General features: G+C 44.9%; 2 protein-coding genes and 1 long non-coding RNA gene across 4 annotated transcripts in view; 1 reads left to right on the top strand and 2 right to left on the bottom strand.

Moving 5' to 3' along the window:
* The window catches only part of LOC146179718 (uncharacterized), a 122,995-nt gene extending 119,535 nt beyond the window's left edge, over positions 1 to 3,460 (bottom strand). The window contains exons 1-2 of the mRNA XM_084579324.1: positions 3,143 to 3,460; positions 1,003 to 1,049 (exon numbers count right to left, since the gene is read on the bottom strand). The gene's annotated coding sequence lies outside the window, so the exon portion shown is untranslated. The remainder of the gene's footprint in view (positions 1 to 1,002; positions 1,050 to 3,142) is intronic.
* A 21,731-nt stretch (positions 3,461 to 25,191) lies between these two features.
* Positions 25,192 to 29,186, top strand: LOC146179717 (uncharacterized). Its single transcript, XR_014700936.1, has 3 exons — positions 25,192 to 25,351; positions 27,137 to 27,240; positions 29,021 to 29,186. It is a non-coding gene; the product is annotated as an uncharacterized LOC146179717 (long non-coding RNA).
* A 29,165-nt stretch (positions 29,187 to 58,351) lies between these two features.
* LOC146179716 (uncharacterized) lies at positions 58,352 to 137,363 on the bottom strand. Of its 2 annotated transcripts, none has more exons than XM_084579323.1 (11): positions 137,044 to 137,363; positions 114,225 to 114,438; positions 111,366 to 111,431; positions 106,928 to 106,988; positions 104,411 to 104,483; positions 98,314 to 98,452; positions 89,972 to 90,031; positions 86,585 to 86,654; positions 79,551 to 79,757; positions 70,866 to 70,960; positions 58,352 to 66,500 (listed from the first exon to the last, which is right to left on the bottom strand). In XM_084579323.1, exons 1-11 carry the CDS (start codon positions 137,160 to 137,162, stop codon positions 66,123 to 66,125), a joined length of 1,482 nt encoding a protein of 493 aa, XP_084435449.1. In that variant the 5' UTR covers positions 137,163 to 137,363; the 3' UTR covers positions 58,352 to 66,122. The 2 variants fall into 2 exon arrangements, with proteins under 2 accessions (XP_084435449.1, XP_084435448.1); XM_084579322.1 differs by having other exon boundaries at positions 70,866 to 71,149; positions 137,044 to 137,361.
* Between the last annotated feature and the right edge of the window lie 6,816 nt (positions 137,364 to 144,179).

Below are 144,179 nucleotides of genomic sequence, written 5' to 3'. Positions count from 1 at the left end.
AAGGTAGAACAACCATGCTTTGTTCGGTGTTAAGGAGAAACACCTTGGAAATAATACTGCCAACACCTAACGCCCGAACAGAAGGAAAACCCATAAGAGTGGTACAGCGCGAAGACACAAAACACAAAAGAGAAGCACAACAGACCGGAGCGCTGACTCACAAATAACTTTTTATGAAGAAGAAAGTGGATTCTTATAGAAACATATATCACATGATGTTACAAAGAATGAAACCCTTGACTAGGCAAATTCAGGAGATATATTTTTCCTTCATCACCCACGTGAAATACACTATCAAGCAAGACCGAACACAAAAGCCCCCCCCCCCCCCCCCCCCCCCTCAATGGTCCGTTTTACCAAGTGTAAATTAAAACCAAACATTATCAGAAAATAAACCTCTTTATCGATAAGCACAAAGGAAGGCTGGCTCACACACAGCGACTGCTTCTTGCTGATGTAATAAGCCTGAGTTATTTCTCTGGTTGTTTTGACCCTGTGGCGAAAACAAACCTTTGTTTTTGAAACCAAGGGGCGGTAACTTTTGTTTTTCTTTTTTCACTCTTTCCCACAAGCACTGCAATGATAGCTCATTTACCTTGCTTGTGGAAACTGCTAGCATGTTTATTAGGAGTGAGAAAAGTTTCCCTTTAAATAATTTTTCATTCAACCTGAGAGCTGAAACATCTGAAACATTTGACAATACAGGATCTTGCACAACTTGAAATACACATTAGACAAAGTGGTAATTTCCCAGCCTCCAGAAGACAATTCTATTCAGTGATGTTTGTAGTCTTATTATGTTACGTGCTATCCATGAACAATCCTCATTATAATTTGTATTACTAAAATAAATGACCACTTCTTGATCGTTTGCCAGGCCCTGTGCATTACTTCCACCTCTACTTAGTAAACAGCTGTTTTCTTGCAGTGCAAAATTTGTAGCACTTTCAGCGCTCATAGAAAGGAGTTGAATACCTCAAAAGATGATGTTGTCGTACTTACTTTTCTTGGTGCCGCTACCTTCAACACCTGGTCATGGGACCCAGCACCTATGGGCGTCAGAATGGAAATGAGTGGGGAGCAACTACCTGCACAACTTGTGATTTGTTACACCAGGCCCAATCTATATCTCGTAAGCACTAATGGGGATTTTCACTCGTCGCTACGGAGCACACTTTCTTGCCCCAGAATCATGATTTCGAATTCCACTGGTCAACCGGGATAGGAAGGGCACGGAGCATGAGACAAAAAAAAAAAAACACTGAAAAAATTATGCGAAAGCTAGTTGCAGATGGGCGCACTCCTGCATATTTATCAACGGCAACAATTTCGCCACAGGGATGCGACTTCAACTTCCGGAATTGGCTCAGCATTACTTCCGTCGCGCATTCTGCACGTTCCGCTGCTCGACCAAGGTTGATTCGTTTTTAGGTCGCGCTATTCAGGTTCGGGTGCCCAGCTCAAATCAACCAGTGGAAATCGCCACAAGGTTAACTATGACAGAAACCATCATCTGTAATAACTCCAGTGCTTTCTTGGTATCATTGCTGTGCTCAGGCTGTAAAAGTTCTGAAGTTGTCAAGATCCATTTGTACACACTAGAATAACTTTCTAGTAAAAACAATACCAACCCAACGTGAAAATTTACAAGTGCAGCCATTTGAATCGGATGATTGAACAGGAACCTTTTGGATAGGGCATTCCTTTGTAAAGTGGGACCACATAAAAAAATTGGGACCATATGAAAACAGGGACCACTTACCAGCTTTTACATAAAAAAAGAATTGAAAACATCAGTTGGACCCGAAATGACTTTTCACATTCAAGTTTGATCCAATCACATTTTCATTGTAAGTTGTGCACATTAAAGTGCAAGCGAAAATCAGTTTTTGAGGATTGTAGTTTGGCACCACGACTTGTGTCAACATTTCTCCAGAAGCATGGAAACTACTAGAATCAAGTAAACTCAATGTACAGTTTTTATCAAAAGTTTAGAGAGCAGCGCTTCTACTTCTAAGCCCTCGCCCTCTAGTTAACTTCCTTTAGCATTCGTGGAACTCCAATCCATTCAATAGAGCAGGATTGAAGATCGTAACCTTTGAAACTGAGAATGCATTACGAACCACACGGTGCCGCTGAGAGTCCGACGTGTTTCGCACGCGCTCCAAACTTTTCACAAAGGGTGTAAAGTTATTTGTCCACTCGCCAGTAGAGGGCACCCAAACATTGCATCAGGACATACACTTGCATCTTTTATGAGTGCACTATGGATTTGCAGATCACAATTTTGTGTAGATACATTTTGATACTTCAAGAGCTATATCAGGTCCACCAGGTAGTAGCAGTTGGCTTAAGCACAGAACACATTTCAGCTCCTATTTCTATATCCCGGTAATAGAATGACACTCTTATCCTGGGTCAGCGACACTCACCCAGTGACCGTAATCATTTTGTGTAATTCTGAATACATAGTAAAAACACAAAATATGAGTGCAATTTAGTAAGCCGTCAAAAGCAGCTTATGAGAACCACACCACATCTGCTGCGTTTGTCGAAACTGCTAATGCTGCGACGATTTGCATTTTAGGGAGTGCTGCTCTGAAAAACACTTGCTTTCCAGCAGTCGCAAATACGTTTGCAGTTGTAAGACCACTTCCTTCCAACTGAGACTTTTTAAAGCTACTTGAAAGCGAGTGGGACCATTTCCTGAACCATGTACTACGGCAGTACACAAGGTTTAAAATTAAACAAGTAGGTTCGTTTAAACTCCCACTTCATGTACGTTCACTTGCGATATGGACCTTTCTTCCTCTCAAAAGCTTTATATTGTGCAAAATATAATTATCGTTTATAAAATCTCTAAATCCATTCCAGCAATACTTATTGATCAAAGCACATAAAAGAACGTTACGACACATAGAAGAACGTTGCGACACTCGAAGAGCTAGTCGCCGTCAGTCTGAGACTCGCACAAAAAACGAAGTGACCTAAGAGGCAAATCCACATGCAGATAGATATATATGTGAGCAGACGGTAGCGAAGATAGGAGACCGAGCGCGCCGGGTCAACATAATCTATCAGGCCACTAGCCACGGAGGAATGCCGGTTAGCCCTAGGTGCTGATGAGGTTTTTGCCACTTACCCGATGTTAGGCGAGGCTCCACCGCCGCTCCGCCGCCGCGCGGGCGCTCGAGTGTTTCTTACGAAGCAACGGTTATCGCCTTCTTGCGCCCTGTCCGCTAAAACGGATGACGCGCGACACGGGGCATCCACATGGTTGCGGAGAGCTTATCGCTCCGAAACGGAATTGCGACATAAAATCTGCCAGGGGAAATCGCATCCTCAGCTCTCTGCCGACATTAATTTGAGACTGGAGTTCCTCGTTCAAGGTTTCTTTTTTTTTTTCTCCCACTCGGTGAGTAGCGCATGCTTTCCTTGCTGCGGTACACCCGCGTGATAGAGCGCGCGATCACACTAAGAGGGCCCAGGCTCTTATCATGCGAGCCGCGCGTGCATTTCTTATTTCCTCCCTTTCGCATCCTCCGATGAGCATACAGCCCAGAAGCAGCATATGTTCAAGCGCAAGACACGCCGTTCAATCGGCGGAACTCATCCGAATGTTGCAATACAGGTACCGGGCGTGGTACCGACCGAGGGGCGCCGTGTGTTGGCGCACAGTTCTGCGACCGAAAGTTGAACGCGATGCAGCTTCAGGGTTTCCGTCCTTATCCAGTTTCAAAAACGGCTGAAGCAAGACTAGACAAACGCACGATGACGAGTACGACCCTACAAACCCTCACTGGTGCCACTGCTGCCACGTGCCTCTATAGGAGCCTTGCGCTGCCCAGGGGGCGCCGCGAAGAATGGATGGATGGATGGGATATAGGAGCGTCCCCTTTGTAACGGGGTGGTAGTAGTAGCTATCATGCTCATTTTTCTCCCTATATCTTAATTATTGTTTTCGTTAACTATAAAATCATTCTATTTATTGAATTTTGATTTTACGTTATTAACATTATGTCCCTTTTCGGCTTTTAAGCCACCAATTTTCCAGTCGTTTTTTGCAAGCTTCCACCGCCAGTTTATTCACCCGGCCACTGGTATCTCTTAACCCCAGAGCTTCAGGAAGAGCGACTGCGCCTTCATCGACTTCCGGATGGATACCATTACATTCGAGTAGAACATGGTCATTTGTTTCACTGGAGTTACCACATACAGCACATGCGTCATCTTCATTGTTAAATTTTTTATTGTAGCTGCGTGTTCTAAGGCAGCCTGATGAAGCTTCAAAAAGTGGGTCACTGCCTCTTGAGTTATCAAAGAAAGTTTCCTTCGTGACTGCCTTTTCCACTTTCAGTATAATTCCACACTCTGTTTCTTTTCCATCGAATTTGTCCAATTTTTAACTTTTGTGTTTTTCACCTGTTGCTTCACGCTCTTTATTTCTTTCTACTTGTGACCAGCATACTTACTGGCTACTTTTCTAGTTCTTTTCATTCATTGTGAGTCAACGCTGTTTAGATATAGGTATTTAAATACTTTAGCGGCCCATCTGTTACTGTCCAATTTCCTCAAGTGTTCCTCATATAATATTTTACTCTCAGCTCCCGTACTTCGAAAGAGGCCCAGCTCATATCTCCCTGTACCGCCTCATTTATGGTTTTGCCGTCGGCCCCTAGTGCTAATCGTCCAACTGCTCTCTGATTTATTTCAAATTTGTACTGTACCCCTGATTTTAGGCACAAAACCACATTTCCGAAAGTAAGCCCGGGCACCATAATTCCTTTCCAAATTCCCCTCAAAACCTCATACCTGTTGTATCCCCACAATGCCCTATGCTTCATTATCTCGATATTTATTCGCCGTATTACCCATACCCCGAGATATTTATATTCTGCGACTATATATATGCGATTATATATTGGCGCCAGTGTCAACGAGTGCAGTGACCGCGTGACCGTCGATAATAACGCCTACGTTACCAGAGGCCGCCAAACCATTTTCGTTTCCGCATGTGCCGTTGTTAGTGATGTCAAACGTACGTGGAGACTCTTTCTTTCGGCCGAATTCGGCAACGCCACCTCGAGCCGTCGCCGCACTCATTTTTCCCGACAAGGAAGAGGAGACAAGCTCTCACGGCGAGACCCTTGAGGAGGCGTTTGAGGGCGGTGTGGCGAGTGCGAGCGAGATACACGGTCATCAGTTTGCATCGGCGATGAAGAGGGTCGAAGATAATCACGGTCATCGGTTCGCCTCAGGGATGAAGTGCGTCGAAGATACTCCTGGATATCTCGGGGTTGTTCGCCGTAACGAGGTAGTCGGTCGCTCCGGCTGAATTCTCGCAGGCCGAGATCTCGGTATGGGCAGCGGCGGTATATGTGGTCTGGTTCACCACAGTGGAAAAACAACGGTCGACTGTCCGCAGTTCTCCAGATGTCGGCTTTTCGTCGTCTCCGCGGTTCCGAGTATGTGTCCTGCTGCGCCAGGAATTCCCGGCGTCGGGTCCCAGAATTTGTAACCAATTGGTACTGGTGAGGTACGGGCGGAGGCCGACGGAGAACGGCAGCATAACTTTCAGCCGGCTTTTGTCCTGCAGCAGCAACCACTGGCCCATTAAAGATGGCTTCCGGTGTGAGAGCCTGGCGCAATTCCTCACGAACGGCTGTTGCGATGGATACGCGGGAAGGCTGCTCAGGAGCTGGGAAAAACCTCCTGAGCTATTCGCGCATGTCAGTGAAGCCAGCACCACTAGGTCCAGACGAAGCAAGGCTCGAGACGTTGGGGTAGGTTCACAGTCGCTGATAGTAGTTTGTTCGCGTGGCCAATGAGCGCTCGCTGTTAGTCGCTTGGGCCACAAAACTGGCTACTGTAATCGGCGCATGCGTATAAGTCCGCCAAATATCTCGTTTCAGACGCCCCGTACCAAGGCGCGCACTTTTTTTCTCCATAGCCTGTGGGTCTGCGCGAGCACTTAGGCGCAGTGCGTCCTCTACGAAGCTCGTCATACTTTCGGCATGGCCTTGAATTCGAGCTTGGAGGAGATCTTCGGCGTGCTGTCGCCGGTGCTGCTTCGCAAACGAGCGAACAATTTGTTCTTGCAGAGCTCCCAAGAGGTCAACGAGGCCGCGTGGTTCTCGAACCAGTACCGTGCCGTTGCCTCCACAGAGAAGTAGATATTCGGAAGGCACTGATCGAGGGTCCACCGTTGTGGCGCGCAACCCGCTCGTAATGTTGAACGCAATCTTCAACATCGTCCAGGCCATCGCCACGAAATAGGGTGACAGTCCTTGGGGTCACCGGCACGTAGAGCAGCCGCACTGTCAGTTTGCTGTGGTTGGAATGCCATGGCGACGTGAGCCCTGGCGGTCTTCCCCTCGGGCAAGAGTCTGAATTCCAGAGCTTGGCCTTGTTGACGTCGACTGGAGCGGCTTTCAGGTGCTGTAGCAGACTCCAAAAAAATTCGGTGGCCTGGACTTAAGACCGGGCTTGAATTACGTGTAAAGCTACGCTGCATGGGATTGGCACCCCGCACCTCCACTACATGTTACGTCCTAGTCTAAGGACGGGACGACGATATCGACCGCAGGTTAGCAGGGCGGCAGCAGAAACCAGCGCGACGGCGGGGATACCCAGAAGCGTAATTCCGTCTTCTGAACGGTAAGGTCCCGCACCTTCTTTGTCGTCACTGGTTGCCTCTGAGCGGGTTAAACGGCGATTGTTACTGAGAGGTGTGTCTGAACGCAACCTAAAGGTAATATACACTCACTAAAGGCAGGAAATGATTACGTTGAAAATTATTAAATAGTGTAAGCGTTGTCATTCTGCTGTCTCGCGGCTGTATTCAAGGCAGGGTTTGTGGCTATTAAGAATTAAAAACATCACATGATGCAACCTAAAGGGGAACACCTTCCAGAAAGATATTAGTAGCTTATTTTAATGTTGCAATTTGAAAAACAAAATTCGAAAAAATTTAGAAATGCAGGACTCGAACATACATTTTATTCGCCAAGTGCTTAGGTAGGCAACGTTAATCCATTGCTTTTTTTTTCTTTATTGAACGTTAATACATTGCGCACCTCAGGCAACGAGTACGGCAGGCTTTAAATGTGCTCATTCATTTTTAAAATATTTCCACTATCTGTCGCCAGGTGACACTGCTCAGAGGACCCTATCGTTGAGAGAACGGAATCACGCTACCCAGAACACCGAAAGAATCGCCTGCATCAGCGTCTTCTTTCTTGATCGAACGTTCGCACTTCCTCTTCTTCGGCTATAATATAACCAGCCTTATGCATAGCATTCATTGATTACAAAAAAGCCTTTTACTGAAAAGAAACCTGTGCGGTCGTGGAGGCATTGCAAAATCAGAGCGTAGACACGCCGTACGTGGAAGGGCTGCAAGATATATATATATATATATATATATATATATATATATATATATATATATATATATATATATATATATATATATATATATATATATATATATAAACTTGTAAAACAGGTATTTGGCTCTGATATGTTCAGCGCCTGATGCTGAAGAGTACGACGACAACCATTTACAACGCGCGTGACGGTCAGGAGAGAAAACTACGACGAAGCTGGCTCCGACGCTCGTGCGTGTGCTTACACAATTCACTTATTTCTCGTTTTGTTTCCTTCCCTCTACCCCTCAAATCGATTTTTTTATGCAAGTATACTTCAAAAATGTTCTTTGCTACCCAATTCTTGGCCGATCCCTCTCTGTGGGTATGTGCCATAAGTTATTTGGACAACAACAACAACAAGTCACGCAAACTACAATCTTTCAGCCTGGTCTCTGCACTGTGATAATGCCTTCGCGACACTTCGCCAATCCTACGTCATTTCGACCCTTCTTCTCCCACGGAAATCCACACTGATGCCAGCGGCGCCGGCCTCGGCGCAGTACTCGCTCAGTGGAAGTCTGGTTTTGATGAGTACGTTGTTGCTTCCGCCAGTCGGACCCTAACAAAATCTGAGGCAAAATATTCCGTCCCCGAGAAAGAGTGTCTCACTATCCTCTGGGCAATAGCAAAATTTCGCCCCTACTTGTATGACCGTTCTTTTGATTTCGTCATCGATCATCTCTCCCTCTGCTGGCTGTCTTCTTTGAAAGATCCTTCTGGTCGACTCGCCCGTTGGGCTGTGAGGCGCCAAGAATACGACATTAACGTCATCTATCGCTCAGGCCGTAAACATGCCGATGCTGATGCTCTCTCACGTTCTCCCTTGCCGTCTGAAGCCACTCCTGCTATATCCAAGCGTTGAAGTGCCGGCGAGTTGGTAATACATTTTGGAATAACAGCGCGAAGGACAAGGACGAAGATACTCCTCCTTCTAATCTTCGTGTTTGTGTCCTTCTGATCTTCGTCCTCGTCCTTCGCGCTGTTATTCCGAAAATGCTCTATCTGTTCTACATCCCACCGACATGCCCACCGATATGACCTCCGAGCAACGCAAATACGCATGGATCGCTTCACTCCTGGATTTTTTATCTGGCCGCGCTTCACGACTACCTTGCCGCGCTCTCCGTCGCCAGTCTCACCATTTCGCCATCAGAGACAAGCTCCTCTACCGTAGGAATTACCTTCCGGATGGCAGAAAGTGACTGCTTCTAATTCCAACCTATCTGCGTTCTGTGATTTGCTCCCATTACCGCGACGATCCCCAGTGTGCCCACGCCGGCTTATTGAAAACCTTCACTCGCCTGTGACAGCGGTGCTACTGGCGTGGGATGTACCGTTATGTTCGTCGTTTCGTTTAGTCCTGCCAAAAGTGTCAGCGCCGAGAACACCCACCTCGCCAACCCGCCGCTCCTCTGCCGCCGCTGACCTGCCCAGCTCAGCCTTTGAGCGCGTTGGAATTGACCTGTACGGCCCGCTTCCTAGCACATCAACAGACAATCGCTGGATCATCGTTGCAATTGATCATCTCACACGCTACGCCGAAACGGCGCCTTTGACATCTGCTACAGCCCAAGACATTGCCTCCTTCATCCTCCATCACATCAATCTTCGCCACGGGGCTCCCAAAGTATTGCTGAGTGACAAAGGTCCCGCCTTCTTTTTCGAAGTTGTCGAAGCTGTTCTTAGAGAATGCAAAATCGTTCACTGCGCCACCTCCGCGTACCATCCTCAAACAAATGGAATGGTTGAGCGTCTCTATTTATTTATTTCATAATACTGTCAATCCCGATTGGGATTAACAGAGGAGTGGGAACATGGTAGTCTCAAACACAGGCACAATGCAAGACAGACAACCCATACAGGAAGCAAACATACATAAAACATAGGCAATTACAGTACATGGTATTTCACATTAGTTTTCACAGCGGTTCTTCACAGGTGTTGGTTTTGAAAAACAAGTTTTAGCCACACTGTTTCTTCTAGAGCATTGGCAAATTTTTCGATTGTAGGCTGTGCAGTAATAGCAGGGTTTAATGAGGTCTATTCCCGAACAACTCGCGGAAAATAAGAAAAGCGAAAAGTATCATTGTTACAAAAAAATTCTCTAGTGTAAAGTCGTGCTTATGTCGTGTCGGTCTGGTGTTTTTGTATGTCACGAAAGTGCCGGGATTCACCTGTAGAGCATTGTGTAAAACTGCGTATATGAATTAGGCGGTGAAGTTTTGCCGGGACCTCGAGGGTTGCGAGGCCGGCACGGGAAAGGGGTTCGGTAGGTGAATCTGTGCGCTTATAGCGGTTATAGATAAAGCGGGCCGCTTTTCTCTGTGCACGTTCAAGCGTGCTAATGTGGCTTTTGCTATGTGGAAACCATACTATTTTGGCATATTCGAGCGCCGGTCTGATAAGGCTGACATAAGCGAGGTATCTTGTTTGGCTGGTAGAATGCGATAGGGTGCGTTTTATATAGAACAGTTTGTTCAGGGCTTTTTTAGCTACATGTTGTATGTAAGCATTCCAGCTAAGATCGGATGAAATGATCACGCCCAAGTATTTTTACTGAGTAACATTTTGAAGAACGGTGTCATTAAAACCGTACGAAAACAGCAGACTAGAATGTTTCTTTGACACCGTCATGCAAACAGTTTTGTCAGAGTTTATAACCATTTTCCAATCCGCGCACCGCTGCACTACCCTATTTAGACAATTATTCAACTTTATTTGGTCCTCATGGCTTCTTATGGTATGATAAAGCATGCAGTCGTCCGCAAAAAGGAGAATGGTGACGTCAACTTGGTTTGCTATATCATCTATGTACAATAAAAACAGAAGTGGTGCCACAACAGAGCCCTGTGGAAGGCCGGACAAAACAGGAACACCATCAAAGAAGTGGTCATTGTATTCCACGTACTGGAAGCGGTTTGACAGAAAATCTTCGATCCAGCGAACAAGGTGGCCGTCCCCAAGTAGGCTGTTTAGCTTGCGAAGTAATTTAACATGGGAGACACGATCGAATTCTTTCGAAAAGTCTATAAATATTATGTCTACCTGTAGCTGGTCATTAATGTTTTGAGTTAGGTCAAGAATGGTTTCTACGAGTTGTGTCGCTGTAGACAGTCCGTTGCGAAAGCCGTGCTGATTTGAATTAAGTAAATTGTTTGATTCTGCAAATTCTGTCAAATGTTTCAAAATTATATGTTGTAATCTTTTACAACACGTACATGTTAGGGAAATTGGGCGATAATTTGACAGGCAGGAAGAGTCGCCTGATTTCGGTATCGAAATTATTTTTGCTACCTTCCACTCAGCTGGGAGGCGACTTTCACGGATCGATTTTGAGAAGATTAAATAAAAAAAATTGCTTACTGGTTCTGCATATCTTCTCAAAAACGTGTTCGGTATTCGATCTGGGCCACCGCTTTTGTTTTCGTCTATATTCAGCAAAAGGGACAGAATGCCAGCTTGTGATATTTTAGGCATGCCTAGAACACTGCTCCGGTTGTAGCTAGGTAGGTACTGGTTCAAAGAACCGTTATCGACAGTGAAAATCGATTTAAAATACTTATTAAAAGAGTTAGCTTTTTCGTTACTTTCCCGAGGAGTCAATGAAGGCATGTTGTCACGTTTGGCACTTAGGTAGCGCCAGACCTTTTGCGGTGAGTTCCTGATAAAACTGTGCACTGAATAATTGAGGAAATGGTGTTTGGCAATGCGAACTTTGTTTTTTAATGGCAGCCGCGCAAGCGGCCGCCGAGCAAGCTGGTGGGCTTGCTGAAACGTACAATGCCCCACACCCCAACTCCATGCCTAAACCGATAGACTTAAATCCTTACCAAACAATGCTCACTAAAGGCTCCTCTGGCAGATCGATGATGCACTATGTACGCACCAAAATAAAACACGACAGTAAGCTTAGATTACATGAAGCGACACCAACGCCGGTGTTTGAGGACACGAAAGGGCTCACTCGACCACAAGAAATATTTCTCAACAAAGTAATAACAAACGCTGCTTACACATCGCACATACTTGACAAGTGGTTTCTCCGAAGACACGAAACACTCAAACACAACATATGCAAGCACTGTCAGGAACAGTGTACAGCAGACCTAGAACATCTTATATGGCAATGTCCATCGTTTTCACAAGGGAGAAACAAATTTACGCATATTCCACACGACGACATGCCCACATTAGCAGGTCAGGTTATATCAAGCACCGAAATACAACACTCCATTGCTACATACGGCAGTGAGAGCGGCCTGCTTCGAGTAGTGTGAGAGAGGTCGACTTAGAGCGCGAAGATCGGCCGCATGGCAAGCAACAAGCAACAGCTTGAAGAACCGTTAAGACGAAGAAGTTACACTCCCATCCCTTCTAACTCCCCAAGAACCCAAACAGCGGCCGAGAGCCATCCCTTCCTTTCAATAAAGGCTTCATTCATTCATTCAATGGCCTTGTCAGCAGAGTTATTTCCGAGTCTATATTTCTACATGTGCAAAATGTTCTTTTTTTCCGGAGTCTCTTAATTTTGCGCTTTACGTGGATTATGTCTCGTGACATCCAGGGACTGCGTTTCTTAGTTCTTGTCTGTACTTGGGGAACGAAGGCGTTTATACAGTGCATCACAATGGATGTGAACTCGGTGCACATTACATCTACAGATGAATGTTCACCGGAAACTAAGTCTCAGAGATTATCGTATTTAAAAGCTAGATATGTCATAATAGCAGCATCATCTGCGTTCTTGAAAGACAGCACACGCTTTGCAGGACCTAATGTTCGGACAGGATTTGGAAATTGTAAAGAGCAGTGGTAGCCCCGCCGGGGTGGTGCAGTGGTAAGACGCCCGACTACTGTCCGAAGTTCCCGGGTTCGAACCCGACCTCGGCGGCTGCGTTTCGATGGAGGCGAAACGAAGTGGCGTTCGTGTGCTGTGCGATGTCAGCGCACGTTAAAGATCCCCAGGTGGTCGAAATTACTCCGAAGCCCTCCACTACGGCTCCTCTTTCTCTCTTTCCACTTTCACTCCCACCCTCATCCCTTCCTTTACGGCGCGGTTCAGGTGTCCACGGAGCAAGTGTGACAGATACTGCGCCTTTCCCTTCCTGTGAACCAATTATTATTATTATTAAAGAGCAGTGGATTATTTTGTGATCGGATAAGCCTTCTAGAGGTTGAATGTGAGCTGTGCCTTCAAGGAAGTGGTTGCTAACGAATATGACGTCTAAACGAGAACTCGAGCAACCGACAATCCTGGTTGGGAAATTGACAATCTGGGTTAGGTTGTATGAAAACAGTATATCTGAATGCTATCGGGCGTAGCATTTCCCGGGATGAGTGAATTCCACTTTATATCGGGCATGTTGAAGTCTCCAGCCACTATTATTTTGCTGCCACGGGTTATCTGTTTGTCCATATATTCTGAGAGCAATTCTAGAAATAGTGGCTGCGAGTCCGGTGGTCGATAAACAGCACCGATATGGAACACTTCATTTTTTGACGGACGGTACACCTAACTTCGTCGATCCCGGGAGCCTCGGACATGACACTGAATGATATTCCTCGCCAAAACAGTAAAGCAACGCCCCCACCTCTTGTTTCCCTGTCCTTACGCACAATCGCATAATCTAGCGGCACGATTTCTTGGTTTAAAATGTTGGAGTGTAGCCATGTCTCTGATATGATGGCGATGTCGGGCTGATAGGCGAGAAAAACAGCTTCCAGTTTGTGAAGTTTGTTGACGAGGCTGTGCGCGTTTATATTTAGGATTGTTGCTGATTGCAGTTTCCAGCGCTGCGCGTCCGCGTGCTGATGTGGTGTTCGTTTTTTTCACATTCTATGATATCGTTGGAATTGTAGTCCCAGGCGAAAAGACGGCCAGAGATACGCACTTTATCGTAGACTAAAAATACTTTTTCTTTGTGGTCTCGGTTAGGCTTAGCTTTTTCCCAAAGTTTCTTTCTTATTTCCCGAATAGACCGAGGAAATTCTTCACTGATTGAGTAGCCGGACCCTTTTAGCTTGGAGCATCGTTTTAATATTGTGACTGTCGCGGTGGTCAAGCAACTTTAAAATAGCAGGCCTACATTTGTCGTCCTCGTCGTTTACTTTCCGATTTCGTAGGCGGTGGATTCTTTCAATGCCTGTGGTTTCGAAGTGTAGAATCTCTTCTAAAATCGTTTTCGAAATCGTTTCGTGTAAAATTTCTGGGGTTTCATTTTCTTTCTCTTTTACTCCATAAATGATCAGGTTCGATCGTCGACTTCTGTTTTCTAGCTCATCGAGTTTCTTGCGCGTCAACGCGAGGTCACTTTCCAGATCAGTTATTCTTTTCAGACAGTCGGAAACCTGTTTTTTTTTTTTAAGCTTCGCCATTTTTTCTAGTTTTTTGTCAATTGCTTCAACTTCTCAATAGTTTCAGCTTTGCCATTTTTTATCTCCTGAATATCCTCAGATATCATTTTCAGTTGTTCCGCTACAGACGGGCCCGGATTTCTCTCAATATCACCACTGAGCAGAAGCAATGTTCGCATATAGGCACCTATGGAACTAAACATTTCACACAACAACTGCATAGATTGTGGGCACGCCAGCAACAACATTCAGACATTGTCTGCGGTATGACGTTCCGCAGTGTTTTCTCACCTGAATTAGGAGAAATGGATTTGCGCACTTCATCTTGGCGTTGCCGACGTGCCCACTGCCATCCGATCGCCAGGAACCTTCTTTTATACCGATGGCTCTCGATGACATCATGAAAGGCATTATCGCGCTGCGTGGAGCGTCCTTATCTGGCCGAGTGAGTAGAGGCCACTGCGTCGCCAATGCCAGGATCGGTGCGCAGGGGGCCAGGAAGGAAGACTGTTGTTCGTGGCATTCCGTAGGAATCACTTTGGTCATAGGCAGCAAGCCGAGCATACCCTGAATTAGAAAGAGAAATGGATTTGAGCACTTCGTCTTGGCGTTGCCGCCGTGCCCACTGGGCGACATGCGCACCATGGGCGACATGCTGGCAATGTATGTCGCTTCCGACCACTCCAACTGGGACCGCGTTCTTCTATTCGTCACATTGGCTTTTAACTCTGCCACTCAAGCAACCATCGGATTCTCGCCATACTTCCTCCTGTACGGTCGTGAGCCCTCTTGTACCAGACACACCATTCTCCCTAACCGACCGGATTCTTCCGAATTCACAACTGTTTCACAAGCTGCAACTTATGCTGAAGAATGCCGCCAGCTTGCAGGGTCCTTCACTTCTCACGCCCAGCAACAGCAGAAAACGACCTGAGATCAATCTGCACTTCTTCCTACTTACAGTACAGACTGTTTGGTCTGGCTATGGGTGCGTTCCTCCTGTCCCGGCCTTTCATCCAAACTTCTGAGCAAGTATCAGGGCCCCTACCATATTGTCAAGCAAACATCCCCCGTCAACTACCTCATCAAACCCCTTACACCATTCACTGAACCTTCGCCGCAATCTGAAATAGTACACAGTAACCGCATGAAACCTTACTATGATCCTGCCATCGTCACATCGCCATAAGCCGACAGGATGGCGTCTTTTCACCCGGCAGAAGTTGTAAAACAGGCATTCGGCTGTGATATGTTCAGCGCCTGATGCTGAAGAGAACGACGACAACCATGTTCAACGCGCGTGACGGTCAGAAAAGTAAACGACGACGAAGCTCGCTCCGACGCTCATGCGTGTGCTGACATAAGTCTCACGACTGATCGCCGAACGGTCCACAAACTGTTTACGGCTTAGCGCCCTGTTCAAGGTCTTCTACACCAATATATATATATATATATAAAGGGGAAATGAGGGGGCTCGTTATAACTCATGAAGGAAAGAAGCCAACAGTCGGCGAGGCCAAGGAAAGCATCGGGGACTGTACTTTATGTCTTTTTATTTAAATTTTTCTGCGGTAATCACTAAATTAATAATGTACTCTGTTTAGGAGGAAGATAATTAAACACAAATTAGAAGGAAAAACAACTTGCCGATGGTGGGAACCAAACCTACGACCTCCGAATATCGCGTCAGGTGCTCGGAACCGGACGCGAGGAGCTGCCCAGGTAGCACAGAATGTGGGGCCCTAGTAGGTCCGATGTAGGCAAGTAGGGCTGGGGCAAACATCATAAAACCTGCATCGGTGCCCGATGGGGCAAATGTGGGCAAGCCCCATTTGGGCTTCCCCTGTTCCTCCTGCATGGGTCCCAAGCGGCGTTGCTCGGGCTAATGCAGAGCACATTCCTGCATCCAGACCGCAAGGGTCCTTTGTAGGATATTTAAGGGCAATCCAACCTAAATGTGGGCTCTTTATGGGAAAGCCTTCATAGATCCGAAATGTGGCCGCCCCCATAAAATCTTTGTGGTACCTACATCGGCCGTAGCGGGGCCAAAAAAAGGACATGCCCACATACTGCTCAAATCGGCCCCTTGTGGGTTACTTGAGGGTAGGCGAAATATGAATAAGAGCTCAATTTGGGCAAGCCCTCGTGAAGCCCAAATGAGGCAGCCTTAGTTAAACTGCTTTAGGTCCCACATAGGCTGTAATGAGGCTTAAATGCGGGCGTGCCCGCATGGTACAAAAATTGGTCCTTTGTGGGAAATTTGAAGGCACGTGCAACCGCAGGTGGGTTCTAGGTTCAAAAACAACACCCAGTCCAATTGGGGATGCCCACACAAAACTGCTTTATATCCCACTGGGCCGTAATGGGGCTGGAAGGCGGGCAGTCCTGCATGATACCAAAACCGGTCCCTTGTGGGAAATTGGAAGGCACGTGCAACAGCAAAAGGGCTTTAGGTTCAAAAACAACACCCAGCCCAACTGGGGCTGCCCACAAAAAACCGCTGTAGGTCCCATATCGGCCGCAATGGGGCTAGAAGGCGTACGTGTAATTGTGTAATGATTCTTTCCAACCTTTATTTGTATTAGATGCTGCACTATATTACTATTATAGATGATTTGTTTACAGTTGTTGCCATGTTTAGTCGGTTAGAAATATTACGTGGCTTTAGTTCTCGCTACAATGCAAATTGCGCTAAAAATACGAAAACATACTGATTGCTAACTGTTGCTCCTAATGTGGTTGCTGTGGATAGCCTGCAACACTGCACAAAACTACTGTTCAGGACACACATCTCCGTAGCCTGGATAAGATATACACGAAGTCATTTAGGCTAGATTAATGTTAAGAATTATTGTAAAATTTATTATCGTGGTTGTTTAGAAAGGGCAGACATACATAAAATAATGACTTATTTTGTGCATAAATAATGATTGGGAAAACTTGGACAAGGGCTTCACATCATTTTGCTACGTCGGACTCCTATGAGAATAATGTGGGCAAGCCCAAGTGCGGCTTGCGCTATAAAATTCGCATCGCTCCTATGTCATTATCTGAGGGACTAACTGAAATAAAAAATAAATATTCATCCAGAGCGGCTGCCCGAATCTGTCCAAAGTAGGACCATCGTGGGAAGTTCGCGGGATGTGCGCTTTTGGCAATGCGGGAAAAATGTGGGCAGCCCCGCAAGGACTGCCTGCATCGGTCCCTAGTGGGGCCCATCGGGGCTTTGTCAGGCCTACGTCGGCCCCTCTTGCAGCACCCACATTGAGCCCACCGGGGCTGTCCTGCATTGCCTACATTGGACCCACCAGGGGCCCCACTTCATAGCCCACTTTGTGCTACCTGGGTGGCCTGTATCGCTTACTTTTGCACCTTACCAGTACTTACTTGGGGCTGAAACGTGGAGGCTAACAATCATGGTTCTGCTTAAGTTGATGACAACGCAGAGGTTTATGGAAAGAAAAATGGCAGGGATAACGATAAGAGACAGGCAACGTGCAGAGTGGGTCAGAGAACTAACTCATCACTGACATTCGAGTGGAAATCAAGAAGAAACGGGCATGGGCAGGACACGTAGTGCAAAGAAAGAATAACCGATGGTCGCTTAGGGTAACAAAGAGGATTCCAAGGGAAAGAAAGCGTAGCAGGCGGACAGAAAGTTAGGTAGGCCACGGCCGGTCTCGGGGGAGAGCGCGCGCTCTTTCTTACGGCCTTGTCAATCGCCGCGGGAACAATTTGAACTTTTCTCCTTGAGTTGCGCTCTCCGCCACCGAAAAGGGCGCGACCTGCTCACTGTTCGCTCCGCGTCTGCTTCAGCGGCGACGGGTGGCTTTTGCCTGGTTTCGCGCTGTCGCACGCGAGTTTCGTGGTGAGTGCAGCCCCGAAATTAAAGAACACAGAAGGTAGATGCTGCAGTGGCATGTCGTCAACGTACCACACACGTGAACGGATATAAAAACACTGTCGTTCAGCAAACGTTCGACAAGCATGGCATACATTGCGGCATGGTAGCTACTTTTGTCCATTTTAATCCGAATTTTTCTCAAGCCTGTACAAGGATAGGATCAAAAAAAAAACTGAACGAGAAGTGATCACATCGAAGCTTCTTCAAGGCTAACATGACAGCAACTCGTCTGCTACAGCAAAACTGTCTTTAGCGCTAGATGCGAAACCCTTCTTGTAACACCGAAGATGAAAATAATTTCATAAAAAATGTAATGTAAATTGCAAAATGCTTGGATGATATAAAGTATTAGTATAACAGTCAAAGTAAATGTTGTAGGGTTGAGTTTTAAATGTTATTACAATTCATATATTAGCCAATGTGTAGTATTAGAAACATTATTTTAATTTTGCAAATAAAATTGTTTTAATGAAATTTTCACATGATATTAAGCTTGTTATGAAAGCAATAAAAATGGTTTGATATTCATGACACCACTTGTGCTCGAAGTGGTAAAAAGAGGCCAATAAATGATGAAGATGATACTCGATGCAGTCACTTACGAATGAGTTCACCTGCTATCTCGAAAGTATGCAAGAAACTTCTGAAGCGTTGAAGAAGGACACTCTCACTGAAGACTCATTTCAAGCCCAATATAGCGACCCATTGAGGCTCCCTTCGGGAAAGTAAGGTTAGTGTGCGGAAGGGAATGATATATGCTAGATGCGAGGGCCGTAACAGCTAGCGGCACATGACTACATATCCAAGACGGACGTTTCATCTGAGAGCAAAATCAAGGCACTGAAGGAAGTGATGGCATCTCCTACCATCCCATTTCCCACTGTCACATATTCCGGTTTACCTTACGCCGCTGGATATATCGTTTAGTTAATCAACTTCGGGTGTGACGCTTGCGCTATTCTTCTTGAAACTAGCGAAAGAAGCAGACCCATGTAGTACGCTTTTCTACGAGGACAATATTCTAGTGGACTGCATTATCCGAAACCAGAGCTTGTTGCCCTATTGGACAAGCTTCTTTTTTTTTTTTTCGAAAAAGCTGCATTGCACCTACTATACACAAAAATGTTCTCAAAGTACTTAAGATCCTGATTCAGTCAGCATTTCAGAATTCAACACTGAGTTGTCCGAAAGGAATTGACAACAGCTATGTTATTAGGTCCGCTTCTTGATATTTGAAACATTTCTCAGAATTCTTCTTCTCAATTAATCATACTAGGAAACTGACAGAGAAGACCGAGAGGCCAACTTCTTATGTGCACAAGCCGTGCAGAAAGATTTTGAGACTGAATTTTCTAGACGCAGGTCGCATTTTGATGGATTGATGAACATATAGTGCAATCTGTAACTTTGAAGGACAATTTTTTATTGTTTGCCGCTCTTTTCGATTCTGCTTAACTGTTTATGCCCATTTCCTTGATTAAAAGTAGTCGCGAGACTACATATACATCTTCGGTCTTTCATCGACTGATATGTTTTGAGCGAAGCTTGAACAGCCCACTCCACTAGACAAGTGAAATTTTTGCTATATGAATAAATGTTTGTTCTTTACTCTGAATCTGAGACGCGCCATGAATTTTTGCCGGTACCTCTTCTGATCTAAACGAAAACGGTAGCGGTTGACAGAATCTCCACCGAACAGTCCACCATGCACTCACGTCAGGTCGCGCTACACCTGCTTAAAACATTCAAAGGCACATTGCATAGCCTGGCAAATTTATTTTTGTACCAAACTTAGGAGTAAAAATTGTTGAAGTGTACCCGAAGCTTCATTCGACCGTGGACGGCCGCACTGACAAAGGAGCGCGCGCGTGAGCGGATTGTTGACTGTATTTTATTCCTCGTACACGATAAATGCTCGATGCTGATTACGGTCTTTGTATAAACTATAAGGGACGAAATGTCAGGACCTGCCGGTTGCAACTGACGCCGGCGAAGCTAAGAGCGAACGCGCGTTTCCCTTGCGCGTGAACGGCTGTAGGGAGGAGCAGCAGTTAAAACCCCTCAATAATTTGAAAGTAGCGACACTCTCCTCCACTCCGGCGTTTTCCTCCTCGAATATCCTCGCCCGCCGGCTGCGCGCACTGCACACGGCACGCTTTTTTGGGCAGCGCTCTCTCGCCGTCCGGGCAGTTGGCTGGCCCATGCGCGCGCTCTTAAGTTCGCGCTTTTTCCACACTCTGTTATTGAATAAAATCACGAGTAAGATACGCGACACGTTTAACTACCACGAGCCACATAAGTTAGCGTCTCGTACGCGCAATGAAAGGGCCAATAAAGTGCGCTTGCGGCACGAACAAAACCACTTGCTGCATACATCTCACAATCCTTTTGACTTTTCCATACCGTCTGTCTCAACACGGCATAGTATATGAAGCTTAATATTTACAATATATTTGAACATTCCAGAATATTTTCAGCATAGCAATTGTTAGTTAAATTTAGATTCACCTCGAACTAATTTTCGCGGAAGTACAGTTTATGAAGTTGCTCACGAGTGGAGTTTTAGTAGAGGGATGTTTGCTGGGAACAAGCTGGGATATTTGCTTTGATGGCCGTCCAAAAAATTTTCATTAACGTTCAGGAGCTTGGCACCGCGCAGTGCACATGCAACGGCTTAATCGATTTTGTAGTTGAGAATTTGCACGGCGACTTTAAAACGAATATGAACTTTTTTCTATTAAGCATGAAACGCCTTTTGGTCCCGCTGTCGGCGACATTGAGGTGGTGTCGAGCCGAAATCGAGAGCCAAAGATCCAAGCACCGATTTCCCGTCATCCAAGGAAAGCGTCCGCACCCCAAAGCCCTCTCGACCACCGAAATTTGGATTCGACTTCACTGAATTCGCCATACCCAAATTATAAGTTAGACATCGATTTTGGCCACATTCGGATGAGGTCAAATTCAGAGAGTTCCTGGGGCTGCATTTTGTGGGAGGTCCCGAAATTTGGACGTAACTACTGAATTCGCCATATTCAAGTTAAATTAGACACCAATTTTCGCCAGATACGGACAAGGTCAAATTTTAAGGGTTTAAAGAGAAATGTTTGATGTGCTTATATATAGTTTTGCGGACACGTTCTGTGGACGAGTTCTCTACACGCTTTCCTGCGACATAAGCCTATTAATGCTTAATAATCTCCCTCATTGCACGCGCTATCGTTGAAAAGCGAGAACTAGGTTCAGAAACTAAAGTGGGTATTGTATGCGAATGTATGCGCATTGTATGCATCAGCCGTCGCTATTATAGCACGTTGAGCGGAACCATGAAGTGAAAACAATAACACGCATAACGACGCAAAATGATCAGTGAATTAAGTGAGATTGGCAGATTAGTGATGCGCTTGCATGCAGTATCAGTATACACAGTCGCTTGAACCCCGCAGAGATGGGCAGTCTTCGTCGGCGTAAAGTTCTTGCGGCCGATATTGTGCAGCCACGTTTTTCTTCTGTGTCTTTCTTAACGCTCAGAATCGCGAAAAGAACAAAGCCTTTTTCACTCTGGCACTGAAATGCGCAGCAACTGGGCGTAGTGCTGCACTAAAGGAGCGCGAATAACGCGAAGGGCAAGCCCGCAACGTCAAGGAGCTCGGTCGTAGCAGCGGCGGCTGCCCAAAAAATGTCGCCGACGAAAAATAAAAACACAAAAAGAGCGAACTTATCGCGCGCTTTTCTCGAAGACCGCCCGCGGAGCCAATCACCGTCCGATGGGAGAGGTGAGAGAGGAGAATCGGCGAGGGTGCGCGGCGCGGCGGCATAGTTCACAGAAAGTCGCTACTTTCCAATTATCAAGGGACTTTAGCAGCAGTGGGGCAGTGGCGACCCCACCGAGGTGCGGCGGGCGGTGGAAACAGATCCCATTGGAGAGGCCGTAAGAGAAGAGAAGCGCTCTCTCCCTCGAGACCGGCCGTGGGTAGGCGGATGAGGTTAAGATCGCAGGCGTCAAGTGTATGCTAGCGCAGGACCGTGTTAACTGGAGGAACATGGGAGAGGCCTTTGTCCTGCAGTGGGTATAGTCAGGCTGATGATGATGATGATGTTGATGACGATGATGATGCACACGGATGCCAACTTTCACACATCCATTAATATGGCCTTTTGTGTTTATTGGGCGGCGCTGATGACATTACCCTGCATGGCTTTATTACGTGTTTTCTTTTAATGTGTACTTTCCTTGCAAAGTCAGTGTACTAGTGGTGGTGGCGCCGATTTGGGTTCATCCATTCCTCTGCTGTGATTCTTCCCTTTGCTGTGCACTCATTGGATATCCGGGTTGTGGGTCACATAGATTACGTTGGGCGGCCTTTGCGTTTATACTGGTTTGCAACTAGAAGGCTGATGTTTGTACAGCGTAGCCTGGGGAACAATGCACCAACGGTACTCCTCTTGCCTTTTATGCCGCTTCGGCGCGCATTCTTGTAAAGTTAGAGGAGGAGGAGGAGGCAAAATATATTTATTGACTGAATTTAGTAGACGTAGTGGACAGCAATGGTCGTGTCTAGGATCTGCGAGGCGCTCTTCTATCCTGTCTTGCCCATAGACGTGGGACAGAGGCGTGAGCCGAACCCTAAATGGAAGACATTCGTTGCTCCGATCTCCCTCGTGCTGTAAGAGATTTTCGGTGACACACGCATAACATGAAGACCCTAAGACGTGAAGTAAACTGCTGTAAACCTACGAATGTAATTTTTCTATTTTTGTTACGATTAACTGGTAACCTCTTCATTGAAACAACCTCGTCATAAACTTTACGAATAACCTAACACTAAGCAGACCTACGGTAAACCGAGGACATCGCTCAGCTTTGAGGGTTAGACGCTAACAGTCAATTCGTTAACCTTACTACCGGTAAAAGTATTTTCTACATCTAGTGCTTTAAACGTGCCTGGAAAATCTCGGATCCATGTACTGCAGAAATACGAATGTTAACACCCTGAGCACTGGTGTAATGGAAAGACCTCATTTCAGAACAAACTTTAAACTGAAATCGCCGGCTCGTATTTTACCATATAGACAAAACAAATATAAGCGCACCACCGTTTTTAGTTCCATGAAGCTGGAAACTCATTATTTCGAAATGTCAATGTAACCTCCTAATTACGAGCATTACTGTTTTCTGCGTTTTTTTTCTCACCTTGCCATGTGATGTTATGTTACGTGTCATAATACGATATATGATGTTTAAGTGCTGATGTTATAATTTTAGTATGTATTATAGGATAACGTTGATATTCTAAATATGCAGCAAGTGTGTTGTTCATTTCTCTTTTGTTTATTGCAAGCGATTGTAACGTGTTATGCTACTCGGTGTACCTTTCATATTTCTTTTTTATATTCGCAACGGCCATGTATTGGTCCCCTGGGCCTTTGTCAAGCTGTATGCGCAGCTTTTAGTCCAGGGTGACCATCCGGAGTTTTCTGGCAAATAAAATTTATTGATTGACTGATTTTATTACTCTTGTTATTGCCTTCGAGCCCTATCCACCTTAAACTCTGACCTTCCGACGGGGTCAAGAACTGAAATAGAAGAGACATCTGAGCGAGTTGGTACGGTGACATGATGAATAAACAGCGTTACAGACTAGGACAATGATCAAGAAAAAAACAGGACGGGCGCTCACTCGCAACTGAAGTTAAATAAAAAAAAAGACGCAGTATAAATATTCAAGCCATGCCGCACTAAACCACACAATAAACAAAAAACCAAGTCATGATGACCCAGCACATATATCACGTTCAAGAAACCCAACCTTATTATCTGGTAAAGCGAGTGACGGTTCAGTAACACATTTTCCCCTAATCGCATGATATGCCTGGCCTCAATGATTTCGCGGATAATCTGTGCCGGATTGGCGTTAAAAAAAAATGCGCGACCAGATTAGAGCCTTACCAATCTGTTCGGTTAGAAGCGCACGAGAGATCATTAGAGATTGGTAGAGACTCTAATCTGGTGGCGCATTGTAAGGGGTGTGATGGCTGCCATCCTTTTCTAACAGAGATAGGTATTTTGGACACCCATCCGGCACAGATTAACCGGGAAATCATTGAGGCCAGGAATATTATGCGATTAAGTGAAAAATGTGATAGTGAACCGTCAATCTCTTTAACAGATAATGAGTTTGGGTTTCTTGTACGTGGTATGAGTGCTGGGTCACTATGACTTGGTTTTTTTTATGAGTCGTTTAGTGCGGCTTGGCTTGTATATTTAAACTGTGTTTTTTCTATAAACTTCAGTTGCGAGTCAGTGACCGTCCTGTTTGTTTCTTGATCTTCGTCCTAGGCTGTAGCGCTGTTTATTCATCATGTCAAGAGCTGAGGCGGTGAGCTTTTATGAGCTTTCATCCGGATCCAGTGAACTTTGCCCCGCGACCCATTGCGGCTTTTGGTTCATCTCTAGAAAAAATGGACAAAATATTTTTCTGAGAAGATTGCAGCAGTTAATGTGTAGTTCAATTGGTATTTGTCAGTTGAGCTCGAGGTCGCTGGTTCTTTATGATGGAAACGAAACGTAAAAACGGACATGAGCTTTGCGATCGATATGCTAGCCCGAGGTGCTCTAAGTTACCCACATGCTCTTCTGAGAAGTATAACTCCGCATGGACTTTGTAATTTGTGCGGAAGCACTAATGTCATATATACGTACAGTTTTTGTCAAACGTGTAGAGTCCAGGGGGTCTGCTAACGAACCTCTTCGTGCGGCATGTAATGCATTTCTAGTGTTCTGAATCTATTGATGGTAAGAAGATTTTTCGTACTACGCTCTCCAATGGGAACAACCTCCACTATTGCTAAATCAGCACCACTACACAGCTCAGAAGCAGACCCCCTGGGTTCTACACTTCGAACAAAGACTGTACGTCTTAGGAACATGTTGGCTAAATGAAGCTGAAGGTGTTGTACTGCTCCACACTTGCTTTGTGGAATATATTCGGCTTAAAGAATCTTCCCATTCACTTAGCCAAGCCGTATTTTTTTTCTTGTAGAGGATCATACCCGCTGAAAACGATGTTCTTAAACCTAGCTATTCCACGAGCAGTGTCAAGACGAGGGCTCTGCAGAAACCGCAAGAAAAAAAAAAAGATATATAAACTACCTCGACTTGAGAAAAGGAAGTGAACGGAGAGAGAGACATATCGTGCTGCGGCACGGAAAATCGTGAAAGAAAAAGAAAATTCCTAAACAGTTACTCGTTGCGCGGAACCCGTTACCCCAACAAGTGCATTTCTTTTTCTCTCCTTCAGCTACGCCAAAGCGGAAAGAACACCGGTGCGGCGGAAAGCCGAAGAGGAAATAGTGAAAAAAAAAAATCGCACGCACTGCTCAGTTAGAGAACGCTGCAGATATCAGTCTTGTCGCTTTGTCGGTTCTTTTCTCGTTTAGGTCACGTGTGCAAATAGCGGGGAAATACACAGGACGCTCCGCGGCCAGCTCCGTGTGCGCGCGGTGCCGACTGCCTGGTTTGGCTTCGTCCGCTTTCTTTTCGCAAATACTCAATCTGTCTCAATACTTTCCAGCAGTGAGCGTTTGAAAAAACAGCACATATACGTCGCTGATGATCGCAGCCTCTCTGTTCGTATTCTTCCCGACGAACTTCAGCAAAACATGCGTAAGTGCATGATGTTTGTATCTTGATCAGAGGAGCTTTTCGCTCGATACGATATTATACAGCAACCAATAATGTATTGTTTTAAAGCTTATGCGTATGTTGCTGCTCTATTTTTTTATAATTGGCGTGTGCCCTGATCGCATAGGATGATGTGCTAAGCCGATTTGGAAGCAAAGCTGCATCGGTATATTTAGCTCGTTTCGCTGCAGTCTGAAGTCCTTCGCCTCCTCAGCCCCAAAATGCTCGCCTTTCACTTTTTCATATGAAGGGACGCTCATTAACGATCAGTTAAGTCCAATTAGCGCAGGTTTTGTTCGATACGATAATAAAGTGCAACTAATATTGTACGGTTTTTGGAGCGGTTATGCATTTACTATCTGCAATTTGTTATCAAATCAAATCAATCTTTATTTAGCAATCTTCCACGGTGTACAAAACAAATGTCAGGGCAAGAACAAAAAAGCTGCTAAAAGTGAAGCTCGACGAGGTTCTTGCCAATTTTTCATTCGGCAGCGTGGATTTTTTTGTCCACGGTAAACACAGAAATACTTCCATATTTCAGCACACGTAGATATAAATTGCACTTCACAACAACAATAAAGGAACCATTATCATAAGCAATATCTCAAATAAATATTCCCATATACGAAAGCAAACTCAACAGAAAGCCAAAAGAACAGAACATTGTCAATATTAACAATTACATTGAATTGTGTGCACAGTTATTTTAAGCAGGTTAATTCAAATGCTCCATGCTCCAAAAAAGCACTTTGCACTAAGAACAGAACTCATCTCGAGACCATTGTTCGACATCAAATATTCCCTCAAACTGTGTCTATACATAATTTCAAAATTTTCATTTTTACTTTCCAAAATAACAAATAATGCACACGGTATTGTAACCTATTAATGCTTTTACTAGTGCTACAAAATGGCAATTGCCGCACTTCTCTTTGCCTCATTATGTATGGCAGTTGCACTGTTTTAGATTTCAGATCTGAATAAAGTACTTATTGTAATGTTCTAGACTGCTTTAGTATTTTGCCAAGAAGTTAAAAGTGTAGAGGTGTGTAGCAGGAAGCAAATTGAATGCCAGTAACAAATCCCGAGTGTGAGCATCGAAGGACACATTGGAAATATGACGAAAAGCTTTTTTCTGTATTAAATGTAATCTGTGAATGTTCGTCTGTGACGTTGTCCCTCATACCAGGTTACAATAATTTATACGCGGGTTTAATAAGGCATTGTAGAGAAGAATATTTAGTTTTTTTGGGAGCACCTGACGCAGGCTACAAATCATTCCAAAGGCCCTCGCCAACTTCTTTGCGACTAGGTCAATGTGAGCGTCCCAGGTTAAATGTTCGGAAACAACAACTCGTAATGTTTTGGATTCTTTCACACGCTCTATTTAAGAGGTGCTAACCTACATGTCTAAATGACAGCTTCTTTGCTTCTGTAACGGTGCGAATAATATGCTTTTGTTTTTCCTACATTTATTTGTAGTGAATTTACTGTGCTCTAATGAAGCAGCCTATTAAGGGTTACGTTGGCTAAATTTTTAATTTCATGAATCTCCTTATCATGAAAAGACATACTGGTATCATCCGCATAAATAACAAAGTATGCATGATCACTAATAGTTGTGATATTATTTTTGTATACAAAAGATCGGCCGTAGTATATGGCCTGCGGAACCTCTGCTCACACAGGAAGGAATGCTGAATTCTCACGTTTTATAACGACGGACTGTTTCCTTTGCTGTAAATACGAATTTATTAATTCCAGAGGAATCCCATGGAATCCGTCATCTGCCAGTTTATGCATTAAAGTATCGTCATAAATATCGACGAAGATACCCAAAGTGAAACTCTTTTCTTCAAATCCATTAGGTATGTATTCTTTTTGCGTCAGTAGAGCCGATTCAGTTTACACGTGCTTTCGGAAGCCGAACTGTAGTGGCTTTATAATAATCGAAGCGCGCGCCATTAATCTGACAGCGCAGGAAGACGTCTGAGCCGATTTAGAAACCAGGTGCGGCAGTGGAAGTAGCTCGTTTCGCAACAGTGTGAGGACCGTCTCCTTTATTCCAAAACGGTCGTCTTTCACTCCTACATATGGAAGTGCACTTAGATATGTATATCAATCAGTTTAGAGAAATTAGCACTGATTTTGTTCGTTATGACAATGTACTGCAGCTAATTGTGTATTGTTTTGAGGCATATGCGCACCTTATTGTTACTATAATATATGCATTTTTAATATTTGCTGTGTGCACATTGTGCGCTTATCGCGAAGGAAGCTGATTTCAGCCGATCTGGAGACGGGCTGCGACAGTCTAAGCTTGTTTTGTTGAAGTCAGGTCCTGTCTCCTCTACACCACAACGCTAGCCTTTAACTTCTTTATGGCGAGGCACTTGGCGGACAGCTATTACCACCAATTTTGTTCGGGAAACTCGATGTTAAACTGGGCGCCAAAAATTATCCGACTCGCATCAATTGGACACCTGATCAATCAGTTAAATGCAAAATGCTATCACTGATACAAATATTGTAGCGCCCCTCACCATAGGAGCGATTAGAAGCTGTACAAGCGTCATCGTTGCTGCCAAGCCGAAACTCTGTGCACGGGCTGAGTACAAAATTTGTCAAGTGTTTTTCTTTTTTGCTGCTTTAATGATGTCGATGCGTGAAAATTGATAATTGAGTGAGGCGGCGTGCTCCCAAGGTAAGTGCTCGAGCGCGTTCATTTTGATGACGTTCGAATGTATATGCAGTACACACAGAATGAGCCGTTTCACACTGGCGTGTGATTGATTGTGCTATGCGCGCTTCCTTTCTGGACAAGCAGTTGTATTCTTTTCGTGCTGTTTATTTTCTGCTCCTCACATGCTCATGAGATATGCAAATACGTTCTGCCAGCTTTAAAAGTTTTAACGGGGTATATAATCTTCTGCGAGTTGGGCGCTCTATAGGTAGCCGTCTTAACAGATAAGATTATTTTAAAATAGAGTCAGGGTTGTTTAATAATGAAGATAAAGCACATGACTTATCGTTATATATTGAGACGTTTTTCTCTGAACGTTGCACAACCGGTTGAGAAACTTAACGTCTTTTCTGCGGAATAAACTTATTGTAGGTTTCATATTGTAAATATAGCGGGAACCGTTCGTTCTGCCGCTTCAGAACCCATTAAACGCGCATAGACGTACAAACAGTTACACAAAACCGTAATCAATAAATGAGCCACCTTTTACAGTAGCGCGGACAGCTGGTTTTGCTAAAATTAATAAAGTGCAGAATAAGCATGCAAGAAATCGCGTCGGGAAGGTAAGGTTAGAGTGCGCTGCGGTTGCGAATTGTAACATCCGGACGGTAGCAAAACGAAGTACCCGCGCCTCTCTCGCGGATTCACGGATTCTGATTATCTTTTGTGGCTATGCGCTAACGCGTTTTTAGTCGGGTCGCATGAAAGTGAGGCGCATAAAATATATTGACGTGATTGAGGCAAATGCAGCGCTAGTCAAATTTTGTCACTCTTTTAAAGCTTGCCACAGTTGCTGGCAGTGAGCAAAGACTACATTTAATCTTCCTTTCAAAGCTATCATTACCTGGAGTGTATGTCTAAGCGAAATTAACTGTTTATTTAAAAAATAACTTCTCTTCGTGCAGCCGACAAAAATGGAAACCTCCACAGATCAGATCAGTCACAGACATCGAATGATCGACAGGCTGCAAAAAGAAGACCAAACCTCAAGCCCCTCTTCCAAATATGGCACATGGGTTCTAGTGAGTTATATACCCACGTTCATTAAAAAACGAAATGCGAGATTTTTGTCAACGCTTTTGAAAATATATTATTTACAAAATGCTGCAGCTGCTTGTTTTTTTGTGGCATCAGAAAAGCTACTGCTTTTCTTGATGCATTTGCATGCGCTTCCCTGTTATATATACATGGGCCCGGTATATTTAATGCATGGCAAGAATACCTGCTCGAGGGGCGATGGCTGACGCTATGCCGTAGTTTCAGCCGCCTGCCGGCCACTAACCGGCGTCGGGAAGGAACCTGCCGACGTACAGCCTGTTGTCAGCAGAATAGCTTAGGCGGACAAGCAGCCGACCACTCAGTAGCGCTCGCAGGTGGCCGGCCTACGTGCGGCAGTTGCACGGTCACGTCGGGCCAGAGGTCGGTTCGTAGTTGATTGCCGACGTCGGCCCTGACTCGGGTGCCAAAGTCGAGCTGGGCACTTCGTAGTAGGCGAGAGAGGTCGGCCTAATCTTTTGCTAAGCTCTTTTTCTGCTTGGGCTGATGATAAGAGAAGCGAAGCTGAATTAATTACTGGGCTATAATTCGGCAAGGGGGCCTCAAATTGTTGTTGCACCTGTCATAGTGCGCACGCCTGATGTGCGTGGGCACCGCTGTTCCAAGCGATTCAAGTTCAAGGAAGTCCCTTCCTTCACCCCCACCCCGTTTTAGTTCGAGTTATCGAAATTTGGTGTAGAATTAGTTATTATTGTAGTCTTCTATTGAGCAGTGCTGATAAACTGGAACGTGTACAACTTAAAATGTCTATTGCCTTATTAGGCCTCAAGTATTTTCACGAACGAGTTCACAAATAAAGCAAATGCATTAACATTTGCCTGCTAGGCAAAGGCCAGTGGTTATGTCCCCAAGCACACCCAAGTGTTTGCATTTCACCCGAAGGTAAATTGCCACACTCATTCCATCAAACAAGAGACAACAAGGAAGTTGAAGATGTTTGGAAGCATGTACTGGACTACTGCGCCCACTACCATGCTGCATGATGAGGTCAGACTACAGAGAACGGCAGCCTGCCAAACAATGAGCAATAACGATAAGCACTGACTTCCCCATTACCCAACATGTGTGGCTCAAATGACAGTGACGCCTTCTTGAAACGTCATCTATGGACCAGTCAAAGGTTTAAAAGGCCCCTCTTGTCACCAACTAGTCAGCAATCACCATTGATGATGAAGCCAAGTTCTCTCCAAAACCTGCGTTCCCGAAACCATTTCCTGGACTTGTGCACTTTTTTTATTTCTGAACAATTAAAACTCATGCTTTGATATTTTGTACACCTACCTCAAATTAAAAAACTGCATATGTACTGGCGACTCCTTCAAAGACAATGTTCATGCATTTCGCTTCCTCTTTGTGCAGCATTGCACTCAGCTGTACTTCCGTTTTTAACAAGAAAATAAAATGACCAAATAATCAAACAAAGAAAAAAATGGAAATTGAAAATGTGTCTGACTAAATACATGCATGGCGTTATTTTTATTCAGTAAATTTTCACTTTTCTGAGTTGTTCAGGTGTTCTTATAATATTTCTCAAAATCGGCTCAGAAAACGAAATTTTAACTACCTTCCAGGCCTTTGTCTTAAAATGGTTCGCACACAGAACAGCAATAATTCGAAACAATGTTTTCAGCATACTAAGCTATCAAAGTGTTAAAGCTCATATTTATATAACGTTTCAATACAGAGGTACGATAGCGCTAATTTCAAGAAAACAGCGACCACTAATAATTTCTGAAAACAATTAAGAAAAACTCCACTTTTAAATTTTTTTAAACATTTTCCACCTATTGTCGTCTACTTCAGCTTTCGAAGTCAATAAAAAACATAATGTATAATTTTGTTGCAGAAGTAGTTAGGACCACCTAAATAAGGCTTATTCGCAAGGCATAGAGTTCCACGCAGGTTTGAAGATTCTATGACATTTATAAATCGCTTGCGATTTCTAAACTTTTTTCATAATATTTAACGGCAGAATATATTTACAGAAGAGGATGAATGATGTATCACGTACAGGTTTTTTTCTTATGGTGATAGATCTCCCGCCGTGGTGGTAGAGTGGTAAGACGCCCACTACTGTGCCGGATTATCCGGGTTCGAACCCGACCAAGGCGGCTGCGTATCGATGGAGGCGAAACGAAGTGGCGTCCATGTGCTGTGCGATGTCAGCGCGCGTTGAAGATCCTCAGGGGGTCTAAATTACTTCGTAGCACTCCACTATGGCTCCCCTTTCTCTCTTTCCACTTTCCTCCCATCCCTTACGGCGCGGTTTAGGTGTCCACAGAGTACGTGTGACAGATACTGCGCCTTTCCGTTCCTATAAACCAATTAATATTAATATTATTATAGAAATATGGGTGAAACGTCGATATAAGCAGAAAGCGAATTCGTAGTGATCGGATAAAACGTTTCATATGTGAACATGCTTTTTTCCCCTAGCCCCAACATTTTTGGCTGACCCATGATAACTAAACTGAACTGTTCAGATGCAATTGAAAGGAAGCCACTACAATTGTGCAGAAATATATTGTTAGGAATGTTTATTGCATTTTGGTATTTAAAAATGGAAATATGACCAAGCTTTTCAGTGCAGTACAAATGGCTGCTTTTTAGTATGAAAGTGTTGATGAACATATTTCGGGGCTTTAAATGCAGACGTAAATTATTTACTTTGCCAAAAACGTTCTCCATAACGTGCGTGAACCAAGTATTGCTGGTTGTCATTTAGCGCAAATGTTTTCGCAATATCGTTGGTCAAATACAAGATAATTACACTGCACTAATGTTACTACTAATATACAATATCAATATTATACAATAGTGTTAAAGACAATAATATCGACAGTATTTTTGCATTATCAATTGTTTTAAGAACTACCAATAGTATGGATAGTTCGTACTGCTGACATCCGATAGCAACAAGAAAGAGAAATCACATAAACCACGGTGATCTTCTAACCAACAATCCATGTAGCACACTTTTCTTCTTGTGGCTTGAAACTCTGTCAGCTAAAGCTCAGTGAACAAGCGACACATCTCTCAGAGCCTTTGCAACGATGATAAAACCTTTTCTGTCGTGAAGATCATAGCGGTATCTTGTATTGAAAAAGCATGAGCTTAGTATATAAGTGCCCTATCCACATCCCTCAAGAGCAAAGAGGTCTCATCATACACGTGCATCACGGTTTCGTGATTGCTTACATTGGCACGCTGAATAACAAAAGACATGAGGAAAGAAACACGCGCTCCTGAAAAGTTCTTATAAACCGTATTTCTGCTTTGAATAAACTTCAGCTGACGCCTCCCACCATGTCTCGTGGCAATATTTCTTACCTGACTTTCGCGCTTCTGTGCTAGTGGCCAGGCAACAGTGTGGAAACGACTAAGGATGGCGATACGTAAAGAGATGCCCCGTCTCTACTGAACGTACTCCATTCTTTTTGCACACTGTAAAATAAGTAGCATAACCATATTTCTTAGACATGCTCGCACACAGAGCTCCTGTGATGGTTTTGAGAGCTTTTTCAAGATGTCTTAACCAGTTTGTGATAAAGAATATCTCCAAAAACTTATACAATACAATTATGACCACAATTAAAAACTTTTACAATACAATTATGACCATGCTACAGGCGGATTGAAGTTCTGCTTCCAATGAAAATGATGGTAACGTGAAAAGCACGTTTTATAAACTCGAGTAGTTTTCAAGAAACAAATGGGCACCCTACCAAATTGACTTTATTAAGTGCCCGCCGAGCGGCATGATTAAACATAACTTGATAACATTTGAGGATTAAATCTCAGCCGGTGCAATTGGTATCGCAATGGCCTGTAATGCACTGAACAGGTAACTGGAGTTCTTTAGAATGATGACAGATATATTGAATACCAAGGGGTGATCCTTGGCACTCTACTCTTGGGAAATGATGGTGTTTTACAGTTGAAACGTTTGAGCAAGACTCTTTTTATTCATCAGATATATTGAGCAGAAACATATGACGCGTGTGGTTTCTTTTTTTTTTTTTCAAATTATGGTGGTAAAATTTTCATAATTCAGGAAACTGTCCTCTTTCATCACTACGCATTATTGTATTTACCCCGCCGGGGTGGCGCAGTGGTTACGGCGCTCGACTACTGTTCCCAAGGACGCGGGATCGAATCCCGGCCTCGGCGGCCGCTTTTCGATGGAGGCGAAAAGCAAAGCGCCCGTGTGCTGTGCGATGTCAGTGCACGTTAAAGAACCCCAGGTGGTCGAAATTTCCGGAGTCCTCCACTACGGCGTCTCTCATAGCCTGAGTTGCTTTGGGACGTTAAACCCCACAAACCAAACCAAACCAAGCATTATTGTATTCATAGTGGATGTGGACTGCATTTTTTTTCACCTCTCAAGTAGAAGCTAAGCTTACTGAAGCGCCCAAGCTTAACCATGCACTATCTCACAGTAGCTTATATAAAAGTAGTACCTACGTGTTTGCAATATCAGTGAATAATGAAGAACACCTTGTGGCTGAAATTACTATGAAGCTTTCCACTATAGCATCCCACCACTGCATCAACTTCTCGTTCCTTTGATTCTTTCTTTTCTTTGTGGAAACTTGAGAAAAGTGAGAAACGTTTCCCTTTAAACAATTTTTCATTTAAACCTGACAGCTGAAACATTTTACAATACAGTGTCTTCCACAACTTGAAGTACAAATTAGACAAAGTGGTAATTTCCCAGCCACAAGAAGACAATTTTGTTCAGTGATGTTTGTCCACTTATTATGATAGGCACTATCCATGAGCCTTTCTCATTATAATTTGTAATACTGAATTAAAAAACCACTCCTTGAACGTTTGCCTAGCCCTGTGTATTATTTCCCCTCCCTTTAGAAACCAGACGTTTCATGAAGTGCAAATCTTGTCGAGCTTTCAACACTCATAAAACGAAGTTCCTCAAAAGATGATGTCCTCATTTCTTTTCTGGGTGCCGCTACTTTCAACACTTGGTCATGGAACCTAGCACCTAAGGGCGTCAGGATGGAAAAGAAGGTACGTCATTGGGGGGCAACGACCTGCACAGCTTGTGATTTGTTACACCTGGCACAATCTATATCTCGTAAGCACTAATAGCGATTTTCACTGGTCGCTCCTGTGCACGCGTCCTTGTCGTGGGATCACAATTTCAAATTGCACTGGTCGACCGGGATAGGCGGCGAGTGTAGCAACTCGATCCGCCCCCCAAAGTCGCATCTCGCCGGAAGTTCTAGTCGGTAATGTCGTCACTTCCGGAATTGTTTGGTTGTTTTTAGCGGTTTTAGAGTATATAGGCAGAAGACTAGGCACCACTTTTTTTAAGCTAATGTATCGATGTGTCTATTGAAAAATGTCTACTGCATTAAAATTATGCAAAATCAAGTTCCAAAGGGCCGCGCTCCTGCATATTTATCAACCTCAACAAATTCTCCTCTCGGATGCGACTTCAACTTGCGGAAATGGTCCAGCATTACTTCTGCGCGCACTCTGCACGTTCCGCTCGTCGACCAAGGGGGATTCGCTCTGTAGCGGTTTAGGTCACTCTATTTGGGTTCGTCGCCCAGCTCCAGTACAGCTGGAAATCGCCACAAGGTTAACCATGACAGAAACCATCATCTGTAATAACTCCAGTGTTTTTCTTGGTCTCATTCCTGTACCCCGACTTTAAAAGCTGTGACGTTGTCAAAAGCCATTCGTACACACTACAATAACTTCGCACTAACACAATATCAACCCCGCGGGAAAATAAAATTTTAGAGTGCCGTCAACTGAAATGGTTATTGAACAGGAACCTCTTGGAAAAAGGATTAAAGTGGGACCATATGACAAAATTGGGAGAGTACCAAAAAAGGGACCACTTCCGAGCTTTTACAATAAAAAAAATTGAAAATACCGGCTGAACAGAAGTTACGTTTCAAATAAAAATTTGGTCTAATCATGTTTGCTATCCGTAAGTTGGGCACATTAAAGTACAAAAAAAAACAGTTTGTGAGGACTGTAGTTTGCCACCATGACTTGTGCGAACATTTGAACAGAAGCATAGAAACTGCGACAATTCCAGAGGCTGTCTTTGAAATTATAACAAAGCCCACTGTTCACGCACAAATCACCAATTAAACCAGAGATGAACTAAGCAAACTCAATATACAGTCTTTTCAAAATTGTTAAGTCCAGGGGTTCTACTTCTAAGCCAAGTAGTTAGGCTTATTAGCATTCCTGGAACTCTTAGCCACTGAAAAGAGCAGGAGTAAAGATCTCACCTTCGGAACTGATAGTGCATTACGCACGCCACGGCGCAGCTCAGAGGTAAACCCCGCAAGCTCCAAACTTTTCACAAAGGATGTACAGTGATTTGTCCACTCGCAATTATAGAGCACCAAAATATTGCACCAGGATTTATGCTTGCACTATTAATGTGCGGCCTATGACTTTAAAGAAGAACTAAATTGTGTATGTGCACATTGATATTGGGCCCATCCGATAGTTACAGCTGTCCTAAGTACAGAAAACTTTCAGCTTCTATTTCCATATCCCAATAATGAAATGAGACTCTTATACTGGGGTCTATGTACTTGCCGAGTTACCGCATTTATTTCGTAAAATTTTCAATACACAGTTATAAAACAAAATATGAATGCAATTTAGTATGCCGCCAAAACCAACTTATAAGAACCACACCACATCTGCTTCGTTTATCGAAAATGCTAATGCTGTGACGACATGCAGTTCAGTGGATGCTGCTCTGAAGAACACTTGCTTTCCAGCAGTCACAATCAAGTTTGCATTTGCAAGTTCACTTCCTTCCAAGTGGGACTATTAAAAGCCACTTGAAAGCGAGTGGGACTATTTCCAGGACCATGCACTGCGGCACTACACATGTTTCAAACCTAAACAATTAGGTCCATTGATATTCCCGCTTAACATACTTTCACTCGCGATGCGAACCTTTATTGCACTCAAAACTTAATATTGTGAAATATCGTCTATAATATCTCGAAGGTCATCTCAGCAGTACGTACTGATAGAACCGCATAAAATATGTCAAGGCAGTGCATATCTTTTCCGTTGAGCTATCCGCAACATCACGTCGATGATTACTGCTCGTCCGACCAGCCCGATAATCGCAAACGTGCGGAGACTCGCACTGAAAACGAAGTGACCTAGAAAGCAAATCCACATGCTTATATATATGTGAACAGAGGGTAGCAAAGATAGCAGACCGAGCGCGACGGGTAAACATGATCCGCCAAAGTCACTATCCATTTATCAACGGTAGCTAGCCCGAGGTGTTTATGAAGTTTTTGTCACGTACTCGACGTTAGCGCAAGGAAACAGCGGTGATTGCCTTCTTGCGCGCTGTCCGCTGCAATGGACGAAACCCGACACGACGCATTCATACGGTGGCATAGGGCTCGTCGCTCTAAAACAGAATTGCGACATAAAATCTGGCAGTGGAAATCACATCCGCCACTGTGTGCCGACATAGATTTCCGACTGAAGTTCCCGTCCACATTGTTTTTCTTTTTCTGCCACTCGGAGAGTTGCCCATGATTTCACCTCGCCGGTCCGCGCGCTTGACATTGATATAGCGCGCGATAACACTAAAAGGCCTAGGCCCTTATCATGCGAGCCACGTGCGCATTTCCTATTTCCTCCCGCTCGCATCTTCCGATAAAGCAAACAGCCCAGATGCAGCATATGTTCAAGCGGAAGACACTCTGTACAACCGGCGGAACTCGAATGTCGCAAAGAGAGTTACCGGGCGTGGTACCGACCGAGGGACGCCGTGTTTTCTGCGACCGAAAGTTTACCATGAAAAAGCGTGATGGCTTCCCTGCTTGTCCAGCTTCAGAAACGGCCGAGAAAAGACTCGACGAACGCATGATGACAAGTACAAACCTACAAACTACCGATGACAGACAATGCATCGATTAACATGTGTCCAAATAACGCCGCGAACTCTACCAGAACTCCAGAAACGAAACAACCGTCATTGTCGTCACTCCGAAAACATCCGCTCCGCACTCACATATAACAGTTAGACCGAATAAACGCCTCAGATACGCCTCAGACCGAAAACGCCTCAGACCAAAAACGCCTCAGAAACGCCTCAGATGGAAATAAGGTATACGACGGGACAATAAGATACCCATTCGGGAATTACAACGTCAGCAAAAAATAAAGGTAGTCTAAATTTGCACGAGCTCGTACCTTATTCCTCCTGTTTTTTCCACACTAGCTGCAATATCGCGGCAATTTACTAAAACGCACCGACTAGCCCAACTGTCTTCCCTGGTCAGGTGAATTGTCTCTCAGCCTATCCTCCGCGTTCTTTCGTGCGCCCGCGCGCGCGCGTGTGTGTGTGTGCGTGTGCGTGTGCGTGTGCGTGTGCGTGTGTGTGTGTGTGTGTGTGTGTGTGTGTGTGTGTGTGTGTGTGTGTGTGTGTGTGTGTGTGTGTGTGTGTGTGTGTGTGTGTGTGTGTGAGAGAGAGAGAGAGAGATATATGACGAGACGCAAACTGAGGGGTGAGAAAGAGGAGTATAAGCGCTGCAGATTTTGACATCGTCTTACGGCTAAGATTGACGAGTACGCCTTCATCTGGGCTATGGTGCTCTAGAATATGGGTAGTGGACCCAGGGAGTGGCCGCGGGTGACGTGTGTCGTGTCGACGACTCGAGATGGCGCCACTATAGCATGCATGGGCTGTATGAAACGCGGCGCGCTGCGCCTTGCTGTGCGCTCTGCGTAGAATGGAATAGATAAGCAAGGCTCTGTATTTCATCATCATCATCATCGTCAGCCTGATTATACCCACTGCAGGGCGAAGGCCTCTCCCATATTTCTCCACTTAACCCGGTTCTGTGCTAGCTGCATTCACTTGACCCCTGCGAACTTCTTAATCTCATCCGCCCACCTAACTTTCTGCCGCCCCCTGCTACGCTTTCCTTCCCTTGGAATCCAGTTTGTACCCTCAGCGAGCATCGGTTATCCTCTCTTCGTACTACATGTCCTGCCCATGTCCATTTCTTCTTCTTAATTTCTACTAGAATCTCGATAACTTGAGTTATATCTCTGAACCACTCTGCACGCTTTCTATCTCTTAATGTTACCCCTACCACTTTTCGTTCCATAGCCCTCTGGGTTGTCCTCAACTTAAGTAGAACTCTCTTGGTTAGCCTCCACGTTTCAGCCCCATAGGTGAGTACAGGCAAGATGCAACTGTTGTATACTTTCCTCTCGAGCGATACCGGTAAGCTGCTAGTCATAATCTGCGAGTGCTTGCCAAATGCGCTCCATCCCAATCTTATTCTTCTTGTTATTTCCTTTTCATGGTCCGGATCTGCGGTTACTACCTGTCCTAAGTAGACATATTCGCCTACTACTTCCAGTATTTCGCTACCTAATGTAAACTGCTATTCCTTCCCGAGGCTGTTGAACATTACCTTAGTCTTCTGTATAATGATTTTCAAGCCCACCTTTCTACTTTTTCTGTCTAGGTCATCAATCATTATTTGCAGTTCATCCCCCGAGTTGCTTAGCAAGGCAATGTCATCAGCAAATCGCAGATTACTGAGGTATTCTCCATCTACCTTTATCCCTAACTGCTCCCATTCCAAGTCTCTGAATACTTCCTCTAAAGAAGCTGTGAATAGTACTGGGGAGATTGTGTCTCCTTGCCTAACACCTTTCTTTATGGGAATTTTGTTACTTTCTTTATGCAGAACTATGGTTGCTGTGCAGCCACTATATATATCTTCCAGCACTTTCACGTACGGCTCGTCTACCCCCTGATTTCGCAATGCCTGCATCACCGCCGAGATTTCAACTGAGTCAAATGCTTTTTCGTAATCAATGAATGGTATGTATAAAAGCTGGTTATATTCCGATCATTTTTCTATCACCTGATTGATGGTATGGATATGATCGATAGTAGAGTACCGTTTCCGAAACCCTGCTTGATCCTTTGCTTGATTGCAGTCTAAGGCTTTCCTGATTCTATTAACGATTACCTTAGTAAATGCGTTATACGTAATAGACAGTAAGCTGATTGGTCTGTAATTTTTAAAGTCCTTAGAGTCCCCTTTCTTGTGAATGAGGATAATGTTTGCATTTTTCCATGGTTCCGGTACCGTCGATGACACCAGGCACTGCGTATACAGGGTGGCCAGTTTTTCTAGCACGATATCCCCCCCGTACTTCAGCAAATCTGTAGTTATCTGATCCTCTCTAGCTGATTTCCCCCTTTTCATAGTTTCTAGTGCTTTCTGGACCTCGTCTTCGTCACTGGTGGAACGTCTGACTGTTTTTCCTTACTGCCAATCTCATCATACGTATTTCATCATACGTCTTGTAAATAGGTGCTGTACACAGCGAATATCGGCAAATAGAAAGTAAGCGTTCTAGCGATCAACAGCCAGCAGCGTGATGGTGCGAATATGCGGCCAGGATGAATAAACCTCAAATGCTTCTCAAGGCTATTGTAGCAATTCAGTGCTTACAAAAACATTGGGGCCGGGGGCTGATGCGCATGTCGGTCCCCTACTCTTTCTCCGCTCTTGGCGGTCTCTACCCAACTCTGAGCTACAGTGCTAAATGATTATGCCCCTAATTTCACTTCAAGTTAGAACAAAATCTTTGAAATTCACAGATGGTCAATGAACTTCATCGGCACATTTATGCACGAGAAACTATTACAGCTTGCTAAGTTGGTTGGTTTGTTGGTTTGTGGGGTTTAACGTCCCAAAGCAACTCAGAATATCAGAGACGCCGTAGTGGAGGGCTCCAGAAATTTAGACTACCCGGGGTTCTTTAACGTGCACTGACATCGCACAGCACACGGGCGCCTTGCTTTTCGTCTCCACCGAAAAGCGGCCGCCGAGGCCGGGATTCGATCCCGCGTCCTTGGGGACAGTAGTCGAGCGCCGTAACCACTGCACCACCCCGGCGGGGAGCTTGCTAAGTGATTATGTTATGTAAACAAGGGACATTTATTGATTTTCGCTCGCCCCAGTGTCTCCGTATAGTTGCAACGCTAGATTGCTCAAGTGAAGGAAACGGGATCATATACTGGCCGCGGCGGCCGCTTTACAATAAAGGAGAAAGGCAAGGCTCGCGTCCACTGTGCGATATTAGTGCACATCAAAACTCTCAAGGGGTCGAAATTTTTGAAGCTATGCACTATGCAGTCCCTAGCTCGTGTTGATTTCGGACATTAAACTCTGCTAAGCCAAGCAATTAGTTCTTGCTTTTAATCTCTGATCGAGATGTGACAAAATCTGTTTGGTGGCTTTGGCATTATCGGATGTCTAGTAGCCATCGACATTAATTCACGTGATGATTTCGAGCTCAATGAGACCTACCCTAGCGGTCAGAAAGTGGGCGCCTTCTTGCCAAATACATATACCTGAATTTTCGAGGCTGCGAGGCTTCAAAAAGGCGGTGCAAGGGTCCGAGTTTGGTTTCCGTCTCAACCTTCCGTATAAAAGTAGCTGGCCGAGTTGGCAGCTTCTTTGGACAATTTGACGACATTGTGTTTTTAACACATTGGTATTTGAAGCCTGCCAGCATTCGCATAACTATTTTAGGCTGTAAGGTTTCAATGATCTGGCGCTAAAAGAATGAAAACTATCATGACGTGACAGTAATTATTAATGTTCCCTTTACAGAACACCCGTGAAAGCAGCGCTCAGATAAGGAGATAACAGGGGATTTCTTTGGAAATCATCATTTTTCTATTTTCTGATGCTCGTAGAAAAGCATTTTCTATAATAAATGAGTACATGCTGTATTTTTTTTTTTTTTTACTGGTTGCGAACCACATAAACTACCCTTTTTTTCAATTCAAATCTGTGAATCGCTTATGTACAGGGCCTTGAATATTTGGGGGCTGGGATTCTAAAAATTCCTATGCAAAATCTACTACCCCATTCGAGCTGAAATAACGTTCACAAAGTAGCAAAATATTGTCTACGTTATCTGATAAGAGGTTCAACATCGATACCTGCCTAGATTTTCCGAAATCGAGAAAAAACTGCTCTCGGCGGCGTGCACAATTTTCGCAGAAGAAAGTCGAAAAGCTTTTTTGACATGGTGCGTCAGCTGTCGGGCAGCGAGGCAAGCTCCATCCCGGCCGTTGGTGCACTTGCCTCGCTGCCCGACAGATGACGCACCATGTCAAAATAGCTTTTCGACTCTCTTCTGCGAAAATTGTGCACGCCGCCGAGAGCAGTTTTTTCTCGATTTCGGAAAATCTAGGCAGGTATCGATGTTGAATCTGTTATCAGATAACGTAGACGGTATTTTGCTACTTTGTGAACGTTATTTCAGCTCGAATGGGGTAGTAGATTTTGCATAGGAATTTTTAGAATCACAGCCCCCAAATATTCAAGACCCTATATTATCCCTCCTGCATGGGCCATAATATTAGACTGCAGTATATTCAAATACAAAAATGAAATATAAGTTACGTCTACCCTCCACTCTCTCTCACGACAGCAATAAAGAGATGGTTTCACAGCAAACCATGAAAAACGTCTGCTCATCCCGTAAGAAAACAGATATCGCCTTATGAAAAGGGGCCCCTTGGGTGACGGGGAAATAGCTTTTGCAGAATCCTACGCAACTGATCACGCTCAAAGAAGTTACATTAGGTGGGGTCCCATTCCTCCGTTATAGTTTGCTTTCTTCATACTTATCGGTCAAATTTCTATTACATGTGCTTCCACATATTAGGCAAGCTGTAATGAATGTGCACCCTTGCTCACAGCTGTTGAAGATGAGGACCTGGGCTGCAGCCTCCTCAACACCCTCCTTAATCCAGGGCTGTAGTAATCACTCTCAGTTACCATTCGTTTTCGTGCAAAATGTTTTATTCAAACCTTTGAGATTTTTATGGAGTGTTCCATCGGTCTCATGCATCCTTTGGCACAGCGAACAGCGGCGGCTTCTGGCACTTCGTCCTTTAGCTGTTTCTCGTTTTGCAACCGCGGGCTATCAGATACCGCAGTCGCCGACTATTCGGATTCGCCTCAGTTTTTCAACGCCGCCAAGAAAGACAGAACTGCAAAGCGCCGCAAACATGGCAACGGAAAGCTGCAGGCGACTTGGCGGCACCCGGGCCATACCCTGTCCCGCTGGCAGCGAGGGCGCGCCGGCCAAATAGGACGGATGGATAGAATCTAGGATCGTGCCCTTTGAAACAGGGTGCTAGCAGTTGCTAGCATGCTCGTTTTTTCCCTAAATTTTGAAAATTGTTTTGCATCTGTTAACTATATAATCATTTCATATATAGAATATTTATTTCTACATTCCTAACATTATGTCACTTCTCTGCTTTTAAGCCACCAATCTTCCAAGCGCTTTTTTTTCTAGCTTCCACCGAACATTCATTCAGCCGACCACATGCATCTATAAACCACAGGGTCTCAGAAAGAGCGACTGCGCCTGCATTGGCTACTGCAGCGCAACCGCATGCATCTGTGTCCTGTCAACGCTCGCCGCCTCACCGCATCGTGTGGGGCGCGCTTGCTCCCCAACCCACTACCCATATTCTAGAGAAGTGTATCAATGCCTCGCCCTTTTCGCTGTTCAAAATAACGTACATACAGCGCGTTGCACAATTACGTGCGCGCCCAATGTTTCAATGTTTCTCTCCACTAAATTGCTGAATCTTTGCAGCACACATTTCGCACTGAAATAGCATTTGGTCCGCAGTATTGTTTATACCAAATTCGTATGTAACACTTCCCTGATTCAATCAGAAGTCGGATGTTCCACCCGTATGCGGCGGCGACGAAGCAAAAGAAGCCGCTGCGCATACAATAGAACCGGTGGCGCCGTTTTGTGCTGATTTCAGGACCTCCGTCATAGCAAAAGAAAGGCGATGGAAGGTTGCTGCAAACGGCAAAATATGGCGCCGCTGATGCCTGTGGCTCCTCTTGCCCTAAACAAATTTGCTATAAACATACTGCCGATCAAGTGGCACTTTTGTGCGAATTTTGACCTGCAAGGATTTAGCGATTTAGCTGGGAGAATCAAACTATGGCCCCCACTGTGCAACGCGCTGTGCATTTACGGTGCTTCTACGGAGGACCATTTTATTTGACAGAACCCTGGCCGTTCCTCGGCCAAGCGTTTTTGGATGTGTTCTAATACCCCCTAGTAGACGTCTACTTAGACAGCTACGCGGGCAGCCGCCATCTTGGGACGCGTTCCAATTCTCGCGAAGCAGTCTCGAGAAGACGTACGTCTTCGCCGAAGGCAACATCGATGCAGACTATACTGTCTAAACAAGACGGACAGTGCGCGGTTCGCGCTGAGCGAGTCGTGCGTGCGGTGGTGGCAGTAGCTGTACGGTGGTCGTGCTCTTTGCGAACGCCGGAGTATGCATATGAACGATCTTTCAATCGTGAGTTGTTACGTCAATGTGTGCGTTAGCTAAAGGCTAATTTAGTTGTCTTTATGGTCGTGAGGTTCATAGCACTGCAGATTATTGTATCGCGCTCTAAGAGGAAAGCGTGCGTTGGATGCTGTTAGCCTTCTTTTTTAACTTGACGAGTTTCTGCAGTCTTGATGTTATCGAGGAACTCGTCGCTTTCTGGGCACCTCGCCGGGAGTCAGGACGGCTGCTGTACGGCGCACGTTGGATTTTCTATCTTGCTGTAGTAACCGTGGCAAACTCTTCCACGGATTTTCAGTTAATCTCGAAAGAACGAACTCGCCTGACGATGCCCGCTTGTTGCGCATTGATTTTTTGTGCGTGTATATTATTAAATTAGTTGCTCTCTTTGGTTTCCTCGTCTAGTGACTACAGACGACAGGTGTAACGCCACAAAGTTTTTCGTTTGCTGTAGCCGGTTATCACCTATCGTCCGTAATCCTCTCAAGTTTACAGTATTTTGCATGTTTTCATTCTGACAGCTGTGTGAATCAGACGTCTGAGAAACATGTACACTTCAGCATCAGTAATAAAAAAGGCAAAATGGGCTAAATTTTCTTCCGTCAATTCGTGAGCGGGCTCATTGCCTGAGGACTCGGTCTGCTACGTTAACCTATTAATAGTGTCTATCTACGTTGTGACGATTAAACATGCAAAATTGTTGCTGCAAAAAATTGGCAAACCGTTAAAAACGTGATTTTCGCCTGTATTGTCGTAAAGCTTCAAAGAAAACAGCGTTATAACAGTTATTGAAATGTTTTAGTTCAACATTTAAGCCGCGAGGTGCGCCAGGCGTAGACAGGTAGATGCGTTCCAATACGCGAACCTGTTGACGTCTACGTAGTCTAAGAATTGAAACGCACCATTTGTATTTGTCGTCAACCGTTGGGAATGTATCCAGACGGCCATTGATGTGCAACGGACAACCGACGGACGTCCTTTTTGGAAGGTTGGGCCGTCCGACGGAAAACCGTTTATTTTTGTTTTCGATATACGTACCGCGGACATCCGTCGGAGAATCGTTTGTGACTCCGGATCACGTTCAACGTATATCCGGATGGACATTTGGACGTTTCTCGAACCTTGCTTGCAGGGCCCCTTATTTGTGTAGACATTTGCCAATAACATTTGTGTAAAGCTAAGCAAGCATGTGGCGCAGAAATTTCCGTTACACACCAGTGCTCAAAGACTTTTTTGTGAACGATTAAAACATACAACAGCATATGCAACAGGTGTTTAATTTGCCTGTTTTCTACTGTACTTGCATTAACGCAACAAAGCACTGAGCAGCAGTATGCTAATAAAATTTCTATCCAAGAAGCACGCATGCCAACTGAGCTTTAAACAAACGTACCATCTCTGAAACATGCCAAGTGCATAAGCACACCTGCATGCACGGTTGTAAAAACCGCATTTTAGATTCTTTTACGCTTTATACTGAATATTTTATAATCTACACTAAAAAAATATTGACGTTTAAACTGCATGCAAATATAGACAAAATGGCATAGTAAAAAGCCGGCAAAGTGGAGTACTAACATACTTGTATAATTGTTAAGGACATTCTCGGCCATGGAAAACTCTTTCTTTAGGAAGATGGATGAGAAAAGGTGTTTACTGAAAGCTAATATTTGGGAACTGGTGAAGAGATGATTCAGTTATCTGCAGGCAGCTTCCTCAGGCTGGCATGCTAGGAACCGCTACTATCACGAGCACTCAATCGATCAGATCTTGCTGTTCCTGAGGGTCTAAGCTGCTCAAAGCAGGCTGGGCTCCTCCTGCAAAAGAAGGGAGAATAAATTTCGTTATCTTTGCTGAACGTTGCTTAAGTCCAAGTGCAACAGTCAGTTCCCTCATCACCTTTTTCCAAAAGCATTTCCTGTGTGCATCTCCATTCAGGAAGTTCATATATAAATAACAGCACCAAAACGCATAAAGAATACCACAAGATAAGATACATACATAATTTGGCCGGAACCTTGCATTCAGTATTGTAATGTTTTTCGTCTTTTTCAACATGCCACTCTGAACAAACATAGCATGTTATAAATGTTTCCTTCTTTATGGGACCTCAGCAATGGCCATGATATGGAGTTCGTGTGCAGAGAAAGTAAGAATAAAAGACGCTGTATATTAACATATCACAGCCACAGTATTGTAGGGATACACAGGTATGCAATGGTGGCGGAAACTGGCATTTCAAGTGGTTTAACAGGCACATTTTTAAATTTATCGTTACAGCTCTAAATAAGTGATGAATAATAGCATCATTAAAAATTGTCACCTTTGTATACTGTAAGCAAAACATTTTGCTTGTTTCCATGTAGCTTTCCCGAAGACACTCTCGGCGCATGTCAGAAGGGTATCGACATCATCTGTAGGCTAGCAGTAAAGCGTCTCCTTAGAGCAGCTGTGGGGAAGTAGGTTTTGTTATTGTAACTGATTAATATGCAAGCCTCAGCACCAGAATAAAGATGAAGATTTAACATATGGCTAAAGCCCAATGTATAAGCATGGCATGTCACCGCAGGTGTGCAGTTTTCATGCTTCTACAAGAGATGAAATCAACCTATTTCTTTACCCACAGTACTATATGTAACATTACAATGACAATTCAAGGTAAGAATTCAAAAACGCATGAATTTCATTTTCGATAGATTTTACAAGCTCAAAATTGCTAGAACAAACATTTGGATAATCTATACTTATGACATGCAGAACAGTGCCATCCTGTTAAAGTGTGGACATATTGCACTACAGATGCATGTGACCTGATCTGCCTTGTGAGGAAGTCTGATAGCCTTCTGAATTAAAGTCTAAAAGACATCCGCTTCAGCAGCTACACCATAGGATAAGTAAGGGAGTACTAGTTCAGTTCACTTTATTTTTTTCTTTCAAGTGAAAGTGGAAGACGAGGCAAAAGGCGTGTAACCTGACAAGGCCTCGTCTCCCATATGCAGCTTGCAACAGGCAACACGTTACGATGCATACAAAGGGAAATGTCCTGATAACAATACAGCAAATTAAAAAAAATAGATATACAAGATATATATCAACACACAATGCAGTGTACAGTATAACACCACTTTGGAGCGAAACAAACACATAAGACAATATGTGACAGCACGAAGATGAGAAGAAAATGCAATAAAAATGTGGATCTGTATTTGACAGGAGTAAGCAAAAATAATCATCAAAAAAACGAAAACTGATCATTTGGATTCAGATGGGTGCACCTATATTCAATAAATATATTCTATAGTCTTGAGGAATGCTTTATATGCTGATTTGAAAGAATTAAATGGTAACGTAAGATCAATCCTGTGTTCATGAAGGTTTAGTAATTTTACTGCTTGATATTCAAGATCCTGTTTGCCATAATTTGTTCTGGCTTTTTTTTTGTTTTATGTGCAAGGGTTCGAAAGCTATAATGTGGAGATATATCTGTGTACCTTGTGTACAGCTTTCTTTTATGGATGATTTGCATCAGTTTAAAGTAATATACCTTGTTGGCTGGTAATAAATCATATTTTAGGAAGAGTGGCTGGGTTGGCAAGTCACTTATTTTACTTTTGTAGTTTTCAAACAGACGTAGAATGCGCTTCTGCAGTACAAGCAGCCTATCGTAATTTCCTTTCGTCGTGGTACCCTAGACTAATAATAGTGAGATGCGTTGCCCCGTTACACCTGCAGAATATCTCGCAGCTTACAAGCCACCACATACAGAAGAGGTACGTGCTTCGTGTACAGGGCTTCAATTTCGTGCCGCTGTTTTTTCATGGTTCATGCTAAAGTCATCTACTAGAGACAACTGATTGTCCTCTCTGACTCCACTGTAATTTTGTTCATGATTTCTGTTTGGAATAATATGGGTCGAAAGTGCTTCTTGTTAGGCAGTTCATGTCATTTTGTGGTTTTTGAACTACTCCGTGGAAGTCTACAGACTCGGGTATTTTCATTGTTTCCAGCCTGACGCGCTCGTGCAAGATCTGGCCTTTGGCTAGCGTGCAGTCAAGTGTCTTTTGCTGCCGTGCTCAGCATCTCGCCATGAGTACCTGGTAGTTAATTCATTCAGGCCGCCTGGTAGCTAAAATTTTGAGTCAATTTTTTTATTTTACAGGACAAGGCTGCCTGTATTTCTTCATCAGCAGTGGACCTTTTGATCACCCTTGGAGACTGTAACTATTCTGAGCTTTGGGAGTGCGTGCAGGAATTAATTCTCAGCTCTTGCCTATGCTATGAGCACAGGTCTTCTTCATTTTGGCTCACAGTCCAACCTCTTTTCAATTTGAAAAGTTCTGTAGCAATGTTTCATTCTTCAATGAATGTCTGTCATATTTGAATTCGAGCTTAATTGCTCAGACTTTGAGTCTCAATTTTGTAGGTCAAATCTGTGATGTATCTAATCAAGAACACAATTACTTTACAGCCCCTAAAATGAATTTTACATAAGGAGTGGCAAAATAAACTATATGTATTCACGGAGAGGAAAAGGGTTTATATATCTCAACTAACTGACGTGAGATGATATCAGCGGTTTGAAAGACCATTTGAGACATCTACGTGGGAAAAAGGAATTGAGAATGTGATGGTATCTGAGGTGGATAGGCAATTTGTAGCTGATTGCTGATGCGATTATATGTGAGAATGGGGGTGGGAGGTAGAGAGAATGTTACGTACGATGTACATGGCCCTGGGAAAATATTTGTGAAACAGAAATTGGCTGGCGGTGGGTGCGGCGATAGAGAATTCAGGCAATAAACTGGATGCTGCTTTCAAGGAGAAAACGGTGATGTCATAATAATTGTACAATGAATAAATAAACCGAGCAGCATGATTTTGAGGTTTCAGGACACTAATAAGTTAAGTTTGATAGAACTTTTTAATAGGCAGCGCAAATTCTAATCTCGAACTGGCGAACGATCTTTAGGGTAGTAGCCTTATCTGTTGAGCATGAAAAAAATTGACCTTTAAAACCCCTGACGCCCTGTTTACTGATAATATGTTAGTAACATGTAAACTGCAAGAAATATAATTTGAAGATGTTATGCCTAAATGCTTGTGCGACTGAACTAGTTCTACGGGAACTTCAGAGGTTATATAAGGAAAGACGAGGATTATAGCGACAGTTAGTAAACAAAAGATTACACTTACATGGGTTAATAAGTTCCATTAACAACTCTTATTTTTATGACTTGCCATTTATGAGTACTTTAAAAAAATGTTAGCAGCATCTAAATATGACATCAGTTTGAATGATGAGCCAAGGTTAGCATGCAGATCATGTAGGATTGTAGGAAATAGGGTTGTAAAAAATATAAAAAGAACAAACGGCAACGTCGGATCTCAACTTCGGAACAAAATGGGGCTGACGATAACAAAGTTCGCACGTGCGGGGTGTATGTTCGGCAGAGGAACGTCTAGCAGAGAAAGAGGAAAAAGAAGCGTGGGTCTCGCAGGAGCAACCCCTGTGAAAGCTGTGCAGAGCAGGGTGGAAAACGATGTTATCATCAAGAAATGGCATAATGTAGATATACAATTAAAACTCAATTTACTGAAGTTGAAGGGAACCACGAAATATTTCGTTAAATCGAGAACTTCTTTACAGCAAGGAAAATTTTTCTCGGTCACTTAATTCGATAAAGTTGGTTATTATATGGTGCGCAATATCAAGAAAATACCACGGCATCATATTTGCGAAGCCTAAATGCGCTGGAACTGAAATGTTTTGAAAAGATGTAACAGACAACTTAAACGATGGCCAAGCGACCTGTACTGTTTCGGGATCTTTATGTACGCTACCAACTTGTCGACTATGCTATGTTGCTACTATGAAATTGAGGTACGCGAAACAACAGACGTCCATAGCGCGTATGAAAAGAAGCAACAAAAATTTTACCTCGGCAAGAAGAGTTCCAGGGGACTAAATTTCTTTCCCAGCAAAGACGCTGCTGATCTTTGCTTGCTTGCGGTTTGTACGCAACATCTGCAGGTATTTTTTGCGTTCTTTTCTCGTGTGAAGGCAAACTGTCGGAGCAGATTAAGGGAAACCATAAATTATGCCGGTGTTGGCATGCGGCATCGCTGTCGACACCGGGTCGACGGGCCGTGTTTCTACCACTGGCGAAATCTGATGAATCAAAATCAATAACTCGAGTTTCGCACCGCGCAGCTCGGCAAGAGCAGGATGTATTTGCGGCACGATGTTACCGTTGGTGCGCAGTCAATACATTATTGAGCGCTTTGTACAAAATACACCCAAATTGACTTCGGCTTCATGTTTCCCCAAAAGATTCTTTAAATCAGGATTGATAGCGAACTCAGCTTCTTTATTTCGAGTTACTCAAATCATTAGACCATTTGAGCATATGAGCGGGCGTCGGGATATATTCGTTAAATCAACACTTTCTTTAAATCAGGTTTCGTTAAACCGAGGTGTCACTGTAGACGACATTTATCCTTTGAAGTTTTTTTCTTTCAGACATGATTACGCTGGTGCGATTTCCGAAAGATGATTCAGTTGACGTTGTTCTCTCTAACTGGATTGAAAATGAGAATGCGTGCTTATGGCCTACATGCTTCACGGCTGCAAGAACAATGAAAGCAATAAAACACAGAGAAGCACCGGACGGAACATACAAAAAGCCCAGTGTGGTTGTGTTTAGAATGGAAGGCATGGAAGCCAGTTTTCAAATGACCTTGGAGTAATGTATGCACTGTTGACGTTCAATTCAAGATCGCTATGGAGTTCCGGGCACAGCTTGGCAGTGTTTTCAAAGATATGCTGGCGGGCAGCCCTCTTCCGGATGGCTGGCTCCGTGGCAGAGTGATCTTGCCACCACAAAAAGAATGGTGATGCCCATCTGTTACTTGACTATGGGCCAGTCACTATCACCAGCGTGCTGTACCGGGGGTATTCGCGCCAATCCTGAAGGTTTGGATTCCCTGGTGAGCCGAAGAAGGCAACCACTTAACCGAGTTGCAAAAAGGGTTCCGGCGTGGCCGCCGCCATGAGAACAACAAATCCTGTATAAAATTCATAGACGAAATTGTATAGAGGTTTACTGTACAGGATCTAGGACACAGGATTGTGGGCTCTTTCAGGAAATTCCTGTACTGCCGTGGAAAGTCCGGAATGAAGCCGCAGGGAGCTCTGATACCGGAATAGCCTGTATGGTTGATGGCCCTTGTTTCTGGAAAGAAGTGCGTCGCCAGGCGGACAAAAGTATGCAACAATATACAATAACACGACTACATTTAAAAAATAAATAAATACAGTGTAAAAAAACTTCCATTGCCAAACAAGGAATCGAACTTCGATGCTCGTGGTCTTGACCGGCACCTTAAAAAAAAGCACTACTCCACGGCGGATGGAGGTTACTTTGGTATATGTAACTAATTTTGCTCTTTCGTATTTTGTATATTTTTCTTGCCTGTAGAATTTATGGCCATAATTCACTGATCGCCCTATAGACACGCCGAATCTTTTTCCAAGCTATCAGGAGGATTCACAAATGTCCGGTATCTTTATCATGCGTCGGTTTATTGAGGCACACCTCAAGGTATGATAATTTACTAGTACAGAGATATCCAGTGCACTAATACTTGTAATACTTTGCTTTTTAGCATCACCTGCTACCAGCGGAGCAGCGACGTCGATGAATACACTTCCGACTGAGTGGTTTCTATATGTAAACATTTGAGAAATATAACTCGGAAATATAATTTGAGATAAATAGCTCAGAATATAACCAGCCATTATACATAGCATTCATTGATTACGAAAAAGCATTTTACTCTGTAGAAACCTCCGCGGTAATGCAGGCATTGCGAAATCCGGGGGTACACGAGCCGTACCTGAAAGGATATATTGTGAGCCTTCTGTGGACCTTTCATTTGTACATGCCATGATCTTCTTCTTTCATTTGTACATACCATCATGATCGTCCCGCGGCGCCGGTTCCGGCGCGCGCCTGGGTTCGTGATCAGATTAAAAACGCTAGACAAGGCTTCGCTGTCCTTGCCGTCACGACCTCGCCGTCTCGACCTAGCCTTCTTTTACAAGTGGTGGAGGCGAAATTTGATCCCCTTGCTGCCTTGGGCCCTGCCTCTCGCTGGAGCTACGTTCCGGTCGCCGTTTGGCAACTGCCACCATCGCTATGTCTACCGACAGTACCCAAGAACAAGCCGGACCCTCTACCTCGGCTGCACCACCCCCTCCGACTGTGCCCACACGACAGCGCGACCCGCCGCTGTTCGCTGGTCGTCACGATGAAGATGTCGATGACTGGCTTGACACCTACCAACGCTGCAGTGCCTACAACCGGTGGGACGATGCTCTGAAATTTCTCAACATCTCTTTCTACCTTATTGAGGTCGCCAGGACTTGGTTCATCAACCGCGAGCCCCACACAACTAACTGGACCACCTTCAAACAGCAGTTCCGACTGTACTTCGCCGACCCGGCAGTTCGGACTGAGATCGCGAAGACCAAGCTCGCTTCACGCCGTCAAGGTCCTGATGAGTCATATGCGTCTTACATAGAGGCCATACTTGCACTCTGCCGGCGTATTAGCCCCACCATGGCTGAACATGAACGAGTACACCATGTCTTGAAAGGAATCAATTCTACGGCGTATAACATCCTAGTTGCTCAGAATCCTTCAACTATTGATTCCATTATTGCGACCTGCCAACGCATCGACCAGCTGCAGTCCTCCCGATTGCAGCCCGCCAACGCTACTGGCCCGAACTATGCTGATCTCGACCTGCGGGCACTTATTCGAGCCATCATCCGCGAGGAGCTCCAGGCGCTCAAGCCTGTCTGTCGACACGGGTGCGAACACTCTTCCGCAACATCTAATGATGCAGGTCTTCGCAGCATGATCAAAGAAGAGCTAGCAACAATCACCGAACCTATACCATCTGGCCCTCCGGCACCCCGCTCGGTACCGACTTACGCGCACGTCGCAGCATCCCCCCCTCCTTTAGTTCCTCCGCCTCGACCGGCACCAAACTACAATCACGTCAATGCAGTAACGACGGCTCAACCTGCACCACCCTATTACGCACCTTGGCGCCCCTCCCGACCAATTTGCTATTACTGTGGCATTAGAGGACATATATCTCGCGTCTGTCGTCGCCGCCTCCAGAACGAGCGCCGTGGTTATGATACCTTTGAAAGTGACATCCCTCCAAAGTCATATTATCAACGCCGGTTTACTCCAAGCCCACCTCGAAGATCATCCCCACCTCCAGAATCCTCGTCTGAGCCTCGTGGAACCCATGCATCCCGACGTCGGTCCCTATCCCCATACCGCCGCTCAGTTTCCCCTCTCCGACCCGCAACAACTATTCCTGTCCGCCATCCGGAAAACTAAGCGTTGCAGTTTCCGGAGGTCAAACTGCACTCTGCGAACTTACCAAAATTCCTCCAGATCGCCCGTATAATGTGATTTCTGTTTTCGCTGAAGGATTACCGGTCGAAGCATTGATTGATACAGGAGCTGCAATTTCTGTCATTAACGTTCATTTGTGCTACCGTTTGCGAAAAGTGACGACACCATATGATGGGCCTGAACTCCGTGGAGCCAATGACGTCCCTTTGCGCCCTTTAGCAAAGTGCACCGTACGAATTGTTATTGACGGCATCCGCCATCATGTGCAGTTTGCTGTGCCCTCACCATGTGCGCATCTGATGATTTTAGGATGGGATTTTTTGTCAACCGCTTCGGCGTTAATTTCTTGTGGCGACCGTGTTATCCATATGACAGACAGCGATTTTTCATCCGAAGTTTCTGAACGACATCATCCCCTAGTTGCCGCCGCTGATACTGTTTTGCCTCCTCAGTGCGAAAAACTGCTTACCGTTGTTTCTGACCACATCGCTGACGGGGACGTACTCATCGCACCATCTTATCGTCATCTTGAACGCGGTATCGCCTTCCCGTCTAGTCTTGTGAGGTTCTGCAACGGCTTAGCGACAGTAGCGGCCACTAACACTTCACGTGAATCACTCGTGCTCCGAAAAGGAACTTCTCTCCCCTGCAAAGTGGATGTTCAACCTTTGTCCTTGATAGTGCTCACCGCCCCTCAGCCTCAGCACCGTGTTTCGACAGACGTCTCTCTTTCCGTTCTCACAAAGACTATTAATCCTAACCTCACGCCGAACCAGCGCCAAGCACTGCTGACATTGCTTCGACAACACCAAGCCATTTTTGATGCCACTTCCCCACCACTGGGATGGACTAGTGTTGCGCACCATCGCATCATTACTAAAGGTAACTCTATCGTTCGCCGACGGCCTTATCGGGTTTCCCTCTCTGAACGAAAGGTAATTGAAGAAAATGTAAATGACATGCTCCATCGCAATATTATTCGTCCCTCGACAAGTCCATGGTCCTCACCAGTAGTGCTAGTTAAAAAAAAGGACGGCTCGGTACGCTTTTGCGTTGATTACCGCGCACTCAACAAAATTACCCGCAAAGATGTATACCCAATGCCAAGAATTGATGACGCCCTTGACTCTCTCCAAGGCGCCGAATATTTTCCGACTTTGGACCTCCGCTCAGGTTATTGGCAAATACCTATGCACGAGGACGATAAAGAAAAAACCGCTTTCGCAACTCCCGATGGCCTTTACGAATTTAATGTTATGCCTTTCGGACTTTGTAACGCACCAGCGACATTTGAAAGGATGATCGATACTGTGCTTCGTGGCCTAAAATGGAGACCCTTTTTATGTTACTTGGATGACATTGTCATCTTTTCGTCAACTTTTAACGACCATCTCACGCGCCTGAATGAGGTCCTCACGTGTCTCGCTTCAGCGGGCCTTCAGCTCAACACCAAGAAGTGCCACTTTGCACAGAGGGAAATTAAAATATTGGGACATCTAGTCAGCCATGACGGCATTCGTCCAGACCCTGAAAAAATCATCGCGGTCTTGAAATTTGCTCGTCCACAACGGACTACAGAATTGCGCAGTTTTCTCGGCCTGGCGTCTTATTTCCGGCGTTTTATAAAGCATTTTGCAAGTATTGCTGCTCCACTTCATCAACTACTTAAGCACGCAGCCCCTTCGTGTGGACTGAACAGTGCGAGCTGCTTTTAATAACCTGAAGCATGCCTTCACATCAGACCCTGTTCTTGGCCACTTCAGTGACAGCGCTCCAACCATCCTGCACACTGATGCCAGTGGTATCGGTCTTGGCGCTGTACTTCTGCAGCGCGATGCAACTTCGCGCGAGAAAGTGATTGCCTTTGCCAGTCGGACTATGACTCCAGCTGAGAAAAACTACACTATTACCGAACAGGAGTGCCTTGCCGTCGTCTGGGCTGTCCAAAAGTTTCGCCCTTACCTATACGGTCGGCACTTCACAGTTGTGACCGATCACCATGCTCTTTGCTGGTTGTCTTCGCTCAAAAATTTGACAGGCCGACTTGGCCGTTGGATTCTACGCCTGCAAGAATACAATTTTGACGTCATTTATAAATCGGGTCGCCAACACCAAGACGCCGACGCTCTTTCTCGCTGTCCACTTTCGGACTCGGCTTGCTGTTTTTCTTCCCATTGCATTTCCACCTATGACCACAGCCGACCATCTCTTTCCCCGACGTATATCACAACAGTTTCATTTGACGACTCAGAGAACAAACACGCTCTCCGCTCACAGCAATTAGCCGATACCTACTGCCGTCCCATCATTGACCGCCTTATTGGCGCTTCGGACCCACCCAATGCTCGGCTTCGCCGACAACTTCGCAATTTCAAGCTCGAAGATGGCATCCTACTCCGCTTCGTGTATTGCCCTGATGGAACTCGCTGGATACCAGTCGTGCCGCGTGTGCTTCGTCAACGTATACTGGCGGCTCTCCACGATGACGCTACTGCAGGTCACCTTGGTGCTGACAAAACCTACGACCGCGTGAAAAAACCATTCTTTTGGCCTGGCCTATCTTCCAGCGTTGCCAAATACGTCGCATCCTGCCCTCTATGCCAACGTCGCAAACGGCCGACTTCTTCACCCGCTGGCCTTCTACAACCCGTTCCCTGTCCCGCCACGCCATTCGACGTAGTCGGCATCGACTTATATGGTCCCCTACCTCTCTCCGATGGGGGTAACCATTGCATTATAACAGCTGTCGACCACCTTACACGCTACGCTGAGACAGCACCTGTACGACCGGTTCCGCTCAAGAAGTAGCAAATTTCTTTTTGCGATCAATTGTATTGCGTCGTGGCGCTCCTCGGGTGCTCCTAAGTGACCGCGGGACGGCCTTCTTATCGGCAGTCGTTGCCGAAGTTCTTCACGCGCCATCCACCCTTCATAAGACAACCTCAAGCTACCATCCCCAGACTAACGGGCTGACTGAGCGATTTCACCGCACCTTATCGGATATGATCTCCATGTACATCACACCGGATCATCGAAATTGGGACACTATTCTACCATTCGTCACCTTCGCCTATAACACAGCAGTACAGCGGACTACCGGTTATTCTACATTTTTCCTCGTTTATGGCCGTCCTCCCACTACAATTCTCGACGCCTCCTTCTTCTCTACGCCCGACTACTCCACATCAGTACCTACCCAGTTCTTATCTCGTGTGGCTAGATGCCGTCATCTTGCCCGCCTCAACACAGCAGCGTGCCAGGAAGACCGCAAGAGTCGCTACGATTCTACGCATCGCGTGGTCTCTTATCGTCCCGGTGACGAAGTACTGCTGTATACACCACTGCGCACCCCTGGCCTTAGTGACAAATTCCACCACCGCTACCTTGGTCCCTACGAGATTATCAGCCAAACTTCTACAGTTAACTACAAAGTCACGCCTGTTGATCCGCCATCCGATCGACGCCACCATGGAACTGAAATTGTTCATGTGTCTCGCTTGAAACCGTTTGGGCGCCGCGGTACATCGGTTAATTAGGAGCGACCAGGCTGGCCGCTTCCGACTCCCCGGGCAGGTTGTGTGAGCCTTCTGTGGACCTTATTTCATTTGTACATGCCATGATCTTCTTCTTTCATTTGTACATACCATCATCATCGTCCCGCGGCGCCGGCTCCGGCGCGCGCCTGGGTTCGTGATCAGATTAAAAACGCTAGACAAGGCTTCGCTGTCCTTGCCGTCACGACCTTGCCGTCTCGACCTAGCCTTCTTTTACAATATATATATAGTGGCTGCACAGGAATTATAGTTCTGCATTAAGAAAGTAACAAAATTCCCTTAATGAAAGCTGTACGGCAAGAAGACACGACCTCCCCGTACTATTCACAGCTTGCTTAGAGAAAAGTATTCAGAGACTTGGAATGGGAGCACTTAGGTATAAGGGTATATGGAGAATACCTCAGTAATCTGCAATTTGCTGATGACATGCCTTGCTAAGCAACTCGGGGGATTAACTGCAAATAATGATTGATGACCTAGACAGGAAAAGTAGAAAGGTAGGCTTGAAAATCAATATGCAGAATGCTAAGGTAATGTTCAACAGCCTCGGCAAGGAGCATCAGTTTACATTATGTGTGCGATGCACTGGAAGTAGTACGCGAATATGTCTACTGAGGACAGGTAGTAACCGCAGATCCGGAACATAAAAGGAAATAACAAGAAGAATAAGATTAGGATGAAGCGCATTTGGCAAGCGCTCGCAGATTGACTAGAACATTACGGGTATCGCTCAAGAGGAGAGTATACAACAGTTGCATCTTACCTGTACTCACCTATGGGGCTGAAACGTGGAGGCTAACCAAGAGGGTTCTGCTTAAGTTGAGGACAACGCAGAGGGCTAAGGAACGAAAAATGGTAGGGGTAACATTAAGAGATAGGAAGCGTGCAGATTTGGTCAGAGAAATAACTCAAGTTACTGACATTTTAGTGGAAATCAAGAAGATGAAATGGGCATGGGCAAGACATGTAGTGCGAAGAGAGGACAACCGATGGTCGCTCAGGGTAACAAACTGGATTCCAAGGGAAGGAAAGCGTAGCAGAGGGCGGCAGAAATTTAGGTGGGCGGATGAGGTCAAGAAGTTCGCATGGGTGACGTGGATGCAGCTAGCACAGAACCGGGTTAATTGGAGAAATATGAGAGAGGCCTTCGCCCTGAAGCGGGTATAGTCAGGCTGCTGATGATGATGATGAGTTGTATAATATGTTTGTTATGATGCTTAGTGCGCTGGCGTGTCTGGCATGGTCATTCTGGTTAAGGTTCATCGATCGGCCCGGCTTTTGTTCAGATGTAGAAATACTCTGCTCGGTATCAGTTCCAACAATGACGGGCCCGTCCGGTTTCTTGTTAATTCATACAGGCTGAGCCGAATTAAAACCGCGCGGAGCTCTCATACAGCAGACTGAATTATGTGGAAAATTATGATGTTTGTAACTCTTGTTTGAAACCACAATCTGAATTTTGGAATTACCGATATTGTAATTACTAACCCCTTGCTGTTGCCATGTATTGGGGCCCGAGCGCCGTCAAGTGAATAAACGTTCACTTTTTGTCTCGGGCACCTCATTTCTTCCTGAAATGAAAATAAACTTCAAACTTCAAATTTCTGTATGGACCGCGGCCCTTGTTTCAGAAACAAAAAACGACGCCAGGCTGGAAAATGCATGCAGAGCTCTAAAATAACACGACTACATTTAGAAAAAAACAAAAAATAAAATACACACATCGTGATTCGAACTTCGGTCCTCACGGCCAACAAGCACACACTCTAACCACTGCACCACGGTTTTTTTTCTTTATTGCATGGATTGATACAAATACATCAGTAAAAGATCGTGGTTGCCATTCCCCTTGGCTGACAACCGTGTCTAATGGACTTTCGTTACAAGTTCGCCCATCAGGCTCAAGACCTCCTCCGCAGCGTCTTGCTGCTTCAAAATTTCTTTTAGTTTATACACTTGTTCAACAAAATAATCACATACAGATCGTGCATCGACATCACAGTGTCTATAAGCCATCCTACCCCTCCAAATACTGTGAAGGCCGAATAGCATGATGAGGTCATACTGAAAATCATCATTAACAGTTGTCAAGTACCGAATTCCACGTGGCGTCAATGGAAGGTCTTTTTTAACTGTCCTTTGTAACACATCCTAGTAAAACACCGCATCCCAACAATCCAGGAACACGTGCTCAACTGTTTCAGGTTTCCTACATAGTAGACAGTTTGAGCCCCAAGGCACAAAAAGGCCCTTTTCTTCCATCCATATTTTGACTGGAAGGGTTCCTGTATGCAATTTAAAAAAGAATGTATTTACGCCCAGTGCTAGAGTCATGTTTTTAACTCGCTTGAACACGTCTTTCCCTGGGCCTTCACAGTATAAGGTTCTGTACAATGGAGCTGGGAACAATTGTGAAATAACATCCTTGTACAGTGCAGCGGTGCAGTGGTTAGTGGTCGGTACCACCTAACCACTGCACCACGGTGGGATACGGCTGAGGTAGTTATATTTCTATTTATGCAGTCGACATTGCTCTTTCGTACTTTGTGTATTTTTGTAGGTGTAGAATTTGTAATCGTAATTGACCGATCGCCCTTTACTCAAGCTGAATCTTCTTCCTGGCTATCACGAAGGGTTATTCGTGTCCCGCATCTTTACATTGCATCGCTGTCTTGCAGAAGTACCTCAGAATGTCGTAAATTACTAGTGCTGATGTGTTTTGTCATCGTCTTCCAACGCATGTAAAGTTTGCATCATGCAGCGATATGCGGTGCACTAACGCTTGTAATACTGCTTATTTTAGCTTCACCTGCTGCCAGCAGAGCAGCGAAGTCTATGAATTTACTTCCGAACAAGTGTTTTGCTTACGCTAACACGCGAGAAAGCGACTCCCCATGTCCGGCCAACCTGTGCATATTTCAATGGTTAGCGATGTGTTTCATTTATTCTCGAGCGTACTTTTATCCTCGCTAACAAAACGCTACGTTCTTGCTTGCACTTTCGCGTTCAAGGTGGCAGATATTTAGTCGCAGATATGAAGATGCACCGCAAGATCGTACAAGCTGCAGCGACTGTTGCACACGCAAAATCAAAGCGATGCGCGTATGCACTTGCTAGCGCACACATCCACGGCTGCATATCTTTTAAGTATTTGTGAAATAACGTGTACTCCACATATACAGAAAATTTTTGTAATGGATAATTTGTACGGTTTCATGCTTATTTAGGGCGCCGGCATGTTCCGATGTGGTCAATCTGGTCGAGCTTCACGATCCGCCCGAATTGTGTTGAGAAGTGGAAATACTCTGTCCTGTATCAGTTCCATTTATTCCGGGTTTGTCCGGTTTCAGTTAAACCGGACATGGCCTGTCCTATATATGAGTTCAATACAGTCTGGTCCACCCTGTTTCATAATTATACCGGCTGGGATGTCCTGTATGAGTCGCATACCAGAAATGGTCTGTCATGTATTAACTCCACACTGGGCAGGACGTCCGGTTTGAGATTCATACGGGACATGACCTGTCCGGTGTAAACTTGCTTAATCGTCATGCAGGACTGGTGACACCGGTATGAAATTTATGGGGTTAATACAGGACCGGTACAAACCCGTTTAATGCGATACGGGATTTTTCACTAAGGAATGCATAGAGATTGCGCGAAAACAGGCAAGAGGGCTGGTATGTTTGGTTTGTTTTTTGAATTCAATGTCCCAAATCGACTCAGGCTATGAGAGATGCCGTAGTGGAGGACTCCGCAAATTTTGACCACCTGGGTTCATTAACGTGCACCGACCTCGCACAGCACACGGGCGCCTTGCGTCTAGCTTTTCAGCTCCACCCAAAAGCGGCCTACGAGGCCGGGATTCGATCCCGCGTCCTTGGGCGGAGTAGTCGAGCGCCCTAACCACTACGCCACCCCGGCGGGGCGAAAAAAGGCAAGAGGGCTGGTGAGCAGTTTCCTGGACATAGTGAATGCTTATGACAGCGTCCCTGACGAACAAATGCTACAACGTCTTGACGCATTTGGAATTCCCAAAATCTGCACAAAGAGGCACCGACGTCTCTATTTCAACAACACAGTGCTAGCCGCCCTCAAAGACATCCGTTCAAGCGAAGTTGTAGTAGGTAGGGACCTGAAACAGGACTCTTCCCTCTCATCGTTGTTATATACGTTATACACGGCGAGTGTTGAGCGACAGCTCCTGGTATCAGGTGCTGACTTCGTAGTGGAGCTGATGAGCGAAGGCATCAAGGAGCAGCGAGTGAACACCGGCTGTCCAAACGAGGTGCCACTGTCTTTACTCAGCCACGGCTCACCCGCTCTTTTAAAAGAGCGGCTCCGAAGATCCGACTCGCTCCTGAGCGACCCTTCTCTGCGACCGCTGCCATCCAGGGATCTAGCCTGGTAGGGGAGCCTCCGCCACCTTCGAGTGGGCTGCTTGTGCACCGCAGCCTGCCTCCAAAAATGGTTTGGGGTCCTCTGCGGAATGCGGCCACTGCCTCCATGCCGAGGAAATAATCGGCCACCTCCTCGATGAGTGCCAAGCTTTTAACGCCCAGTGTCTCCGCCTTCGGCCAGCCTATCGCAACTTGGGTCTCGCTTCTCGAAGCTCGGAACACCTCGTCTTTATCCTTGGCCACAAGTCTTCACAGGTGTCCTAGGCCCTCCTTGGCTTCCTTCAAGATACGCCCTTGGATACCTTACTGTAGGATTTCAGCATTTCTGCGACTTCACCTGTGTATACCTTCTTTTGTATAAATTTCTTCTGCCTTTTCTCATTCTTCCTTCTATCTACATGCTGGCAGTGGTGGGGACAGTGAAACAAACGTCAGTCATGGGCTCATGTCCTTTCCTCTTCGTTCAAACTTTCACACGAACACACACATTCATTCTTTAGGTAAATTATAGATGAGGCAGTGGGAAGCCCAAACGTTTACAGCGACCGACACCAACTGCGACTGCGTAAGCGGCGTCGATGCATCCCAAAGTTGTTGGGTGATAAAAGGCGAGTCGACCAAACTGAGGAGCCCAGATCTGAGATAATCGCTGCCTAGGTACTAACTAAATGGGCAACAAACGGAAGATAAACAAGCTGCAACGCAAGAGAGCTTTACTTCGAGTAACCGTGCGTACAAGCAAGTCTAGCAGTAGCTAATCACAGATATATTTCTCTTAACGATTAACAGATTCAACCTTAGGAGCCATGTTGAAAATATGCGTCAAATAACGACTCCTGATAAAAGAAATATCCCGCTGTTAGGTTTTACACGGTAATCACAAAACAAAAGGTATTAGCTAGACAAAGTAGGCAGAAATCAGGTGTGAAAATATTTTTTTTTTACTTAAGGTAAGGGTGTCAGAAACTGCTCTTGTCGACACTTGCCAGGCGCCAGCAACGGATGCACAGGCACAGGGGCCTTTTACTGCAGCATCTGACCTCAGTCAGAGCTTGACACCAAAATTGATTAGGCCGGCCTGCCTGTGTAGAGTTCACGTGTGTCTGTGCGTAGGTGAATCAGATGGAATTCCAAAGATGCGGAGAATATGCAAAACTTTTAATTATTAGAAGGGAGAATAAAAGTAAGCAATAAATGAACAAGAGTAAGATGTAAAGCGTAGGCAAACCGAAAACGTGACAAAGATTGCTGACACAAAAAGTCAATCAATTAGGCAAATAAACAAAGAGTACAATGTATGATGATAGCAAGATTGGACAAGAAAAAAATATATATACGGATAGTCAGAGAGGTGAAAAATGGCCGTCGGCTGGGCGCTGGCTTGAAGGCGTCAGACTCGATGGCAGAAGGCCACGTGCCCGCGCTTGTACTTCGCCCCTTAGCGCGCCAGAGGCGTACCACACATCCGCTTCCACTGCGTGCCTCAGAACGACTGTGTCTGGTATGCTGCCGTTATTCAGCGGTACGGCGCTTTTGATCGGGCCGCACGTGGACTCCCCACATGCACAGAGCGGCGGTAAATGACCGACAGCGGAGGAGACTCTTATCCCTGCAAACCTCCTTCCGACTTCGTCATATATCAGGCGCGAATTTCTTGCGGTGAACACACGGGCATGTGCAGCACACGGCTCCGAAATAAGGTTGTTTAATCGTAGTTTAACTAAACGATATGCTTCAAAGAAACACAACCGCAAAATTAAGCGGAAGAATAATCATCTGGCCACGCAACTTGAAAACCATGGAGCGCAACTGTTCAAGCAGAATTGGACACAAATATGTGAAGGGCTAAAAGGCACGGCACCCACTTCAGCACCTTCTCGACCCTACCTAGAGCAAGACATGCACAAGAAACATAATAGCTAGACTAACACATCACCACAGACGTGACACAGATGCCCTTCTAGCTACTCTAAAGCACATGCACACCACCCCGGGACAACCGCAATCCTTAACCAGCCAAAGGACGAGACACAGGAAAGAAGAGGACAGGACAAGGATGTCTCGTCCTTTGGCTGGTTAAGTGTGAACCCTTACCAACGTGCCCAGTCGTCAACCTTGTTGAGCCGCAATCCCTTCCCCCTATACAGGAGGACCAAATAATGTATTAGATGGTGCAATAACGACATCAGAAATACGGGTAGCACTTCACAAGCTCAAGAACACAACGCCAGGCGAAGACCAAGTTTCAAATGCGGCGCTAAGAATTCTATATGATAAATCATTGCAGTAACTGAACTTCTATAACAAACAATGGGAAGAAGCGACACTCCCAGCAGAATGGACACACGGGAAAGTAATTCTAATACCAAAACACAACGAGCCAATTTCCCGGCGAATATGCGTCCAATATCACTAACCTCCAACTTAGGAAAACTATTTGAACAGGTTATACTAGCTCGGCTAACTACATACATGGATGCCACGGAACAAACTCCACACTCCATGGTCGGTTTCAGGCCCCTTCTATCTACGCAGGACGCTATGCTACAGCTAACGTCCACAGTGCTTGATCAACATATACCAACGCATACTAAGGTGATCTTTGCTATATATCTCATGAAAGCCTTTGATAATGTACAACACACAGCAATCCTACAGGCACTCACGAACATTCAAGCTGGTCCTACGGTCTACAACTACATAAGAGCCTTCCTCCTGCACAGAACAGCCATGCTTCACATCGACAATCTGCACACCTCACCGCACAAACTTGCCAATGTGGGCACGAAGCAAGGCTCCGTTCTTTCCCCCTTTCTGTTCAACATCACCCTTATCCCCTTAACCACAGAACAACAAAAAATTCCTCACCTCGGTCACACCGTATGCGCCAATGACATAATACGCTGGACAACCTACAGATCGGACGGCGAAATCGAAGAGACGCTACAAACGGCCGCAGATATGATAACTAAGCTCACAGCAACAATCGGACTAGAGTGCTCGCCAGAAAAATTGGAATTACTAGTCATACCCCGTAAAGGACGAACCTACTAAAGCCCCATAGAAATCTTAATTCAGGGAAGACAGGTATACCACAGGTTCATACCATCCGCATTCTAGGACTATACCTGCAACAGGTTGGGAAAAAAAACAGACACCATTAAGCGGCTCAAAAAGACCGTTGAAAACACCACGCAGTTGATCAGAAGGGTGGCAGGACGCGCACATGGGCTCCGAGAGGCGGACACACTTCGCCTAGTGGACGCCTATGCTCTCAGCCGAATTCTTCATGCTACACCATGCCTCAAACTATCATGCAGTGAGGTCCAGCAAATAGACTCCTTAATTCGGCAAGCAACAAAGGCTGCACTATAATTGCCGAAGAGCACAAGCAACGAGAGACTCGGTGTCCATAACACAATACATGAACTTCGAGAGGCCCAATTACAGGCACAATACCTCAGACTGGCAGCTAAATCTACCGGACGACGCATACTCAGTACGCTAGGCATCACTATTCCCGCAAACAATGCATCCTTAAGAACACTCCCTACCCACATATACACTTCAATCTATGCTAAATCATTACCACGGAGCATGCACCCCCATCATGACCAAGGTCCCAGGAAGGCGCGCGCGGCAGCGCTCCACAAATGGTACGGGAATGAGCCCGAAGCAGTTTGGGTGGATGCCGCCTGCGATGAGAACGGGCCACTGCGGTTGTCCGCAACCCCCCCATTTCTCCCCTAACTTTCGAGCTTCCATCAGGCACCATCCCTGAGGAAGCCGAGGAGACCGCTATGGCTATTGCTCTGGCATACACAGATGCCAGTTATGTACTTAACGATTCTAAACTGCCATTCTAAATTATGCTAGGAGCCAGGTTCATACTCCGGCGCACCACCTGCTGCACATTCCCACCCCCACCTCCCTCGACGGGTTGAGCTCATCTGGATGCCTGCTCACTCGGAAAATCCCGGCAACGAGACCGTCGACTCCTTACCCCGAGGGTCTAAAAACCGGGCACAGGCGGACCTCGTGGGGGATTTCTCGAAGGAGCGCATGCACTCCTTTGCTGAGTTCACTGCAAACTCCCGCGCTGTGCGCCTCATCTATCCTTCACCCCACCCATCCCTCAATACCAGGGAACAGTCAATCTGGCGTCGCCTGCTGACACGAATGCTGCCGACATCAGCTCTACTGTCAAATTTTAAGCCAATATTCCCCTCTGTGCTCTCACCCCAAAGCCACCCTTACCCACATTCTTTTATCTGGCCCGGCATCTCCTCCCTTGGCCGGGCCGGTGCCTCTCCGAACTTGGGAGGACTAGGAGACCTCACTGCGATCAGCGGATCCGGCCAGAAAGAAAGAAGATCGTCATCAGTCGGGCCGCATACGTCATATACCAACATCACATGAACGTTTAGATCGCGAAGTGGGGTCGTGCGGAGACCCTGGAGGCCTATGTGCCTCAAATTGTTCGTGAAATAAAGTTTTTTCTCCTCATCCTCCTCCTCCACAATTGCTGCTGCTGATGGCGCCATGATTATTCTTTTTTTTTTGGAGGCAAGTGAGCCTAATAAATATTTAATTTAAACACAACAACCAGCCTTTCGGGTTTCTGCTTTTTGACGTTGTCCCCTCCACTTGACTATAAGCTATAACCCACAAAACTGCATCTGATACAGTGCATTGCCTTCACTTCATCTGTGCTGCAGTTTTGTTTTCACACCGTTATTCCACTGTGCTCGTGCCACAGTTCTGACATAACTGAACCTGAAGCTGTTAAACGTGGACGCGAGCAACAGCCCATGTAGTCCATAGATGCAAGTTGACCCTATTGACATTCTGCACACACTAACTGTAAGCTGTCAAAATGCATGTTTCAAGTGAAGTACTGTTACGAGATTACATTCATGATATAGCATATGATAATGCTTTCTTGGTTGCAACATAAAAGCCCTGTTCAGCCACGCCGAGGTAAGAATCACCGCCTAGGGTTTGGTCAAGTAAAGCGATGTTGTATTCCGTCGCACAGAGAGATCTTCACTCCAAAAACAATGAGGATGGCAAGGGGGGTCGCTTTCAGAGTCCTTGTCACTCCATACATGATGGCAAGCACCCAGTCAAGGAAAAGTAACGCTCTCTTATCAGGATTCTCGAAGCATAGCCTGAAGCCTTCCACAGAGGCTGTGCGCAGCGAAACCCCGCGTGTTGTGGGCATTGCAGGCGATAGCAAGGGCATTTTGAAAACGCCTACAAGCGTCCGAGCTGAGCGCCGCATCCGCGCAACTCTCGGGCAGGAACGTGGCGTACAGCAGCTTGGCCAGTAGTTGGTGCAAGTGATCTGGTAGCAAGTACCGCTTTTCGGGCACCAGGTCTAGGCGGATTGGCAGCGTGGTGTAAGGCAACCGGGCCACCACGATGTGGCAGTAGTCACCAAGCGCCTGAGCCTGGTTCGACAGCAGCGCTGCGTATGTGGTGTGGTACAGCTCGTCTATGTCGCTCTCACTCACCGCGCCCAGGTCCTGCGAAGAATAAAAGTGTCACTGCTTCTAAAGCGTGCATCTTACAGCCGCTGATAATTATGCTTTAATCAGGGGATTGCGCCATGGCAAGGAACGGTGATCATGTATGTTTCCTAAACGCATGTTACGTACCTTGCGCTTGTGTGTAAGGTAGCTTATATGCACATGCAACGTGTTACACTCAATATAGGCTATGCATTTAACGTCGCGGTAATAGAAACTGCTGGCCTGCAGCAACCCGTTTAATCCCAAGGTATGGGGTGCTTCAGTGAAGTCCACTTATAAAGATACCACATATAACGATAGGTTCGTTTCGGAGTGTCAACAATTTCAATGACGCTATGAGAAAAAAAACATATATAACTATTTGTCCATGACAGCATATTAGATTTCTCTGCCGGTTTTCTCAACTTGGAAATGACAAAGACCAAGCGTAAGGGTGTGTCGCTGGAACCTAAGCTGTAAAATATGAGTCTCGTCATGGCTTCAGAGTGAGTGAAAGTGAGTGCCCCCGTTAAAAAGCATGGACTCACGCAATCGACAATATTGAAGATTTTGGAAATAGGGAGCGCTGCGATCATAATGGCCATTTACCGCCATGCTGACCAACGCAAAATAGATCGGAAGCATTTATGCACTGAGAATGGTGAGGCAGAGACCAATGGTTTCTCACTATCCAAGACCAGAACGTGCGCATCAGTGGGCCAATACTGTTCGCTAAGGGGAAGCTTGCTTATCTTCCATTAAAGGATAATTTAAAGACTGATGAAGGCTAGATTCAGCAATTTATTGACCAGCACAGAATCGTCTACAAAAACATGGTGAGAGAAGCGGCCTTGTTAGATGTGAAGGAGAAAGAAGAGTGGCTGCCAATGAACATGCCTTCCGTGTTGGATCACTACGAGCAAAACGACATGTACCTAGGATGAAATAGCCCAAGTTTGCTGCTGCCCAAAACACACGCACTTAAGGGCGATCCGTGCTTTGGCGGGAAGCACTCCAAAGTGAGGGCTACGTGTTGTTGTGCGCCAACGTGAATGGCAGTCACCGCCTTAAGCCATTCGGTAAAGCGAGATCTAAAAAGCCGGCATGCTTCACTCGGTCAGCTATCCCAGTAATAAAAAGGCCAGGATGACTCGCGATCTTTTCGCGGAATGGCTACGGGAATTTGACGATGTCGTTAAGAGCAAGGATGGAACGTTCTGCTAGTCGACAACTGTGCAGAGCTCACGCTGTTAGCCCGAAGCTAATAACAGTTGAGCTGATGTTCTTGCCACCCAATTCGATGCCGACGTGATTATCAATTTCAAGGCATTGTATCGACGGCACGTGCTGGAGTGGCTAATGTTAGCTATTGAGTGCCCTCGCACGTCAGGACAGGCCCCCGATTTGAAGATCAGCCTGCTGAAGCCCACGCGCTTCATTTATGGCACAAGATATGAGGTTATATTTTCCACCAAAAGGAACTCTTTTAAGAAGGCGGGCATGGTGTGCCAGGATGAAGCAGCGCCTAATATGAAAATTAACATAGTGGAAGAAGCAGACATAGCCGAAATCTGAGAGCGCGCTGCAAAGAATGAAACAAACGGATCTATGAAGGAATTCCTAACCTCAGACAGTGCTGCCTTTCTTCGTAAGGCAATCGCCAAAAATGTGTTGTCAGATCAGAGTGCGCCGTTATGTTGTGGCGAGAGCAGTACGACACTGACAATGAAGTCGACGCTGGCCCGTATTCGACACCGAAGACTATGCAAAATGCACTGTCTAAGATCATCCGGGCCACCACAGATGGGGAGGTCGTCAGGCAAGGGCGACCGCGGCAACATTATTTGAGGAAAAGCGGACGAGGCGTAGGTCCAGAGCATTTCGAAGCTCTCGTACCGGCGCTGCTTCCTTAATTCTTCCACATGCGGACGCATGCCTCGCGAGTTGCTACAGGCTCATCGATTTTATGCAATCGAAAGGGTTGCCACCAGCGTACTCGCAGTAGCTGGACGCAATGCAAATGGCAGTAATGAAACTAACTGCTGCACAAGCAAGTGCCTATTTTGAACTATTTATGTGCATCTAACACTTGAGCATCGTAAACGGGAATAAACGCATTGTTTCACAAAGCATACATTCTTCACAGTGTATTATCTTCAGCGGATGTAGAAATTTTGAGTAGGGAGCTAGACAGGTATTCTGAGCAGCCTTCGTATGCTAGTCCGGACAACAACGTTATCGGTTACGATCAGTAATTTCACATTTTTCTCTATCGTTATAAGGGGACACCACTGTACGCGAGAACGTCGTTTCAAAATTATTTACACATTGCAGACTTATTCTAGATTTCCTGCCCGGAATCTTTGAGAATATTGGAGATTTGTTGGGCATCTTGCACCATAAAGGAAATAATGAAGGTGCGTCTCTCTACAAAGGGCATGAACAAACAAAGACTACAAAATCAATCTGCGTGCTACGATCACAATGATAAGGCCGCATGCCAGCAGCGGCCTTGTCATTAAGGGCATTCATAAATGCCATTCAAGTACAGCTTTGAATGGCATTTCCCTTGCTGCTAACATTGTACCTTAGTGAAGCAGCATCTGCTCGAACGTTCTAATAACATATTTGATATTTTGATATCAAGCATGAACGCACGCCACCGTTCAAATAGCGCATGTGACGTTTTGACTTGAGCAGCGCTGCCTAGAGCATCTATTTTAGCCGGCACGCAAAGATACGTTGAGATAGTCACTCCATTGTCTTGTAATCGGGGCGCCCGTACTTATGTGCTTAAGGTAAACACATCTCGCCACACCGTATGACCACTGCTTAGAGCACTCGCGTGCTCATCCCGAAGGCGCGAATTTGATCCCGGCCACGAAGGATGCTTTTCGTAGAAAGCAAAACAAAAGGTGCTCGTGACGCGTAGGACGTCAGTGCCTTTTAAAACCCCCATTAGTCGACGTTTTTCGGACCCTCTACAACCGCATTGTTCATAGTCAATGTTAGTTCGGACGTTAAACGTCATAAACAATACTTACCCATCATGCCCGTCTCATCGCTAGTTATCGACCCCATGAAGTGCGGACAAACGCTGCAACTCGGCGGTCATTAAATCGCACCTGATACGCAAGCCGATGATGCCCATGATCTATATTTTTAAAGGCATAGCCCGCGTCCACAATGCTAAATCAAGTAACCAAACCAGCTGCACTATTTCGCAATGGCCTGTTCTTGCCCGTCTTGTGCATATCAGGCCGTGAGAGCACGCGAGAGGTCGTAGGACTGTATGACACTATTATTAGACTCCGCAACCCCACTTCGTTGCCTTGATTTCGTATTCGATGAAAGCGCACCCGCTCCGTTGCAGTCACTGCATCAACATATGAAACTCGTGGAAATGCTTAGTGATGGCATTTAAAGCTCCAGCAATCAATCAAAATTTTGACATTCATAATTTGGTCAAAGAGTTTCAAAGGTTATATCTAAATGCACACCACCAGTGGAGAGCTGCTCAGTTCAGCGGAATATCTGGACTGATGCTATGTTTCGAGGTCTGCGATTTTGAGTTAACAAAACGTTGTTGTACTACTCTCGCCGCTTGTTTTCTTTGGTGTTTCTTCTAACATCGCCTGTGTTAACCACTCGAATGCATGAAGGCAATATAGAGCAAAAGAGGAAGGTTTCAAAGATGGGGAATAATATTTGCGCCACTGGAAGACAAAAGCTCCAAGCAGGAATGTTAATGATATGACTAACGTTTTCCCTAAAAATATAACTTCGTTACACTGATGTTCAAATGTATATGTTTTAAGTAACAGACCCAGCCCAACCAATCATTTAAGCTGTGTTTCACAACAAACAAACACAAGAGGTTGCACCTCAATAATTCTTGGGCATGTGGCTCTAAAACAATATGAAATTAAATGCATATGTATATAAATTAGATGTGCAATGTGGCAAAACTGCGGGATGTAAATACAGAATTAGTGAACTTGTTCCTGCAAGGTTAAAGCATTCTATCTTAAAGATTTCACATCTAAGTTCTCTCACTGCCAGATAGTGAAAGGCACCACTGCAACTTTTAACGGCAGTAGCCGACCAATTTCTCAGAGTGGAATAATTCAGGCTTGCGCAATGTTTCGTACTTTATTCAGGAACTGTGTCGCGCCCCATCGACACCTGTACATTTTCATAACCGATAATTCGAACTGTATGGTGTCCGCAAGTTCAGTTTTTCGGGTCACATTTGGCTCCAGCAAAATAGCGGAGATCCTGTTTTGTCAAAACTCTCGTTTTTTCGGCATGACACAGACGCTAACAGGCATCGTCGCAAACAAACCAGTAACAAAGCAATGTGTTACTCTGAATACGCACCTTGTGCTGCCGGTATGCCAGATGCTTGAGCAGCGCCCCATCCGACTCGAGTACGAGGATCATCTCTGGAGCCTTTATTCCCGCTGCTTGGACGGCTGCGGGATTGAAGAAGGGGCAGGGTAGCTGAGCCATGGCCATGGCCCAGTCGTGCGTCACGTGCGCGGCGTCCATGGCCGCCTCATCCCATTGCACGCGCATGCCCAGCTTGCTCTGGAGTAGCGAGCATAACTGAGACACCACCACCATGTGTTCGTCGCTATCACGTGAGTACACCACCTTCACCACTGTATACACAGAGGAAGGAGGGAGAGGATGAAAAGAAAGAGGAAATCAAACACTAGTCGATTCTGCCACAAAGAGACCAGGTACAAGTGCAAAATATGCTGAGGAATGCTCTTCGTCATTTGTAAAGTGTATAAGCTCAAAAAATTAAGCACAGAGGCCAATGAGGTTAAACTCTTCCTCCCTTGAATGTTGGTCCTTTCAGGCTGTATGCTCCCAAAAAACATCCTAATTAGCTCAACTGCTATGTGTGAGCACCTAAATTCTAGAATATCAATGGAATGTCTTTCTATTCTACTAGTTGAATAAATGAAATAGCCCGTGCTCATGAACGTTAACAATTATTTGAATACGGTCTCAAGCATTTGAATAGTTCGTGTATAGCTTCCCGTCAGTAGACAAAAAGTTCAAATCAGGCACACTCTACTTCTGTTCCGATGTGTGCTTCAAAACCTGGACTCACACTGACATCACAAGGCATGCTGTCACGACTGGTTCATCCGTGAAGCCGCACTGTGCTATTTGTTCATCTGGTGTCCTTATATTATTCGAAGAGACTGAAAGAGGCGGCACAGGTTAGCCGACCAGGCACAGCAAACCTCGTGTTCGTGATCAATATATTACTTCTTGTTCCCCAATCAAACAACATGTGGTGACAGTTTGCCTTCATCACCAGTAGCAGAAAGGTGACTTCCCAATACTCATGGCACGACAGGCATACAGCTAACGCACCGATTTGAGATCACTAGCATTTTTATATTGCCACAGAAACTACATATTGGTCTCTTTTCGGGCTATGATCACTCTAGGAATGCGCACGGATTCCGCTGCTCTGTTTTGGCTTTGCAGGACATTTACGCGACTCTGGAATAAGCTTCACTGCTATTTGAACCAGAATGTATCGGTAAAATTCTCTCTTTCACAACTGCGGAATGTTACAAGCCGTGCAGAGCCAGGCTATGATCATATGCGTACCACTCATGTTAGCTTAGACTTTTTTTCCAGCTGAATAGAGCACTTGACTAGCTTATTTTGATGATATGCTGAAACCTATTGCTATTGGTCGACTCATCAAAGATGAGGCAGATGAAGCGTGTGTGCGCCTAGTGCGTGCTCGGTGCCCTAATCCTTGGCAGCGGTCTGTGCTTTAACGTCCGGTGCGCCCTGTTCATTTGGTGGAAGCGTTTCCAGTGTTTTACGTGTTTTACGGGGTGTGTAAGCCTCCTGCCACGTCACAATATTTCTTGCCATTTCTCTGAGTATTTACGACGTTTACACAATTGTAAGTCTACGATTTTATACTACGATTTTATAGTACTATAAAACGAACACTGTGACCAAGCCGTAGCAGCTCCGATATTTCGTTTGTCACGCATTTATTCACGATCATATGCTTAGACTAGTTTTCACATTTGAAAACCAGGTAAACGTCCAGTGATATATATATGATAGTCGCTGAAGTTGTCATTGACTAACCTTCTTTATCTCCGCCTTCATGGCTTTCTGCATACTTTCCAAGTGAAGGCATCGCCTTGGACTTGCCAGCCCGAATTGTTGTGTCAATAGCAACTTCAACAATGTTAAAAATCTTTTTCAAAAACTTCTTTGCTTCTACCAGGAAAACGTTAATCTTTTGCCTGTCACATACTGTGTACACAGGTGCATGCGCCTGTATACAGGTCAAAATCCGTCCAGAGGAGAATTTTTCCAAAAGAATGAGTCACACAAGTCGCACCAGTATAAATATGTGCTTGCTCGTTGAGTATGTGGTATAATACACTGTAATCTGACATCGTGACAAGAATAAGTGCTCACTGCAGCCTCCGTGCGCAGAATACTGTCGATCTCTGTTATTGCCGAAACTGGCTTTTAAGGTTAGCTTCCTCTGTCAGAGCACTCAACCAGGCTTGCATCTGCCTTTGAAACTTTTTTTCACTCCCACTGGTCTGTCTCCATGCTTGCCAGTTCTGTTCGCCTGTGCATATTTTCGTCGAATTCAACAAGCAAAAAACCTGCTTTTTCGCTTTTCTGCAAATCAGTTATCCTTTCAACCAAAGTTACTACTGCATGTTGCACAATTACCGGCGTAATGCTGCTCCTAACGAAACCGCTGTATCCTCGCAGCTGAAATTTCACGCAGAAATGACATTTTGCCGTAGTATTTTTATATCAATGTTGTTCGGAGAACTTGCCTTATTTGATCGGAAGAAGCCAGATATTCATAATCGGCGGCAGCGAAGCAAGACAAGCCACTGCCCCAACTCTTCCAGCGCTGGCATCGGAGGCGCCATCTTGTGCTGTTCGCAAACCCCTTCTGCTGTAACCATAGATCTGTGACAGAGAAGGGGGGAAACAGCGCAAGATAGCATCTCCGATGTCAGCGCTGGGGTATCGACTTCTCTTGCTTTGCCACCGACGAATATGATAAGAACATCTGGCTTCTTCTGTATGAATGATGCAAGTAACACAAACGCATTTGGTAATAAAAATACTAACGGCCAAATTTCATTTCTGTGCGAAATTCGGGAGGCGAGAATTCCACGGTCTAGCTGGCAGAAACGTTCTACAATGCGCAGGTTGGTACGACGCAATGTAGATTAACAGCGTCCAATGGATAGCCATCTTGTAGGTACCCATATGGAGTGAGTATTTTCAGTGCATCAAATGCAAAGGGTTCACCCAAAGCAACGCTTTGCAAAGCTAAATTGCATAATTTAGAAGCAGCTGAGGTAGTCCACTGTTTACCTATATGCACTAAACGGATGCCTTTTTTACAATGTGCATTTTAATTCCGAGAATGAACGCTCGCAGCCATGTTCTTCAGAGTAACGCAGGGATATAGAGAAATAAAAGCAGAATGAGTAGAGAAACAATGTAATGGAAACCTAAGTTGTATCGCATATGCAACCAGTGCGCTTGTGGAACTTAAATTCCTGGCCTTCAGTTCAAGGTTATGAGCTCAACTGCCAAGATGCAAAAGAGTGGCTCAACTTGATCGAATGCGAACTTCGAGTGTAAAGCACCTACTCTGGTTCCCTATTATTGAGAAAACTGGGATGCTGTTAGGTTAGAGAAGGCTGCTTGGGTAGCATGGGCTTTTTAAGGTAAAAGCTTTGCTTGGCTCATGACGATGTACAGAAAGTGTGATCAGAAATCGTAATAAAAAGCCTACTTCAAAATGGGACCTGAAGGAAAAATCCTGTCTCCATCGGAAATTGAACCACTATCTATCCAATCCCCAACCAAACATACAAACCACTACTCCCCGCCGGGCTCATGAGAAGCAGATTGTAATTCTCCTTGTCTAGAGAAAAGCCTGCTGTCTTCATGGCAATGTAGGGCGCACCACTATCCGTCCGTCCGTCCGTCCGTCCGTCCGTCCGTCCGTCCATCCATCCATCCATCTATCTATCTATCTATCTATCTATCTATCTATGAAAATGTTGCGGACACTGGTTGCCAACTGGGAAAGCTAACCGGTGTACCGTTTGCTACCGAGAAGGAGGAGGAAGAACATTTATTTCCGCCGAATATGGTGCAGCAGCCACCTACGAGTCCGCACGCAGGCGTCCGGGGAGGCAGTCTGTCACACCGCGGCCAGAGGACACCCGGCCTCGTCTAGGAGAAGAGGTCTTCAGCCTCGGCCGCCAGGCGGAAAGCGAATCGCTGTGTTTTTTCGTCGGAGCTTCTTAGCGTGGTCTCCCATTTATCGCTAGTTTTAATCGCGTTGCGCCCTGGGGCACGAACGCATCTCCATATTATATGATCTAATGTTGCCACGTGGCCGCAAAATTTACAAATTTCGGTTTCTGCACCGTCCCTCTTCCGCCCTCTGGCACCCGTCCAACTCCTCCACAGGGGCGAAAAGAAATTTCGAGCTTGGAGTCTTCTCCAGTCGTACGATTCCTTTTTACTCAGGGATCTAACCGGTGGCGGATATATCCTCCGGTCTTTCTTCAAGTTGTCGGTTACATCCCTAAAGGTACCTATACATTCTTTGGTTTTAGATGTTGTGGAGGCGTCCGCAGCACCCCGAGGTAGCGAGGAGCTAGCGAGCATGTGGGCAGCCTCGTTGCCGGCGAGACCGGCGTGTTCTGGGGTCGAGATTATGGTCACGCTTTCGGCGAGAGACGACTCGTTCAGAAGTTTTGCAGCACGATTGCTGACTCTACCCTTGCTAAAATTTCTAACCGCCGCTTTGCTATCGCTGATGACGTGTTTCACGCCTGGTCGTGCAATGGCAATGGCTATTGCAATCTCCTCCGCCTCTACCGGCGATAGATCTCGATTTCTTTCTATTCCTATGGCGATCCCAGTGTCCAATAGGGCGACCGAGGTTACGTCGCCTTCTTTCCCGATCGCTGCATCGGTGTAGGCGACCGATCCCGGCGGGAGTTTGTCCAATTTGTTAGCGAGGTGCTTAGCTCTGCTTTTTCTCCTCCCCTCGTCGTGTACGGGGTGCATGTTCTTCGGTATGGGCGAGACGTATAGATGCTTTCTGATTTCTCGATCTATGCTTTCTCTGACACTTTCGCCTTCCCCGGGCGCTAGTAGGTTTACCCAATCGAGGATTTGCCTACCCGCCGCCGTTCCTGCGAGTCTCTCTCTCTGGGACAGCCTGACCGCCGCAGCCAGCTCTTTCCACTCATTATGCAACCCCATTTTCTCTAGAATGTCGTTAGAAGTAGTTATGGGGAGTCCTAGAGCGCACTTCGTGCATCTCCTAATTATGGTGTTTAATTTGTGTTCTTCGGTCTTGTTGATATTTAGGAATGGAGTCGCGTAGCACATTCTGCTCGTGACAAAAGCTTGTACGAGTCTGAGTCTACTAGGACATTGAGGCGTGTCACCGCGTTCCCTCGAAATCCAAGCCCAATAATATCATTGTGCAGTTCAGTAAACGCCAAAAAAGAGATGCCCTGATCGAAAAGGCAAGGGAACTGTAACTGAACAACCCCGACTTTGGAGATACATCAACGTCATCGCTCTTCGTTAATGATCAACCATATTCCGTCCTATGCGCCTTCTGAGCTTGACTGTTGCCAAGAAAAAGGCTACTGGGTGGAAGTCCGTCTGGAACAGAGGGGGCAAGAAATATGGAAAGCAGTCGGATGGCGAGCAAACAATAATCATTCAGATTTGGAGTGACCTTAATAAGATCGAGTAGAAGCACACAGTTAGCCATTTCGTATGTTAACTGCTTGGGAATAATGGGTCATCTCCAGTTTTCGAAACAAAAAATGGCCTTAAAATGATGAAACTTGGTACTGAATAAAAAACACTTAGTTTAAGCTGAGAAAGATCAAGAGCTTTCTAAATGTATCCTGGCCGACTTGAACTGTACTGATAGCGAAAGTATATGTCCCTTTGCTGTGTCTTGGCACAAATTGATATGTTTCATTACCTGCAGGTGCTTACTGGCCGCCGAGTTGCTTAAATTACGGGTAGCTATCGGTGATTGCGTCGATTAAAATACGCTTTACTGTGAAGAATTGCGATTATTTCCGATCGCATTCTCCACTGTATTCTTTTTTCCTTGCATTGTTTTCGTCATGGCTTTCTAAGATGTAAATTACCTAGATATATCAAAACTGAACATGCATGCCAACAAGAGTCCTCAGGCACATTTTAACAGCATTTACTTGAATTTGCAATCAGGCAGAAATAAATACGCTCATCTTGACTGTTTCTGTCGCGAAGTTGGAGTACGATTTCATGTAATAATTTTCTCTGAAACATGGTTCAACACTGAGCGTGATGTGTTCCGAATTCCCGAATACCGATCATGTTTTATAAATCGTACTGACCAACGAGGGGCAGTGTTAGTGGTCTTACTTGAAATAAATTAGGTGTGAACTGCTTTCAGAGTTCTGCGCTGTCACGCCAGATAAAAAAAAAACACTAAGATCAAACTCAAACATCTGCGTCTTTTATCGTCCACCCTCTGGAGATACATGCTAGATTTTTCTTTTTTGTATCCTAATTTGCAGTTTGTTAACAAGAACAAATACCACGTAATGCTAGGTGTGGATTCAACTTAAATTGTGTTGCTGATAACAGTGTAAAGAAAAGTTTTGGAAACTGTTGAGCTACCACCTATGCTGGAATAGTATAGAGTTATTCACAATAGTAATCCTTTCTTCTCAGACTCTATTAGACCTGTTAATCACAAGTTTTGATATACCCCGTCTGAAATGAGGTGTCATCAAGACGTGCAGCGGCATCGTCAGAATTGACTGTCGTGACCGACTATACGGTGTTGCTGTTCTTATCCTCTCATGTTGTCACTGCCGCGACACGGCAACGGAGTGGAGTTCCCCGAATGTGAATGGTAAGCAAACCGTCTACCACTTTGCGGTGAACATCTTGGCAGCGCGGTCGATGATTAGTGTTGTAGCCGCGGTGAGCGAACCGGAGGCAGAGCGACTAAGCAACATGTTTATTCGGCATGTTGGGCCGTACAGAACAAGACTAACTTGAGCAATGGGCTCGCTCTGCTCACCTTTCTAACCAGAGAGCAGCGCCCCGCGCGACACACTAGATTCGAGTGGCTCACAGTTCAATCACATGACGCTTCAGTTAGCACCGAAAATCGGCAAACCGTACAAAATGACATTTTCGCCGCAATGAATGTCTCGCACAGTGGACTGCATACGGCAACGTGGCAGAACTACATCAAAACAAAGCTCACCCCTGGCGCTGCTTCTGCAGCCGATAAAGCAACCAACTCAGGCCACGCAATCACTGCAGAAGCCGTAATTACTGCGGAAGCTGAAGTTGGACAACACTGGCAACATAGCCGTATCCTAAGACGGGGCATGGATGACGTGAGGCCACTCGTCGCATATTGGAGTCGGCGCCGCTAGATAACTTTTCACGGGCCTGTTTTGGAAGTTTACCGGAGAGCTCGTCAACAAATTGAACTCTTACTACGCCTGGGCACTGCAGTTCTACGCTCTGACGTGGAAGCAACGGAAAAACCTGTTAAGGAACAAATTATCATGCGACATCCAATGATGAAGTGTCTAATGACAGCCTTTTCTCGACAGGGCCAGATTGCTGGTCTCAGCAAAATGCTACAACAGAAAAAGGAGAGCCAACGCACAGGCATTATTACAGCCTCTCTGATCATGTCACCAAAGCATTGCTGCCAATGTATCAGCATATATCAGATAAGAAGTTTCTTGAAGGTTGTGAACGGGGCAAAACTCAGAACCGCAATGAGAGCTTGCATTCCCTCATCTGGGCACTGGCGCCAAAAGAGAAACATGCATCTCTGTGGTCATGAAGTTCGATGTGGGCTACACAAGAACCTCAGCAGGCATTCAAATCAAGCTTAGCATGAATCATAGCCCACAAAGCGTCCAGCGCATGGCTAATAAAAACAAACGCCTATCAGCTGCATCCACTACCAATCACGCATCAGCAGCAAATGTACAGCACACCATGAAGAAACGACACAAAGATGGTAAGAATCAAAGATACTATGTCCCTGGGGCCTATTAGTAATTTTTCACTGTGAATATGTAAATATTGTTTTTACTTTTTTTTTCTAAATTTCTAAATTTCTCAGGGCCTATTGTAAATAGAGTAGTAATTTCTTGATCAGCATGAAGCCAAATACGTGCAGCCTACAATGCTGCAAGTCGATGTTTTATTTTTATTTTCAAAATTTATAAAATGCATTTTTCTGTGACCACTATATACTATATTTTACCTTTAAACTTTGTTATGCAAAAAAAAAATAATAATTGCGTAATCAAATACTGCTTGCAGCATTGTGTTCCTTATTCTTTCAAGTGTGCAGCAATATGCTCAGCTGAAGAATTTCATTAGTGGTTATTTTGTATTTGTTAATTTAAGAATTATGCTAATTATTGTATTATCTCAGAAATAAATTGATCCCAGAAGGAATAATTGTAGTTTTGGAATCTGCACAGCAACTGTTGAAATCCACCAAGTTGCATTAATTCGGATGGCTAAAAAAGGAAAGTCATTTTGAGACCAGTTTCCCTCTTTAAACAAAATGTTCATAATAACCGGAAGTTATTAATATTGCAAAAGAAGTGAAATGCGTATCCTTCTAGTGACCAGAAATGACGGAAGACTCAACCAACATCTTGGGCTAGGACTGACCACCTATTAAAATGGCATTCATCTTCGCTTCTTTTTGTTTTCGCGTTCACACTTCGCTTTGTGCTTCTGTTGATTTCAGGGCATACGCTACATGCCTTCATGTAAACATGTGGCTTCCAGCACCCTTGAGCTTTTGTTCCTTTCTGACGCCGCACTATCATTGTGTGGCACTCACCCAAACTCCAGCTGTGCACATCAAGATACGCATTTTTTGTTTTGATTTAAAGCCCCACCCAATATCATTACGGTGGCTTCCAGGGTACACACCGGGTGGTCCAGGGTTGTGCCGAGGATTGTTCATCGAGGGCAGGGGGGACCTCAACAGTCTGTTGGGCTGGCCCCACACTTGTGGCCGCGCCCACAGGACGGCCAGGCCAATAACCGCAGCCGCGCCAACTAGCAGAGGCAGCAGCAGCATCCATATTATACGACTGTGATTGGTCTCCCAGCCACGTGATGCACGTTCCACAGGGGCTGCATGAAGGAGCCACGTGAGAACCAAGGGCAAATAATCGTGGTAGAGGAAAATTGTAGTGTTTGGCTGATGAGGAAGGAGCCACCTCATGGACAAGTGTCGCGTTGGGGTGCTGCCCTCTTGTATCCGCCCCTCGTGACCGCTTTGTATTTCGTTAAAAGCGCGCTGCACTGTGTTTGCCGCGGGCAGTCGATGGCCAGCGGGACGCTCGGCCGGATCAGAACAGACCTCTCTCTAGGTTACTGCTTGGCTCCCGGGGTGTGCTTCTTCAAAAACACTGCAAGGATGTCTGCAGAACATTTGCTCTTCCCACCAGGTACACAAGGGATGGAGAAAGAGATGATAAGGTAGACGGGGCAGTAAAAACACAAACAAAAGGAACTGGATCTGAAGTCAACACACTGAATAGTGCCTTTGACAACTTGTGAGCCAAAATTACAGGAACCAGTACTCTTGTCTTAATGGCCAGCACTCTAGACATCTATGTGACAAAGAATGACCAATGGATGCATTGTGCGAGGTACAACCGAAAAGGTAATGCCTGTCATCCCCGCGCAAACAGCAACACTCTGGAAATGTGCTAAACCATTGTGAGAACGTGAAACATTTAATCAAATCAGCAACAGATTCATCAAGAGGAATGTTTTAGATCTCTTAATTGACAGCTCACCAACGTTTATTGCATGCCAAAATGACACATGTACCGCACTATGCGGCCAAGAACTTCTCCTTTTCAAAACTAGCAGAAAGAGACGACTGGTGTTAAGATCAGCGATTATTAGCTTAGTACTTCCAGGCCCTCACTGTCACACTTATTCTTTGAATGCAACAGCACCAATCTGCCATGTGCGCACACGTTTCAGAGCACCCAAACAGAAAGTTTCCCAATTCCCTTTTCTTTTCTTTCTTTATAGTGCGTTAGTAAAACTTCATGCCTCAATAATAGGCCACAGCCTTTCACACAGTTCAAATATGTGCTCAGTGCCTGTGGCAACAGACAGCGTTCTGCTTGTTCCTCGTCTGCTACGCTAAGATTCTCATCAAGCACTTGTACAATGAGACCTTGTAGATTTTTCCAACCGAGTGCAAAATCAGCTTCTTTTTCTATTGTCATGGGAGTGCCTGAAACATATAGTAACTCTCGGTATACTTTTAGCCTGTGAAAATGCTGCCTCTGAGCAGTGTACCCACCCCTTTCTCTGAGGCCAATATTTCCAACATTATGAGAAGCCCTTATTGCCTTCATGCTACAAACCTAGACTACGGCGTCTCTCATAGCCTGAGTGGCTTTGGGACGTTAAACCCCACAATCAAAACCAAACCAAACCTGTCAGTAATTGTTCGCAGTCTCAAATGAGACTCCTTTTCTGTCTTCTTTCTTTCCATCATCCCTGTTGCTGCCATGGAAAGCATGCAGCCGATCACCTTTTTCGCACTTCACACACTGGTTTGGGAGCTGAAATCTTTTTCCAGGACGCAAAGAGTACGTGAATGTGAAACTCTGGCTTTTACTGTATTATGGCCTACTCTGCGCAACACAGTCGTCCTCGGCACAAAGAAAATAGAGTGCATTCACTTTTAAGAAAAACTCTCAATTCTTATCCAGCACACTATAATTTGTGCCACACTTCCCACAAGATAGGATGGCTGACTTTAATGCTTTTTAATACCAAGTGGCAAGATGGCTGCATCAGCGCCACCACCTAGGTTCAAAGACAAGTTGGTTCTCCGTTACGATACATGCCACCCCTTCTTGCCTTTGTTAACCAAGACACAGCACGCCTATGTTGACCGGAAACTGCTCTTCCATATCCACAAGTATGAGTGGTCAGCCTCAGTGATCAAAAGTGGCATGTATATTTTCACTAGCTGGCAGCTCAGATATGCAGTCGAACCCGGATATATCGAACTCGAAGGGGGTCGCGAAATAGTTCATACAGAAATCGGCTTGGGACGCCGCTTGCGATCATGAATACTGATACCGTATTTGTCGTGTAATCAACCCAGTCTAATAATGAACCCACCATCTACTTTTGCCGCTAAAAATTCGAAAGCAAAAACAAAAGCGTTAGTCAGTGCCTCGTTCTTCTGTTTCGGTCGTCGCATCTACAGTTCGTGTATTGGCAGTGCATCCAGATGCTTCGCAGCGATAACACGGCGACGTATTTATCTTTTGACTATACTTTTGATCCCGGTGTAAACTACTCTTACACCGTGCTTTTGATGCAGCTCCTGTGGTGGCGGGGAGCGAACTTAGCTGAGTGCCCGTGGTCGCTTGATTGCACAAGCCAGATCGATTTATCTCGCTGTGCTTGGGGCGCGCATAGTACACTGCCATAAAGTCATTGGAATCCGTAATAGCTGCAAATACCGTTTGAAGCGAACATAGCTAAAGCCGGTGTCATGATCGCAGCTGACCGCACGCTTTAGTTGATTCATAGATGCAAGGATGGACGACTCTGGTAAAAACAATGCCGCTTCTTAACATCCGCAGACGCAATAGCTTTCGCTGCGCCGCACGTTCAGCACGACGACAAGGATAGTTTGTTGCGCCACATTCCTGGGTATTGTGCAGCACCAACTAGCCCCTCAAGCTGTTATTTTAAGGATAGTCGACTCTAGCAAAAACAATAACGCTTCTTAACGTTTGCACTCGTCACAGCTTGCGCTACGCCGCACGTTCCGCATGACAATAAGGATGGACGGCTCTAGCGAAAAAATTTGCTAATGGTTTAGCACGGTCAAACCTGGTAAGAACTGATAGCTGCTCGTTGTTGCTCAGTTTCTTCAGCAGGTCGTTTCTTCTTTTTTTTGTTCCACCTTCTGAGCCTGGCTTTCTTCAAAAATGCAGAACTCAATGGGTATCTCCCCAGGTAGCACAAAGTGGGCTCTGAAGGGTGGGCCCCGGTGGGCCCGATTTAGGCAATGCAGGACAGCCCCGGTGGGCTCAATGTGGGTGCTGCAAGAGGGGCCGACGTAGGCCCGAAGCGGGCTGTCGACAAAGCCCCAATGGGCCCTACTAGGGGCCGATGCAGGCAGCCCTTGCGGGGCTGCCCACATTTTTCCGGCATTGTTAAAAGGGCACACCCCGCCAACTCCCCGCGATGGTCCTACTTTGGACCGATTTGGGCAGCCGCTTTGGAGGAACATTTTTTTTTATTTCAGTTAGCCCCTCAGATAATGACATAGGACCAATGCGGGTTCTATAGCGCTAGCCGCACTTGGGCTTGCCCACATTATTCTCATAGGGGTCCGACGCAGGAAATTGATGGAAAGCCCTAGTCCAAGGTTTCCTAATCAATATTTATGCACATAATTAAGTAATTATTTTATACATGTCTGCGCTCTAAACAGCCACAATATTAAATTTTACAATAATTCATAACATTCATCTAGCCGAAATGACTTCATGTACATCTTGTTCACGCTATGGAGATGTGTGTTCTGAACAGTAATATTGTGCTGAGAGTTGCAGGTTGTCCAAAGCAACCACATAAGAGGCAACAGTTAGCAATCAGTTTGTTTTAGTATATGTAGCGCAAATTGCATGAGCGCGAGAACTAAAGCCATGTAAATTTCTAATCGACTAAACATGGCCACAACTGTTATACAAATCATCTATAACAGTAATTTAGGGCAAAATCTAATGCAAATAAAGGTTGGAAACAATGATTACGCAATTGTACGCACGCCTTCTAGCCCCATTACGGCCGATGTGGGACCTACAGCGGTTTTGTGTGGGCAGCCCCAATTGGGCTGGGTGTTGGTTTTGAACCTAAAGCCCACTTGATGTTGCACGTGCCTTCAAATTCCCCACAAGGGACCAATTTTGGTATCATGCGGGCCCTCCCGCCTTCCAGCCCCATTACGGCCCATGTGGGATATAAAGCAGTTTTATGTGGGCAGCCCCAATTAGGCTGGACGTTGTTTTTGAACCTAGAGCCCACCTGCTGTTGCACGGGCCTTCAGTCCCCACAAAGGACCGATTTTGGTACCATGCGGGCACGCCTGCCTTCCAGCCCCATTATAGCCTATGTGGGACCTAAAGCGATTTAGCTAAGGCTGCCTCATTTGGGCTTCACGAGGGCTTGCCCAAATTGAGCCCTTATTCATATTTCATCTGCCCTCAAGTAACCTACAAGGGGCCGATTTGGGCAGCATGTGGGTATGTCCGTTTTCTTGCCTCACTACGGCCGATGTTGGTCCCACAAAGATTTAATGGGGGCGGCCTCACTTCGGATCTATGAGGGCTTTCCCATAAAAAGCCCACATTTAGGTTGAATTGCCCTCAAATATCCCACAAGGGACCCTTGTGGTCTGGATGCAGGAATGTGCTCTGCATTAGCCCAAGAAACGCCGCTACGGGACCCATGCAGGAGGAGCAGGGGCAAGCCCAAATGGGGCTTGCCCACTTTTGCCCCATCGGGGACCGATGCAGGTTTTATGATGGTTGCCCCAGCCCCACTTGCCTACATCGGACCTACTGGGGCCCCACATTCTGTGCTAGCTGGGTCCATCGGCCGCCGTTCTAGAGTTGCTGTCGGAGATTCAGCGGCCCCATCTAGCTGCGTTGTCCCTGCTACGCAATTCAAGGCGCTTGGCACATTCTTGCTAGGTCTCTTGTGCACGTCGCTGCAGCATCCTTTCCTTCCAACGGCGGTCTCTAGCTTTTTTCAGCCTAGCCGACTGGTCCATTTCTAGCTAGGGTGGCACCGCCAAACGCCTATTTTATACAACCGCTTCGCCTCCTCTCCGCTCTATTGCGTATGCGCAGCTGGCGGAAAGCCGTTGTAGACATGGCGGCCGCAGCCACGCTAACCGCACAAGAAAAAGGCATGGCGAGGCCCCATCCTAGCTGCAGCTGCTTCTTAACGTCCGCAGCTGCCATCGCTTCACCGCACGCTCAGCACGAGGGCAGCGCATCGCATCGTGAGACGTGCATCGCACAGCACCCGCCGCGTACAGAGGGTTCACAACACATACTGGATAAAGCATCCGACGTCCTGTCTGCAAAGGGAGAGCGAATTATAGGGGGCTTTGGCTCAGCTGGCTTGTCGGCGCATCCGTCGTGCGTGGTGCTGCGAACGAAGACCGGGAAAGAGAGATGAATGGGAGAGAGAAAGCTTGGCAGAAGAATGGGCACAACATTACGCTTTGCTCTATAGCATTGTTTCCCCTCTCCCGAACACCATGGCTGTATTGACGGCTCCGGATATATACTGGAAGTTAACAAACCGGTTTTCGTTTGTTCTACCTTAGTTCCTTCACGCACATGTCTTGCAAGCGTCACTTGCTGGCGCGGCGCGGCAAACGATCACCGCAATGCGCGTGCCTTTGGGGAAAGAGTGTGGCGCTTCTCTACGCGACCGTCACCGAACCGGTTCTTTCTTTTTCCTTCTGCACGTGGCTTGACGACGTCACGCGGCAAACGACCTGGGCAATGCGATTGGCTGCGCAGAAGGCGTCCTTCCAGTGCGGCCTTCGATATATCGAACCAACGGGGAAATTGGACTTCGATATACGACGCAGCTTTCCTATACTTTTACATGGGATTTTCAAGGGGACATTGCGTGACTTGAGTATATTCAAAACTCGAACTATCCGTGTTTTATATTTAGAGGTTTGCCTGTATGCATAACTGGGAAACAATAACCTCATCTTAAGATCGAGAAGCAAGGCGACATGGCTGCAAACCACTTTCAGTACTGTAGCGCTAATACCCTTATCTAACCCAAACCCGATCTGGGTCTGAAGCCTCCAAGCTAGTGCAGCAGCCACGCTCCTCTATATGCTGGAGATTTGTGTGACGTCAGAAGCAACATATCATAACCAAACTGACAGAATCTGCCAAAATTGAACAGGACTTATGAGACAGAAATCGAACCTGCCAGGGCTATTGGATCTCAAGCCGATTTGCGAAGGAAGAAATGGAAGCCTATTTCACCATGTCAAATAAATAAATAAAAATGTTTCTTCACCGCTAGTGGGTTTCGAAGTGAAGCTACTGCAAACAAACCAGCTTTGCTAACAGCTGTATCACCTCTTCAGACAGTTCTTTTTCACATGTTAAACTTCCAGCCTTTCATGCTGGGCTTCTACAGCCTCTGCCTTCGTCTCCTTTGTTGCGGTAATGAGCAGAATGGGTGGTATTCATTTAGAGAATGCCGCTCTATTTTACTCTTTCTCCTAGGTATCTCACACAGAGGACAATGATGGTTATTTAGGCTTGTTTTGCAAAAGAGGACAATGATAGTTATTTTAGTTCGTTCTGCAAATTACCCATTCTCCTGATCCATTCATAGCTGTCTTGGGCAAACTTGTGCAAAAGTGCAGCCTACATGTCTCTAAATAGGTTGTAGAAGCTTGCTTTGGTTTGCATGGAGACAACCCTGAGCTCCTTTGGATCATCTAGGAAAAATTATTTTTGTTAATGATGACAAGGAGAGCAATGGCACAGACCATTATTTAAGTTGAAGTTGGCAGATTATGAAGGTAAGCAAACCAAATCTGCCAGTCTAATCCTTTTTCTGATCTGTTTGTTTGCATAAGGGAAAAAAAAAACAAATGACGGACACATAAAACAAACATTGCGTGAATATACTGCATACACAGAATGTTTTTACTTTTATAAAGGTAACATAAACTTTGTAAAGGCAACGTAAGCCAGTCATTGTGCGTGGAAAGAATCAGCCCAATACATTCCCTTCGCAAAGTCACCTGCGATCTCAGAAAGCACATACCTACGTACGTTTGATACACTCGTAAAATCAAACGTCACACCGCACTCAGAGGTGAGCAACACAACGTGATAGAGTGAAGTGGTCACCTGAGGGCAACTCAATCACCTTGGACGTCAGAGTGAGGCATTCCTCGTACGGATCACATACAGGAGTCACCTGCATAGGGTGATGATGCAATTTCTTAAACTCATTCCAGTGTGAAATCCACCCTAACTGCAACAGCCAGCGCATATGAAATTTCACTTGGCTCCATCATTGAGTGCAAATGACCTATAGTCAGAAGTGCGAGATGCCGGGCTAGTTGGTACTGCATAATGAAATAAAACAGCGCAACGAACGGGACGAAACATCTGTGCCTGTGTCTTTGTCTCCCTTCGTGTTTCGTCCCGTTCGTTGCGTTGTTTTATTTCATTATGCAGACCTATAGTCACTGGAACTAACAACGACCAAGAAATTGCAAATGCCGTAGTACGAGATTTTGCGAGGCATAATGAATGAATTCATGAAACCTCGTTATTTTAACTTGAAAAATTCAAGCTTTTTAATCATTCTAACTAGACGATTTGGACCAGCCAAGCTCTATACAAGCCTATATATAAGAAAATAAAGCCTGAGTGTGTCCCACCGCATATATATTTACTGATAATTATTGTATCTTTCATAGCGTCAGCTGCTTTAGGATATTAAACGCTACAAACCAAACCTACAAAACACTACAAAAAAGCCTGGCATCCACAGTGCCACATGTTGCAGCACTTGTACTACCAACACATTATCTTTTTCCTTATTCGAGAATATATGGTTGGTTTGTGGGGTTTAACGTCCCAAAGCAACTCAAGCTATGAGAAAGGCCGTAGTGGAGGACTCGGGAAATTTCGACCACCTGGGGTTCTTTAACGTGCACTGACATCGCACAGCACATGGGCGCCTTGCTTTTCGCCTCCATCGAAAAGACGCCGCCGAGGCCGGGATTCGATCCCGCGTCCTTGGGAACAGTAGTCGAGCGCCGTAACCACAGCGCCACCCCGGCGGGATTATTTGAAAATATATAATTTTTTCGATGAGTGGAATTAACTCATTCTGTGTTTGTTGGCACAGCAAACAAATAGTGAGAATAATGGCGATTATAGGTACAAGCAAAGCTGAGGAGTCACAAAAAAATGTAGCCTCAGCTTTGTTAGAGTGACCTAGCCATGTCATTAAGGAGGGCCGGCATTGGAAATCCTGCACTTCTTCTATGCGAACGTATGCGAAATACCATGCTCTTTTGCACATGTGGGTGCATGCAAACGCAGTGGAGCACACTATATTTGGAACAAGCAGTTTCGAATGACTGCCACCAGTGTCCAGCTTTTGAGGCATCAGCATATTGCATTTTCCTTAGCACCATTTCAGTGCGAAATTTAGTAAAATAAAATAAAAATGTAAAATATGGGCTAAAGTACTGAAGGTTGTACAAGGCGTAACCAATTCATTAATGCAGCCAAGGCATAATGGAAACAAATTTTACTCCACAGTATGAGCATTCGCTGCTGAGTAAAATATCTCTAATGAAACAGTATGTGTTTTCCCCACGAGGGGGAGGCCACATTTTCTTAAAAGCAAAAAAAAAAAAACACGCTTAAACAAGAGCCCTATGAAGTTCTGTTAATGTGCGTGCCTGTGGCATCAGAGAGGACCGTAAATCCTGGCTGACAGGTTTACCACGGTACAGCGGAGTAGAAGAAAGGGATTTTGGTGTCAGGAAACTACCGAAGTGAATAAAGGTTGTCAAGAAACTACCGAAGTGAATAAAGGTTTAGAGTTTCAATCAGATAATGATCATTTCACTGAAGTCCTTTCGCAGCCATTGTACGCAGTGAATCAAAACAATCTCTGGAGTAGACTAATATTGACACAGTACAACCTATTTTTCACGAATATATTTTGTCATAAGACAGCCCCAATAAGACTGCTGTGAAAGAGCTGAATTCATGATAAAAATATTGTAGTACTTGTTTGTTCCTCCTGTGTACACACAGCCCTCTTTTAGAGGGTTGTGCAGGTGTCAGTACGGCCTGTTTGCCACACCGGTACTGTATTCGTGGACAATGAGACTCATTTTCTTTCCCCTTCCATAGTTTATCTCAGTAGTTCCTTCCAGCGATACAAAAGCTACGATCAGTGCTGAAACGACGGGCTGTCGCTGCTGAATGTAGTGCCTGTATAAAAATGCTGTAGAATGTATGAGACGACATGCTTTAATTTAATACATGCATTCATGAAACGCTAGCTCAAATCGAGCCTTCACCTTAGCTAGATCTTCAAATGCTATTTCCTCAGTTTTCGCAACTGTTCCTTATGCTAACATCATGTTTTCAACATGATGGAGCACTTTGAAGGCGGCCGTCTCGCTTCGCAGTCAGCTCGTCATTGTTACTGCAATTTTTTATTTGTTCATTGGTTATAAACGGTGCATTCTGCGTTCATTTGGCCTAATCTAACCTACACAAACATTCATGAGAGTCAAAGTTCTTTCATGCTTTTTAGTTCGGACGGTTATTTGCCTCTCCCAGGCATAAAAAAGAAAGTGGGTTTGATGACAAAATGGTTGCAGTTCGGAGAGCTAGATGGTGCCACAATGCTGAAGTTGCCAGGCCTCCGTTTGCGTTCAATGAACTAAAAGCGTGGATATGACAAACAGCGTAATTACTGAAAGGCTATTTTAAATGTTACAGTTTTATTGCGATAGCAATACTGCAACATGTTTCCGCCCATCACGTCGTCCCAGGAAGGGCCACGTTTGATCTTGAACAGCCGCAAAGAAGAAGTAGCGGAAAAAGAAGAAGAAACTTAAGAAGAAGAACATTCGGCCACCGGCAGCTAATGCTTTCGCTCCACATTCGGTTCAGCATCATTGAACCCTTGTCATTTATATTTTTTTTATATTTGAGCCTGTAGTTTACGCGCTCGCATCATACTTTTAAAGGACGAGCTTAAGTGTCTCCCATAATGTAGCACGTTACACTGATAGGGCGTAATACAGGAATAATTTAGCAGTCAAAAGAAGCTTCCACCATTACTATCGCAATTCAACTAGGCTTAACCAGAGTTAAACCAAAACAATTTTTTAGTGGTTTGGTAAGCAGAGAGCATCTATTTGCGCTCTTTTACAACCACAACTACATACACCATGTGCAGACAACATGTAGGTGACGCGGTGAGAACAGTATGCTTAACGATCCTTCGTGATTGGCTAACCAGGGCTCCTAGCCTCGACACTGCAGCTAGGAAGAAATGAGACAGAGTACAAATACAAACTGTCACCTTGCCTAAGACGGATAAGTAGAATTTAAAATATCCAGTGCAAGCACAATATTTGACACTGCAGGTGCATTTTGTAAGGACCACAATAACGGGAAATGGCTGTCAGTCTTCAATTAGCAAATGGTACTGTGCTGGAGTAATGCCCTGAGACCCGACAGCGTACTTACCCGTACACTGTAGTGGTACCCTGTGGTCACGTTCTCGAACAGCACAGCGACAGAAGAGTTCTGCACGAGAAAGGAAAGGGCAAAGGCATGCACATTACAAACTCATTTCAAACTCCGTGCAAGTCAGCTACCAAGGAACCAGTAAGAGATTGCCTAACTTCAGCATTCATTTATGTCGGAGGGCAAATAGAACTGGCATTTAACACATTAGAACTTTCTCAACTTCTTGGTTTGGGGAAGTAAGATATTTCTTTTCTCTATATTTTAATGCAGCCAGTGGCAGTATAAAATCAACACACAACACATCTGCCATTAGACAGGGTCCTACGTATTTTAGGCACATCTGTTTCAACGAAGAAATCAGTGCATCCTAATGCCCTTCTCTGCAATGGGAGCACGCAGTGTAAAGGGCCCCTGAAATAATGTTGTTCTAACTTGAGAACTGCATCAACCTATTAATTTCTCAAAATTTGAGAACTCGGACTTCACTTTTCAACCGGCAAGCACCTCACAGGAATACGGACAGCTTCACGACCAATGTTTCAGACTTACGGGCTTTTGAATGTTCATTTTAAAACCTATGCCCAGCAACATTCATGCAGTTTAAACGTTCGCTTTCTTTGACCTAATATAGATGCAAGAAAATATTGCTGGCACAGACAGCAGAATCTTGCGATGCCATCATCATCTTGGGGGTGCAATGTTGGATTAAATTAGATTGGCTTGGATTGGTGACGATAGGCTTGGCATTTCATCCACTTCATTGTTTCCAATCCAGTTACCTCCTTGCACACGGGGAGTGGGGCCAAGCGGAGGATCACGGATCCGCTCCTTCTTGCGAGCTTTTATGAGTTGTAACCATAGCTGGTAAAAAACACCGAGGTGCAAAAATTGTGAAATGCTATAGTGTGGAACCGGTTTGTGAGAGGGTACGCGACAATCTGTTGGCGCTGTGAAATCTCCCAAGAATAGAATGTTGCCACGAACAACAGAATGTTATATATAATGTTATAAGTGGAATCGACTGTATACACTTTTTGGTGCACTTTTTCCAAGTTCTAATCTAGTTTTCAGTCATTTTGTCAGTAAGAACCATACATTACTACTTTGAAATATATATATTGTCACCTAGTGGTGGCAAGGCTGTAGGCGACAAACGAGGAGGCTTGAAATTCACTGCAAAGAACTGTTTATTCGGTTGGCTTGCACCCGCTAAATAAACAATCAAACAGTTGCGGCGATAGCAGCAAGCGTGCTAGGCGGTCGTCGATCTACGAATGCCTGTCGCGCACGCCCGCGCTCAATTTGAGGGCAACGAAGGAACATCTAAGTAAACTTACAAATGGTGACTAGCATAACCTGGAACATTGTAGAAACACACGCGAGTAGCTGGAATCTTCGAGGTACATATCGACGCATCTTGCGAGACAAAGAAAATGACGCGTCGTCTCGCGACAAAGAGCCTGAGCAAGCATATTACAGATACTACCTGCGCGCTAGAGCTACAGTGATAAGGACGCATGCCCGGCGGCTGTCAAGAATAAAAAATAAAGATTGTAATCCTTAATATATATATATATATATATATATATATATGGTTACGAAGAGGCAAGCCGATGAAAACATGAGTACAAAGAACAGAGAGAATATGTTCGAGGAGGAGGAGGTAAACTTTATTTAAAGAAGAGGTCGTAGGCGTGGGGTGGGTTGACGTTCCCGTCCCCGCGGTGGGCTCCTCTTCTAGGCCTGACGCCAGGTGGCCGACCGACGATGTCGTTCGGCGACCTCTTCAGCCCGCTCCGTGACTCGGAGTTGAACCTCCGGGTCGGAGCTGAGCAGCGCGGCCTCCCACTGAGATTGGGTAGAGAGCTGCAGACTCTGTGATGGCTTGTCTTGATTACATGAGTATAGAATGTGTGGTGTGTCTGCCTTTTGATGTCCACAGAGAGAATAGACAGGGCTGAACTGCTCTGGGAACCATATGGAGTACATGTACGGATTAAAGAAAGTGTCTGTTTGAAGCTGCCGCCAGCTGACTTGTTGTGTTTTACTTAGAGATCGATGTGGTTCTGGGAAGATTTGTCTTTCTTTCTTGAAGCGGGTAGTAATTTCTTTGTGGGAATTGTCATCCGCTCCCTGGCCGACCTGAGCTCAGGGCAGCGCACCTCCCGGTTAACTACGAATCCTCGGGCAAATTGGTGCGCTGCCTCGTTCCCAGGATGGTCCGAATGGGCAGGGACCCAGATCAATGTGATAAGGCGGGTATGGGAGATTGTTTGTATGATTTTGATGGCTGCGGAGTGGGCCCTTCCTTTTGGAAAATTTCGAATTGCGATTTTAGAGTCGCTAAGGATGTATTTGGCAGTGGTGGAGGTAATGGCTAAAGCTATGGCAGCCTCTTCGGCCTCCTCCGGAAATTTTGTTTTATTGATTGTCGCCGATGGGAGGGGAGAACCTCTATGATCGACAACTGCCAGGGAAAAGGCATCTCTGTCCGCATGTTCTGCCACGTCCACGTGCGCCGTGTCTTTCTGTACTGAAAATCTTTCGTGTAATTTTTGTGCCCTAGCCCTTCTTCTGTCCGTATCATATTCTGGATGCATGTTTTTAGGCAGAGGACGGACTATTAATTGCTCGCGCACATGTCTTGGAATCGGCAAAGTGTATGCCCGGGTCCCTTCATATTGTATTCCTGCTATGTTTAGGATGAAACGTCCCGTTTCAGTGCTTGATAATCGTTCGTATTGTGCGGTGAGGTGTGCTTCCATCATTTCCGCTAAGGTGTTATGAATTCCTAACTTTAGTAGTGTTTCATTTGGGGTATGACGAGGGAGGTTGAGCGCAATTTTATAGGACTGCCTAATTAGTGATCCAGGTCGTCTCTTTCTCTTACTGTGAGGGTGACGTATGGTGTAGAGTAGATAAGTCTGCTAAGAACGAAGGCTTGTACTAGTTTCCTGGTCTCAGCTTCTTTAACTCCTCCACGCCTATTCGCGATTCGTCTGAGGAGGAGGGAAATTTGGTTGACGGTGTTTTTCAGTTTTTTAATTAGTGTGTCGTTTTTTTGGTTTGACTGTATGAGCATTCCCAAGATTCTTAGTGTTTCCACTTGTTATATGGCTGCACCTTCCGCGTAGATTTTGATCGCAGGCGCTTTATTCTTTCTTTGACGCTTTGGGTGTAGAATGAGTAATTCAGATTTCTGGGGGGAACACGCGAGTCCCGCGGGTTGCGCCTCCTCTACGACTACGTCTACCGCTTGTTGTAGCGTATCTTGCATCGTGCCAATACTCCCCTTGGTGGTCCAAAGGGTGATATCGTCCGCGCACAAAGAGTGTTTAGGTCTGGGATTCTTGCGAGTTCGTGTGCCATTTTGATTAGGGTTATATTGAATAAAAAGGGGGAGAGGCCGATCCTTGCGGAGTTCCTCTATCTCCTAAAGTGAAGGTGTCGGATTTGATAGTGCCAATTTGAAATTTAGCCGTCCTATCGTAGAGGAAGTCCTTGATGTAGTTAAACGTTCTTGCGCCTACATTCAGCAGTGAAAGAGATTCTAGGATTGCTTTGTGTTTAACATTATCAAAGGCTTTGGTTAAATCTAGGGGTAGGATTGCCCTGGTACTTCTTTCTTGCTCATGAGATAGCACTTCGTTTGCTAGTCTTAACATCGTATTTTGTGTTGATAAATGTGGTCTAAAGCCGACCATAGTGTTTGGATATAAATTCTCTTTTTGCATGTGGGACTGGAGTCTGTCTAGTATGACGTGCTCTATCCGTTTTCCTATGCAAGAAGTAAGCGAAATATGTCTGAGGTTTTCGAGCGCGAGCTTTTTGCCAGGTTTTGGGATGAATTTGACGATGGCATGTTTCCAAGACGCTGGGAGTTTTCCCTCTCTCCAGCACTCGTTCGCAAAGTCCGCGAGGGCTGTGATAGAAGCGTCGTCTAGATTTCTGAGTGTGTTATTGTTAATGCCGTCCTCTCCTGGGGCGGATGTTGTACGTACCTTAAAGAGGGCTGCTCTTATTTCCGCCATTGTTATGTCAGAATCCAGGATGGAGTTAGGCTCTCCTTTATAATCGGCAGGGACTTCGTCTTGCGGGTTGTGCAGAAGTATTTCTGCTGTAGCATGTCTAATATCTTGATCCGTGCCTGGGTCCATTTTTAAAATTTTGGTGATTTTCTTTTGAGTGGTAGCTTTGTTCGATTCCGGATCAAGGATATGCCGAAGAAGATTCCACGTCTCCCTCGTGCCTAGATTGCCATTCACATTTTCACAGATATGGTTCCACTGCTGTCTCGCTAGTTCTGCGGTGTGGTGTTGAATTTCTTTCGTGAGTGTGACGATTATGTTTCTAAGCTTTTTGTTATATTTTTGCTTAAACCATATTTTTTCTAGGCTCTGCCTTGCCTCCTACATGTGCGTAAGTCGGCTGTCAAGCGTATTTACGCCTAAGTCATGTACTAGTTCCTTAGTGGCCTTTTCCACATCCGATAGTAGGGTCTGTGTCCAGTGTTCTAAGTCTATCATTGGTTCGTTATTTTGGTCGCGGATAGTCCTAAGTTTGTCCCAGTCGGTGATTTTGTTTTTTCTGGGTTGGGGTTTGAGATTGGCAATGGTTATTTTAGACATTATGATATAATGGTCACTTACCAGATTGTGTCTGGTGTTGCTCCAGCTTAAGTCTGGGAGGTTTTTGCCCATCGTTAGGTCCGGGCACGTGTCCCTGGTCACGCCGTTGCCTATCCTAGTAGGTTGCATGGGGTCCCTATATTGGGTGAGCCCTCTTTGCTAGATAAAATCCATTAGGGCCGGGCCGTTCCTTTCCTGGATATGGTTGCGTGTCCCCATTGCACGTGCTGAGCGGTGAAGTCGCCCACAATTAGGGTTGGGTTTTGGCCTGCGATTTGGAGGGTTTTGAGTATAGCGGCTTTCGCTGGTACAGCCGGTGCCCTGGGGTGGCTGTATGCGTTTAGTACGAACAGAGAAGAGGGGTTTCTTCTGCTAGGGAGAATTTCAATTAATATACAATCTAGCTCTACGTTTTCAATCTCGTGGTTAACCACGGTAAGATTTCTATGTACCAACGTAGTGGTTAAAGGCTGTTCTTTGATGTGACATGGCAGAACCGCCCGGTACCCTGGCAGTTTTAGTCGAGACATTCTGGGTTCTTGAATCGCTATAACGTCAGTTTTTCGGATTGCGATTGAACGTGTAACTGCAGATTTGTTTTTTTATTGCGCATAGACCTGCAGTTCCACTGCCAAATTGTTACGGTTTTAGAATTGGCCATTTTGCTGGGATAGATCGATTGGCGCCCCTTGAGCTGAAGGGGGAAGCCGGTGTAAAATTTCCTGTAAAACGGTGTCAATTACTCCGAACTTGTGATTTACATCCTGTATGTGTTGTTCGAGTCTTTGTGTTAAATTATCAACTCTTTGGGTTAGACTATCGAGTTTCTGGCTGTGCTCCTCCACTTTTTGTTCGAGGTTTGGGACTCTATCCTCCACTGAGGTATTTCTTACGTCAGCTGCTACTGCTCGTTTTTTGCGAGGTGTTTCTTCCTTGCTAACTACGCTTACTGGGGTTTCGACTGACGCGGTCAGAGTAGTTTCCATTTCTGTGACTTCCGGCAATGGGAGTTGTTTCGGAGGTGGGTCCTTAGATATGGCGGGTGCTTTTAGTTTACTATTTTCCTCATCCAAGTGTTTGATTCGATCCGTCAGAATTTGAATGTGGTGGAGTGCCTGATCTAGTTTAGACTGTAATGTCTGCAGCTCCATCCCCTTCCCATGAGAGGCCACTCCTGCCCAGCTCACCTGTTTCGGCCAGGGGCTCTGAGTCCGGCTGCTAGTGCTGGCGCCTCCTCCATTGCTGCTGCTCCCGTTGCGTCCGCCGCTGCTGCTCCGTCCGCTACGGCGGCTGCTGCGTCCGCTGTCCAAGGACGGGAAGGATCTCGAGCGGTCCTTCCTTTCGGTAGATGTTGGGTCGTCACATGTCCGTGATTTGGGTCTTGATTGGTGCTCCCACTTTTTCGTTTGGTGTCGTTGAAATCGCTTCTTGCAGCTGTTATTGCCTGTGCGGTGCCCTCCTCCGCAGATAATGCAGACCGGGTCGCAGACTTCTTCTTTCAGGTGTTGGTTGCCGCAGTACGGGCGCCATTGTTGCGGTGGCTCCGGACATATGTCTCTTCTGTGGCCGACTCTTCTGCAGTTTGTGCACGCCTCTAATTTAGGAATGAAGGGGTAAACTGGGTAAGGACTCCGAAGTAGACGATGCTATCTGGGAGTTCTTCCGCGTCGAAGTGAAGCAGGAGGGACTTTGATGTTCTTCCCATGGTGCGTGCTTGAACGATGTCAGGGTTTCTTTTTCGGAGTTCGGTCATCATTTCTTGGTGCGTTTCGCCATCGTAAGCCCTATAGATAATGCCCTGCAGGGCCCTGTCAGGAGGGGCGATGTACGACGTCATAACAATGTCTTTGCCTTCTGTTTTGATTTGCTTGACTGCGACGTAGCGTAGTGCGTTTGCCTGCACCGCGTCGATATGGTGATCACATTTTTTGCAGAGTTGGTTCTAGATTGGTCGTTTTCGGCCGCGGACGCGGTGACGCCGCTCGCTGTTGCGATCGCTTGTATGATAGATTTTTCGGTGCAGCGCGTGATGTCTACGCCACCCGTTGGTCTGTAGATGATTATATAGCCCTTCTCCGGGAGTCGGGGTAGATGTTTCTTGGGATGTAGCGGAGGGAGAGGTTTCGCCTTCGGTTTCTCGGACTGCTCATTTTTCTTCTGAGGTGTTAATGACTCAGCTTTGGGGTTCTTGGTACGGTAAAAAACAATTGTCTTCCAATCTGGTGTTTCTAATTCGGCTGGGGAAGCGTTCGTCCCAACTACGGCGTACTCCATGACTGCCGCCGTGGCGTTCGCGCCGCACTAAGCCTGGCGTTCGGGTAAGCAAGGGCGCCGGAGAGACGCTGGATTTAGGCAGTCGGAGCTCGGTCTCCCGAGCTCCGATTTGCGTAAATAAGGTCTTGAAAGGTGCCTTGTACACTCACGGTTCTTGTCCGTGTGTCGCAGTCGACGTATCCGGGTGTTTTTTTTTTTTAGAATATGTTCGATGACCATGCGATGACGTTTAATGAAAAGTTAGTGGGCCTAGCGCGAGCTCTCCTGCCCGCGCCACTGCCCGCTTTTTCTTCCTTGCTCCTCAGTAACATGACCCGGGGCCACCGAGCGATCATCCCAATCGTGTACGAGGAAGTTTACCGATGTTGATTATTTCATGACATGATGATGGGCGTATCATGATGCCTGAAGAAGGAGAGGAAGAATAAAGAATAGAACGGCTTGCCGCCACGATGATTCTCGATGAACTTTAGCCCAAGACACTCTCGGGCCACACGTTGCCACGACACGATGAGGAATACAAGGCACGCACCGCGTGGAGTAGGCAGGGGAGGATGTCTCCAAATGTAGCGGTGTCTTAGGTCACGGGGTCATTGGTCGGCACATATGGTCAGTGGGGTCACATATGGTCGTTCGGGTCTCTCCTTGTATTTTGTGGTCATGCACGTGTCGCGTCTCGGGTCAGTCTCTCCTTCGTCGTGTCTTGTGGTCGGGGCGGGGGGGGGAGGGGAGGGGAGGAACGGTAAGGTCTTGCTGAGTCCGGTAGGCTGGGGAAAAGCTATGTGATGCCTCCTAACCTTCAGCCGACGGCGCAAGATGTAGCAGCGAGCCGAAGCTCCAGAGCAGGATGAGGGGGTGATGATGAAGCACCCTGCACCTCCAATCAAGTGATACAAAGCAGCAAGCCGACGAACACAGGAGAATTGGGAACATAGAAAAGATGTTCGATGACTGTGAGATGACGTTTAATGAAATGTCAGCGGGCCTAGCTCGAGCGCTCCTGCCCGCGCCAATGCCTGCGGCGTCTGCTATATATATATATATATATATATATATATATATATATATATATATATATATATATATGGACTAAACTCGCTTCTTCACCTTTTTTGTGAATTTCTTTTTTCATTATGCGTAGATATTCATATCCACTTCGATAGTCAAAGCCATTTTTTGCTGACATTCGTATCCACTTTGTACTAAAAATTTGCAGTACTTGCACACCCCGCTCAAAGAAGGGCATGCGTCAGTATTATCGAATGCTCAAGCAGTTAACTTTTAGACGCTTCTTTTATCCATTGCTTTCATTCAAGACAGCAGAAAACAGACTGCTAGAGGAAAAATATACAAGCGAAGCCTTATGGGCATACAGACCCACAAACGTGCACAATCAAATCCAGTTTGAGATTTCGAGGGCAAGTGACTGAAACTTACCGGCATGGCCTCGGTCTTTTGGCTCGCGAGCACGATGGTTGACTTAGCCCCTTTCCTCACCTGCCAGAGAGCCACCCGCAGCTCTTGGCAGCCGGGCGTGCTATTTTGGAACACGCTCACGGTGGCGTTAATTGTGCCCCTGCGGACAGCGGATGAAGCCGGCTTTCAGTGCTGATGATGCTTGGGGAGATCAGATTCTTTGGGGTCTACGGTGAAAGTTACTGCCTTGATCCGTTCACCTTTCCTCGACACATAATTACGCTCGAGTGAGCGAGTGGAAAGTTTGAGCTTCAAGTAACATTTTATCTCACTTTCTTCCTTTCCTTCTAATGTTCTTCTTGAACTGTGCACAAAGGCAGAGGGCAGAAGAGTTGCGATTCCTGATATGTGAAGTTGTACATGTTACGTTTCTTTTTTGCATTTCGACATATGCTGTACCAATAGGGAAGTGTAGGGACTAATAATGAGCCTTTACTTGTATGACATTACAAAATCACCGGTTAAGTCCTACACACTTACACCTACGTAACTGTATCCTAATTATAATGCAATGGAGGACTTCAGACTTCATTTGAAAGACACGCGTTACGATTATAGTCTAAGCACAGACGGTTCAAGCTAAGTACAGTAAGAGAGTGAGGACTTGCAAAAAGCGGGCATGGCTTGCAAACATTCAGGAACCATGGAGTCTCTAGAACTGCGTATAGTTACGAGATGTGTTTTGAGCGCGTGTGATCTCTTCGTATCGTAAATTCTATTTGGTACACAAGTGCCCGTTTGCTTGCTACCCATGCAAAAGACATGGGCAGAAACCCTGTCACGCTGCCAGTTTTGTTCCTGAATATAAAGAATTTGGATTGGTTGACATTTTTCGAAGGCAACAAGTTAGAAACTTGCTTGACATTCTAGACCACAAAAAAGCGTCTGGTGCATTAAGGCATGCAGGTGGTATCCACACAAGAAAGGCCACTCTCAATGCCATACTAATCATCCTACTGCACTTAACTCGTTCATCTCCTCTTTTTAATGGTTTGAGCTACATTGCAGGATTCATAGGCTGCTCAGCTATTATGTGCAGTAGCAAAGATAACCATTTGTGGTATTTGCCTCTTACAGTTGAACCCGAATATTTCGAACTCGAAGGGGATGGCGAGATAGTTAGATATATTGATAATTGGATATATAGAAATCGGTTTGAGACGCGGCTTGCGATTTTGTAAAATATACCGTATTTAACAGGTAATCAACCCCATCGCATATTGAACCCTCAAGAATTTGCCGCCAAGAATTTGAAAAGACTCAAAATGCGTTCGCTGGTGGCGCGTCCCTCCATTGCAGTCATCGCATTCGCAGCTCATTTGCTGGCAGTAAGCCAAGGTGCTGCGCGCTGATAACGTCGCATCGTGTTTATCTTTTGACTATACTTTTGATGTTAGCTCCTGCGGTGGCGGGGAGCAAGCCTAGCAGAGTGCCCGTGATGGGTGTGATTGCACCAGCGTGGTTCGATGTATCAAGCTGCACGTGGGAATGGGGGAGTCCAGTGCCAAAAAGACATAAAATGTGATAGCTGCAAATGCCGTTTGAAGCGAACAATGCTATAAGTCGATTTATTGATCGCTGCTGACTGCAGGCATTCGTTGATTCATAGATGAAAGGATGGACGACTCTCGCAAAAACACAAAACATTCTGCCGCTTCTTAATGTTGGCAGCCGCCATAGCTTAGGCTATGCCGCACGTTCAGCACGACGACTCAAGACGGGCGTCGAACGTCACCGGCCGCTCACAGAGGGCTCACTACACACACTCTAGAAAGCGTTAGGTGTTCTGTCTGCCACGGGCTGAGCTGGATTGTCGGCGCATGCGTAGTGTGTGCGGCTGCGAACGAACACCAGGAAAGAAAGAGGAAGGGAGAAAAATGCGCGGCAGAAGAATGGGCGCATCCTTGCGCTTTGCTCTACGCGTTGTTTCCCCTCTCTAGACCACCCCAACTGCATTCGCTGCGTCTGCTCCGTACCCTTCATTGACAAACCGGTTCCCTCTCGTTTCTTCGTCCACATGGCTTGAAACATCACAAGCCGTGTTTACATGAAGGCGACAGTAGCGCATCGTATTGCATAGTATTTATTAGCGCCTCACGGTAATGCGATGAGACAGCTTTTACATGTACTGCATCATCTCTGAATTTTTCAATTTCAAATATTATTTATTTATACATACCAGAATAAAAGAAAAGCTGCAATAAATGCTAAAACAGCGTATGAACCGAAATAAATGTAATTATTTGTTTATACAACCCGAAGATATTTGAATATCCCACCCTTTCTGTCCATGGCGCCCAACAATGCTTACTAAGCCTATCACCTGCCCGATTCTAGAAGCTATCTTAAAATTTCAGGCGTTTTGCCTACAGAATTGCGTAGTTCGGGCATCTTCAAACAAATAAAAAGCTTCATTCATCACTCGTTTGCAGCGAACGCGAGACACAGTGGAGCGGCAACGACGAATTGGTGGTGAGGCGAGCGGCCGCCGCTTCGCCGGACGCCGTCATCTGTTCCGTAATGCGATGAAACCGGGTTTACGTGCACGGAGAAAGTCGACTTACCCCTCTCAATCCAGCCCTGCCTGGCGCATTATAGCGATGCGCTTTTCTAGCTCATTACATTTGTTTACATGAATGCGATTCACTAGGAACCGGGTGCGGTGCGATTCGCTAGCTGTAGCATTCATGTAAACACTGCTTCGGGCTGGTGCGCGGCAAACGATCCCCACAGATGCGCGCGCTTTTGGGGAAAGTGCGGCGCTACTCTAGACCAGCCGTCGCCGAACTGTTTCTGATTCCTTTCGCTGTGGCTTGAAAACAACCCGCGGCAAACTGCCGAGTGTGATGCGATCGTCTTGGGGGAAGGCTCACCTTCCAGTGCGTGGTGCGGAGTTCGATATATTGCACGACTGGTGAAATTGCAGATCGATATACGACGTAGCTTTCCTATACTTTTGCATAGGGTTTTCAAGGGGATATTCTATGAGTTCGATATTACCAAAATTCGAATTACCCGAGTCCGACTGTATCAGTATGAACTCTTTACAAACATCAGTTCTGCTGCCTCCAAAAGGTGGTGAAGCTAAGACGGCCGTCATTTCTGGCTGTCGGAACGCATCAGTCGGCAGTTACACAGCTGCTGCGCAGCTTGTGTAAGAATGCCAACTGGCTTTTAAACACCCTGCTTGGGTGCGGGGGTCTTCTGTTTTGTTGAAGCAATCTGCGGGGAACTAGAACTAATGACCCTGTGGCTTATTAGGGGGAAAATAGAGCCTTCCTACTTATGGTGCACATAATGGCTTTCTGTATTGCAAGTTGATGTTTCTTTCCGTGATATAAAAGCCCCTCTGAGTTGCAGGGAAATGGCTATCATAATCCTCAGTAGCCAGCTCATTTCAGTGCCGGCAGTTGCTTCGGTAAGGCCATAATGTCCCCGATGTCTTTACGGGAGTTATGTATTACATCTGTGTACTGCTGCCACATTATTTTCGTAGGATGTTAAAAAGTATCTTGGAGTGCCTACTAATATCTGCTCATTCTTAATGAATTCATAGCGCACGAAGAGAAGGTCACCGTGTGCACACCAGTGAAATTCATGCATGCTTACTGCAGGCATGCACTGATGCAATACATGTAGTAATTGCTGGTTTTATATAACGAAAGCATGGTTCATTAATGAATTTGAGAATGATCAAAGTTTTATATCTATGCTTGTTCGGGCTCTACACCAGCAGGTACTGAACTCCTTTGTAGTTTCCTGTCTTTCACCCGAGCACTGGCAAATGTCGTTGAGTGCCTGACGTGGCCTTTGAGCAGCAAGTATATAATAGTATTTTACCTCTAAGGTGTTTACAGGAGGTAATATAGCATCTAGCTGGCCCATTCTTAGGGGATTACACATGCGTCCATGCTGAATAGTAAGTATTGTGCAGAACGCTAAACGGTGAACATTCTTATACGTCTCAATCAGTGCAGTCTGAGCACTTTTAGATCATTTAGGCAAAAATATTGAAAAATAATGTTTCAGGTGATAGTCGGCTTGTAAAGTTTTTGTTTGACCGCAAACTACATTGTCCACAAAAAGTTCTCAAGAGAAAAGTTATTTTTAAAAACCTCGCCAAAAGTTTATGGGTTTGTCAACGCACTCTAGTTAGTACAGGCATTCTGATGCCGCATTAAATGAGTTAGGTGATTATATAAAACACTTTAGCACCTGTACACATAATGGAAATTCATATGATTTTTCAGCGCTATCTACTAGCTTGTTGTCACCAGTAACAGCGGGTATGTAATACCTTGCAGCTGGGCGCCAAAGCGCCAGCGGCCGTCGAAACCAGATGGCCCGAAGGGTGGTGATAGCTGAAGTTTGATGTGACCAAAGATGGCATCGCCTATGCCTTTGGGCTTTAAAGCATCTGCATAAGCGTCTAAAAATGAAACTAACGGGCTAAGAAAAAAAACGCACTACGTTCATGCAAACACGTTTTACTGCGTGTTCAGCACACGTGCCACAAAGGACAGTATACAACACATTGATCACTTAAACTCCGCCATTGACAGGCTGTTCGTGCTTTCTGCAGCCTTCCTTTGCAACATTATCATACATATCATGAATGCCTACCTGGGTTCGGTTCCCACCATCGGCACGTTGTTGTTCTTCTACTTTGTGTTTATCTCTCCCCTAAACAGATTACATTACTAATTTACGTAATTACCGAAGTAAAAAGTAAAAAAAAAGACAAAGTACAATCCCCAATGCTTTTCTTGGCCTCGCCGACCGTTGGCTTCTTTCCTTCATGTATTATAACGAGCACCCTCATTTCCCCTTCATTTATCTGCTTGTAGCTTACGGGGATCTCGGTTCTGGCAGTCTTGAAGCCATAGGTAACGTAATAGGGTTCTAGCACAGCTTTCGCCCTCGCTCTTAATCACGTTCTACGTGACGCTGGCTGTAACAAAAGGACGTTCTACGTCCGCCGCTATGGCTGAGGGTGGCGCTGGTGAACACTCTCAAGGTTCGTATACAGAAAACATTATTACCCAAGAAAGTAGCAGCAGGGACAGCGGCCGATGTAGCTCAGTTGGAAGAGCACCGGACGCGATATTCGGAGGTCGTGGGTTCGGTTGCCACCATCGGCACGTTGTCTTTTCTTCTACTTTGCGTTTATCTTCCCCTGAACAGATTACATCACTTTTATGTGATTATAGAAGCAAAAAAAAAAGACAAATTACAATCGCCAATGCTTTCCTTTACCTCACCGACCGTTGGCTTCTTTCCTTCATGTATTATAAAGAGCACCCTCATTTCCCCTTCATTTATCTGCTTCCATCCTCCGTCACAGATGGGAGCTGGCTTACAGTAAGAACATCCCAGCACATTGACCTAACTATTATCTTGGATGTTCTAGACAGGTATGCGAAACGGTCAAAAAGGCCACAATAGCACATTCTCAGCTCCTACTCTTTCATTTACTCATAAACACAGTCCCGATGCATCGGAGCCCTCTCCCATGCCCTCTCAACAACTTTCTGGTGCAGGTCCTGGTACCCGGCGTTATTTGTACCTGCTTTGAAAAAAATAATATCCCCTGTACCGCTCTCTGTGTACTCCAGAAACTATAGACTTCAGAACTCGACGCCAGACTCAAGCTGCGAAAAGCAAATAATATACAGAGAGGTAAGGGGTGCAAACATACCAGTTATGTGCAAACATTGCCAAATCAAGCTGATGTACAACGTATCAATCTGCGGTGCTCACCTGCTGCGCAGACGTCTTCAGATTCAACCACTTAGGCCTGCTTTCAACTACACCTAACTTTTCATTTGTTATTCTTTTTCTGCCTCAGTCCAACCTGCGTCACTTGTTAACAGCCAGGCCTATGCAATGTATTCTAAGTAGGGGCCTCGTATTATAGCCTTGAAGCAGACGACGAACAATTGTTCCGCCGTAAGGGCTCCCACTGCGTCTACTGTGCACTTGATTGCGCGCTCAAAAGAAGGGAGAGGATAGAGCCATGGCGTCCAGCTCGAATACGATCAGAAGCCCCGGTACTCACAGAGTGTAGGAGCCCACGACAATGACCGTGGCGTTCCACGAGTAGCAGTTTGGTTGGCTGATACCATCTGCCCCTGCAAAGCAAGGGCACGACAATTGGCAATTGACGTCTGCAAGCAATAATGAAAGAAAGTACCGTTAAGAGGCCGAAAACACCGCTTGCATCCCTTTTCGCAGGTGTGTGGTGGTGTTCTAAGTCCACATAAATAAAGGAGGGGCTAGACTAAAGCGAAAACTTTCACATACGTAAATCATTAATGATGCGTGCTCGCTGACTGCATAGCTGAAGGTTACATCCTTATCGTCTTTACAATAAAAACAAGCTTCATTGTCTGTCGCAGCTTGCCTCAGGTGTAAATTACCATCAGCAGAAAGAAATGCTTCTCTTTGTGAATATCGCTCCCTTCTTGCCTGTTTCATCACTACTCGTACAAATGGCAGAGAAAACAGTTTCACACTAAATTAGCTCAATTGACAAAAATTGAAATGAAGGAAAGTTTCAAACGCCCAACATTTTGGCCAGTGTTAAGCATTGACTCTATGGAGCGCGTGATGGTGCTATGGCAGAGTGCGAATAATCAGGCTAGCACGAACAACGGGCATCCGAAAAAACGGTCGGTAACTGTATAAGGAGACAACAGGAGGGGATGGTGTCGAGATGAAGTAACAGGATCTTGGTGGTGATGTAATAAAAGTATCGTGCGAGGGACCAGGACACAGGGGGGTCAGGGGGGACCACCAAGATACTGTTACTTCATCTCGACACCATCCCCTCCTGTTGTCTTCTTATACAGTTAGGCTCCCTTAGGCTCCCTCTTTGAAGGTTTGCAGATCTCCTTTATTTTATCTTTATTTTATGCACTCCCTTAAACTCAAATTTTAATTCATTTTGGAGAGTTCCTCGCATGCGACCCACGGCCGTTGGTGCGTGGTGAGTCTTTGAACTAGTCTGTAAAAAGCATTACTAAAAACAAGCTTCACCTTCACAGAAAAAGGTTAGTGTACCGGTGGTAAGTATTAGACATGTTTTTGATCTGCGGTAGCTAGTCTGAAAGCGCCTTCTGCTGTTGCGTCAAGAACAGCCGTCACGCGGCGGGCCGCACATCGCAGCAGGAAGTGCGCTGCAGGCACTCAAGAAGCCTCGCTATTTTGTCGCGCCTGTCAGTACATATGTGTTTGAAGAAGTTGAAGAAAGATGAAAGAAGAAGAAAATAAAAGCGAAGAAGGAAAGGTGAAAGAAGAAGACAGATAACTCGGTAGTTGGTAGAGGCGAACGACAACAGCCAGTTGCTAGGACAGAAGGTTCGTTTGAAAGTTGTTACGGTGGCGTGGCCCGGAGTTTGACGTAGAGTTGATGTCATACCACTAGAAGTCATCTACACTCAAATGAGAATGGTCAACCATGGTAGGCAAGGGGTGCTCATACGTGAGGTGATTCTCCAGCGGCATAGATAAAGCTGAAAACAGAGTAAACTATATGCGCAAAAGCCATGTCTTTACTTTCAAGCCGAACCTAAACGTAGCCATGCAGACTGATCTCGTGTAACTCCCGGTTTAACCACAAGCTAAACCACAGCTAACGTTTCTTGCCAGAATAAAGCGACTCCTTTATAAAGACAGTTCATATGCGAGGTGAAAAAGTCTGTCATTTTCAAACAGCACCAAGTATAGCTATAGCTTTGGCGTCTACCGTCAAAGCTGCAAATGTTCTCAAGTTTTGGAAAAGGGATAGCGATATTCTGTTGCACGCTACTCTACAGATTCTTCATTTATACTTTTGTAGCTCATATCGCGAACTTTTGTCAACGATTCCAACCACGTTCGACGCTTCCTGTATAGATTAGTAGCCAAATGCAGCTTGGACCATGTTTGTAAATGCATTGTGCATGCATTCTTCTTGTCCAGTCAAAGCAAAAATAACTGAGAAAAAATTCCAAAATGACAGCCAAAACTAGCTTACATCCAACGAGTTCGAAATGTTTATGAAAATCACGACAGGTTGTTTTTGACTAAGCACTCCCACTAGTTCTCATATTTTTGTCCCTATAATAAACCTTCGTTTTTCACAGTACAAATACTCTAGACAGCGTCCATGTCTAGGCTTTCACGGTCTGTCCTTCATCCACTCGAGCAATTCAGACATTCTGGCACCAATAATCGGGAACAATAAATACTCGGAACTACAGGCATACCATTTCTGGCAGCATTCAAATGCATGCCTCATGAATCAGGCACTTAAATCGAGGCACTGCGTTCACAAAAGAAGTAACCCCTACACAAATGAACAACGTGCGGTAACTTAATTGGCACAGTGCCTAACACCTATGAGGCCTTAGAGCACAGATATGCCGTTATATCTACGTGTACGTACCACCAGAGGTCTGGTTACCAGAGTAAAAAAAGGAAACAAATGTGCCAATCAAAATCACATCAGAAACGCCACCATCGCTCAACTTGTCCACTATACAAGACGCAGACATAAAAAAGTCACAGGAGGCTGTTACTCTGCAATAAGTACCTGATTCTTCCTTGATTTCAGCCGGCCACTCTGACATGAAGTTCCCTGAGGACGAAACCACCTGGAGGAGAGGTGGGGAATTGTCAAGAAGCATTTCAGTGTCTTCTCTCCTGTTGAATGATACCTAGCCCTTTACACTTTGTGTTTGTGACACGGGCAGAGGCTCTTTATTTTTATTTGCTTTTGCATGCCTCAGAATAGTATATGTTCAACCATACTACTCTTCCATCATCTGTCCAACTGCACGAAAAGCCAAGGCAAAGTTCGGCGAACCAGATCCTGAACAAGGAGCACGAGTAGAAGTGACAGAAGCAAGTTGAGGGTTTCACGATCTGTCAGCAGCAACAGCTACTGTATATTTTCATGATAATTCAACTGCGAATGCATCAAGGTAACATGGTTTGTCCTTCGTTTCCCTCTGTAGTAGCTGACCGAGTTTTCGGACTCTGCTAATGCTAATTCGGACTTGTGCGATTTCAGACCTCATTCTGGAATCGTCGGGCACCCTATAGCAACGTGAACCTTTTCACGACCTATACCTCGGATTGTGCAGTACCCAAAAGTTAAATGTTTCAGACCAAATTTGCCGCCATCAATACTGTTGATATCTTTGTTTGGCAGAAGCCTTTTTTGTTTTCGGCATAAAATAGATATGAGCAGACATCATTGCCACAAACAACCCGGTTTCTCACGGCCGTGAAAGCTTAAGCGAAGCGAGTAATTTGGACGGATTCTCTTGGCTCTCTGTGTGTTGTTGCCTTTGGAGACCATGGAAACAAGGGGACGCTTGGCCTTGTCATCAAAATACCCTAGAGCGTGCAATTTGACCAAAAAATGAAGTGCGTGCACCTTCCGCTGCGGTGCGCTCTGACGCCTCTACCCGCGGGAAAAAACGGCGGGCTGGAGGGGATTGCATTCACGTAGGCTCTCGATCAGCTATTTTTGTTTTCCCGTTAGTTCCACCTCGCAGTCTTTGCTAGCGTCGTTAACCATGAAAATGGAAACTGAATGTTATTGCTTCGCGCAGCACGTACATGTGTTCACGGAGAGTGATCTGCACGTCCCAGCAAGTCGTGAAAAGGTGTGGACATGACGAAAGCATGACTGGTCGAGATTATTTTAACTGGATGGTTATAGTGGTTATGCCTTAGCACAATCCGCTACTGCCGGGCAGTACTGCGCATGCAGCAGCCACCGTGAGCAAATTGCATGCTTCTCGGTGGCGCACGTGCCTGTATACCTCGCCGGCACGAGTCAGCACCCCCACTCTGGCGGCTGGGCCTGCTGTATCGATTTGAGCTGGCGCGTGTGCATGGGCGGCATGCGGAAGCTGATCACAGTATCGAATTTTGCTATGCTATAACTCCTCTAAACAAAACATGGGGAGCGGCAAAGTTCGTGATTTGGAAAGCTGATTTTCACAGAAATTGTGTTTTTTTTTCCGGCTACTGTCGAGCCTGAAAACGTAGTCGGCGACTGTATTGTTTCATTCACTGTGGCCTCAGAATGAGAGGTTTTCGAAACTGATTGTCTACTTGATTGTTTTTATGAACGTTCCCACCTGCTTGGGCTTCTTGATTGCAGTATTTGCAAATAAATAAGTCGCTACCCTCGGCTCGCACACCTTGATGGTCAAAGGAAATGTAGGCCGAGAATCACACAGTTCAGGCCAGCCAACCGTTAGAATGAGCAAGGCAAATGGCGTGCAGTTGTAAACTTTTCTGAGCGGAGTCGAATTGTGTAGAAAAAATATAGTTCTTCATGTTTTTTAGTAACCAAGCTTAATTTATCTGGCCGGAGATTTGCATCAGCGTTGCCGCGCCCTACCTATGGCTCAGCTGAAACAACTCCAAAGTCCACATAAGTCGCCCACGCATGTAAGTGATCCCCCCAATTTATAATGGTCATTTCTGCCGAAAAGAAAAAAAAAGTAGACAGTTATATGCAGTAATATAAGATAAAGTGCCGTATTATATTGTATAATGCGTTAAATATGTTTTGCGGAATGATGAGATATGTTTAAGTGCTCATCGTAAACCAGTTAGTCAACAACACAAGAAAAGTTTCTAGTGATTTTACGCAGTGCCAGCGCAGGGACTCAAATGTACAGCTGAGCGTGCTGTGCCCAGACATTATTACAGTGTTCTACGTTGTAGACATGTAAATGGCGTACTTTGCTCACAAACACTCTGCAAACAAAACTCTACATGTTAACAACATTCCCCCCTCTATAAAATGATGCACCTTGAATTTGTTTGTTTACAGTACACTTTTTGAACATAATCAAAATTTGAAGAATTAGAAAAGTGCAAGCTTTTTGAGGCCTAGGATCAACACATTTCAAATATTCCCGCAGTGAGTAGCTTCAAATTCGTTATGCCAATTCAGAGCATACTTTGAGAACATCGAACCATTTTAGACAATTAAAGCTAGCTATCTCGCGCAGCTTCTAGAAAGGTACAGTTCTGGCATAAGGTTTTGGCAGAGAATCTTGTTCCACCCTTCCGTCTCTCTAGATTTTGAGAACAAAAAGCAATAGATATGCTCCTCAAGCCAGACCTCTTCGGCCACTTTCCTCCAATTTTGCAGCCTGAGACACAAACCAAAACTTCGATTTATGGTGCGCAAAATAAGCTTAATGTCAATTGAAAGCAAACCTGACTGGCGGTACTAGTTAGCACAGCAATCATCTGTAGCTGTAACCAAGGCTGTTGATTTTTGTTCCCTTTCATCCTCATGAAAATGGCTTCCCAAGATTCACCCTTCTGAACTGCCCAACATACAATGGCTATAATGCAGTTTATCTGCATAACTTTAAGCTGGACCTCTGCACAATGATCAGTAGTTTTCTAATGACTATTAAACTGTTGCACATTTGTCATTTTTCCCACTTTTACTAGCTACAAATTTTGAACTGAAATTGTTTCGCAAATAATGCAAGCTAGATTACTTTTTCCTCGTACAGTGATTCAACACATTAGTCATTTTGGTACTAAATTAGGGCGCCCATTATGATCTCAACACAAAAATGTTATTCGTGCAATCGAAATGAACAGCATAATACATGAATTGCACAACAGCTTATAGAAGTGACAAGATATGCTTTAAACTCCCGGCCCCATTTCCCAAAGCGCTAGCCTTGAGTACAATTCCTAAACTACAGAAATAGTTAGAGAAGCTTCGAATTTCTTGCAATCTCCTAGCCTTAAAGAGTCCTATTCAGCACCACCGTCCAGCACTGCAGTTAAATCATTAGTGTTATTAAAACTGTGCAGCCGCATTTGGCATGAAGAAAGGGCAGTTCGTAAAACCAGTACATGACGGCTTTAGCACCTGTATAACAAAAGAGGTCATCCAGCAGCCAATTGACACAAAGGAGAGCATAGGGGACCTTTGTTTTGTTTTGATGTTGACAAATTCCTTTATTTGTTAATGGTTGTTTCTTCCATCCTTAAGTCTCATAAAAAGCCCCTCATTTTATTTGTCCATTAGCAACTGCTGTGATCCAGGCGTGAAAACAAGAAGGAAGCGAGTAATCATTCGGGACGTGTGCTCACGTTCAAAGGCCTAAGTAAGTGAACATGGCTCCTCCCAAACCTTAAACCACAAGTAAAAAAACCTTCCAACCACGCACTAAAATCCCCAAAAGGTGAATGTTATCACCATCATCAGCCTAACTACACATATAGGTTTTTACCATGTCCCTGAAATTGGCCAGGTCCTACGCTAGCTGCATCTACTCGATCCCTGCAAGGCCTTCATCTCATCTGTTCACCTACATTCTGCCGCCACCTGCTATTCACGCGCTGTCTCGGAATCCGGTATTGCTGCCCCTAGCAGTCATCAGTTAATTTGCATGCATTATGCACCGTAAATATGTTCATTTCTTGATTAATTTGACTAGGTTATTATTACACCAAGTTACTAAGTTATCATTACACCAAGTTACTATTATCATTACATCAAGTTCACTCCCCACGCCATTAAAGACTCTTCTTCTCCCCTAATATCCTGCCTAATATCTTCCTTTCTACTGCTTCTTATGTTATCCCACCTTCGGTTTTAACCCCTTAGGCTATAATCGCAATTTTGTTTTTCTCCACCCTTCCCATTTATGCCCAATATGTGAGTACTGGCAACGCACATCCAAAGTATACTTTCTTTACAATCTACACTGGTAAGGTGGCACTCATGACTTGAACGCACCCTAGAAATGCGTTCTAACTCATTTCCATTCGCTCACTTGACCTCACCCTCCTGGCACAAGCCGGGCACATGTGACCAGAGTAAAAAGAACGGGAGGGACCATGGTTGGTTGTGCACACCAGTACTTGTGCTAGTAAAAATATTCTAGGAGCCAGCTACCAGCTCAAATTATCAAACGGCAGATCACAATAGATTGTAATTAAGCCAAAAATAAAATGAAGAACCTCCTTACCTCTGCACAGTACTCGCCGGGCGAAAACTCATCAGTCGGGAAACTCATTTCACGCTCGCTGTCATCCTGCAATGAAAGTTACAGGCAATGGTCAGAGCGGACTATGCCACTACTAAAAACACTTTCCACAGTGCTGACCCATATGGGTGGGCATAGCTCGTGTCATCTCACAGTAGAATTCTCGAACACTGAAAATGTGTCACTCTTGATGTATCCGGAGACATGAAAATTGCCAGCTGCTGCCCTATTACTGGAGAATAAAAATGACGGCAACAAGGCACTTTTCTTTTACAATGCAGCTCTTAGTGGCTCATTTCTAGGCCGTCGGTGTGGTCTCGGTTTGGCCATAGGCAACCACACAATAAACCCTTTATATGCCTTGTGCCATCTCACTAATTTATTCTGGTCATCCGTCGCTTCCCCATCATCAGCTGCTGGTTTCTGCATACACACAATAGCATGCATCTGCATTGCGTCGCGCTTGATGCATATGATACCCATAGTTGGTTACGCCCCGTAAAACTCCATATATCTAACTAACTCATGCATTGCACTATGGTGTCATTGGCCCAAGCGTGTGAGAACAAACTGTTACTAAACGCTTTGAAACGTCTCACAGTTGCCCTGCATACAGCTGTGTCAAGATTACTATAAGCAATTACAAGGTAACGCACTACAGCCACCACAGACTGTGTGGACCACAGATTAAAAGTCCACAGCTGCAGAAACCTGGCAAGATAATTATGATAATTAGGCACTCTAACTGCTCACGGGCCAATTGAACAGAAGTGGGGACCTTGCATTCCGAAGATGTATTTGTAAAAAAAAGAAATTGTTAGTTTAAAGCCAGAAATTATCCAGAACAGCTGCATTGGAAAAGTAATACATTACTTCTGCTATCATATTGACAGTTCTTTTCAAGGCAAGACAACACCCTTCGAATCAGTATGTATGCAAAGCAGCAGATACCTAAGTTCCTGAGCTTTAAGGCAAAGTAACTGCACACGCAACTCTTTGGTGTGATTTTCACTGCTTAGAACACGCAGTCTTGCCACTTTCAGAAACTAAGAAATAAAGCGAATTGCATGATTAGATACCTATGACAGGCTTATTGATTTAAAAGCAGACCATTCAAAATTGACTGAACTTAGTCATCCTGTGACAATAAAATGCTAAATTTTCAATTGATCTAAAAAGAGAATGTTCAAAATGAGTTAGCACCTGCAATTTCTGTGCGAAGGCGAAGTAAAAGGTATGGGATTTATTTATACATCGTGAGCATATTTCATTAGAATTAATATCATCAGGGCAATGGTCTCTCCCATATCCCGTCAGTGAAGCTGTCGCTACACTGCCAGCAGCATCCGCCTGATCCCAACAAACTCCCTAATCGCATCTGCCCTCCTTTTGTTCAGCAGCCTCTTGCTAAGTTAGCATATCTGAATATTCTATTCAAACAACATCAAGCATAAAAACAGGCCCCGTTTACTAGCAGCAAGTAATTGCAATAAGGCTTCAGTAGAATTCCACAATCATAAAAGGAAAGAGGCCTGGTAATAAATACAGCTAATTATTTCTAACTCGACCAATGTATGGAGAGCTGCTCAAAATGATAAAAGGACTAACTAGCAACTGCCTGACTAACAGTCAGTCTTCAAAGACGCTAAAATACAAGCACTCAGCTACAGCACTGCTTGTAATTTTACTGATTGTTAGGAAGGTCCAACACCCATGCTGCTAATAGCCCCTTATATATTTTCTTTTTTCTTGGCACTGCTGCCTTATTGGCTTTCCTGCTGCATTCCCTAATAGGTTTAGGTTTTTAAAACTAAGTTAGTAGTGCTGCTGGTTCAAGCAGCATCGCTAGCCTAGTAAAACATGCTAGCGTATTTTTGAATCAAGGATACGAGCTGCTTCATGAAATGCTTACAGTGGAAAGCTACCACTTCTGGAATTAGAAAACCTAATGGTACTGCATATATCAAACATTATACTCTGTCCTCAACAATTAAGTTCCCAGTAGAGTTCAATCACTTCAGGCAAGGGTCCTCAGAAGAAGTTCTGTTTATTCTTTGGGCTCCTTGGAGTGCTTTTCGCGTTTTCCAAGCACCAAAAGCCATGCATGCGTCAGCCTCCACCGTTCATTTTTCACCCAATTCATCGTGGGAATCAACATTACTGTATATGCTTTATATCAGGCTTTGCTTATTGGAGCCAGTCACTAATAAACTGAACTTGAACATCATTCGAATAGGTGAATGTCTCTGTGCCCATTCAAGTCTATAGGGGCTTCTTTCTGCCTTAGAAAAAGAATTAGGGGTCCCGAAAAAGAATATCGTTAAATGAACACCAAGGGAAACGCTATCCAAGTTATGTTCTTAGCAAAAGTTGGATCTTATCGCTCCTTCTGTCCAAGTTTAGAGTATCTAGCAGCAAACTATGCATTTATGACTGAGGAAGTAAGATAAAAAACTCTACTGCACACTGTTAAATAACATGAGTTTAACTGTGCAAAGAACTTTGTCATCCACATTTTAAAATAAATGGTAATTGTTCCTAGCGTGAATCATCTCCAAATAAAAAAATGAGCTGGTGATGCAGCACCGTCTCCTAGCGAAATCTGCTGTGATGATGACGCTTGTATCTCTTTTTCCGACGTTCCTTGGTCACAAAAGGAAGTTTTCAGGTCATAATGCTGTAACGTGTCAATAGAGGAGAACCTTTTAGGTCCCGAATGTTCTACTTAATGGGAGTTTCATGGCTACAGACAAAAAGAAAAAAGGCAGCTCAGATTTTTACCCTTTTTACTGGTTCATCATAACCTCATAATATCGTCGAATCATGGCCCCATTTTCTCACCGAGATGTGATAGCCCTTCAAGACGACCACTGCTCCATGGCTGTTAGCACAAATGGATGCCCGAGGGTCGAGTCTCAGGATGCGCAGGGTAGAGTTTTCCGGTGCACCATCCACCTTAACAATCAGGTGTTCGTACTGGTAGACAATAGTCACCAGCGTCTCTAGGGCCAAGCCTATTCCCAGCAGGAACACCAGGACTATGGGTTGAAGCATCCTGTTAAAGTAACCAGAAAAGGCCAGATCTCAGCGAAAGAATAAAGTTTCCACGCATCAACATGGAAACTATGTGCCAAAGAACATGATCTGCCAACAAGATATTCAGATTGGTCACATAATTCGTGCGCTCTGAATTTTGTTCAGAAGGCAAAAATACACTTGTGCAAGTGCAGATAAGAACCCTAACAAAACTCGGCAAAGTGCAACAGCGTTTAGTGAGAGTAGTGGCAAGTCTTTCGGCACCCAATCCAGATGACCGATTACACGCCTTCCATAAAGAATGCAATGCTGCTGGTCACTTCTCAACTGTGCTGCTGTTCTCACTTTCATGAAGTTATCACCTTCTCCGGCCATTACCATATGTCCCCACTGTACCCTTGCTTTTGTTCACCACTTGTCTTTTGCTTCGACAGAATCACCTGCCTTCGCGCCCCACCGTGGTGCTGAAGTGGTCAGAGCACTTGAATGCTGTGGCCAAAAATACAGGAACGTGTCGCAGCCATGGCGGCCACTTTCCAGTGGAAGCATGATGCAAGACGCCCATGTGGTGTGTGGTCTAAAGCCGAGACCCTTCCACTATGACAACTCTTAAAGCCTCAGCTGCTATGGAACGTTAATCTCCATAAACCAAACTTAATCTGCCTTTGCTGTTTGACTTTGTCCTTGGAGTGAGTCTCTGAACTGAACTAAAAAGTATCACGACTCTTCATGGGATAAGCAATCTATTATAAACAGGTGTCATAACCTCGAAAACAGGCTAGTGTGTGGGGATCAACCCTTCAAAGAGGTATGTCAGCTATGAGCAAGTACATAGTTGCGGGCTCACCAACAATTTGGGTTTCTTCAAAATGTGCAAAGATTGCACTCCACGTGGGGGTCTCCATTGAAATGTGGCCACTGATGCTGTGGTTCAGTTATGGCATTGAGCTAAGCATATCTTTTTCAATGGAAATGAGATACGTGCTGCTATCTGCTATCATGGTGCGCAAAAGCGGATAAAACTGAGCTCTGAAGTGCCAAGTGCGTCACCGTAATGTGAACGCGTTCTCTATGCACCGTTAGATGGTATTCTTAACCTCTGCGTTAACCTCTACTAATTCATCACGATGGTACAACAAAACAACATCATGGAATTCTGCCCTTACGCGCCCTCCCAATCCCCTTTATTCATTTTAGCTCTATCATACGCACTCGGTGAAATATTGTGTGCAAGCTTCACTGAATCGATGATTCACAGCAAGAATTAAATTTAAAAACACAGTTTTGCCAGAAAGAATGATGAACGCAAGAACGGACAGCAAGACGTATAGAAACGCAAAGCATGGCACAGAAAACGCAATCCTATAATCCCTGCCACAACAATAAAAACAATCGCATGGCATTAACATTTATAGTTTGGATCACGGCAACGAATTGTGCACAAGCCTCCCCTGCGATAGGTGACAATGACAATTCGCGCTCAAAATCAGAAGTTCGTGTTCGCTACTCCAGGTACGCAAAGGTGTGCAATGCATAGTGCCCTTTATGACTATGGCAATAAGCATAGCTTCACAATCTCTTGTGTCATGACAAGGCAATAAGGACATAGCTGATCCTTGTGTAGATAAGACACCATCTTTATTCCAATGCTCAAGTCTATTGAGCATTTAGAGAAGGAGCATGTTTCAAGCAACTTTGACGCAACTATCCATGGGGACGGAAAGATCACCAGAGAGTGCCGTGCTTTATTTATGCTACACACCTTTCAACCTTAGGACTAGCCATTCGACACGCGTCATATGTAGCTTTGTAATGCTTAAGAAATGAAAATGTCATGTTAAAGTCAATAATATCACTTAATTGTTCCCGAATAGTCGTCATTACTTTAAGAAGTGTAAAGAAGGCTGCCAGTTACACAAAGAAAATAGTACTGGTAGTGCCTAAAGTAAAACCTACCAAAGCTAAACCGCATTCAACTACCGATTCATATCCACTAAGTAAGAGATGAAAATCAAAGCTGTTCCGTCACCTTCTAATGCAGAAGTACGACGACAGAAATTCTTTTCTGGTTTCTCATTATAATTACTAGCTTTCACAATGTTCTCTTCCATTAGGCCCCCTCTACCTCAAGAGTCATGCACTTTGACTACGCTTTGATAGACCGAACAGGCAGGTTTTCACATGCTGAAAAGAATTCATATATACAATTTTTGGCAAGCATAAATGAAACCCACGTTTTTTCAGCCTGTGTCATGGACAAAAAGCGAGGAATTCAGGCCTGTACAATACCTAACACTGAACCAGAATACGTTCTGCAAATTCCTGGAACAACGGGGCTATTGAGGACAATGCGAATGCACTGGGAAAATGGGCGTCTAAAGGCAGCGCCGCTGCCAAACGACTATTCCAGCACAGATCAACTCAACAAGAGTAGACAACTATGTCAAAGAAAGCCCACGCTGATGCGGAAGATCACTAATTGGGTAGCGTCCCTTATAAGCAACCCCTACCACTCATGAGACATAGTTTCAACACTAAATGTCCGAATCTCACAAATACATAGGGGCCCACAGTTGTAATGAGGGGGTTATTGGTACTGGAACGACTACTTGAACAACTATCAATGATGACTAGGTGTAAAGGAAAAGTCAAATCTGCGCTGTGCCTAGATTACCGCACTATGGGAATACACACGTGCTGCTCAATATATTTCAATCTCTTGCATCCACAGCAAACAATACACAGAAACTTTGTCGGCTAAGAAACCCTAGTTTCGTTATGACGTGTCAGGTTTTATGGCACATAGGCAGCTAAGGCCATCTTACGCCAAACGTTAACTAGTTTCGTAAAGCCACTTGTAAAATTGAAGTACCCTGCAGAGATGATGCAGTTTGTATGTCGTATCCGCATAGAATCATCGCCTGTCACCGTCATCACAACAAAACTGTTTGCTTCTAACCATTTATCTTCCATTTGTGTCACACATCCCAGGTGACGTTAATCGGGCAGACGCAAGGAACGACGATGCTAGAGCTGAAGCAAGCCCATTGGTAGGCATTTTATATACCCAAATACCCAATCAAACTTAGTAACAACATTACATGAGAAGAAAATAAACATTAACTCTATGAATCTCAAGCTCAACTCCCAAAAAGTGCATAACAAAGGAGGACAATACATTTCAAAAGCATAAAAAGCTGCGCTTTTTGCACACACTCATTATCAAATCATTTCGTGAAGGTAATACACATTTTTACAGCAAACAGAATTTACCTCTTGCATAATGTATTACAATAAATTCTGATTTTCCTTCGTTTACTTCGCTCTGTATAAAAATAGACTCAGGATTCCGCAACATGGCTGTTTTATTGCGGCACTGACTGCAAATGTCCATATATGTTCAAGATCCTTATGCATGAGCGTTTGGCCTGCGCTGTGGAAGACAGGGAAGTATTGGTAGTATCTGGTGCTCCAACAAATCGCTTGGGCAGACATGGCTTCTGTGATGCGCCGATGCTTTCAGTTTTTTCCTTTCGTAACTACTTCAACTCTTTTGTGTCTGCACATGGCAGAGATAGTGGCCAAATAGGAGATGGCCATTTCCTTGTATTGTGGGTCGACCGCGGACACAAAAGTGCAGACAAAAGGTTAAAATTTAGGTGTGAAATGCATTCTGTCAATGAAAAATATAGAAAAATATTATTGACAATTAGAACCTTGATACGACAAAAGACCAGCACAGACTAGTTAGCACTGAAATTTTTGAGTTATTAGTTAACTTTTAAGTTAATAGTTACCAGTGCAAGCTTGTCCTATATAAACACCCCTACTGTACCACCATGCCACACTGAAGCCCCTCTTTAGAATGACATCAAGGAACGAACTGAAGCTGACCTGTATTCAGGCTGCTTTCTCAAGTCAGCAGGACGTGTTGCTATGCAGGTTAGTCCTTAACATTAAAAAGGTGGCTTGTGACATAAGAGACACTCACAAAATAACCTTTGCTCACTTGCCCACTCATGTGAATGCCCCTTATGTATAATAATAATAATAATAATAATAATAATAATAATAATAATAATAATAATAATAATAATAATAATAATAATAATAATAATAATAATAATAATAATAATAATAATAATAATAATAATAATAATAATACTTGGTTCAAGGGAGGGAAAGGCATAGTGTCTGTCACAGCTGTTATATGGACACAGGCCTGAACCGCGCCGCAAAGGCAAGAGAGGAAGGTGGGAGTAAGATGTAAAAGAGGGAAAGAGAGGCCGTGGGGGGGGGGGGGGATTTGAGGTCTACGGAGTGATGTACACCACCTGGGGAGCTTAAACGCCCACTGACTTCGAACAGTGGATGCCACTGCAGCCGCCGCCATTCGAGATCGAAACCGGGTACTCCGGCACAGTAGTCGGTCATCTTAACCCCTGCTTCACCGCGGCAAGGCATCCCCGTTATGTAAATCTCAGCTTTCCTGTTTTCACTAAAAAATGGTTGCCATAAGGAAGAAAAGGTTGCTCAAAAAGTGAATTACAGGTGTTTCCGCTAGTGTCTGCCTCCACGACCAAACTGCAATCAGATCAATACAGCCTACTTAAGACTGGTCATTAAAAGCTTCTTAATGGCATTAACAGTGCAAATCAACTTGGGGGAGAGAAAACGTTTCATATTAAAATCCATTTCTCCCAGTCACAAAAGCATTTCTTGTTCTCAAACACCATTGACAGAACCATAAAAAGGTAAACAATCAATTTATAAAAGAAAAAACATTTAGGACAGAGCTCTATTTGGTGTTCCTCTCTAAAGTATGCTACAACAAGCCTACAAGCAAACATAATGAAGTGCGTACGTATTCGAGTGCCTAGACACAACAAATGTTTCTACCTGACACACTCTAACGTGGTTTATAACACACTGAGAGGCACCTTAAAACGAGACCCACACGCTTTGACCCCTCAGGGAGTCCCAATGTTTTCCGAACCATACTAAGGAACCAATGCCTGTGGATTATCATGCTATGCAATGTCATGGGCGCTATTCCCAAAATCAGAAATGAAAGAAATTTGATGTGTCAATTCCTTCAAGGTGCATATCTATAAATACGGCACCTAAGGTGACACGCTTATCGTTTTGCTGTGTACTTCCATATATGCAAATGCTATGCATACACAGCCAATATGTAAAATATGTCGCAAAAAGACCACATACTCCTAACCAAACTCGCCCCAAAACTGGCCTCTGCAGGTCCTTTAGGGTACTCGGAGAGCCTTTTTGGTTTCTCCGAAAGCTAAACTAGAATATGCATGAAACAACACTTTAATTTGTTTGTCCACTCTATTCTGGGACTCATCATACTGTAACCACTCACGCCAGACTGCTTCTCTAAACAGCTATAAGAAAGGAATAATTTAACACTGGAATTGCTGCAGAGGGAGTAGCAAAACCTATTTGTGTAGGCCACTGATGCCCCCTGTGTCTGCAAAGAACAAGAACCTCTGCCCATCCCTCTGAACCATTTCTGTTTTACTTAGTGAAATAGTTCATTGGCAAGAGGATGAGAGAAGAAACGAGCCCTAAATACCATTCCCTTGACCTCGTACAAGTGGAATTTTTTCACTAAGGAAAATATCTGAACAACTTGCCCACCATTTTATGGTGTACTTTTTAACTGTTTTCTTCAAAGAGAACAGCAGCCACAGGCAGTCACAAAAGCACTTCCAGTGTGGACTGTGAAAGAGCATGCAAAACTAAGCTTATCATTCATACTGCCAAAGTAAAAAAAAAAGCAAGCTGCCAATTCAGATTTTTCTACATTCATCACAGCTTCTTGGGCTCCAATATGGCGCCGCTCAGTGCTTCTGACGAAGACAGCAATAAAAGCAATTTCCTTCTTGGCTGCTCAGCACGGGGACCTCACTATGGGTTTTTACGGCAACGCTGATTTGTATTTGCCTGGAGAGCCAGCAATCGCCTCTGGACTGGTCCCAGCGTGAATATTTATCAGCCTCTATTCCAAGGAGCGGATGCCCCTTGGAAAATGAGGAAAGAAAAATGTGCAGTATAACCCACACTGCACAGGCAGCACATTTTATAATCCTTACCCACGTTAAGGTCTACCAAGTGCTAAGCGCTCGTTTTCCAATAGTTCTGTATGTTTAAAACACATCATTTGTTTCAAGACCATCACAGGCACGCAAAAATCTGGACAACGTTTCTCCCAAGAGCAACCCATAAAAGTGATAAACTGTCAAGTGTACTTGACCAAATAAAATTTGTGTGCGTAACGGATTGAAATCAGCTGCACCCGAATGTTGCACTCATTATTTCATCTTAAATGGGCTCATTTTTGCTTCCGCATTTCATTCCTAGCACTGGAAAAAGAATCATATTTAATGTGACTCCAAATTACATCAACTATACCACGTCATACTGCACACAAGTCTTGTTGAGTTTATATCGACCTTCACAGGTCCACAGAGTTATCAAAAAGTTTGAATTACGAACGCTCCTGAACAACTGCCGAGAAGTGCTTACATTGCAGCCATTCCATCAAAACGACACTTGTCATGCGTCTGCCTATACATTTGAGACGAAAACTAAGCGAAAATGACAATTTTTTGCGACTGCGTCAACTGCTTTGTTTTTCACACACTGTCAGGGATGTCAAAGAACTATTCTGAATTGTGCCTCAGTCGCCCTTTTCGCAGTGCGACACAGTACCAGTGGTACCTTACTTAAACCTATTCCAAAGAGATTTTAGCATGCTTTGCCGCATGGACTGTGGACTGTGCTGTGAAGTATCTTCAAAATGCAATTGTTCACAGAACAGTAGGAACAGTGAAGGAAGCAAGTGTAGGCAATAGAAACAAGAGTACGCATTACAGAAGCACGAATCCATCCCGTAGCTGCGTAGGAAACCGCGTGACTGGCCAATGCGCATGCCTGCAGGCAGTGGCAGGGTGACGTGGAGAGAAGTCAAACTGATCGATACTACTGGGCTATATTTCAGCAATGGAAGCCTAAAATCGTAGATGCACCTGTCATAAGATGCACTCCGGAGCTGCGTGGACACCGCTGTTCCAAGCGTCAGGTTCGAGGAAGTCTATCTAAATGCAGCTCCCCTGGGCGTTTTAATTAACCGGTGTAACTCGTTCACGTCCAAACAAATTAGAGACTGGCGCCACGCTCCTAGTTCGAAGTATCCAAATTAGTCGGGTAAGAACCTTCGTTGAAACGGGGTAGAATTACATTTTGCTGTATTCTCCTCTTGATCAGTGCTGAGAAACTGAAAGATGCCTATCGTAAAATGTGTAATGCTTTTTTAGATCTCAAGTATTTTGACGAACGCGTTCACAAATAAAACAACTGCAGTTACATTGGCCTGCTAGCTGAAGGCCACTAGTTATGTTACTAAGTACCCCCAAGTCTGAATTTCAACAAAACGTAAAATGCTAAGCACCTTCCATTAGGCAAGAGACCACAAGAAAGGTGAAAATGTTTGGAAATACTGGACTACTGCTTCTACTACTATGTCGCATGATGAGGTTAGGCAAGAAAGAAAGACCGCTGACCAAACCATGAGGAATCATCATGAACACTTGACTTCCCCTTTACCCCACGCGGGTGGCTCAAATGACAGCTCCCCTTCCTGAATATTCAGCTGTGGATAGGTCAAAGGTTTAAAAGGCACCTCTTGTCACCAACTGGTATGTGGTCACCATTGATGGTGGAGCCAAGATCTCCCTAAAACCTCAGTTCCCGAGGCCATGGGCTGCAGTTGCGATCTTTTAATGCGAAAGCAAAATACTATGCTAGGTAGAACTGTTCTTCACGATAGCCCGTCGCCAGTCGCGCCGCGCGCCGCTTGACCTTAAGCCACCGCCGCGCCGTCGACATGGTAGCGCCGTTTCTGTAGCAACACAATGACTTTTGCTCGCGATCTCCTCTCTCGCCCTTCCGCTCATTGCGGGGTTCTGCGGAGGGGGGGGGGGGGGTATGCTCCGCGGGCAGTGGAGAGGAGGTGACGCTTCGTGGATATAAGTTCGCTTCGTCTCGGTGAAATGAGCCTGCCATGACATTTGAATTCACGCTACCTCTATACCACGGGCAGGAGCTGCCGACTCGGGTCGCTACTTTCATATGGGAGGGTGATATCACAATCAGTCTGCCAGAACAATTTGCATTCTCGTTACCCCTACGGCACGCAGGTACGTCCATAAGGCTATATTGAAGCGTTTCTTTATATGGGGGCTGGCAGCTTACGCTCTCGATTCATACTCTTAAAGGATGAGCCTAAGTGTCCCCAATAATGTAGCACCGTACAATGATAGGGCGTGATGGGGGAATAATGTAGCAGGCAAAAGAAGCTTCCACCGTTGCTCTCTCAATTCAACTAGCGTTAACCACGGATAAACTACAACAAAAGTGTATTTGTTTCCGAACTTCTACAACTCACGCTTTGACAGTACTGACAACGCGTCACACAGAAAATAAACGCACATGCGCTGATTACTCCTTCATAGATTATGTTAATGCATTTCGCTCCCTCTTTGCACAGTAATATCACTCAGCTGAACTTGGTTTTAACTAGGGAAAAAGTTATAAGGCTTCCAGTGATCTTCCATACCTCTTTACAATGAAATCATTTTGTGATAATCATACCACACACTACTGTAACTTATACATCTAATACCTAACGACCATACATAACAAAATAAAAATACATCAACAAAACTACTAAAGCAAATTTGAATTAAATATAACATATGTTCGTGCAATAACAAGAGGGCATACCTTCTTTCAGGTTAGTGAAGCAAAACTATTTCTGTGCTGTTGATAAAATCAATAGTGGGATCACTATTGAACTATCGATGATAAAACAATTGTAGCTAGTTCTGAGAGAGTGTTATCGAGAGCGTTATCAATATGACACCTTCGATACTTATTGCTATCGAGATATCAGATCAACCACTCGAATTGACTTCCACGTAAACCAGCTTCCCTGCTGCGTAGTATGGTCGTGGTGGTGGGGGGGGGGGGGGGGGGGGGCAACTATGTTCAGACTCTGTTGTCGCAGTTTGCCTGTCACTCAGCTTTTACATACGCATCTTACACAGAGTTACTGGATCTTACACATAGTTACTGGATGAAGTTGTAGTGTAACAAATGTCCAAATTATGCTGACAACAGTGGCCGCAGAGGCATCGTAGTGTATGCTTGCTTCTGAGCCGGAATTGGGTGAAATACCCACTTCAGCGGCTATGTCTACTGATGTCTATATGTGCACATTATATTTCAAAATAGCACAAGAGGCAAGCTTTTGCAGGTAGCCGTGCGAACAGTTTTCAGCCACAGCATGAAGACAATGCGGATCACACTAGTTAAGCAACTGCCAAAATATTGAAACGTTTAAGCGCAGTATCGTTCACAAACACTCCTGTGTATCACCTGACAGTTTAAGTACAGTCAAAATTTCCGAGGTTGCACCCGCGCAATATTCCGCCACTAGCAGTAAACGATCTTCTGAGTGCTTTTTCAAGTAAATGTTCGTCTTGATGTACCGCGTCAAGCTAGGGCATATGTTACTGGGATCAGGTTCAATAAGGAAAGTAGAAAGTAGGATGACTAAAATATATCTGTGCAATAAATTGGTGTTGCAATGTGTAACGTAGTGCCAACAGAAAGTGCATTCTCAGTGATCGGACAAAGCAATTCATACGTTAACATGCTTCGTGTTCCCCTGTACCAAAACTCTTGGGTGACCCACGATTACTAAACTGAACTGTTCAGCTGCAAGCGAAAGGAAGCCACTTCAAGTGTGCAAAAATGAACTGATACAAATTTTTATTGCATTTTGCATTTAAAAATTGAAGCATGTGCTGGTCGGTAGAGTGGCACTTAATGCTTTTAAGCATGAATGCGTTGATGAACATATTTCGGGGCTTTAAATGCCGACATAAATTTTTTACATTGTTTGCATAAAAAGTTGTCCATAACCTGCATGAACCAAGTATTGCCGGTTTTTAATTCGTGCAAATGTTTTAGTAATATAGTCGGCCATATTCTGCAGAATTAAACTGCACTAAACAATATACTAATATACGATAGTAATACTATCAATTGTCTTAAGGATATACTATCGACAGTCTTTTCACATTATCAATAATGTTAGCAACTATCAATAGTGTGATAGTTGATACAGCTAACATGCGCTAGCAACAAGAGGAATCAAATAAACTACTGTAATCTTCAAATCAACAATCCACGCAGCACACATTTTCTTCACATGGCTTGAATCTCAGAGTCAGCTAGTGAACAAGCGGCACTTTTCCTAGAGCCATTGCAACATCGATAAAACTTTTTCTGACGGAGAAATCATAATGAACTTGTATCGAAAACGCATGAGATATGTGTATGAGTGCCTAATTCACAGCCCTCACGAGAAAGAGATATTACGTCTCGTCCTGCATACACAAGTGTGACGGTTTCGTCATTGTTTACAATGCCACGCCGAGTAAGAAACGGCCTGATACAAGAAGCGTGTTCCTCAACAGTTCTTGTAAACTGTATTTCTGATTACAATAAACTTCAACGGACGGATCACACCGTGTCTCGTGGCACTATTTCTTCTTTGACCTTCGTGCTTTTTGTGCTAGTGACCAGTCAACAGTGCTGACACGACTAAAGATGGTGATGCCTAAAGGGGTGCCCCGTCCTACTTAATGCACCCCAATATTTTAGAAAGCTGCAAAATAAGTTGCATAATAATATTTCTCTTCCATGTTCCCATACACAGCGGCAGCCAGCGTAACTGTGATAAGGGAAATCGACAACTTTTTATAAAGTATGTCCCCAAAAACTCATCAATTGGTGGTTTTACAATAAAATTATGAGCCATGCTACAGGCATAATGTAGTTCTGCTTCTGATAAAATACATGTAGATGAGAAGAAGAATGGTGGGAACATGGAAGGACATGCTAAACTCCAGTACTTTTCTAAAAGCAAATGGGCACCATGCAAAACTGACTGTATTTAGTGCCTGATTTAACATCACTTAGTAACATTTAAAGGTTAAAATGAGCCGGTGCATTGGATATTGAAAAGGCATGTTGAGCTTTAAACAGATAACTGGAGTTTTTCAAAGAAGAACAGGTATCGTATACAATACCAAGGGGGTGATTGTTAGCCCTCTGCTCTTTTCAAATCATGGCGTCTTACAGTTGAAACGTTTCTTGTTACATCAGAAAAATTCCACAGAAATAAGTTCCAGTAATAAAATTTTCAGAATTCAGGAAACAATCTTCTTTCAATCACTGCGCATTAGTGTACTCATAGTAGATCAGGAGAGCACGTTTCTTCCCTCATAATTAGAAGCTGAACTTAGTGAAGCTCCCGAACTAAGCCACGCGCTATATAACAGGAGCTTAATTAAAAGTACTCCCCATGTGCCTTGCAATATCAGTGAATAATTAAGAACACCTTGTGGCTGAAATTACTGTGAAGCTTTCCATAATAGCACCAAATCACTGCTCAACTTTCCCTTTTTTGCTTCCTACCTTTGTTTTGGAAGCTGCTAAGATGTTCATTAAGAGGGATAAAAGTTTCGCTTTAAACAACTTTTCATTACACCCACAGGTGAAACGTTTGACAATACAGGGCCATCTGCTTGGTTGGTTGGTTGGTTTGTGGGGTTTAACGTCCCAAAGCGACTCAGGCTATGAGAGACGCCGTAGTGGAGGACTCGAGAAATTTCGACTACCTGGGGTCTTTAACTGACATCGCACAGCACACGGGCACTGTGATCTCCATCCTGAAATACATATTAGACAAAGTGATAATTTTCCAGCCACCAGAAGACAGTTCTGTTCTTTGGTGTTTGTACTCTCATTAGGTCACCTGCTAAGCATGAATATTTTTCTTTACAATTTACAATAATAAATAAATTACAAACCTTCAAACGTTTGTGTAGCCCAGTGTATTACTTCCCACTGTTCTTAGTAAACAGCTGTTTTCATGAAGTGCAAAACCTGTCGCACTTTCAGCGCTCATAAAAAGGACTTCAAATACCTAAAATGATGATGTCAGCGTCCTTTCTTCTCTGGGTTCCGCTACCTTCAACAACTGGTCATGGAACCCAGTACCTATGTGCTTGAGTATGAAAAACAAGAAAGGCAATGGGGGTCAACGACCTGAACAACTTGTGATTTGTTATACATGGCACAATCTATATCTGGTAAGCACTAAGGCTCAACACGGCTGGTTGTTAAGTTGTCAACAGTCATTTGTACACACTAGAATAACTTCCCTCTAATACAATGTCAACCCAGTGGGAAAATTTACAACTGCAACCATCTGAAGCAGGTTATTGAATAGTACCCTCTTGTAAAAGGCAGAACTTCGTAAAGTGGGACCTTATGAAAAAGAGACTGCTTCATAGCTTTTAAATATATATTATATAAAAATATGGAAAATAACTGTTGGATAGCAATGACTTTGCAAATTCAAATTGGGTTCGATAATTTTTTTTTTCTGCAATTGGGCACATTAAAGTGCAAAGTCAAACAAGTTTGTGAGGACTAGTTTGGCACCCTGACTTGTGCCAACATTCTCACAGGAGCATGGAAACTACAAGAATTCCTGAGGCTTTCCAAGTGTTTCATTTGAAATCACGACAAAACCCACTCTTCACTCAAGAAACACCAATTAAACCAGAGATCAACTAAGTAAGCTCGATGTACATTCCTTGTCAAAAGTTTAGACCCGAGAGCAAGGTTGTGACATTCCCGTAAAGCCAATGGCGACGCTTTTTCGAACGCTATGGTGGCGGTGCCTGAGAGTAGCGGTAAACGAATGAATTGCTTAAAATGTACAAGCCACCGTAGCAGACGAGCTTAGACAAGCCAATCCAGAATTTCAGTATGGCAGCGCCCATTCTGGCGTCTGGTTACCGTCGGTTGCGCGCGTTCACGGCGCAGATTGGTCCCTACCACTATTCAAGCAATTCAAGTTCAGTAATACTGCTGAGTAACGCTACCGCTTTATTTTCCCGTACGGTTGTCTCAGTACTGACGTAATACGTGTGTTTGTTCTTATTTTCGATGTTGCGGTTGAGGTTGTCGGGTGGAGGGCGGTGGGTTTGCATAGCAGCCGCTCATGCCGCTTGCTCGAGAGGAAAAAGTGCAAATAATTATCAAAGCTCTATTTATTTAAGGAAACAGCGGTATTGACAACGGATTATCAAAACCGGTAATTGCTGCATCATTTGCGTGGGAATATCATTGAAACCCTTCTCAAATAACCAATAATAAAAATAATGTGGTAAACTTGAGGACAGGAACGCATACACGAGTGCACGTACAATTAGATTCATTAACAATTCACGGTACAATAAGGGGAGAATGGCATATAAAAGCAATATATAAGTAATGAAGATGAGTAAATGTAAACGCAATTACTCTGTACCGATTAAGATGAATATCAGCGAAGTAAAACATGACTTGCTTGCACTATATGGCACGTGTGGCTATGAATTTACATATATAGAAAAAGCCAGACGACAGACCCCACTTTTCCTCACGCACAGTACAGAATAGGCCAAGCAGAACATGGTACATTGTAGTGCTATACGATCAGCTTAGCATACAGACACCAGGAAAATCTTAGTCTTATTTAGCTGCTACATACTTGTCATGGTTTCCTCTAAATGATTACTCACACGGTCACGTGCTTTGTGCAAGACATCTGTGATGTTCTATATTGTTTTCGTATATACCAAGGGGAGGAAAACGTGGCCAACTGTAGTTTAAGGTAGGGTGATGGTGCAACCTTTGCACATTCACACAAGCAGTGTGATTGTGGTTGTGCAGCAGGAATAATCCAAGTTCATTATTTCACTTTTTGGCGACAACACCCTGAGGGGTGACCCAAATATACATGGATATAAAGTTATAAGTAGCTTATAAGAGAAATTCATAATTGGTTATGTACAAAGTTTGACAATTCACTTCAGCTTTTTATCATGTGAATATATTGCACGTACGACACTGTACACTGTAAAATTTCCTGAGTGGTAAATTGCAAGAAGTCTCTGTACTAGGATTATCGATGCACAGTAAAATAATGCCAGATAGTCTTAATATAATATTCTGTAGACTATTACTGCTTCTATCCCATAGCCCTTGTGCTTTGGGACGTGAAACATCAGAGTGTAAAACTTCGCAAAAAAAGCAAAAAGAGTGGTAGCACAGTCAATATGAATGGCACTTAATCAAAATTTGAACCTGCATGAAGATATTCTTATATTCTACACTACCCTATATGGCAAATAAGCCGCACTTGCGCACACCCCTTTCCAATTGTTACAAATCCAAGCACTTGCCATCTTTTTTGCTGCCCCTGGATTGCAGACGCTACTAATTTTTCTAAGCAGCACAGTATAACACAGCACACCTATCATCAACAGGTGTTTCTAAACTATACATATCACAAAACTTGCGTGTTCTGCAGACATTTGATTTTGCGAGCACCTGATCCTGTGCTGCATCGCCCTTCATTTTTCATGTCATGACTACATTCTTTTTCATACTGCAACAAGTTAGAGACAGTTTCAGTATACAGACAATCACTATTTATCTAATCTTTTCATTTCTGTATACTGTATAACTGTGTGCTAGTTTTTCTGTCCATAGAAGCAGAAAGAGAAGCCAAAAGACACTGGGTTCCCTGATACCTTTTGTGGGCTGTTCGCATTATCCAATACAGTACAAAGAGAACCCCCGGTCATAGCAATTTAATTTTCACACTGGCAAGGCATACAAGGCTTCCGCAGAGCAAACGTTTTTGGACAAACTTCTATTTTGTAAAACAAACGCAGCAGGAGCAAATGTAAGCAATGAATTACATTTGAAATAAGAGCAGAGTTATAAACAACCACATAAATGCATACATATAGAGCCAATATATAGTGCAGCAGAAGTGTAAGAGAGCCCATGTTAAGCCCCGTCATAGTGGCTCAGTGGTTAGGGCACTCTGTACAGAACCGAAAGATGCAAGATCGAATACCGGTCGCGGGAGCCACTTTTCGATGGAGGCAAAAAGCAAAACACTAGTGTGCTGTGCGATGTCAATCCACGTTAAAGACCCCAGGTGGTTGATATTTCCAGAATCCTACACTACAGTCTCCTAGCCTGAGTCTCTTTGGGGCATTAAACCCCTAACACCAAACCAAACTAGAGCCCATGTATGAAGTAGGAGGCAGTAAAAATCCAATTATAGTGTTCATTTCCTAACATGACACATCCCGAATTAACCCACTCATTTACACCTTTTCTTGCACCAGCACTGTGTTTTGACTTTGTTTCTGTGCCTTTGGTGACGAATGAGAGAGAATATTTTAAGAAATTTTAATTTGCAGCCTTCTGAACAGAAAACAGCTTGTCGTTTAGGCATCGTTTCAACCAAATTCTTGCACACACTTCGCAGGAGGGCAGAGTAGTTGATTTCCTTTCTAATTATCAGATCTAACTCCTTCATATAGTTCAAACATTTTTCAGAAGTTGCGGAGATTGACTTGAAGAGGTGCTCAGGGACACCACTCTCCTTGAGAAGTGCAAAGAATTGGTGTCGCCCATGCAAGAAGTGCTCCTTCACATGCGCACTCAGTAGTCATCAGGTCAAGAAAGCTCTTCACAATGGGGCCAGCAACATGGTACGCAGCATTTTCATATAATATGTCGGTAGCATTTTGTGAACACACTTCTAAGTCATATGAATCGAGCCCTGCTGCCTGCAATGGTTTGTAGTTGGTGGGCTGCTTGGTGACAATAATGCAGAAATACTCTCCAGGTCAATGAGAAATGCATTCGTGGTCACTTCGCAGTTTCCTTGAGAGAGTTTGTAAACTTTGCAAATCCAAATATGCTTTAAGGTAGCCGCGAATTAGTATATATTAGGGGTCACGATGCAGCCATGTTTTGACGAAGTATTCCAAAAACATATTTGCAAGGGATCTAGCTGCACTAAATGTAAGCCAAATCAAAATCTTTCTTCAGATTAATCCACAGCAAGTGCAAGGCTTTGATTGTGATCTGCCAACCTTTGATGATGTGTGGTTGCTTGTCCTGTGGGCTACCAAAGTGCCACAGAGCAATATAATTGATTCAAGACTCGAGGAAAAAGTGGTGTCCCGAGCCCTCAGAAATTGCGTACCGCAACTTGTCAGCTTCCTTTTTCAGGTCCGAACTATTCAGGCTGTCGAACAGCTTGTCCATTCTTTCCGTGAACTCGGCTGTAAATTTTGCATTACCAGGAAGCTCCCCAATGGCAATGAGAGTGAGGAGCGCCACAGAGGCAGGTTCACTGAACACTTGTTTGGCATACTTCTCTCTTATGTCAGCGAAGGGCATCCTGTAGATGTGCAAATCTTTCACTTTCTTTGCCAATCTCCTTTTGAGATGTTCGGTTGGTGTGTTAGAGGCCTAATCTATGTTGTGAGTTTTTTTGTAAATGTTTTCAGTGTGCAACAAATCAACAACCTCAGAGCCAAATTTGAGTTACTGTTTTCTCATTTAATTTCCAGTTCATTTTACTATGTGTCGGGTGTGAAACATGAAGTATATGTTGCGGTTGTTGACCACACAATAGGGTTCATGGATAGAATAGATGAGCACTCTTGACAGGCTGGTATTATTCGATCCTTGATCACAAATTACCACTTTTACCACAATACCTTTTGTTTCAAGCTGCGTAATTAGGTTCAATAGGTTCAATAGCAATGTTGCATTGTGAGACACTGCAAAAGCTACTGGCTGCATCCAACTTTGCGATGTGCCAGACACAGCCATAACAAGAGCTGTGTTTGCCACACGAGGCGTTCTTGTGTTCCCATCATTTGTGAAGCCAATCACCATATCCTTTGTTTGATCCCAGATCAAGTTTCTCTTCAAGAATATTTCATTGAAGAAAAGACAGCATGCTTTGTCTAGCAGCGGCCTATCTTTTGTTAGTGATTCGATTGCATCCATGGCACCTGGAGTGATACCAGTGTCATTGAGCCAACGCCTCACTGTCCTCACATGCGGTAAATGAAGCCTTTTTCTTAGAAAGCAATGGGCTTTTGTGGAGCGAACGAACAAATTGAGGGCGAATTGTTTCATTTGTATTGACCACTGTTTTTTGTATTTTGGAAAAGGACACAACCGAATCTGAGCATTCACCAACTCAAAAAGATCTTTTGGCTAATGTGATTCAAGTTTGTTTACAGCCGCTTGCTGCGTTACTTGCCTTGTTTTTTGCCTTTATTTAATATGGCCCAGTGCTTTTTATACTTATCACTGGCGGAATGAAGACTGCATAGGCTTTTTGGTCCGAGGGGTGTACGCAGGTGAGCGTCTTCTCCCTGTTCCTTTCAGAGTTTCTGGAGATCTCTTGGAAGAAGGCAGCAGAGCAGGTAACACCAACACAAATCACAAGAGGCACACACACGCACACAAGGACTACGCTGCACTGACAACTATAATAACTGGAAACCGCACATCTTAGAGTACCTAGTCGCACCGGACTAGGTACTCTAAGTGTATTTGGGGGGTTGTTTATGAGATTTCCTTGAATTGGGGAAAGAAATATATTGGACAAACAGGAAGATGCCTCATTGAAAAGATTAGAGAGCACGCTAAGGCAATGTCGGACAAGTCTGCCACAAATCTGGCTGTGCACTGCAAAGACTGCGTTGATTGTAGAGACCAAAAATGTCCGGCTGACCTTCACAATGTTAAGGTTATGAGAAGGATGAAGGACAAGTTAGCCATAGAGATTTATGAAGCATATGCAATCTGTGACTTGGGAGAGCAATGTGTCAGCATGCCATCGGTGGTTTTGTTGAAGGAGGAAGTAGAATTTTTGAGCAAACCGGCAGGATGTTAACGACAAGAAAGAAGTTGGCTGCAGACGTAAAGTGAAGGAAGAAGTGAAGGAAGATGTGCGGTTTCCAGTTAATATAATTGGCAGTGCAGCGTAGTCCTTGTGTGCGTGTGTGTGCCTCTTGTGATTTGTGTTGGTGTTACCTGCTCTGCTGCCTTCTTCCAAGAGATGTGTGACCAACTAGCTCATCGTTCGACTCTGTTATTTCTGGAGGAAGCGGCGCAATACCGGAACATATGGCTTTACTGAGACCGACTTCAGCTGAAACAAAATATGAGAAAATAAGGATAGCATTTTGTCAGCCGCATAGATAAACCAAATTTTCCACAAATTGAGCAATATAGTGTTGTCACAGGGCTACTAACAGGCCACCATGCAGTGCATGTCATTTTCTGTTTAAATAATGTTCGCCCAGTAACTGGACTGAAATTGTCGTTCACAACGTACTTTTACCATATAGCGGTTAGAGAATATTCCTGTCGGGAGCATATTTATGACCACAGAAATGTGACATGGCAGGTAAACATTTCAACAAAGGGCATGGAACATTTTGAAACAGTGAAAAAGGAAGCAGCCGCTGCAAACTAATGACTTAAGTATATTAGCTAATGACTTTTCAAAAGTGCTCTTCAAGCTACAGAAGCTACATTTATTTCAATGTAACTGTGACATATCGCATTCTGTTATGTATCTAGTTTAGCTGTTACGCCATTATTCACATTAAGCACATCAAGTCTCAAGGCAGTGTGCAAAATGCAGGCCTCAGAAGCAAGCTGCACTCGCTTGACGCTCAGCTTGCTTTTGTTATCCTTAGCCGAGGGGTACTATATCCTGCGTCAGTAGTATGGAGGGGCCAGTAGGGTAATTCCATTGGCTACACACCGTATGTTTCCATTCACATTTGAAGTCGCCTTACCCTTCTCAATCCAGCCCCTACAGGTAGATTACATTGATGCATGTGCAGTCCTCAAGCATTTCCCCAGTGCGCTACGTCGGAAAGTTTGAGTTGCATTCATGTAATCTGGCATATAAAACTAACTGACAATACACATGCTCTGTAGAAGTTTTGGTATTAGCAAAATAAAAATTTTGTGAATTTGATTATAGTTAGGCCTTTAACGTGTATGTTTTGCTTTGCAATAAGTATATGTTCTCACGACAGTGAACAGCTTAAGAATTTATGGAGGTGTGCCATAGAAAATGACATTTCAATTGAATATGTGAGCTACGCTTAGAAAAAAAGCAACATCGTTTTTGAGTAAAGTTTATACATTGCTTGGCTGCTGTCAACACTCATTACAAAAATATCAACAGTATTGATGCACAACGTTTTATACAGATGCAACATTTGGATTTTGCAATAAACTATTATGTTGTATTAATGTACTTTCCTCAGGTGAATCCCATGGTTCTGATCTGGGCCCGGACATGCTTCCGCTAGCACCTGGTGAAAAAGTAGTGGGTATTCTGTAGGAAGGTTTCAAGGAGGTATTTTAATGATCAATACTATTATATTTGTTGTACTAGATTTACACTGCATAGATCCCCGGCCACGTTAACGTGGAGCATACCTAAGCTAAAACTTATGCCATGTGTAACGTAGTGAATATTAGCAAGTAGCTCATATATACATCAGCACAAGCAACTGATGACGGATTAGACCTTGAAGCTCATTATTCACGAAAAACAACTAAAATAAAAACAATGTTTCTGGGAGCTTGCAGAAAGCTTAGGCGACCACGGCAGGGGGAAGAATACGGTGGAGAGAGTTCATGAACGTTCGCGTAGTCGCTGAAGGAGACTAAACTTCCATACAAAATGCACGTGCCATTTATAGGCGATGAATGCCATGCCAGTGCATGGCATGGCATGCACTGCAAACTTGTGCACAAGATTTCAAGACCAGATAAACAGCTGGTCTATGAATACAGGATAAAAGCGGCAGATTTTTTTTACGTTCTGCGCTTGGTGTGCTATTATGATACTGCTACTGCAAGCGTGAATAATGAAGAAAATTGCGCAACTAAAAACAACAGCGGTCCAAAAAAAAGGGGTGGTACGAGCGGTGCCACAAGGCTGCCTTTTCTGCAAATATTCGAAAGCTACTTTGGCCTTCTCGGCGCCCCTCCGTATAGTGGCTCGAAGAAGCGATAACAGGCTAGACCTTCAAGGTCACTTCACGAAAAAGAAACAAACAAAAAAACAAAGTTTTTAGGAACTTGCAGACAGGGTAGGGGACACAGCAGAGAGGAAAACTACGGAGAAAGTTCATGGTCATTCGCGTACGCGCTGACAGCGGTTAGCTGATAGGAAAGCCGGCGCGGAGTATTAGGGAGATAAGCCAGTCTCGGTGATGGCGGTAAGTACTATACGTGACGGCGGAAGTCGCAACGGCAGTACTGCGATAAGCACAAGTTTTCAGCATCGTTTCCGTGAAGATTGTTGGGTGGTTGGTCCTGGTTATCATCCAGAAAAACTGCCTGTGCATCTGTCAAAAACTATAATGACGGCTTTGTGCACCTAGTTTTCCGCCGGTTCTTTTCACTCCTAAATATGAAAGAAATCGCTCAGCAATATACGATTCTGAGCTTTATAGTATGCAGCACACGGTGTGCTTAATTATAGCATCACCAAGCTGCGACACTCATATAAGCTGCAGGAACCACGCGCAAACAGTGTGCACGTATGTGCAAGCACTAAACGCCTTTAAAAGCTGATCCAAACTGATCATTACAGTATCTCCGCTCCGTTAACAGTTTATGACACATTCTTAGAGTAGCCACATAACAAATTGAGTCTGAGGGCACGGATATATAAGGGAACTAACTAGGTTTTATGAAGGATTAAAACACTCAAAGTTAATCTAGGTGGTGAGAGGCACGCACGTCTATCAGTTCAGTTCATTTGTTCAGTCGTGTCCGACTCTTCGTGACCCTATGGACCATGTCACGCCACGCTTTCCGGTCTCTCTCACTATCTCCCTAACATCACATAACTTCACCTGCAGCGCCTCGAGGATGTCATCTAACCATCGCGTTCGCTGCCTATCCCTTTTCCGGCGACCCTCAACCTTTCCCAACATCAAATCTTTCTCCAGCGACTCCTCTCTTCTCATCAGATGACCAAAGTAGCTCAGCTTTAACTTTAGAATTTGACCCTCCAATGAGCAGTCTGGGTTTAAGGTCGGCAATATCGACTGATGTGACCTTCTGGCAGTCCAAGGAACTCTGAAGAGTCTCCTCCAACACCGCAATTCCAACTAACTTATGCTCCCACGCTTGTAAGACGACGCTGAGTCAGGTAACCCAAACGGCAGCACCTCGCTTAAATTTCTCTCTCTTTCCAATTTACAGGTGCTTATCTAACCCATCTTTCAAAATAAATGCCGTTGCAGTAAAACGCAACACGGGAAATTAAATTTGTTGTGTGCCTCCAGCAGTTTCAGAGAGTAACGGTCAATGGCGGCCGCAACAAAGATCGCCAAAAGTAAAGTAAGTTAATTGCATACGTATACATACCTGTGGTCGGCACGAACACTGCAGAAGTGCTCTCCGCTCTTACAAGATGTGCTGCACCACGTCGCACAACAATACATGTGCGTCTTCGCGCCTGTTGAAACGGTACGGATTTGCTTTCGCTTGCGCGGCCGCGGTGGTCGTCTGTCGTCTGCTGAAAGCGCGGCCTCGCTATAGGCGCGGCCGCGGCCGCAGTGTGTCACGTGCATTAAACTTTTTTTTTTCAAATGTCTAGTCGTTTAATAGTTGTTGAAGGTCACTGTTTAATGCAAGAGCACGTTTTATTGTCTGTTGGGGTCAAGTAATTTTATTTTTATTAGTCTTAATTTCAGCTGCGTTTACCGTGGAAGCACATAACAAATTTCAGCAACCATTTCTATATCCTGAGAATGGAATGAGACTCCTATATTTGGGCCAGTGGCACTTACCTAGTGACCGCAGTCATTTCGCATAATTTGGAATACACAGTGGCAACACAAATTATGAATGCAATTTAGAAAGCTGCCTAAAGCAACTTATAAAAGCTACTATACTTTTGCTTGCTTTGTCGAAAGTGCTAATGCTGTGACAACTTGCACCACTATGGGTATGTGCTGTTCTTAACAACACTTGCTTTCCAACAGTCAGATTTAAGTTCGCGTTTGTTAAACCAATTCCTTGCAAGTGGGAGTATTTCCACTTGAATGCGAACGGGACCATTTCTAGTCCCATGAATTACGGTTACTACGGCATTACACATGCTTGCCAATTAAACAAGTAGGTCAATTTAAATTTTCACTTCATACACTTTCACTTGCATGCGCACCTTTCCTCTCAAAAGCTTTATATTGTGCAAAATAAAGGTATTGTCTATAATATACTGACGGACATCCCATCCGTACGTGCAGATCGAACCGCGCAAAATAAGCTAAGACATTGCATACCTTTCCAGTTTAGCTATCCATAACTTTACAAAACTCGAATGGTCGCCGTCAGTCTGACGTCGATGATTACTGCTCGTCCGACAAGCCCGATAATCGCAAACGTGCAGAGACTCGCACTTAAAACGAGGGGACATAGAAGGCAAATCCACATGCAGATATATATTTGAACAGATGGTAAACGCGATTCGTCAAGGCCACTAGCCACGAAGCAATGGCGTCTAGCCCAAGGTGCTGACGAGATTTTTGCCACTTACCCGACATTAGGCAAACCTCCACCACCACCGCGCGTGCACTCAAGTGTTTCGTACGAAGCAGCCGTTCTCGCCTTCTTGCGCTCTGTCCACTGAATTAGACGAAACTCGATGCGAGGCATCCCTACCGTTGCGGAGAACTCATCGCTTCAAAACGGAAGCGACATAAAATCTGGCAGGTAAAATCGCATCCGCCACTCTGGGTGCCAACATGAATTTCCGGCTACAGTTCCTCGTCCACGGTGCCTTTTTTCTACCACTCGGAGGCTGTAAGACTTACCCATGCTTTGCTTTCACTGCGTCGGTCCGCGCACTTGATACCACTTCTAGAGGCCCCTGGCGCTTATCACGCAAGCCGCGCGTTTCCGATTTCGTCCCGTTCGCATCCTCCGATGAAACCGGCGGAACTCGTCTGAATGTCACAGAGACCGGTATCGCGCGAATTGTCTTACCGGCCGAGGGGCGCCGAGTGTTCGCACGCAGTTCGGCGACGGAAACTTAAACGCGACGCAGCTTGAGGGCTTCAGTGCATGTCCAGCTTCATCAACGCCCAGAAATGACTCGACGAGCACACGATGACGAGCCCGAACCTTGAAAGTACCGATCACAGTCAATGCATCGATCAACAGGCGTCCAAATCACAGCGCGAACTTGGTCAGAACCATCCCCTCGCATATAGTAAATAGATGAGATAAACTCCTCAGCTTACCGGGTGTTCGTCACCTATATCCATCTACCCGTGCATTCAACGGCCTGGCGCGCTGTCTTGTGAATGCTATAAGCAGCACGGTGCCACATGGTGCCAGTTCGACAACTAAGACCGCGACAAATAATATTATTATTTATTCGCACTCAGAAGCAGAAAAAGAGAAAGGAGATGGTCAAACGACGGCGGACATCGCGTCACAGCGACATAGATGAAGCTTTGTCACGTGAATTTAGGCTTCCGGGTCATTTCTGTGGTTTTGTTTGTGCAGTTGTTGCTGGGGGTGGGGGGTGGGCAGCTTACAGTTTCAGCCTGTATTTCGTCCATACTAGCGCCCATATCGCTTGAATATCGGTGCTGTGCGTTGCCTCACACTGCGACAACTCCTTTGGAATGGGTTACATATTCTGAACGCCGTCGATAATGAGCGGCACAAACAGCATGCCGATCATTGCGATCCGCTTACAGACCGCTGAGGGCTGTCTCTACGGGCACCTCTAGGCTTTCCTTCGAGTGTTTTGACAGCGGTAAGTGTTTTTACAGTGTTGTAGTACAAACTATATAGTATAGTACAAAGTATAAGTATAGTAATAAGTTGTCGCCTACTCAGATTCGGATATGCATTGCAGCGGCAGCAACACGTGAGGTCTTTCATCATGAAAAGCTTTGCAAATATACATGTTTATTCGGCTTAAGTACAGCGTGATAAGGCGTTATAAGCAGTGTAAGAATTTTTCATTCCGCAATTGTGCTGCATGCGAGCGTGCGAGCTTCTTGAATCTATTTGACAATGCATTCTAATGGGAGGTCTTGTTGCGTAACTGCAGGCCGCGGTGATAACGTTCGATTGTCGAACGGGCACATGAGCTCTTCGTTCGGCCGCAGTTGGGTGATGTCGATGAACTTCGTGAGTATGATGAGCATGACGAGGGATGAGAGCCCGAGCAGCCAATATGCACAGTAGCAGAAGCTGGCTTTTGTCTGCTCATTTTGGCGTCGAGGCATCTAAATATTCCCTTTCTAATGAAGAAAACAAACAAATAACACTACTTTATTGAACAGTGTCTCGATCAAAGTCCTGCCTGTGCGGATACAGGACAAAATCTTTTACTTTTAGATCAGGTGCCTATGCGATTGCTACCACCGTGATTGCTGCTAACTCACAGCGTAGGGACGGACTGTCGCACAGCCCGAGCATGAGCTCGGCGTGAATCACGGCCGACATTTATAGGTTTGTTGGGTCGTGGTAGCAAAGCCATGCAGCCCTCTCTTATCGGCTTGTGATGCTGATACGCTCCCGCCAGTCACTGCGCAACTAAATGTCTAGTCGGCCACACGTGAATTATGCCCTAATGATTTGCAAAACCAATGCACCCGGCTTGATTCCATTGGACACGCTTCTGTCTACTTGCAAGAACATCGCGTTATCAGCTATTGAAAATGACTTGCTCTTTTTTCTCTGCGTGGTTCCCATCCTCTTTCAGCGTTAGAACGCTTTAACAGCGCAATGCTGTTTTATTTCCTAGAGCGCTTTCTGAGTTCAGCCATGTCGTGGGTTTCAGAAATTGAAGGACGGCGCATCGTAGATCTCTGCCTAAAAAAATTATTCGCAGAGTAGTATATCAAACATGGCGAATCGCCCACTTAAAACTGTACACAGAATTATCCAGGCTTACAAGAAAGAAGGAAGAATTGTGGATGCCCCGCTTAAAGCCCGGTTAAAGGTGGCCACGGAAGATGAATGCTTGGCTATTATCGCAGCGGCGATTGGCAGCCCCACGTCTACTGTTCGGGAAATCAAGTACACGCTTGGACTTGGTAGCGTCTCTCACACAACCGTGAAGCATCGCGTCTATGAGGCTGGACTAATTAGTAAAACAGCAGCTCAAAAGCCAATGGTGAATGCTGCCAACAAAGCCAAGCGTATTCCCTTCACCCGGCGGCATGAACAGTGGACGGAATAAAAGTGGGAACAAGTCGTCTTCACTGACGAGTCAACATTTACAAGAAGATGGAATCAGCGGCAGCGATTTGGTACCTTGACAACTGTCGATAAGCTTAATTAACGCTATCGTATCTTGGCAAGTGTAAATAAAGTCGGATATTATACAAATATTGAAAAAAGGATAATATTTATTCATCACGGTTGGGTGAAATTAAGAATGTGAATTATAATGTACGTTGCAATTTTCAGCGTTTTTCCCAATGAGTGTTTGGAAAATAATTGACCCGTGAGTTCCGCTGTCAGCACAGCGTATTGTTTTTTTTTATTTAAAATTAGATGGATTTTCTTATTCTGCATTTTCTTGTATTGAAATAATGTATGAAATAATGCATGATCTCGATTTTTATTTCCACCCAAAAATAATTGGCTGCATGCGGACATATGTTGTGAACTTCTGAACGGTATTTTAGATTTAATGTTTTGATGCGACACAGGCCATGAAGGACGCCTCAATAAAAGGGCCCCTAAGGAATGCAGACAGTATAGGCGATTTCAATCGGGCTGTCACATTGCACATAACAGCCTATCTTCCGTCTGTTCTAACGCAGCGGCCGGGCGTAGGTCTGATCATGTGAGCGTAAGAGCAATAAATAGCCGAGTTACATTCGTAATCTTCCATCAAAAATCTAAGTGCGCGGCATCAAGGATCTTTGTTTATTCAATGGAGATAGTTTCAAATAAAAATAAATGAATTGCCAGTGGAAAAGATGTAGTGGTCATACATTCATGGGCCGAGATTGCCTAAAAAACGTTTAAGGAGTGCAAAAATCTTTGTCTTCAAAACCTTACTCCATTTGTACCTCGGAGCCAAAAGTTTACATTTCCATGTTCATAGAAAGCAATAATGTGTGTTTTTTTATAGATATATGCCAGAGTTCATCCAGCGGATCGCATCAAACGGCCGCGCTGCTATGAGCGTGTGGGGTGTCGTAATGCCGAAGGCCGCGGACCTCTTGTGCGAATATAGGAGCGCTTCAATTCGGACGCCTACTGCTGCATCCTGGACGACGTGCTGCTGTCATACCTGATTAGGGGACCGTTTCCTGAAGGCGATTTTATTCTGCAGCACAACTCGCTGATTCACCAAGCCAGGAATGTTGGTGTCTATCTGGATGACCGCAACGTGGCAGTCATCGATTGGCCGCCAAAACCACCCGACATCAACGTCATAGAGAATGTCTTGGGCAGGATAAAGTTTTTCTTGTCTCGTTGACAACTGCACGCCCTCTCATCGGATGCGCTTTTCTCCGCTGTGGAAGCGGAGTGGGAGCGCCTCAGATCCGGCCGCAGCTCTTGTCATTCATTTCCTGTACAGTTCCCTCCCAAGCCAAATACTAGCAATCATCGACGCCGGCGGCGACGCCACCCGGTACTGAATACGGGCACCTCTGAAGAACGCACTAATCCTCCAAAGCGCAAGTCGCTACTGGAGCAGTGGTCTTGATGCAGTAGATAAAAGCTACAAGGAAGACGACAGTGACGAAGAAAGATGCCTGATCCGTGCCAAGCACTGAGCGAATCGCAGTGCTTTTATTTTCATTTCAGATTTATATTCAAATAAATATCTTTTTCCACCATCAGAAGTTTTGATGAGGAGGATGACCCCCAAAATTATAGCCTGTAAGAAACAGGAAAACATTATGCAAATAAGTACCACTTCTTCATTCCCTCTTTCACTGCACTTCTCTGGGCTGCTATTTTCTTAATGAATATGACCTAAAGTGTCACCTCTGCATTTTTAGTACAAGCCCCTATTAAATTCAGGCATAAACGATATTCACATGACCCCCAAACAAGAGGAAAGCTTCACTATATCTTGCTTTGCAACCAGCTTAATTACGTAATCGAAGGAATTTTCGATCACTGCTCGACTTGGAAATGCGACTTTCCGCGACAGGTGCCTCACAGCGGACCAGCACTGCTTTGGTGATATTGTTGCGATGCGGCAAGCCGATGAAAACAGGAGAACAGAGGGCAGAGAGATGGTCGATGACAGTGAGATGACGTTTAATGAAATGTTGCCGGGCCTAGCGCGAACGCACCTGTCCGCGCCACTGCCCTCTTCTTCCTCCTTCGTCCGTAACATGAGCTGGGGTCACCGAGCGATTGTCCCGATCGTAGACGAGGAAGTTTAACGATGATGATTCCATGGCATGATGATGGGCGTGTCTAGATGCTTGAAGAAGAGGAAGAAGTAAGAATAGAACGGCTTGCCAGTACTAGGTTATTTATATCATATAGTCAAATCTTCATTATCAAAAATATGTCACCTACAACGAATTATGGCCAATCCCCCTTGTGGGTATGTGCCATTACAACGAGGGAGAAGAAGAAGAAGAAGATGTCTGATGCGTGGGTGATCTGCCTCTCCTGGAGCTGTCAACAATCCGTCACCAGAGACCATGGGACCGATAGCTCGGGGTCACGTCGGGCAGCTTGGGCGGGGGTTGCGTGTTCGTGTCCATCGGTTCCTTCAGGTCATTCGGGTCTTTCGGGTCCTTCGTCTCTGTTCTGATTAGTGTGCCTGTTCTCCTTGTCTTCGGGTAAGGGCTGGGGGCTGGGCGGTGGTAGTTGGTCAGGCCTGGGCTTGAAGGGCTGGGGCGAAGCTGCTCGACAATGTCCCTGGGCCCTCGGTCGATGGTACCGGCTTAAAGATGCCATCGACGCTCCAAGGCGAGGAAGGGGGTGATATCCCCGCACCTCTACCAAATGTTGCTATGCGGCAAACCGATGAAAACAGGAGAACAGAGGACAGAGAGATGGTCGATGACAGTGAGATGAGATGACGTTTATTGAAATGTTGCCGGGCCCAGCGCGATCGCTCCTGTCCGTGCCACTGCCCGCTTCTTCCTCCTTCGTCCGTAACAATATAAAGAAATGAAATTTGTGTTTTGATATACTTAGCAACATTAATATCGGAAGTGATGTTACAATCCTGTGATTCCTAAAACTAGCTGTAGTGTAGAGTGAGCAGTGTTCTATAGTACATGGATGATCCACGAACCTCCGAGCGCACTAACACGGCATTAACAGAGTCGAGGAAACGCTTAGTTCACTCGTTAGCTTCTGCAAATGTTTTTTTCCGCTTCCGAAGTTCGTAAACAATGACAGATCAATAATGAAGATACGTTGAAAGAGTTATCAACTGCTGTATTGTCCTTTTCTTTAGGTGTGCTCGTCGTAGCACGAATCGCTTTAGGACGTTAAACGCTCTAATCCATTTCTTTCTTTACGTCCTTTTTACTAAATCTGATGAGTCGCCGAGTGAGTTGCGAAAGAGTACGCTATGGATTTAGGAGGTCACCCACTTGTGAAAAGCACGGGCGATGAAAACTAGGAACGCATGGCCCCAACCGCAGAGAAAAACAATGGCAAGAAGCTAATACTGAGCGCGCAGGAACACCTTGTGTGTCCTCCTCCCTCATCACGTCTCTTTAGACCTTTCTTTAAACGTGGTTCGCGTGGATGTTTTATTTCATGCAGTTAATTGAGGTTGCAACTAGCTATTCACTCGCAACTAGGCCACCCTTAGCCGTGTTCACCCCTAAAGTGGATGACCCTGTAAATTCCGAAGATGAGCTAATTAAACGGCGCATACAGTTTGTGCTATACTTTTATCTCAGCCAAAAGGTCGAGTCTTCCTATTGGCAGAACTAAGACATCTTACATGGCGATGGGCATCTTTTTCACGAGCAAGAAACAAAATTACGCACATTCCACGCGACGACGTGCCCACCCTAGCCCATCAGATACTATCAATCACCGCAATACAACATGCCTTTACCACCTATGGCGGTCTGAGCTGAATGCTTCGTATTGAAATTCAACTCTGCAGAAGATCAAATCAGTCGATATTTTCACGTAGTGGTGACGAGGTCGACGACACAATTGAAGGGGTCGATGATTGCACGAAAGGAACTCTTTATTTGGGCTGACTTGCGCCCGCAAAAGAACTAAGCAACTCGGAGGCGGCGATAGAAACAAACGTGCTCGTCGATCGTCGAACAAAGAATGCCCGTCACACTCGGCAACGCTCAATTTAAAGGCTGCACAGAACAATCTATATAACGTCGCAAACAGCTACCAGCACGGGCTGGAACATTGTGGAAAGACACCCAAGAGGCCGGAACCTTCGAGACAGATTTCGGTGCATCTTGCGCTACAACAAAACTGATAAAGGTGTGACTCGAGACATCGAGCATTAACAAACAAAGATTGCGGAACTGATACGCGGTCCAGAATTCGAGTGATAAGCCTATATGCCGGCGGCTGTAAAAAACAACAAATACTGTTTTGAAGCTTTCGCGGCATTACTCCCCCCTTAAAAAAACATCGCCGCGATGTTCCAGAACAAAGAAACTTAAACATAAACACTGCAAAGTTTAAACATCACAGATTCTTTAACGCGCGTAATATGGCTTCAGTCGC

This window comes from Amblyomma maculatum, chromosome 9, assembly GCF_055883805.1.
Source record: "Amblyomma maculatum isolate TAMU_Amacu chromosome 9, ASM5588380v1, whole genome shotgun sequence".
In the NCBI taxonomy this organism is placed as follows: Eukaryota; Metazoa; Arthropoda; class Arachnida; order Ixodida; family Ixodidae; genus Amblyomma; species Amblyomma maculatum.
This window is presented reverse-complemented; position numbering and strand designations above follow the sequence as displayed.

Excerpts from the sequence above, each read along its gene's own strand:
- LOC146179716 (XM_084579322.1), bottom strand. The coding sequence starts at position 137,162 with ATGCCTCGCATCGAGTTTCGTCTAATTCAGTGGACAGAGCGCAAGAAG. Across the intron at positions 114,439-137,043 it reads GGAGGTTTGCCTAATGTCGG|GATGCTTCAACCCATAGTCC; the intron begins GTAAGTGGCAAA and ends TTACTTTAACAG. Across the intron at positions 104,484-106,927 it reads TGAAATCAAGGAAGAATCAG|GGGCAGATGGTATCAGCCAA; the intron begins GTACTTATTGCA and ends CTTGCTTTGCAG.